General features: G+C 37.3%; 7 protein-coding genes across 15 annotated transcripts in view; 3 read left to right on the top strand and 4 right to left on the bottom strand.

Moving 5' to 3' along the window:
- The first annotated feature begins 337 nt into the window (after nucleotides 1-337).
- On the top strand, nucleotides 338-2,774 carry zgc:65997 (uncharacterized protein LOC794398 homolog). Its single transcript, XM_067454597.1, has 3 exons — nucleotides 338-719; nucleotides 838-1,015; nucleotides 2,358-2,774. The coding sequence occupies exons 1-3, from the start codon at nucleotides 396-398 to the stop codon at nucleotides 2,642-2,644; spliced, it is 789 nt and encodes a 262-aa protein (XP_067310698.1). The 5' UTR covers nucleotides 338-395; the 3' UTR covers nucleotides 2,645-2,774.
- Nucleotides 2,775-4,635: 1,861 nt separating this feature from the next.
- pank1a (pantothenate kinase 1a) lies at nucleotides 4,636-25,930 on the top strand. Of its 2 annotated transcripts, none has more exons than XM_067455568.1 (7): nucleotides 4,636-5,335; nucleotides 9,660-10,012; nucleotides 17,757-18,010; nucleotides 20,280-20,456; nucleotides 21,232-21,355; nucleotides 21,903-22,028; nucleotides 23,409-25,930. In XM_067455568.1, the coding sequence occupies exons 1-7, from the start codon at nucleotides 5,110-5,112 to the stop codon at nucleotides 23,466-23,468; spliced, it is 1,320 nt and encodes a 439-aa protein (XP_067311669.1). In that variant the 5' UTR covers nucleotides 4,636-5,109; the 3' UTR covers nucleotides 23,469-25,930. The 2 variants fall into 2 exon arrangements, with proteins under 2 accessions (XP_067311669.1, XP_067311670.1); XM_067455569.1 differs by lacking the exon at nucleotides 4,636-5,335 and adding an exon at nucleotides 6,313-6,640.
- Nucleotides 25,931-26,885: 955 nt separating this feature from the next.
- On the top strand, nucleotides 26,886-37,804 carry slc16a12a (solute carrier family 16 member 12a). 7 transcript variants are annotated; one of them, XM_067455565.1, is made up of 11 exons: nucleotides 26,896-27,024; nucleotides 28,156-28,212; nucleotides 30,026-30,106; nucleotides 30,267-30,417; nucleotides 30,566-30,858; nucleotides 32,387-32,490; nucleotides 33,428-33,571; nucleotides 34,498-35,437; nucleotides 36,182-36,441; nucleotides 36,743-36,890; nucleotides 37,492-37,804. In XM_067455565.1, exons 5-10 carry the CDS (start codon nucleotides 30,641-30,643, stop codon nucleotides 36,877-36,879), a joined length of 1,803 nt encoding a protein of 600 aa, XP_067311666.1. In that variant the 5' UTR covers nucleotides 26,896-27,024; nucleotides 28,156-28,212; nucleotides 30,026-30,106; nucleotides 30,267-30,417; nucleotides 30,566-30,640; the 3' UTR covers nucleotides 36,880-36,890; nucleotides 37,492-37,804. The 7 variants fall into 7 exon arrangements, with proteins under 7 accessions (XP_067311664.1, XP_067311663.1, XP_067311665.1 ...); XM_067455561.1 differs by having other exon boundaries at nucleotides 30,318-30,417; nucleotides 36,743-37,804; XM_067455559.1 differs by having other exon boundaries at nucleotides 36,743-37,804.
- Nucleotides 37,805-38,277: 473 nt separating this feature from the next.
- Nucleotides 38,278-43,121, bottom strand: ifit16 (interferon-induced protein with tetratricopeptide repeats 16). Its single transcript, XM_067455566.1, is given in 2 exon segments — nucleotides 38,278-40,118; nucleotides 40,121-43,121. Coding segments are annotated over 2 exon segments (1,185 nt in total). The 5' UTR covers nucleotides 40,338-43,121; the 3' UTR covers nucleotides 38,278-39,150.
- Nucleotides 43,122-46,203: 3,082 nt separating this feature from the next.
- Nucleotides 46,204-65,578, bottom strand: fas (Fas cell surface death receptor). The gene is made up of 8 exons (XM_067455558.1): nucleotides 65,425-65,578; nucleotides 64,859-64,958; nucleotides 59,690-59,818; nucleotides 59,304-59,418; nucleotides 58,178-58,245; nucleotides 50,743-50,861; nucleotides 50,594-50,615; nucleotides 46,204-50,015 (listed from the first exon to the last, which is right to left on the bottom strand). Exons 1-8 carry the CDS (start codon nucleotides 65,479-65,481, stop codon nucleotides 49,720-49,722), a joined length of 906 nt encoding a protein of 301 aa, XP_067311659.1. The 5' UTR covers nucleotides 65,482-65,578; the 3' UTR covers nucleotides 46,204-49,719.
- Nucleotides 65,579-79,769: 14,191 nt separating this feature from the next.
- ptena (phosphatase and tensin homolog A) lies at nucleotides 79,770-98,875 on the bottom strand. Of its 2 annotated transcripts, XM_067455555.1 has the most exons (10): nucleotides 98,114-98,874; nucleotides 93,054-93,138; nucleotides 92,477-92,521; nucleotides 92,334-92,377; nucleotides 90,115-90,353; nucleotides 89,835-89,976; nucleotides 89,092-89,160; nucleotides 86,807-86,973; nucleotides 86,087-86,410; nucleotides 79,770-80,887 (listed from the first exon to the last, which is right to left on the bottom strand). In XM_067455555.1, the coding sequence occupies exons 1-10, from the start codon at nucleotides 98,196-98,198 to the stop codon at nucleotides 80,702-80,704; spliced, it is 1,386 nt and encodes a 461-aa protein (XP_067311656.1). In that variant the 5' UTR covers nucleotides 98,199-98,874; the 3' UTR covers nucleotides 79,770-80,701. The 2 variants fall into 2 exon arrangements, with proteins under 2 accessions (XP_067311656.1, XP_067311657.1); XM_067455556.1 differs by lacking the exon at nucleotides 89,092-89,160 and having other exon boundaries at nucleotides 98,114-98,875.
- Nucleotides 98,876-102,782: 3,907 nt separating this feature from the next.
- papss2a (3'-phosphoadenosine 5'-phosphosulfate synthase 2a) overlaps nucleotides 102,783-121,896 on the bottom strand; it is a 25,007-nt gene continuing 5,893 nt past the window's right edge. Inside the window, exons 3-12 of the mRNA XM_067455554.1 lie at nucleotides 121,328-121,563; nucleotides 121,034-121,172; nucleotides 118,393-118,511; nucleotides 116,811-116,924; nucleotides 110,371-110,482; nucleotides 109,137-109,342; nucleotides 108,707-108,842; nucleotides 106,800-107,068; nucleotides 105,977-106,206; nucleotides 102,783-103,942 (exon numbers count right to left, since the gene is read on the bottom strand). Of these exons, the coding sequence (XP_067311655.1) occupies nucleotides 103,801-103,942; nucleotides 105,977-106,206; nucleotides 106,800-107,068; nucleotides 108,707-108,842; nucleotides 109,137-109,342; nucleotides 110,371-110,482; nucleotides 116,811-116,924; nucleotides 118,393-118,511; nucleotides 121,034-121,172; nucleotides 121,328-121,563 (1,703 nt within the window). The 3' untranslated portion in view covers nucleotides 102,783-103,800. The remainder of the gene's footprint in view (nucleotides 103,943-105,976; nucleotides 106,207-106,799; nucleotides 107,069-108,706; nucleotides 108,843-109,136; nucleotides 109,343-110,370; nucleotides 110,483-116,810; nucleotides 116,925-118,392; nucleotides 118,512-121,033; nucleotides 121,173-121,327; nucleotides 121,564-121,896) is intronic.

Raw genomic sequence — 121,896 nt, 5'->3', positions numbered from 1 at the left:
TATGCATTTTAAGTGTCCCTTAATTGTCTACTTTTTAGGGCCGTTCTATAATTTAGGCTTAGCCTACTATTATTATCAGTAGAAGCGGCTTCTGATAATAATAGTAGGCTAGCCTAAATTTGCTTTTTAGATAGGCCACTTTAGTATTAGTCGTAAATTTTAAATGTGTACATAATTATGATATTATTTTTAATTGTATAGGCTCTTCCATTTGTTGCTATTTAACAACAACAAAAAACAATTGTAATGCCACCTTAATTAAACTTACAACATCTAGGAAGCGCGCATGATACAAGTTACAAAACTAATTTGTTGTGTAAGCGTCCTTTTGCCGCCCATAGAGGGCAGTCACTACAAATTCACGTGCGTCCCGTCTTAATTTTTCGTGAGTAGTAATGGCTGCTGTGGCGCTTGTGCAGGGAGCAAGCAGAGGTCTTGGCTTAGAGTTCTGCAGACATCTTCTCTTAAACAAATCTCCAGCAGCCGTTATAGCAACATGCAGAAATCCGGACGCCGCACAACACCTGACAGAACTGAGCGCGCAGCACGCGGGTAGGATGACTATACTGAAACTGGATGTCAACAGGGAAGATGACATCAAGAGAGCAGCTGAAAGTGTCAAATGTGCCTTTGGGAAAGTGGATTTGATCATTAATTCTTCAGCTATGCTTCACCCGTCCGGTAAAGGAGAAACAAGTTTACGGGACGTGTCAGCTCAGGTGACCAATTTACCTTTTTTTTAAATCAATATTGAAATAGTAGGTTTTGTGTGATATATTCAAATGTTATGGAAATGTAACAATATATGTTTTTTTTGTTGTTGTTGTTTTTTAACAGGGAACAATTTCCACTTTGGCCATTAATACGGTGGGTCCTCTGGTGATGGCCAAATATTTTGTCCCCTTGCTTCAGAAGGGAACAGGGGCGTTTGGCCAGCAGCCCCCAGAGAAAGAGAAACAGCACAGTGGCATCATTGTGAACATGACTGCTAGAGTGGGATCTATAGGAGACAATGGTTTGTATTCCTATGCAAGACTGTTTAAGAGCAAATCTTTCTCCATTAGGTTTACAGGCGTGTTTTTTTCTTTTAGGAGGTCGGGGAGGCAATACAATTTGATGATGACATACTGCACAGTTTGAGAATAAAACAATGCAAATATTGGAACAAACTGTAAATTAATTAAATAAATAAATTCTAAAATGACAACAACGACATTCTAGCAGAGTGTGAGTAGCTTGCCTCCCCTGAGCCCATTGAGTTTTAACAGCTCGCATGATAGTTCACGCAAAAAAAAAAAAAAATGTATCCTATAGTTTAGTCACTCTCAAGACATCCTAGGTGTATATGACATTCTTTTTTCAAACTAATACAATAGGAGTTCTATAAAAGAAAAAATGCCCTGGTTCTTCCTACGTCTGACGAGGGTAACGGGTGTGCAATGTCGTCAGTTGTAGCGTAAGCAGTTTGAACTGCGAGAGGCACTACACTTTTTCCGGAAGTTGAATCCGTAAGGTGATCAGCTGGAAGCTAGATAATTTACTTTGTAAAGTTTTAAAAATTGATATTTTTCTTACACAAACACTTCACTTCAGAAGGTCTGTATTAAACCCCACCAGGAGCCATGTGGAACACTTTTATGATGGTGTATTGAATGAGACGTACATAATTCACCCTTGTTATTAAATATGGTTCTATATACTGCCGAGGATTAACACAGTACTGTTCAGGGTTTGTGGTCCCTTTAAGTTTGTCTGATGCTCGTTGACTTTTGACGTTGGTCAACACCCACTTGGGGGGTGGGTTGTGTGTTGTGTTTTTGGTTGTTATTAAACGAGACTCATGTGCTCAACGTGAGTTGTCGCTTGTTATTCACAGCAATTTCCACAATGGACAGATGCACTTTTATGGACTTCAAAAACAAATAAACATTCAGTGCCAATATAAAGCTTGGAAGAGCCAGGACATGCTTTAATGTAACTCTGATTGTATTAGTCTGAAAGAAGAATGTCATATACATATAGGATGACTTGAGGGAGAGTAAATCATGGGCTAAGTTTCATTTTTGGGTGAATTATCCCTTTAAGAGCTTAAGTTTCTGCTACCAATTAGCTGATTAGGGCCCTGCAAATATGACAATAACTAAACAAATGTAACACGTCTTATTATTTTGTGCATACTGATGCAAAGAAAAAGATTTTCCACAATGTCTTCTGTCCCCATTTAAGTCAAAACTTGAATATGATGCTGCATTTCAGAACAGGGCCCAAATGAATAACACCTACTAAAGCCACATCTGGACTATTTCTGTCTGAACCTAAAACTCATCTCTTTTTTTGATTTATATTTCTGTCTTCAGCTCTTGGAGGCTGGTACAGTTATAGGATGTCTAAAGCTGCCTTAAACATGGCCACCAGAAACCTGTCCATTGAGTTGGGTCGAGGACGATCTAAAATTGTGTGTGTATCCCTACATCCTGGAACTGTGAATACAGATTTGTCACGGCCCTACCATCGAAACGTATCCAAGGATAAGCTGTTCAGCACAGAATACTCTGTCCAATGCCTTATGAACATAATCAACACTCTAAACATAGACAAAACAGGGAAAGCCTATGCATGGGACAGCAATGAAATACCTTGGTAAACATTCACGTCAAAAACAACTGCATTCTGTGTGTACCTCAATTTAAAATAAGGTTGATAGGAAGGTGACAAAAATATAATGGCAAAACAGGCAATGTAAATCAATAAAAAAAACTTTTTCGGTGTTTTAATTTCTGAATTCTGTTTTTGGTTTTACCTTATAGAATAATTCAGTTGTCATTTGTCTTCACCACATTTTGAACAGAAAACTAGAAAAACTTTCCGAGTAGTTGTTGAGGTCACTGATGTCATATTAACTGCGGTTTCCGAAATTATTTGGCCCTTCTCAGTCCTGTGGCTATTTTAGCATGTGTTCCACCCACAGTACTTTCCAGAAATGTTCACAATGAGGGAAATGGCATTTCATTATGCAATTATTCTGCTGTTCTAAACCTAACTGAACTGACCAAAGTCAGTTAACTATGGCGTTTGGATACTTAAAACTGACTTATTTTCTTTTTTTGTCACTGGTTAATGTGGTATTTACTGGTCTCTGCTGGTCAACTGTATTTTACTCCTCTCTCCATTAGGTGGCCAAGCCAAATAAGCAATCACTAGGAAAAAATAAAATACATTTTCATCTTAATTTGGCATTTAATTATATATGTGTAAACATGAAAGAACTAAAAATGTATTTGTTTTGAGAATTAAATCCTTTTTAACAATTCCTGTAAAAAAAAGAAACATTTGAAAATAATGCATATGTAAAATTTAGTTTTGCTTGATCTTGATTTTTTTAATTTATTGCAGAATTGCAACTTTTATTATTATAAGTAAATAAAGGTGTGACGTATTTTTTCCCATCAGTCAAAAACGGTGTTGACTGATGTGAAAACTTTGTTTCTATGGTTACTAAAATAAAATACTGCATAGTCTAGTCCAGGGGTATTCAAAGTTTTCTGGGGTCCCCTCAGAACCTTCTGGAGGACCCCAGGCCCCAGAAAATGTCAGACTTCAGAGAACAAAAAACAAGGCAAAAACGGATAAAGTCTTGTGGCCATATACATACCGGTACTTTCCAGAATTGTATACCTGTATGTTTAAGACATTAAATATAGTACAATTTAAGTATGGAAACGATATATGTTTACAATAATGTCACACTTACTATTTATCTAACAGTTTAAATGTTTTTTTCATACATACAAATATAAAGATGGGTTTTATTGTCCCTCATAAAAGGTTCATCACTTTTGGGTGAAGTTTGAAAACCCCTGGTCTAGTCAACCAAATCTGTATTTCGTTAAATTCAGCAAGAAGAGACATAAAAGAGAGATTTGAAAATAGCCTATTTTTATTTTTAATGACTTTTAAATTTTGCCTGCATTTCTTCCATAAGTGTTCATTTGGTTACAAATATCTCCTTTAAACTCTTCTCTGTCTTCAAAATACCATTTCTCACCTCCATGAAAGACTTGCTTGCAGTGTTGGGTGTAATTAGTTTCTGTAATTTAATTACAGTTACTTCTGATGTAATTGAACTAAATACTAAATATAATTATACATAATTCAATAGTGGACTTAACATCAACATTTAAAGTCTAACTTTAAAATGCATGTTTTTATGTATCCTCACATTTGTTATACTTTGGTCAGTTAATAAGAGTAATTTATGTAGTTTTATTATACTATGTGTTTAAATGAATTAGCTGTTTCATGTCTAACCTTGAATTGCTTAACTCAAGGTTGATATACGATTTAGAAAGTAATTAAAAAGTAATTAGTAATAAGTAATTAAATACTTTTTGGAGAGAGTAATTTGTACAGTAATTAATTACACTATTGAAGATGTAATTAGTAACTAGTAATTAATAACTTTTTTAGAGTAACTTACCCAACACTGCTTGCTTGACACCTGAGAACCACTAAACAGAAACTCCCCTTTGACCTCATTCACCCCACACGCATTCGTGCTGAGAGAAACCGCTTTCAACGGATAGATGGATAGATGATAGATAGATAGAATCAACACAACAAAGTGACAGGTACTATTTATTTAAAGACTTTGCCAATTGTTAGGAACATGTAGGCCTAGTACTTTGATCTTTTGTTAACGATAATATTTGAGTATTGTTGTGTGTATGCGCGCGCATGGCGCAATGCTTGAGCTGAGCTGTGTAAAACTGGCTCGTGGAGCCATTCCTGTGGTGACGTCATGAGCCGGTTGTTTGACGGGTTGGCTGCCGCAGCGCTACAGGACTACCGAGTATATGACCGACAATGACCTCAACCGCAGCGTATGTTAGTCTTACCGTTTTGGATTCAACACTTGTAAACACGCGATTTTATTATTGCCACTGCTGTTATAGTCGTTTTATAGATTAAATCCGTGCATTTGGTTAGGTCATTAGCCACGCGTCTTATCTTATCTCGAGTGGGCGACACATTCAGCGCGCGTCTGTGTTTTGAGGCTCGCCTCCAACCCTACCGGAGTCGTGCGCTGTAGACCTTGCTGTGTATTGAAATATGGATAAGGCCAAATCAGTGATTGATCAGAAAGGTTCAGGTCCTTGCTACACAAACGGCATGCACAAGCCAATCCGGCGACAGCTGAGCAACGGGAGCTGTAGCCCGTACAGTCCGACTGACGATAATTACCACCATCTTCACCACGACCCTCAAGCCAACGGTTCCCCGGCGAAAAGGTGTCGGCTGCGGAGGCGATTGGAATCGGCGAAGAAAAACAGACCGCGTAAGTTTAGAGACACCTTCATTGTTCAGAGAGTATCTGTACATTTGATTTTCACAATGTCTGGTAACAACAATGCTAAGATACACACATACCTCTCTAGGTTAGGAGGTGTTCGAGTCAATATTTAACACATTATTGCGAGCGCATGATCGTCGCGATTAAATTGATGGCACATTAATACCTTGCCCTATTTTTGAGACCCTATTAACTGGTATTTAGATTGCATTTGTGATATACTTCAGTTAACCCTCACGATTTTACCTCAGGTAGCTCGATCTTTGAACGGGTGCAAAGTGGAAATGGAAATCTTAAGAAATGTATCGATTCCTTTATTTACTAAGCTACTTTTGAGAGACTCACTGTTTTTGGGGAGAAGATTAGTGCAATTCTTATCGCATTTAACGTACGTTACTTCCTTTGCCAAATTGGGAGATGGTTGACCACAAAATATTTTTAGTACAGAGGGTATGTTGACAGACTTTTTAAGTACAGTAAAGACAGTAACTATTTGGGTGGATGTAATATGAATGTAATGATTTTCTGTTTATTAGTCAGATAAATCAGTAACCGCTGACTGATTCATCGTGTTTCGTTAAAAAAGCGGGATCCGAATGAACCGAGTCACTAGTCTCGCTGTAGCAGTAGCTGTGAAAAGTAGGGCCAATTGTCGAAAGGCTTGATTGGATTTATTTTCATTTAATATTACTTGCAAAATAGTAATAAAACAAGTAGTACAAGAATCAGATGATTTTAACTGTCAGTGTTCTCTTCGTATCTATCAGCCAAAGGATGACTTGAGTTCTTTAACATGCATGAAAATACTTTATTTAAATTAAAACTGATTCTCAGTTCCCAACCCTACAACAAACTGTCGTTTATTTCTTAGCTGTGTCTGACCTGTACACCGAGAGTGTCTTTTGTTTTGATGAAACCTTTGAGTCTTCTTCTCCTTTCCTGATTGGTCGATGTGAAGTCAGGAGGTGTGTTGAAATCGCTCCTGATGTAAAGGCTCGACGCGTTTTGACCAATCAGCGCTTCGCTTTTGTCTTCGCGTGGCCGTGTTAAAGGGCCAGGCAGAAACGCCCCCACCATTCACTATTTAGAATTTCTCCGAATTTATTCACTTTTGCTTAACGACGCCAAGAATTTAACTTTGAGAGCGTAGTTATGATGACATTACAAGCAAAACTGACCTACTGATTTCTGTCTGTTTGCGGGCATTCCTACTGGTTAGGCTTATTGTGTTTGCACTTGAATATATTAGGGCTACCAGCAGGATGAAGTTGAAGTGTTCAAAGAAGCCAGGTAAGACATTACTTCACCCTTGTGTGATGTTACAGAAATAGCTTGCTTCCTTGGAATTGCTCTGACAGTTTTAGAAAAAGTTATACTTGCTGCACATTCTGAGGATTGCAACACTATAAATGGATTTGATTTTTGTTCTTTGCTATTTTCTCAAGTGCAAAAATGTTGTTGAACAAGGGAATTTATGTCCGATTTAGTTTTTGTTGCCAAAGCAACAACAACAGAGAAACAAATGCCTGTTACAATGCTCATGCAGTTTAGCGAGTCTTAGTTGTGTCAGCCTGCAAACCAGGCCAGCTTGTCTACATTCCTCAGCTCCAGCCATGTTTTTTGTGTGTAGAAATACCTTTGCGGTATTATTCTTTTATTTACACCCATGTAAATGGTGTTACAAATATTCTTACCAGATAAACAGTACTCTGAAGTACTGTATCAACCTGTTAAAAATTAAATTTCTGCTGGGAAATGGCTCCTGTGGGCTATCTGGCAATATAGGGCTATCTCTGTTCTCTTTGGTTTTTCAGTGGTTTTGTTCAGAGACGTATGCGCACAAAGTGGACATGCATTAGATATTTACTGTTTAAAAAGTCCCCTTTAATATATTGGACCATAAAGCATACTCTATTAAAATATATTTTATTCATCATTATAATTAGATTTATATTAATTATTTAAATGGCAGTTTTGGCATTAGAATGTATGTTTTGTCTGCTTTTGCAGTACGTGAGATTATAGTGCGAAACAATAGTTCTGCTGTGAGTGTTAAATTTGGCTACATAATCGGTTGACATGTTTGATGGTTTTAGGATCTCAGTGGTCTTCATTCTCGCTCTTATTTTTGCACAGCCCCTTTCTCTTTCACATGAACACTCACTTGGCTCGCCTCCCATGTCAGTGCCTCTCCTTCACCCAGTCACATTCTCTCTCGCCACTTTTTCCGCCTTTGACCAGCTCCTCACATGGACACTCTTGCCTGCCAATTTTATCTCTCTCTCTTAGTCTCTTTCCCTTTCCATGCCTCTGCTGACTGGGGGATGTAAACAGACCTGTCACCCACATGAGTTGTTTGATGTCATAATGTCACACGACTGTCGCACCATGTTCTCCTGCTGCTTCTGGCTCAGGTCATTCAAATCAATGAAGAAGCAATATTGTTAATTCCTGGCTAGGATATTTCTGTTTCTTCTGAATTTTTCCCCTTTAAATTAGCATGTATTTTCCTTTGTGGTGCAGTTGTTGTTTTTTAAGAATGAAAGCAAAGCACGTGGATATTTATTTAATTGGGCTCTCGTCCACTTAATTTGCATGCTCTAAAATAAGATTGATGCCCAAAATAAGCATCCACATCTATTTTAGGGAGGAAAGGAAGTGTGTGGGTCATTTGTGATGATGTTGTAGCAGAGATCATTCTGGTCAAAAAACAGGTCACCTGTGCAGTAGCAGGTCAGTCATAAATCTGATTGGAGAATCAGATCTGAGGTCAGCTTGGTCTGCGTGTGCCAGGTTGTTCAAGTTCATAATCTGTGTCCCTGACCTGGCTGGATTTTTCCTGATATCTCTGGGTTCAGCCCAGTGAACGTCTTATGTAAGAGTCATATCAGTAATAATGTACCAATATGACTCTTACATCAGACGATAAGATAAAACTTTGCTCTATCTGCTGGTTAAACACTGATTGGTAATTCAGGTCGGGTTCAAGATTTCTGTCTGCTGATCTTTTCAATTTATTTCAAAATGATGGAAACAGACCTGTGCATCTGTGAACGTCTGTACATTCTGCTGCCTTAGTGTGTGTCTGTCTGTCTGTCTGTTGCGCACCTGCTAAGCATCCTAGAACAGCCATTTTGCAGCCTTGTGGCTGTTGCCATGGTTACTGCCTTGACTCCTCATTAGCTGCTGCAGTGTTGTTCATCACTGCCTCTCTTCGGTTGGCTGCTTGCAATGTTTGAATTAGCTTCCTTGCGTTCAAAAATTTGCATGTTTTTTCTTTCTTGGGCTCTCACCAAGGCTGCATCTAGTTGATCACAAAATACATTTAAAGCAATAATATTATGGACTATTGTGATGGCAAAGCTAAATTTTCAGCAGCCATTACTCCAGTCTTTAGTGTCAAAGGATCCTTCTAAAATCATTAGGTGTTTTAGACTTCAGCTGACGCTGGATGTCTGGTCGATGACAGATGCCGCTTACAGTAAGATTTGAAAACGCAGACGTGAAGTCGGACACTTTCTGCTTCCTGTAGTTTCCATGTATTTGTCATACAGAAAGAGGTCTTCATTCAGCACTTTATATCCTGCTTAATACAGCATCTGTTTGTATAAGAATAGAGTTTAGAATAAGCCTATACTATTTAAATGCCATTGAGTTGGGGTGACACAAACATGACACAATATAACATTACCATTACATGAATAGAGCTACTGTTATAAAAACACAGATTTGTGAGCATTACTGGAACTGAAGGATATAAGAGTAGACTTGATCATTATTATGCGGTGAATCCGACCAATCGTGGAACAGCAGTGCCGTCTCCCAGTCACTCTTGCTGTACTTTTAGGCTATATGTCACAGTGATGTGGCATCGGCGCTGCCTCAAGTCGGAAAAATATTTCTAGCAGTCATGCAATACTTCAAGTAAGAAGCCAATCAGTTTGCGCAGCGCTGCATGAAGTCAAACACACTTATTAAAATGCTGATTTGTTGTGTTTGGACAGTTGTGCTGCTTAATGTTTTTGTGGAAACCATAATTTTATATAGAAAGTTCAAAACAAAACTGCATTTTTTAAAAATAAATCTTTTGTAACATAAATGTATTAGTGGTCACTTTTTCAATTGAATGTTTTTTCTGAAGAAAATATTCAAATTTTTCTTAAAACATTTTAACTGACCTTTATTATGTTGTGGGATCGAGGGCTTTTTTAGTATTTTTAAGTTGTCAGTCCAGTTTGTTCACTTTCTTAATCTTAGAAACACATGAATTTACACAATCCCATTAATCAGTCTCTTTTTCTCTTTCTAGCCTTTCCATGGTTTGGGATGGATATTGGTGGTACTTTAGTAAAGCTTGTTTACTTCGAGCCAAAAGATATCACCGCAGAGGAGGAGCAGGAGGAGGTGGAGAATCTGAAGAGCATACGCAGGTACCTTACCTCCAACACAGCCTATGGTAAAACCGGCGTCCGTGATGTGCACCTGGAGGTACGCAACCTGACCATCTGCGGTCGCACAGGGAACCTGCACTTCATTCGCTTCCCCACCGCTGCCATGCATAGATTCATACAGATGGGCAGAGATAAGCACTTCTCTAGCCTGCATACCACACTGTGTGCGACCGGAGGCGGGGCATACAAGTTTGAGAATGACTTCAGAACGGTAAGAAGATGGCTGCAGTATGGCTTTCATACAGTTTTGATAATAAAATCAAACGTTTAAAATACATCTATGTGGGGTAGGATTTTGAAATGGTAAATATGTTGTAATTCTAATATATAATTAGAAAAGTAAATAATTAATCGCACATTTTTAAAAACAACTGAATTTTTTACATTTTAATTCACAGTTACTCTCCAAAATAATGTAGAAAAAACTTAAAGAATGAATAAAAATCAAATGAAACTTCTTTCTTTTTTATATTTCTTCTAAATTTTTCTTCTTTTTATGATTGAAGGCCAGTATCACTGATACTAATACTGGTACTGTCTTAATTAAGTCTTTTGTTTAAACATTAATGATAGACATTCAGCATTACAGTATAATTGAAAGCTGTCAATTTCAACATTATTAGGCTTTAAATAATAACTTTTAATCAAAGTGAACTTAAAAAAAATCTTCATTATGATAAATGTCATATTTACCTGTGGCCCTCCTACTGGTCAAGTATGAAATATACAGAAATTTAACAAAGATATCAAATAGTCTGCAATGTATACTTAATCAATTAAATATAGATTTAATCCTTATTAAAGCAACAATTTTCTGTTACCTTTGTACTTCGATTAACATTAATGAAAGACATACCAGCAACTGGTTTATTAGGCTGCTGTCACTTTACGATCTCCTGCTGGCAAACATGACATGGATCATAATTTTTACAAGCATTGTCACGCGCATCAAATTTTCTCAGAACTCTTTAAAGATGCCATAGAATACACTGATACAATATTTTAACTTGTTCTCTGATATGTACATGGCTTAGGTAAGGGCAAAAATTCTCCAGATACGTTTTTACGTGTCAATTTACAACCCTAGGATTTGTCCCTAGAATGAACTTGGCTGTTATTACCTTATGTGGAAGGGTCATCATGACTAAATAATAATCAATCAATAATAATGTTGAGCTCTGCTGTAATTGCCTGTTTCACAGCAAGGCAGCTGACTTACCGTGCTAGACAAGCTTACAATTAATAATAGTACACATTTAACTTTCCATATTACAGCACATGCACACTTAATGACAAGTGCAGTTATTCAGCAAACACAATCACAAATAGTCGAGAGATTCATGCTTGGATTTATTACAGTTCATTACTGAGAAGTGAGTCGTGACAGAACACATACCGACTGAATGACACTTTAATTTAAGATAAAAATCTTAAATGGAGCTTAGTTGTTTATTCCTGTTTTCAGATCATAAGAGAGAGAGAGAGAGAGCTTTTGTGCACATGGATGCCAGATTGCAAAGTTTAAGTAAAACACCGGATAGAATACTTGTTCTTTTAACAGAAAAGCTCTCATTGGGGGATTTAAATTACTGAAATGGCAACCAAAAGCATGAATGCTCGAACACTGTTTTTGTGTGATTTTTTTGGTCACGTTTTTATTTTTTAAACTCTCATCTGTAAAACAGAGCAGGCTGCATGCCAGGATCACTTCATTGTAAAACGAAATTGTAGTATCAGGGTTCGTACGGGTGCTTGAAATCCTTGAAAGTGCTTGAATTTTGATGTTGTGTTTTCAAGGTTTGAAAAGTGCTTGAATTTTGGATAAAGTGCTTAAAAATGCTTGAAATTGTAACTATTTCTTTTACAACAAATACCTATCTGACTAAATAGTTAGTTTATTAAATGTAGAAATAAAATGTTGGAGAGCCTAAAATTAAACCTGCCTTGCTCGCGATCTGCTCGTCTATTTCCATGTGTGACTCCGCCCCCATGTTGTCGTTTCAATGAACGTTGGCTGAAAGATGCTAAATACGAATTTTGGATCAAACTGGCACTAACCCCACGAAGTGCCTCTTGTAAAGTCTGCAAAAACACTTGCAGCTTTTCACTATGGGCGAGTCTGCTCTTTCGAGTCACATGAAAGGTAGGCTAAGTCATAGACTTTCAAGCTAACTAAAGTAGTTTACTGTAGCCTACACATTAGCGCCTATTTGTTTAACTTGCACTATTAACTGCTAGCTAGGAATTCAGAGTAGTGACAGAGTACTTATATCATGTATAATGTGATAATGTAAGATTAGCATGTCCGTTATGACATGTTCATTTGTGGAATAGGCAGTGAATGTAGCCACAAATCCGCAAATTAAAACCTACAAACGTTAGCTCAGTGAAAATAATGCATAAAAATAATGTCAGATGGTCATACAAGTAACTTAGTGCTGTCAAAAATATTGATATTTTGATATGCATCGATTAATGAAATATCTGAAATGATACCTCTCCTCTTTACACCTGTTGCTCTCCTCTCTGCCTCCTCTTCGGCCGACAGGTTAACCCTCTGAACACTAACGTGCTGACGCGTTCTGCTGGATTTTTCTTTATGACAGTGTGTTAGTGTGTGATCGGTCTGAATTTCGCATGGGATGAGACACATAATTCTACAAATTCCTGCAGATTTCCCGCTCATATCTGAAGTGCGCACATTCCGTTATAAAGCCGACCTCTGACATACAAGTAAATAAAACAAAATAAAAAGCTCCTTTTCCCAGCGTATTAATGGTCAGACACACAAAAAATGTCACAACGTTCATCTGGGTGTGTATTAACGTAAATAGTCGTAAACAGTTCAGAAGAATGAGTAACAGGAACAGTGTTTTGATTCCACACTTGCGTCTGGTCTTAAAGGGGCAGCAGTTATTCAAACTACAAAAAGACAAAAGATCACTTGCTGCTCTTTACTGATTAACTTGTGTAACTTTAACAGATTAATATGTATTTTTTAATTTTTACAATGAAAATCCAATATTATTTTAAATTTGATACCTTTGATAAGTTTCTCACCTGAATATAGTTAGACCTAGGCCTACCTAATTTATTTGTGCTATTGTTTTTGCTTATTTGTTCTTATTTTATTACAGTTTTCTCTTCTTTTTACCATTTGAAGTCAAGCTTTCTTGTGCTGTATGTAAGCTACTGCAACACAATTACCCCGTTGTAGAACATGCACTGTAAGCATATTTGTGAGATAATTGAAATGGTAATTGATCAATGTTTATGAAAAAAAAGCTTAAGCTTTATCATATAAAGTGATCTCTTCAGAAGAAATATTTGATAGCCTAGACTTTTAATAGACATACACACACAAAAAAAGAAATTAATTAGAAAGAGAAAAGGTCAATGAGCTGAATCTGATCGACTGTCTACCTCAAAGACGAATGTTTGCATTTTTAAAATTTTCAATAAATGAATTAAAAGTTAAGTTAACCCGTCGAGTGATTTTATTTAGGGTTATAGTTTTTACAATTACCCAAAGGCAGGTTAGATAGTAAGCAAAGTCTACTTAGAGAGTGATACATTTCAAAGAAATACAACTTGTGATTTGGTTAAATATCTGATCCTTCTGCTTTACGAAACACAATTTTGGCTGTTTATAGCATTATCTTTTTAATGTGACGATAACACGAAATAATAATTTTGACAATGTATTGGTATGTCATTTACAGTGGTGTTAGGTGCTGGAAAAATCTTTAAAATTGACCTTGAAAGTGCTTGAAAAGTGCTTGAATTTGACCTCTGAAAAGGTGTACGAACCCTGTAGTATTCATTAGCCGCTTAGCTATCTGTGTACAAAGCATTTAAAGCATTTGCATGAATAAGAGCGTGATTATCTAATGTTAAAGGTGCCCTAGAATGAAAAATTGAATTAACCTTGCCATAGTGAAATAATAAGAGTTCAGTACATGAACATCACATACTGTGAGTCTCAAACACCATTGCCTCCTACTTCTGATGTAAATCAAAAACACCACAGAAAAATAAGTGATTTTCAACATAACGCCAAGCGTTGGGGATCATTTATATATAGGCTACGCCCCCAACATTTGCATATGTCCGAACATGTTCATTGTCAGGCGGAACTGACGGAGCCGAATCATCGGGACTGCAGGTAAACAAGCGACACTTGAGGATAGCAAAAACGGCAGATCATGGACAATGTCATGTTCCAGGCTGCGCAGGGGACGGGAGGACTTTTCTACCCTTCCCACAGATAAAAAATGTTAACAGCCACGGTTGATGTTTATAATCGGATACCACAATTTAATTAAAGATCGTTTGTTTGTTTGGCTCATTTCAAGCAAGCTTTGCTCAGCGTCTTAAACTGAAGAAAGTGGCAATTACAAATGTATTCCTGCAAGCAATAAGCAGCGATTTTATCCACTTATTGACTGTTTTGTCTGAGGGAAGGAAGAGTGTTTGTGATTGCGGTTGCCAGTTTTCGGTAATTTAAAACCCATTAACATAGCTTTTCTGTGAAAAGAACACGTATACTATCCAGTGTTTCACCTAAACATGTACAATCAGGCAACCATATGCACACGAGCTCTCTCTCTCGCGCGCGGATGAAGTAGCAGGGCTCAACACAAAGGATTTTTTCTACTGGCCCGCTTGGGCCAGTGGTTCACATTTTTACTTGCCCTGCCAAAATTTGTACTGGCCCCATCACAAAAAAGTAATAAATAAAATAAAATAAGCCTAGTTATTGCTTTTGTTGTTTTTGATCCATAAGGTTGACTCCAGAAAGCCTAACTCGGTCTGTAATGAAATAAGAACAAATAATAGAATTACGAGCAACAGCACAAATGCAACAGAAAAAAACATACAAATAAAAAAGTTATTGTCAGGTTTTTTGTGTAGGTCTGAACTAGATATTCACGTAGGCTACAGAAATAGTAATCAAATGTAAAATGTTACTACATAATCTTCACTGTATAAATATAGATTAACCCTTAATAAAGCTATTCAGTCAAAGTTCTTCAGGATTTTTTTCCCCCTGCCTTTTAAAACCATAGACTGTATAAAAGGAGAACGCTTCCCTGTCATTGACGCATATTTTCCGGATTTCACTGTTATACCGTAGGGGGCGCTATGACGCACCTCCTGTATAAATTCTCCTGATCAAAATATAGGTGAAAAAGAAACAGAAGCGCTAGCTCATATATGAGATCAAGCCAAGGGGGTAATCTAGCGTTTGGAAAGCGTTCCACCCCTAGGGGCTGCCATTGCTAACCAAGCCATCACCTGCTGTTAGCATCCCATTGACTCCCATTCATTTTTGAGTCACTTTGACAGTGAATAACTTTACATCTGAGACGTTTAAAGACTCCATTTTTTCATTGTTTATTTCTAAAGAAACACGACAATGCATAAAAGGCTCCATTACCTTGTATCTTACACTATCGCCCCGCAGAAGCTGTTTTTGTAAAAATAGGCTAACGATTGCGTCATAACCAACGCGACTCTGTCGCACAGTTAAGAAATTACCGTATAGACCTGAGGAGACGCTCGCAGGCAATCTTTTACTGTCTATGAGACAGTCGGGGGGACGTGGAGACATGAAGTCTGATAAAGTCAAGGGGGAAGAATGGGGAGAAGCCCATAGTGAGCCAAAAGCAACAGGAGAAAATATTTAAACAACGTGATTCAGCTTTCACTTTCCACATCTACTAGAAGACCTACAGCTGTCAGACAGGAGGCTCACTTTCACATCTACGTCCTCCAGCTCCGTCTGAGCCTGCGCAGTTCGCTCAGCCATCAGGAAGTGAGTGCCCCTAGGTTGACTTCATTATTTAGCCGTTGACGTCAATGAGATCGCTCGGTCCATTTCTTTTACTGTCTATGGATCAAGCCTGCAGTCTCCCTCTAATTTACTGAAGCTTTCGCGCCTCGATCGCCCCCCGGTGACCGGTCCCAGTATAGCCGCCCTCTGTGTTTTCTAATGGACGCGAGACAAACTGAAAAATAAAACTTAAACTAATTTTGGGGAAAAAATATTTGATGTCATTGAAGGCAGTTATCATCATGCTGATTTCATTTCAAGTGTTCGTTTTTAAAATAAATTTAGTTTTAGTTAGTTATCTGACTCTTTAAAAACGGGGGGTGTGACGTCATGATTGACAGCTGAGATCGACGTCTTCTCTGAGTGAAGTTGTCACTGAGGCACTAACGGACTTTTTTCGGAATTTTTGGGAGCAGATTGGAGCTTTAGCTTTAATTTCTACATTTACATAAATGTTTATTTCACACCAACATAATTTATTGTTCTTCATCTGCGAGAGTTTGGGCGGGCTTTTGATATCACAACTGTACTTCCTGCTCTACTTCCTGCGCTCTACTGCGCAACTCCGGTCCCGAAATCACTACTGCGCAGACTTGGTCCCAAGATGTCAGCGCCGTGCACCCCCGCCTGAAAGCTTCAAATATGGCAAGCGGAAGCGGATGATGTCGAGTCGTCCATATTTTTTTACGGTCTATGTATGATATGCATATGAAAATTGCGATCATCAGCAATAAACAGCAACTAAATAAAAAACTGCTTACTGAATGAGAAATCACCCCAGGACGAGCTATAGGACTGAAGCTTTGAAGTGTTGCAGTGGATCTAACAGTTACTGCATCTGTGTTCTACATCATCGTTCTGAATCCCATCTGGATGTAACGTTTATCTTTTTCAAAACCGCTTTTTCTCAGCTTTTTTTAATGAAACGTACACACATTCAAGTGTTGATTAATAAAGAATGCATGACGCTAGAATAAAGTAGAAGGTCTGTTCTTTCTTTTGATATATTTTCATGTTTTGATAATTCTGTGGGCTATGAAACTTGTGAAAATGACAAACGCTCACGGTGACTGCCATTTAGGGTTTAGTTACCCTTTAAAAGACATAACTGACTATGTTTACGATGATACTCGACAAGTTTGGCATTTCCGTGCGCTGCAAGACGCGTGTCGTGGGTGCGCTTAAGCTAGTTTTGCTGCGCCACGTGAGAACCAAAACTCAGAGACACTTTGTCGTCTATGAGTGCTTGAATATTTAAATATTTGCACAAAATATCAACTTCAGTGAAAATGCAACACTGGCCCGAGCCGGCAAGTGACAGTTCCGTCAACTGGCCTGAGTGTCTTTCACGCTGGCCCCGGGCCATCGGGCCATTGCTTATGTCAAGCCCTGCAAGTAGGCTGCATTTTATCAATCTCCATTTGAGATGTTCTGCTTAAAGTGTCATTCAGTCGGTCTGTGTTCTGTCAGTGTTCTGTTCTGTGAACTGCTGTGTGCTTTGAGCTGCTAAAATAAGCCAATCAGAGCAGAGCTCAACATTAATATTCATGACTCTTCCAAATAAGGTAAAAACAGAGCATTACATCCTAGGGACCATTTATAGGGTTATAAAGGGACCTGTAAAACTGTATCTGGACAATTTTTGCCCTTAAATAAGCCACATACACTCTATGTAGATATCAGAGAACAATTTAACATGTTATTGCCTGATATTTTGCAACTAATAAAAATGTATCATCAAGAACTTTATTTAAAGCCAGGGACACACCAAGCCGATGTTTGGCTGTTGGGCAAGGTCGAGCCGTTTTTAAATAATAAAAATAAGAGCAAAAGTGATGAAAGCGAGCAGGTTATTCAGAACTGAACAGAGAGAAGGCTGAGCAACACTGTGGAAATAATTATACATGAGCAGAGAGGAATAAAGATTGTGATCAGCGTGATTGATATTAAAAACAGTAAGCGCTGCCTTGTTTATGGTTTGTTTCGCGAGGCGACAACACAGTTGGCTTTTATCAGCGCTAGTTCTGTTGCGTTGGTTTGGTATGTCCCTACCTTAAGGGATAAATTTATTACATGCAGAGCAGTGAGTCGTCATGAATAATTGTTTCCCCTTTTGTAGATGGCAGACTTAGAGCTGCTGAAGTTGGATGAGCTGGACTGTCTGATCCAGGGGCTGCTGTATATCGACTCAGTTGGTTTTAACGGCCATCCTGAATGCTATTACTTTGAGAACCCCTCCGACACACAGAACTGCATCAAGAGACCCTGTTGTCTTGACAACCCTTTTCCCATGTTGCTGGTCAACATTGGCTCAGGCGTCAGTATTCTGGCTGTGTACTCCAAGGACAACTACAAACGTGTGACAGGCACCAGGTCAGCACAGCTGAGCAATTTACACCATGTAGCAGAAAACTACAAAACAAGTGTAACACAACCATACAAGCTAAACATTTACATTGTTTGGCAGACTAAAGTAAACATTTTATCAGTATATGTTTTTTTCTTTTTCTGATCTACTCATGGTTACTGCTGTGCATTACCAGGAACCACTTTAAATGTATTATACACTCTCAAAAACTGTGATAAAATTAGTATTTTGTGGTTTTGTCCATTCATTTCCAAAGGAAATTCACACAGGGATGTTTTACTTACAGTAAGTGTTGATAATGGTTGAAAAAGCTTGTAGTACCAAATAACAAGTTAACAATAATACAAATTAAAAAAACACTACATTACTGGTTGTAATTTACCAGATATTCTCCAAAGAAGGCTCTTCGCTTATTCTGTCTTTTCTGTGAGCAGCTTTCGCTGAGATCCATCCATACCATGGAGCTTTTTTTCTCCAGCATTAAATATGACCATTGGCCATTAGTTTACCTGTGGCCATTTTCTAACCACATGAACCCAATTGTTTCCTCCTCTCTCATGGGCACCGAATCAAAGCCTGTTAGAAGCACAACAATGCAAAATCAACTCCTGCTGTGTTATTTTTTTCTTTTGAAACATGAGACTGTGTCATCTTTAGAAGATCTGTGATTTACAACAGAGTAGGTTGTTAAGTTTATTTTAAATGTGGTTGTACCAGAATGGAACAGCCTTTCAGCATTGACTGAAACGAAGGAGATCATCTGTTGGCAGTAGTCAAAGCTCTTGTCACACTTTAAAGAGGATCAATAATTATTACACTCATTCGTCAACATTTTACAAATCCCTGTGTGTGTTTCCCTGACACTTTTACAAAAAATTCTGTTTAGTAATTCTTAACATTTAGCATATTTATTAGATTACAGGTCAAATGTTTGGAATTAATGATTTTGAAAGTTGCTTGTGCAAACCAAGGCTTGTTTATTTGATCAACAATACAGTAAAAACTGTAATTTTGAAATATTATTAAACATAACTGTTTTTTAGATTTTAAAATGTAAACTAATCCTGTGATGACAGCTGAATTTTCAGCAGCCACTACTTCAATCACATGATCTTTCAGAAATCACTTTGAAATAGATATCTTATGTGAAGTTTTTAAATGTCTCTTTAAAGGTCCCGTTCTTCGCGATTCCATCTTTCAAACTTTAGTTAGTGTGTAATGTTGCTGTTGGAACATAAATAATACCTGTTAAATTATAAAGCTCAAAGTTGCCAAAATGCCAAACAAAATATTTTATTTAACAGAAGTTCGCTTTCAAAGCCTACAGCGAATGGCCGGTTTGGACTACACCCCTGCACTTCCTTCATGAATGACGTCACTAGAACCGTTTGTTGACTAACCCTCCGCCCACAAGAACACGCAAAATAGGGGGCGTGGTCTTGTTGCTCTTACGTGGAGAAGAGCGCGCATTCAGCGCTTGCATCTCCCCGTTACGATAAGAGGCGGGAACTTTCCAGACAAAGTGCGCTAAGCTGCTGTCCAATCACAACACGGGAAGCGCTGGCCCAATCAGAACTCGTTACGTGTTTCTGAAGGAGGGACTTCATAGAACAAGGAAATCATCAGGCCGTTTTTAGGACAGAGGAAACAGCGCTGTACAGATAAGTAAATTGTGTGAAAAATACTGTTTTTTTTTTACACGCGAAACATGAACTCGTTATATTGCACACTGTAAACATAATCAAAGCTTCGAAAACACGCGAAGAACGGGACCTTTAAATCAATTGAATACGTCCTTGCTGCATATAAGCATTCATTTATTTTTCAAAAATCACACTTACCCTAAACCTATGAATGGTAGTGTATCACAGTTTCCACAAATTAAGCAGCACAACGGTTTTCAACATTGATGATAATGAGAAATTATTCTTGAGTACAAAATCAGCATATTAGAATGATTTCTGAAGGATTATGTGACACTGAAGACTGGAGTAATTATGCTGAAATTTAACTTTGCCATCACAAGAATAAATAACATGTTCAAATATATGATTAGAAAGTTTTTATATTTTGCAACATTACTAGATATAATATAAAAAATATTTTTACTGTGTTCTTAATTACATAAAAGCAGCATTGGTGAACATGAGACATTTTTTCAAAAACAAAAAATCTTAATTATTCCAAACTTTTGACTATAGTATAATATCATATAATAAATACACAAACCATGTTTTGACTCTGTTTTTCTCTTTCACTCTTTTTCTCCTGTAGTCTTGGAGGAGGAACATTTTTGGGGTTGTGTTGCCTATTGACAGGTTGTGAGACATTTGAAGAGGCTCTCGAAATGGCCAGCAAAGGGGACAGCACCAACGTGGACAAACTGGTGAAGGACATCTATGGAGGGGATTACCAGCGCTTCGGCCTACAGGGGTCTGCGGTGGCTTCAAGGTACAAAAGACACTCTGTGTTTGTGTGTCTGGTGTCAGGTGACAAAGATCCATGAGTGAAACGTGATGCTATGGGGTCTTGCATGTAGGTCTGCCTGTTTCATGTGACACAAATGTATGAGATTCCATTCCTTGGTTATTTTAATATACATTACTCTTCAAAAAAATATGCTGTCAGTAAAATTATTTAAAAAATAAATAAATTGAATGCGTTTATTTAGCAAGAATGCATTACATTGCTGAAAAGTAACAGACATTTGTAATATTACAAAATATTTAAAATAATGACCGTTCTTTTGAAGAATTCTGATGTAAAAAAATTAAGGTTTCCACAAAAATTGTTTTCAACATCGATAATAATAAGAAATGTTCCTTGAGCACCAAATCAGTATATAGAATGGTCTCAGAAATGTCATGTGACACTAAAGACTGGAGTAATGATGCTGAAAATGATGCTTCATCTTTGCCATCACAGGAATAAATTACATTTTACAATGTATTCAAATATAACATAATTTTTTTAAACATTTTAATAATATTCACATTATGACTGTTTTTTCCCCCAGTATTTTTTATATAAAAAAATGCATCAAATAACATGTTACATATACATACATACATACATACACATTAATTATGGGTTTATTATATATTTATATTTTCTTTATTTTTACTTTAGCAATAAACTCCAAAATATACACAGACATTTTTGCATTGTTTTCTGTGAGTGTCAGTTAGGTTGGGTACATAAATATGTGCTTGTGTTTATGTTCTAGTTTTGGTCACATGATGAGCAAAGAGAAGAGGGACAGTATTTCTAAAGAGGATTTGGCCCGGGCAACACTCGTCACCATAACCAACAACATTGGCTCCATCGCACGCATGTGTGCAGTCAACGAGGTGTGTTGTGTTTTTGTGCGTGAGTGCATGTGTGTTTGTGTGTGTGCATCTGCATGCAGTCAGCTGCAGCTGTGAGCATCTGTCTGGCCACTCTGGGCTTCTCTACAGTGTTGCCTTGTAGCCTGGTGATCAAGCAGCATTGTACAGGGCTTTCAGGGTGTACAGAAAAACCATCAGAGCAGTAACTCCCAACAATACCTGGAGAATACAGTTTTTTTTTTACATTAGCTAGTATCTATGACAAGGTGATGATGGCAAGAAATCAAAAACATTGATTTAAGCACCTCTTATAAAAAATCCCTGAAAGGAATTGCTTATATCAGGACTCCCTCTGCTGGTACAGAAGAAATGCTGCAGGAATCAACCTGCTGGATTCAGTCAGTGAGTTATAAACAGACCCACGCAGAAAGGATGTAGCAATCAGATTTAATCATGGTAAAAAATGAGTTACAGTGTTCCATGAAATTCTGCAGATTTTTTCCCAAAATGAATGCAAAAATGATATGGTCATAATAACATAGTGATGTGATTGTGTTTTGTCCTGTAGAAAATTGAACGGGTTGTTTTTGTGGGGAACTTTCTGCGTATAAACACTGTGTCGACAAAGCTTCTTGCTTATGCTATGGACTTCTGGTCTAAGGGCCAGCTGAGGGCCCTTTTCCTGGAGCATGAGGTAATTATATATTAATTAACTTTTATTCAATTGCTTTTATTGTCTCATATTTGTGAAATACACTTTCTACACAGTTTAAATGTTTGGGGTGGTAAGATTATTTTAATGTTTTTAAAATAAATATCTTATGCTAAATACAGTGAAATATTACAATTTAAAATAGGCTTATTTTTCTCCAGATTTTAAGTAACTTTTTTTTTCTATGCTGGCTCTACTCTAATATGCTGATTTTACCATTAATAAATGTCTTATGCTGCTTCATAATTTTGTGGAAACTGTGGTATTTTTTGATGAATAGAAAAGTCAAAATAACAGCCTATATTTAAAGGGGTGATGAATTAAGAAATCAACCTTTCCTTGAGCTTTTGATATATTAAAGGTCATGGTAATATAAGAATATCTCTGAAAGTTTCAGAGCTGAAAACTTCCTTGTTAATCAAAAGAAAAGCTTTTATAGTCACCAGGCCCAGAAAACAATCATGTGCCGCATATTGACGTCATCGAGTGGCGAAACACCGCCTCTACAGAATGAACACGTCTAATTAAGTAGCCCCGCCCACCGACTAATGGAGCTGTTCAGATCGTGCTAGCTAGCAGCAATAAACATGCTGAAGAAGATAGCAAGATCTTATGCTGTTCCTGGTTGTGGAAGAACACAGTCTCTGCATATAAGCTTCCTTTGGAATCTAATATTAGGAATGTGTGATACTTTGTAAACAATTCTCAAATCGAGCTGGATTTGCAGACATATTGAGATTAAAAACACAATGCTGTACCTTCTATATTGGATCTGACAGGAATGTTGCAACACACTTATGTGAGTAAATGTCTTTTTTATATTTAATAATAGTCCCGGGGCTATGTGTTTTCCAGACGGTACACTGTGTAACTTTTTTTGTTTTATTTTTAGCTAAAACACTTAGTTCTTTCAAAAATATATGTGCTCATTAATGTATATTTACTTCTTTCAAGTTATAAAGTATTCTCGTAAATTTATAATATGCAATTGAAAATACATACGGGTGAGAGTTCGAATGCTGGTCGCCATGTTGCCCCTCCATCTTGAAAGTACATTAGCCAAAGAGGGACATACCCGTTAATTCAAGCTTCGCCTTTCGCGTTTTAACACTCGATGGCACCGTGTCGAATGTGAAGAGGGGGCTTGCCATGTTAATCTTGGACTTAATCGACTAAAACAGTGTAAAAGTCTTTTTACTGTCCCTTTTGAATGCATCAACTGAATCCATTTTCCATCGGTAATGTTTAACAGTGACAGTCTCTTAGAATCAGTTTATATGGCAGTAGTTCAATTAAATGATTGTTTTTTCTCACATATTGTTTGTTTATATGCACACTTATATGAGTGTATGTGCGTTTCAGGGATACTTTGGAGCTGTTGGTGCATTTCTAGAACTGCTGAAGACATCTGAAGATGCATAAAGAAGGGAATCATCATGTCTGAAATGGAACTTCAACTGGAATACTGGGAACACTGGGAAATTTGAAAGAAGCCATTATAGTAATTAACCTGTAAATAACCCATAAAATAATATTTTAAAGAATATTTTTATGAGTAATTTAGTCTCCCTCAGACTGACGACTAACAGAACCTAATTGTTCATTTGTTTTCCTATCGTTGTTGCTGTTCTCCTTTTGTACTGTTTGTAAATAACATTGTGTAGTGAACAGGGAGCGTTTAATGATGGCCAAAACCTGCTGCGTTTAAAGTTTCACTGTTCTTGACCTGCCACCGGGTGAGACACACCGGGTGTGTTCAACGTTAACTGTTTTGGGCTCTGTCAAACGATGGACCCTTTTGTGTTAAACTGCTGTTCAGACCCCAAATGATTCTAATTCAGATGCAAGCCTCAGGTGCTGTGTTGAATGTCCCGGCTGTTTGGGACACAGATCCTCGGAGTAAAGAAAAGACACTGTTCTCTGTATTGCTTAGAGCTGCCTTTTCTGGATGCCTCTCCTTTCGCTTATCCTCTTTGCTAGAGTTAATGTTTTTTTTTTCCATGTCATTTTAAACGGTTCAGTTCAGAATCAGTTAGCTGTTGGAATTATATCAGAATAGTTGAAAAATATATATTTGCTCTGATTCACATGAAGCCTTTAATTGTAAAAGGATACACAGAAAGCTCAGGGTGTCTCAATTTTAGTTCTGCAAGGGAATTCTGTGGGACCAAGTGGCCAATTTTACACTTCAGATAAGAATTCCAGTAACATCCCTAATTTTTGTCCTCTTTGCCTCTATTTTTTTCCAACCTGCCTTTTCCTATCTAAACCAAAGCTATTTCATTCATCTTCGTCAGAATGCACACAGTTATATACATATACCTCCTCTTTGGTTGCCTTCCTCTTGTCTGTGGTTTGAAAAAAACGGTACTAACAGTAGCCAAGAGTAGCCTATTGTAGCGGAGAGATGACAAAACAGCAGGATTAAGTCAGTATGACAGCAATTCCCAGAAAATGACAGCCAACCCGCAACCCCCTTTTCTTCACCTTTCAAATATCAAACGTGTTCGGACAGTTCGAAGACTCGCCCATTGTGTTTCCATTGTAGTGCCAAACTGAGAAAGGGGAGGAGTCCAACCACACCGTCTGCCAATACAAGCATTCCTGCTTTGCCAGGCCATGCACCACATAACTTCTCTCAAAAGTCGCCTAGCATTATCGTATATTATGATAAAATTCTATATTTAATCCAAAATAAAAACACTACTCCCTTACTAGTTAAATTCTGTTCTTCAGCCCTACTTGCTGTCTCTCATGCCTTTGTGATCACTCTCTTCTTTTAACTTATGTGGCTTTTTTCCTTTCTTTTTTTTTTTTTTACTGAGATTTCAACCAAAAAAAATCAGAATTAGATTTTGGGGACCTCATGTCAAATGCAATATTTTATTTCACCTCTTATGTGAGTTTTCCGGGGAGTTAACAAATGTTGTATTCCTTTAATTTTTAATTATTGCTTTGGTTGGCCTTGTATATTTGGCATTACATTATTTTCATTCTAGATTTGGATGCACTGTTTTTGTTTGTTTACCAAACACTATATAATAATGTGACAGCAGTATACCATATGGATGACTACATTCATGAAGATTGTATATTCATGGTATTGTTAGCTAATTTTTTTTGCCGCACAATCCTAGTAAGATACAAGCGTGAACATGCATTATAGTGTTCAAGCCTGTGCACTTGCATATTTCTATGCTATACCTAAACAAAGCTGTCGTCTACTGTTTATCAGTTAAAAAATACAGCTTTGTGTTTTGCAAACATGGGTGAGGCTCTCAGAGACCGGCAAGATTTACAGTAACTTATCATCGCAGTAAGCAGCAAAACAAGCTGTCAGTTACAGCAATTTTGTATGTTGAAGAAACAACACAGACCGTGTTAGTCTACATCGCAGAAGGTAGATTATTTCAGTGTCTCTAAAAAGTTCACTCCCCTTGCTATGCAGTAAAGTCAGTTGCTCTGAATGTTGTTTGCTGAAAGCAGCTTGGTTGGAGTCATGCGTCTCTTAGAAACTGGCTGCTCATGTCCTGTTTGCCACTTGTCAATAATGCTGTTATGCAGAGTGAAAAGTGTATTTGAAACATTGTTCTGTTTCCTTTTGTTTCCTACTGACAATTTTAAACAAATGATCCTTTGTGTTGCTTGTTTGATGCTACTCTAATGGATACTTTGTGCTGTTGTATCAGATTGTATAAACATGTAAATATTCTTAACTTTGTTTTTCACAGACGTCAGTGAAGCCTGTGAAAATGTGTGGTGGTCTTAAGAAAATATGAGACTTGATATCTGTGTGATTCACTGGGTTTAATTGATGCTATTATGCATAGACTCAAGAAAGGACATTTTAAAGAATAAAAGTAAAGAATAAAAGTTTAAAAAAAAATGCATTCTGTGGGTTTTATTCCGTATTAATTGCTTAATAGTCTCCTAAGTTAACCCAGTGAGAATAGACACTTTTGTGTTGTTGTCATTTATTCAGTCACCCATTTTAAATGCTTAAACTTTAACAAATACACCGGTTTGTTATAGTCAACAGTGAGTTAAAATATTTTCTTCTCTAAGCACCTTTCCTTCTTTCAACACTTGATTATACACATACAGTTCACTCAAGTACACTAAACTGAACCCGAGAGAAGGAACGAGGACAAAAATTTCAAGAACAATTAAACCATTCACTACCCCCTCTCAAACTTACCAGATAAATGTTTTTCAAAAGCAAATGAGTGATCACCTTTCCCCCCCTAGGGTAATATGCATGGGCAAATCGCTGTTCTCCTGCTATCTCTTGTCTGATCCCCTCAGTTAAGCTTGGGATTGAACCCTAGGAACTCAAAACGCACGGTGAGGGCGGGGTCTTAAAAGTACAGTATTAAAAAAAAAAAAAAGTTTAATGTTTCTCTTGGGTTTTTATTCATTTCAATAACCACAAATGTTTATAATTCATTCAGGGCATTAACAATAGATTTACATTTTTAAACATCTCTCAGGGAACGTTAGTGTAGCTACTAATTTTATATTACTTTACACAGCACTAGTACACTAGTAAGAGTTTGACCAACAGAGAGTTTGATTTGCTCGGGACGAATTTCAACAGATTGTGTCCTGAAAACGTACTATTGAAAATCCATTAAAACATTAGCACCACTTGAAAGTCATTGTATAATAATAATTTGCACTCGTGATGAGAGGTAAACATGGCAAATATGAAATATCCGACCAGTTAACTGTAGTTTTAGACCAAGCTGCCCCCTCTACTTCCACCCATAGACTGTAAAAAAAAAAAAAAAACGTCCACCTCACGCTGGCTGGCTGTAGTTTCCGCCCCGCTGATCTGTCCAAGCTTGCGCGCACACCGCGCAGTGATGCAGCAGAGCCATGTGCGCCAATGTGTACCACACTTTGGAGGAGAGCGGTGGTTGTTTTTGTTCTTCGTCTGCTCCGCTCTGCTCCTGTTTCCTCGGAAATGTGCTTCAGAGTAAGTGTGTTTCTCTTTGACCACTTCAAACGTTCGGTCATGTATTTTGTTGTTTGTATGTTGTTCAGAAAAGCTCCACAATTTATTGTACACAACTGTTCTCATCTGTTAATTTATAATTTTATTTATGATTGTACCTACATTGATCCCGAATGATGATTTTCACTCTTCTGGTTACAACTTTTCAATTAATAATTATTTTGTTTAACTTACTGGATAGTGCATGTTACATTCATTTAGCTATTTTAATTACATTCATTTAGCTATTTTAAGTACAAATATTTTGTCTTTTGTGTCACTTTTGGGCAGTTTAACCCTCATCATTCACTCGCACTCTGTAACAAATTTTTCTCTCGTGGGTCAAAATGACCCAAAGCTCTGAATTTATGCTTTGTTTTTTATTGTCCAGAAAGAATTTCAATTAATTTTGATAATATATATATATATATATATATATATATATATATATATATATATATATATATATATATATATATATATATATATATATAATATACTCACCTAAAGGATTATTAGGAACACCATACTAATACTGTGTTTGACCCCCTTTCACCTTCAAAACTGCCTTAATTCTATGTGGCATTGATTCAACAAGGTGCTGAAAGCATTCTTTAGAAAAGTTGGCCCATATTGATAGGATAGCATCTTGCAGTTGATGGAGATTTGTGGGATGCACATCCAGGGCACGAAGCTCCCGTTCCACCACATCCCAAAGATGCTCTATGGGTTTGAGATCTGGTGACTGTGGGGGGCATTTTAGTACAGTCAACTCTGTAGTACAGTCATTATGTTCAAGAAACCAATTTGAAATGATTCAAGCTTTGTGACATGGTGCATTATCCTGCTGGAAGTAGCCATCAGAGGATGGGTACATGGTGGTCAAAAAGGGATGGACATGGTCAGAAACAATGCCCAGATAGGACGTGGTATTTACTATTTAAACAACGCCCAATTGGCATATAAATGGCCTAAAGTGTGCCAAGAAAACATCCCCCACACCATTACACCACCACCACCACCAGTCTGCACAGTGGTAACAAGGCATGATGGATCCATGTTCTCATTTTGTTTACGCCAAATTCTGACTCCACCATCTGAATGTCTCAACAGAAATCGAGACTCATCAGACCAGGCAACCTTTTTCCAGTCTTCAGCTGTCCAATTTTGGTGAGCTTGTCCAAATTGTATCCTCTTTTTCCTATTTGTAGTGGAGATGAGTGGTACCCGGTGGCGTCTTCTGCTGTTCTAGCCCATCCGCCTCAAGGTTGTGCGTGTTGTGGCTTCTCAAATGCTTTGCTGCATACCTCGGATGTAACGAGCGGTTATTTCAATCAAAGTTGCTCTTCTATCAGCTTGAATCAGTCGGCCCATTCTCCTCTGACCTCTAGCATCAACAAGGCATTTTTGCCCACAGGACTGCCGCATACTGTATTTTTCCCTTTTCACACCATTCTTTGTAAACCCTAGAAATGGTTGTGCGTGAAAATCCCAGTATGGAATTACCTTTGTCTCAATAAAACTGAACAAAACTTTATAAAACTGAACAAAACTTTTTCAGAAACATGGATACAACTTATCGATATTATTGGTTACTTCAATAACACAAACTTATTGCTGCCTTAAAGAACAAGCGGGTGAAGAAGATGATGAAGACGAAGTCGTCGCCGCTCCATGTCTCTCCTGAGAGCTCATCTTTACGAACTAAAGCACCACGAGATCATTCCAATATGCACAGGCCAGAGAGGACCTGTCCATCAAAAGCTCTTTATCCAATCAGAGTAGATTAAGCACTGTTAAGCCCCGCCCCCACGAGAGGTTTGTGTCAGAATAGCAAAGGAAAAACTGAGAAACGTAAGCAAATCTTTTGCAATGCATTCACAATCCACGATTTGTGAAAACAAATCTTTGAAAAACATTAACAAAGAATGAAGCATACTGAATATCCTGTGACATTTGTGCGACTAAGTTCATTTTTTTCATTTTCAATATGTTTTTCTTCTTTTGTAATGGCATATTTTTGATAGTTTCTGAAAAAGTTTTGTTCAGTTTTATAAAGTTTTGTTCAGTTTTATAAAGTCTTGTTCAGTTTTATTGAGACAAAGGTAATTCCATAGTAACTGAGCAGATTGTGAAATACTCAGACCGGCCCGTCTGGCACCAACAACCATGCCACGCTCAAAAAGCTTAAATCACCTTTCTTTCCCATTCTGACATTCAGTTTGGAGTTCAGGAGAGTGTATTGACCAGGACCACACCCCTAAATGCATTGAAGCAACTGCCATGTGATTGGTTGATTAGATAATTGCATTCATGAGAAATTGAACAGGTGTTCCTAATAATCCTTAAGGTGAGTGTATGTATGTATATATATATATATATATATATATATATATATATATATATATATATATATATATATATAAAATCACCTTAAGGATTATTAGGAACACCTGTTCAATTTCTCATTAATATATAAATTAAAGTTAAGTATAGGTATAGATAAATATTTTATTTACCTTTAAATGTCTAGATTGTATCAATAAATAAATAAATAAAGCACATTCTTTACATTTTAGACATTATATTATTTTTATTTTTTGGTAAAGTTTTAGCATTTTTATTTTTACATTTTAGAATGTTTTTCTGTTTTTCTGTGTGTGATAAAGTATTCCTCACATTAATTCCAATGGGAGTCAAATTGACCTGCCAGGGAAGGATTTGTTACTTTTTTTAATTTCAACCACAAAACTCCTCAAAACTAGTCAATTTTTTAAAAATTATTCATGGTTCAAGTCCTAGGCTCTTGGACCGCTTTCCAAAGAATACTCAATAAAAAACATTTTTTTAAAAGCCTTTTTTTTTTTTTTAGGTCAAAATGAACCGAGGGAAGAATGAGGGTTAATGCTTAGTAAATTTATTAATCAATAAATTTAAACAAAAAATCCTGCTCACTCAAAACTTTTGACTTTTTGTCATGTAGAAGATGTTTCTTCAGTGAGGCAGCCTGTTAAGTCATCGCATCAGGCCTGACTGTGGTCTGGTTTACCAGACATAGATTGAGGTGAGTCCAGGACAAAATCTAACTCAGTCTAATTATTGTCAGGAGTTTGTTGTTTGAACTGTTTCATGTCTACTAATTTTTGCAATAAGGTAGCAACTTTTGGCCCTCTTTCTTGGCATTGATAAAGGCACACTGTGTTCTTTGCCTTCTTTTGAATCAGACTAGTAAGTGTAGTAACTTCGTCACTGTCTGTATCATGGAAACTTCTCAGAGTGTATATGTAGCAGGACAGACTCAGCCTGGGACAATTTCTCGGTCACTTACCAGTCAGTCATAGATTGGTAAATCCTGAGTTGTGTGTTCACACAAAGGTGAGTAAATGATGACAAGAATGTTAATTATCTCAGAGACATTTAGTATTTAATCCAAAAAGGGCTTGTTTTTACATACAGATTGATTTAGATTGCACATACAATATGAGAAGTTGGCTTGCACTAAAAAATATTGTTTCTGTTGCAGATTTTGCTTGATGGCATTTAAAAGCATCTTATAGATGAAAACGAGAAGGAACAGAGTGAAAAACAGCAAGTAAATATGTCCAAAACAAAGCCGGAGGGAGCAAAACCAGCTGAAACTGGACAGAAAAGGAAACAAGAGGCTGAAAGGAGTGAGAGAGTGAGGGAGAGGATGAAGGGAGGTCTAGAGATGAGTGAAAAAAAAACACATTCAGCGGCCACTCCGGATGGCGGATGGGGCTGGATGATCGTGGCTGGCTGTTTCCTCACCACCGTTTGCACACGTGCGGTCACTAGGTCAGTTCATGACTCCCCGCAGACACGTTTTTAGTAGTTTCCAGACACGTTGTTTTTTTCTTAGCTTACTAGGAATCAAGGTAATACCCTAGCATCACCTTTATGTCAGTTTAAAGAGGCCATATTATGGAAAGTCTTGATCTTGTTTTCGGAGTCTAGAACAGATTTTATTCTTTATTCTTGTTAAAAAAGAATGTTAAAAAAAACATTGTTATTCACATATTAAACATTGTTGCAGCACCTCTCTTCCCAGTCCGTCAGTCAGTCATGCTCTTTTTAGTTTCTGTCTCTATGAAGCCCCACCTTCCAAAAGCGCAATGTGCTCTGATTGGTCGATTGTACCAGCATATTGTGATTGGTTCAATTACTCAACATGTTTTTAGAAATGTCCCAGCCCTTACCATGACAGCTAGCCTGACAAGCCAGAACCACATCAAGATGTTTGGTCTGGAAACTCAGCATTGACAGGGCTCAATCCGAGGGGCGGGATAAACGGTTGTCTTTCAAACTCCCTCTGCACGCAATTGGGTAGCGCTAAAACCAACCAGAGCAACGAAAGTGAAGCGGAGCTAGTTGAAGCTAGTAAACATGTGAAGATTAAACTTTTGCCGTATCTGGTCGGCAAAACTCCGAACACATCTTCCCTTCTTAAGAATGACTTCAGTGCCATTCTTTGTTCTTTTCTCAGATAAAAGCTTAACTCCAGAGTCGCGGTCAAAGCTGATTCGAAAGACCGTTGTTCGCCAGCTTCTGTGTTTACTAGTAGCACGCAAGCGCAACTCAGCCGTCATTATGATTGGCCCCGCCCACCGACTCTATACACGATGTGATTGGCCTGACCAAAGTTTGGTTTTTACAGGTCAGTAGTGTATTGAGAGTTGCTAGACGATACTCTCTGCAGATTAGATTTGCTGCCGCTAGGGTGCGTCTAGATTTCTAGGCTACATGACACCAAGTTTCAACACACTACTCATGCAATTCCACCATGCCTTGCCCTTTGGTGGGAATTATTTCAATGAGGAATACTGTGACAAACGCTTTCAGAAGAAAACTCAAGAAGACTAAAATCGAACTGTTTCGGGGAAATCAGAACCAATGCTTACTGATGTAGAGAGTAACTCCCTTTGGAGTGAACTTTGTGCTTTGTAACTTTGTAGATCTTTTTCATGCTCAAACAGCAACATTACACACTATAAAATGTTGAAAATGTAAAAAAGCATAATATATCCTCTATATGGGACTAAATTAAAATAAAGACTGCAGAAATAGCCTTTAAACTTGACCAAGATTAATTCTGATAGCCTCTTGTGCTTTTGAAAGATTAGCTACTAGCCATTACGTAATAACTTTTTTCTGCTATTTTTAAATTATTAAATAAGCAGGATAACTACCCCAGGAAAAATACCCAGTTTTGGATGTTGACAGAAAATATTATACCTAAAAGGACTAAAATAAATGTTGCAGTAAGCAGCAGAAGACCTTTAGCATATTGCTTCCTCAAATCTGTCCATTTTCATGCTGGTTGCAGGTGTGTTTCCATCTTTTTTGTGGAATTCCAGTCATACTTTTCCAGAGATTATTCTTCAACTGCATGGATACACTCTCTGCTGGACTGCACTACAATGTTGTGTGGTAAGACCCATATAAGACATAAGAAAAATATCTCCCAGTGTTCAACTTATAGCCAAACTCTGTGACTTATAGGTGGAAGCTCAACTATATTGATTTTAGCAGAACTTTGTTTTCAAAAAAGTCCATGTTGACAGTTTTACAGTGCATAGTCCACCCCAACCCAGATTTATCTGGAAAGAATATTCACAGAAACACATTTTCATATTTATGTGGGGGTCTTAGGTATATCTTTTGGTATCTATTTTTCCACTGATTCTTTAACTAGTTTAAGCAGTTAGATTATTTTATCATATCAATTGGGATGCTTACATACACAATATTCTTTAATCATGAAGATAAACACCCATATAAATGCACATAAACAGTAATGGGTTTATTAATAAAAAAGTGTAAGATACTTTTAAAAAAGGTAATGGTGATATTAAGGAGTTATTTTTTACCTAACACAATTATTTTTCTATTGTAATTTAAAATATTAGGTTGATGTAAATAATGCTAAATAGTGAGTTAAATCTTTTTTCTGCTTGACGAACAATTTATCTGTTCCATATCAATTGGTGGGCTGATATTATTTTTTATTGATTGGTATAGGTTGATAATGTATATTTATTAGTCAATATTTAATTTGGAATGCTGATTTCCCATCATTTTAGATTACTGTAATGTAATTTAAATTAATTTAAATTGTTACTGTCATTTAAATTAAAAAATAATAATTTCAAATTAAATTTAATTACATAAATTAATAACAATGTTAAATGTAAACAAAATACATTTTCTTTTTCATACTGTATATTAATTGTAGCTTTTAAAAAGAATAAATTTGAGTATTTAGTTTCTATTTATACATTTTTGGCTCAGTCATAACAAAAATAATATGAATTTCCACTATCATGCAGTCTACCTCATTCTTTCCCCCTTATTTCTCTCTTTATAGCACCACTGGGTAGTTATATAGGGAACCGCCTCTCTTCTCGTATAGCTGTCATGATTGGTGGACTTCTTTCCTCTGCTGGTCTGCTGCTCAGCTCTCTGGCCACCAGCGTAGAGTTCCTGTATCTTACACTGGGTGTTCTTACAGGTTTGATAAAGATGCACACACAGCAGTTTATAGTTCAACTGCACTTATAATCATAATTTCCCCCTGTAACTATTATATTAAGGGTAAACTATGTAACTTTTGGCCCTCTAGTGGTTGAAAAAAAAACTGCATGCATTTTGTGAAATAACATTGTTTTGTTTGTGCTTCGGCTCTGGATGAATATGAATATTCTACTGCTCATAAAATGTTCACTACAAGGCTTAAGAGATATAAAAAGTTTAGATGGAAAGGATCTCATGAATAGTTGAAGACATTAATAGACACGGTACTTCCTAGAAAATAAATTCCTGCATAATACAACAACCATAATAAAATGACCATTTACAATAGATAATGCTTTACTCAACTCTGTTTGAGAGCAATGATCATTTATCTTTTTAAGAATATCGCTTACTTTACTCACCTGTTCAGTAATGACTTTATAACATTTCAAATCATTCAGTTCTCAACATCACTGAAATGTTTAGCCAATGTTCATTTTCTTTTTATTATGGGTTCTCTTTTTGCCAACAGACAGCATTGTTGCTCGGTTCAGCATTATTTTAAAACAGGTGATTGCCCACAGGTTTGAGATTTTGCACTTCATTTAGCACTCCTACATCATATACACATTAAAGTAGCTGGAGAATTTTTACTATTTACGGATATGATGAGACACGCACGGGCGAGTGATGTATAAACACAATTTCCCACGAAAACCATCCAGTCAGGTCTAAAATAAAAACACTTATAATAGGCTTATATTCTTGTATAATAGTGGACCAGGATAAGACAAAAACATGTTTTGGAATAAGGATTAATGATGTATTATTTCCCTTTTGTTCATTTTGAACAAGGAAGTTGCTTACTGTACCTAGCTATGCATAGTAGTCTTGTACACTAACCTTCCTGATTTTTCTGCACAGGTGTGGGATTTGCTCTTAGCTACACTCCCGCAATCGCCATGGTGGGTTCTTACTTCAGCGAAAGAAAAGCGCTGGCTTACGGGATCGCCATGTCAGGCAGCGGTATTGGAACCTTCATACTAGCCCCTACTGTGCAACTCCTCATCGAGTTCTTCTCCTGGAGGGGTGCACTGGTCATTCTGGGGGGTTTGGTGTCTCACCTGTGTGTCTGTGGAGCCCTCATGAGGCCTTTGGAAGGCCAAAGAGGGAGGCAGAAGGAGATAGACTTGGAGGTTAATTTGCTGAATGTGAAACTTGCTGATATAGTCCTCAATGTTGAAACGAGTGCACAGGAACAAAGATCAGCGGGGGTAAAACATATAGATACAGATAAAATGATTAAAGACAGAGGGGAAAACAAACAAGCTGAGGATATGCCGAAGGATGGAAAAGAACAGATGGGGGCGGATAAGTCAGTAACCTCTGATGCAAAGCAAACACACTCCGACGAGGAGCTAAACCATAGACGTGATCCCTCGAAAGACACAGAGACTGTGAACAGAAGCACAGATGAATGGCACATCTCAGTCCCAGCTTTAGTACAATCAGATGACTTGCCAGCTATCCCAGAATCTAAATTCGAAGCAAACACTAACCACACCACTCTGGCACAATACAAGTTGGTAAACACAAACATACTAAAGGAGTCAAAGCAAAATGTATGGTCTATCATAAAGAAACCTGTATTGAGAGAATATTCCTTCCTGTTGATACCAGACTTCCTGTTGCTATTGGTGTCCTTCCTGTTCCTTGCATATGGTTGCAGTGTGCCATTTGTGTATCTTGTGCCATATTCCCTGAGTGCAGGTGTCAGCCCTCAACAGGCAGCCTTACTCATGTCCATACTTGGAGTGTCAGGGATTGTGGGAACTATCACTTTTGGATGGATTGCTGATAGAAAGTAAGCTATTTTTTATTATTTTTACTATTTCACATAAATTGCAATATTACAGAAATTTTAGAGCTATATCTACACAAGATGCCGGTTCACTTCATAGAACCTGTGGAGGTATATGTTGAATAAATTTGTGGTTCTGTAATCTGGCTTTAAAATCACTTTCATGTCCACTAATGTACAGTGTTGTGGTAACGCATTACAAGTCATCAGAATACTTTTAAATTTGCAACAAAATAACTGAGTTACTAAGTAATGTAAGATACTTTGTTCTCCCATTTATTGAAACAAAATTTGAACATGCATTTACTCATCTCACTTGGACAAAAACAAATTCAGGATTCCTCAAAATGAATAAAAATTGTAAAAAATCCAAACTCAGAATATTACTCAAACCTGCAATATTTAAATAGCACAACTCAACTTAAACTCACTTTATCCACCAATGTCTTTGCCGCTGACCTTTGAAGATTTAATTCAACTAAATTCAAGCAAATGTGACTTTACATTTCTTTTTCATACTGACTTTAAGGTTAAATAGACTGAAAAAGGAAAAAAAGTACGGAAATGTCATTAACAGCTGGAACAAACTCGTATTTTCTAAAAATGTATTATTGTTAAAACTTATCTTCTCAGTTTTTTTTATTAATTCCTTCAATGTACAAAATGTTGACCATATGTTAATGGAAATGTTTATTACTGTAATTCTTAACAGTTCCCATCTAACTCTGTGTGTATGTTTATGTTCAGGTGTTTGAGGCCATATAGGGTGGTGAGTTACATGCTGGCTGTGGGGTCAGAAGGGCTTAGTTGTCTCTTTCTGCCTCTGCTGAGTGATTTTTCCCTCCTCGTCCCCTTTTCTCTCATCTACGGCTACTTTGATGGAGCTTACGTGGCACTTATCCCTGTGGTGACCTCTGACACTGTCAGCTCCACCCACCTGACCTCAGCTCTGGGAGTTGTTTACTTCCTCCACGCCATCCCCTACCTCATCAGCCCACCTATTGGAGGTCAGAGATAATGTACCCACTCTATCTTTCACGCTCTATCACAGTTACTGTTTACACATGGAGTTGCTTATTCGTTTGTATGTGACTACAGTCCATTTAACTAAATCAGTGTTTTATGAATCTCTCTCTCTCTCTCTCTCTCTCTCTCTCTCTCTCTCTCTCTCTCTCTCTCTCTCTCTCTCTCTCTCTCTCTCCTCTCTCTCTCTCTCTCTCTCTCTCTCTCTCTCTCTCTCTCTCTCTCTCTCTCTCTCTCTCTCTCTCTCTCTCTCTCTCTCTCTCTCTCTCTCTCTCTCTCTCTCAGGTTGGCTACTGGATCAGACAGGCTCCTACACAGCTACATTCTTCCTCAGTGGAGTCTCTCTGATCTGCAGTGCTGTGATTCTGGCTGCTGTGAGAGTGATCATCCGCTGCACTAGAGGGAGCGCTTGCTTGAACTGACTCACAACCAGGTACAGGAGATTTCTAAATCAGCAGAGAAGTACAGCAATATTGCTGTCAAGAAACATAAAAGTGCCTCCACCGGAGTTTAAAAGGGTTATATGAGAGTTTTTTAATGTTTCTGATCCAAAGCTCTCATCAGTCAGATGGACTGCCATTAACACAAGCTCAAACACACAGCTTTACTGCAAAAATACAGGATTTTACTAAGAATTTGGTGAATTAAAGGTGAAATTCTGTGCTTGAGGGTAACTTCTATCAAATGTTCCAAATATTTGAATGAGTTTTCTATAAAAGAAACATGTTTGATAATCATTTGGGTTTCTTAAGCTGATATCTGAAAATTGATATCCAAAAAGGTGTTTAGACAAATGAACAGATGTCCTTTGCCCAGTTGTTTTTCATGTCTACTGCTCCATTCACAGCTTGATGTATTTATAATGTACACTACCATTCAAAGGTTTGGGCTCTATAAGAAAGAAGACTGTTATGCTCACCAAGGCTGCATTTATAGAATCACAAATAGTAGCAGTAATGTGAAATATTTTGAAAGTTTTGCTGCTTAATATTTAATTTTTTAAACTGTGATACTTTTTTTCTTTTTCTTTTTAGGATTCTTTACTGAATAGAACGTTTAGAAGAACATGATTTGTCTATAGAAAATCATTGGTACCATTATAAATGATTTCATTATAACTTTTGATCAATTGAATGTGTCTGTGCTGAATATGTAAAAATCTTACTGACCCCAACCTTTTGAACAGTAGTGTCTACAGCTACATGCACTACTGTTTACAGTCAAGCTCACTGGCCTTAAAACACTCAAATCAAATCTCACCCTTATCAGTGTCATAAAAGTGTTATTTTTTTTAAGTACTCTTATCATTGTGATGGCTCGTGGCCCAGATTAAATCTGCTTCTTTTATTTCCACATTTTCTATGTTGATTTTTCGAGATGTTTTGCAGAATGTTTTAAAAATGGAAAATGTGTTTAACTGAGCTTTCCTAATTTTGCATCAATCTGCAGTGCTTTCTTTGGACTTGGATATTTAGTTCAAGCCTGCTCACCATTCTAAAAATGCTTTGGTGAATAGTTTTCATGGACTCTCATGAAAAATATGGCTAAAACACGAACAATATTAGATACTATATGTAAGCAGTTTCAAGTCATGAACAATACAGTGCCATAGAATTGTGGATTTATGACAAAAAGGGAAACAATTTTAATCTGTTGTTGCATTTTTAGAAAATACATTAAATACCTCATAATTCACAACAATACACTTTGACCTTGTATTTGTTACAGCAAATAATGTGCAATTTGTCTCAATATATCTTCAGTCTTTCCAAACTTTGACAAGCAGGGTTACCTTAAGAAAATGTAAAATAGAAAATCATGTTTTAAATACACACTGTGTGAAAATGGTTTTAATTAGTATGTTACTTCATAATGAAAACAAAATTGCAAAATCAACCCTGCAGGTCAGGTAAAACAGTCCCACTTCATAGGTGGCCGATACTTGCATCAAAAAACAAGTACAATGTACTTATTGTGCTCATATAGTATTGCAAAACACTTTTGCTGATATTGAGGTGGGTTATGGGTAAAGTTAGGGACAGGTGTGGAGGTATGGGTCAGTTTAAGGGTAGGGTTAGGTATAGGCGAGGTGTCAACAGCGAACTACAGAAATTAATTACAGCTGTAATTACATGCAGGTCATTTTTAAAATGTAAGTACAACATAAAAACATGTATGTACACAATAAGTACATTGTATCAAATTATTATTTAAATGTTAGTACATAGTAGTTAAGGCTCCCTTATATAAAGTGGGTCCAGTAAATTGAATCAAAGTAAAATAAATGAGAGAACAATGTTTTATAATTACATGTTTATTATTGTAGCTATTGTACATTACACATATGTATATCCACATTTCAGAAATTGAAAGGTATTTTCTGTCTCTTATGTGAGCAATAGATATAACTAGCAATAAGCACATAATCCAGCTCAAAGAAGTTGTTTTTACATAAATGGAAACAATGAACAGGTACTAGAAGTTACAGGTCAAAAACACAACAAAATATAATATTGAAGTATATAGACTATAGATTGGGAATTAAAATATTTGTGGCATTTTTATTTTTTTCTTCATTTTCTCCACCACTATTTTTTTAATATAGTTTATGCATAGAGTGAAATTTAAAGAGAACATCAATGATTTTTGAGGATTGTTTTATAGTGTTGTTTTCTGTTGTGTTAGAGCACATTTTAATCAGAAGTGTTAATTCCGTTCAGAAAACGGTAAATGTCCTTACACCGAGGGTCTCTGCCCCTCCTTACAATACTTTCAAGGACTTTTATACTCTTTTTTTTGCTAACTGTCATTTCTGGGATTTTTGCTGCTTTCTTGTAATAGGAGATTGAATCACTGGACTGTTTATTATAATTTAGATGTTGGGCATAACTATAAAATAAGTGTTGTTGTCAATGAGGAGACATATTTTTTTTCTCTGACAGGAGAGACTTGTAAATCTTATCTGCCTCCTCAAAGTTACGTGTGTAACAATGCAGTGATGCCAGAGCTATCTTTTCTTTGTATGTGTGAGGGAAACGGCTGACATCCATGTTTAAGAGCCCAATGGCTCTTCTAGCCAAAGTCTTCCGTTCGCTGCCTTCTTTCATTTGGAAAACCTTCCATTTGTAGCAGACTGCCAAATGTTTCGCCGCTTTAACTGAAGAGGGGAACTTTTCATAAGCCCTCTCTGCTATTTGAATAGCTTCATCTAAAGAATCCTCTTCTCTATAATACCTGAGAATAATACTGAAACCCTCCAGGGTTTCAGTTTCAAGAGATCTGTCTAGTAAACCTTGCATCTCCCTTTTAATGTTTTCTGATGTCAACTTTCCCTGATTGCACAGTTTTAGTAAATAATGAGCATGAATGAATAAACCATTTGGTTCTTTCTCATGTGCAATTTTCAGTTGTTCTACAATCTCATCTAGAGTGAATTCAGACTGTACAAATTCCATGTTCATCACTAAGGCAAGACCTTTTTGCCATTCCTTTCTTCCCGGTTCTGCTTCTAAAGCCATCTTAAAGCAATCAACCGCCTGGCGCTTCTTTGACATGTCAAGCTTCATCAGCGTCCAGCCCTTTTCTCCGCTGACTTCAGGGTGTAAGGTGCATCCAGGTGGAGCAGGATGCATTCGTTGAAGGCTTTCTACCTCTTCTATTCTTTGCTCTTATCCATCTCTCCCAAATGGAAGTAGACCCAAGCCAGGTTCGCTTTGTTGACCTGCAGCCGGACTCCAGCCTCTTCTGTTCCCTGCTCCTGGATCAGACTTTCTGCTTTGTGCAGGTGCATCAGCGCATCTTCGTTAGATCCAAGAGTCTGTTGGATGTAGCCCAGCAGGTTGTAATAGTGGACCAGCCAAGAGCATAATTCCTGGTTCATATTATTCAAATTGCTCAGTAAATCCCGGAGTTCATTTGTACTGCCCAGATCCCAGGTGAAGTGGCACTCCAGCTTCTTAAGGCTTTGTTTTAGACTAGAGTTACAGACACATTCAGGAAAAAATACTGTGCTTTAGTTTACACAAAAATCATAGCATATCATAAGCAGACATGAGATAATCAACAATTTCCACAACCTTTTTACACAATCACGATTTTAGTCTGGTAAATCACTTTAAATGTCAATATTAGATTAGTTCTTTTTTCATATTTGTATTGGAAAAGTACTTACTCCATAATAATGGTTAGTGGTGGTCTGGTTTGAGATGTTTCTTCTAGCAATGCAAATTGGAGCTTCATGTGAGTTACTGAGAGATCATTCTGTATTTATAACGATCAAGCTCATAAACCCACCTTATCTACCTGAACAAAGTCATTGAACACGTCAGCTCAGGATTCTTCTCTCAGAAGTTTCTATTCTGTATAAAGTTTCTATTCTGTCTAAGGTTTCGTTTTTTTACTTAAATGGTGTGTATGACAGTGAAAGTCAAGAGCTCGCCATCCTAAGCTTAAACTCTTAACATGCAGGTTTTAAGTGTCATGGATAAATAATTATTAAATTGTATATTCTAGAAATTATATGAACTATACTTGAATCATTTGATAGTGATAATATTATGTTGGTGTGACCTACTATTCAGATGTTTGAAATGAGCAATACATCTGTTCGTTTATTAAGATTTATTAATGTTATAATACAGCTGCTTATTTTTAGTACATGTTAGCTGTTCCATTAAATTATATTAACAAATACAACTTTTAATTTAAAGAATGTATTCATAAATGTTGGCATTAACTGAGATTAATGAATGTTTTAGAAGTTTTTTTATTGTTTGTTCATGTTGGGTGGAAGGGGACTATTCGTGAGCTTGCGCGTGCCTCAAAAGAGGACTTACAAAGATACATAACAGCTACAAGTGTATGCACTACTTGCTTTATGCTAGCAGTATATAGGAAAAATCACAATACAGTGGTTAATAGCATCCCTATTACACTTTATCGACACAAATGAATAGGTCAAACAGCCACCCACAAAAAGTCTACAAAGCATCCGGCTGTAACGGTTAAAGTTCCTTGTCAGGTTACTGAAGAATACCATAATTCCTCCGTTCAATTATTGGCTTGAGACATCGATAGTCACACGGACCGATAACAACCCAGCCACAACACATAATTGGGAATAACTTAACACAGAATCAACCACAGAGGCCTGGGTTCACCTTCCTTTGCTGTTTGTTTAGAAATCCAAGAATTGGATATTCGTTTATATTTTTTCTATGAATCTTTGCGTTAACATGTACTAAACTAGCCTAGAAATCTAAATGCACCCTAGTAGCAGCCGATGTAATCATGATGAGGGTCTGGCTTGTCAGGCTAGTAAACATGAAAAAAAGAACTAAAGATGAGTGGAATATGCGCCGCAGCTCCACCACACCCTGACGCTCATGACAAGAATAGCACGTATAGTTATCTTTATTCAAATTAATTAGGTTTAAATCCCTGTCATGCATGAATGAATTATATTTTTGCCTTTTTACACATAATAATCCAAGATGATCACATTACACAGAACTGAAATTGCACATTTTTGTCACTATTTTTGAGATATTTGGGACCAAAATTTCACAAATGACGTTTTCAGCAAAGCCTATGTCTTATTTAGTGGAGCCGAGCTCCCCCGCACGGGCTGATGTAGTTAACTAATGATAACAATTGCAACATTATTATAAAGTTTTACCAAAAATGTATTCAGCTTCCCTTTCAATATGTTCTACTTTTAAACATTTTTTGTTAAAACCAGCTGATTTTGCAGCTAGATCTCTCTCTTCATCCGATTCAGTGTGTCGCTAACTCTTTCCCAGATAAACAGAAAATGAAGTCATAAGGAAATAAAAAGATTTATTGAATAACTTTATCACAAGTTCCATTTAACAACTGCTTTTATTACAGAAAATGGGATGGAAAATGCTGCAGTCCATGATAACTCCTTATCAGCTGATACATTATTCTGATAGTTAGATATAGAGTGAAAACTATTTATATAATACTTCATATAGTTCCAGTTAAATGTCTTTAAATGTCTCAAAGGGGATGAATAAAGGTGAAGTGTGACACTGTTTGTTACAGTTTTTGCCCATTGCTTACACACTAAACCCGAATGCTTAGACCAAGGCCTCAATACCGAAACTTCTTGTAGCACCTTTAACCCATGTAACCATAACTTAAACACATTCTGAACTTTGCACTTTGTTTGCATTTCTATAACACACTTATTGCGAAACACTACACACGTTTTCTTACATTAGCCACTTTGTTCAAAAGCAAAATCACCTGTTATCATTGGGAAAACGCTCTGCTCAAAATGCAAAACTCATCTGGCAAGGCACTTACATGAAAACACTTGCACAGAAAACAGAACACCAATCGTTCTGAGCCTTGACACTACAAATAGGCCTCAGGTGAGACATTTTGAGAACTTTGCAAGCATGGAGGCAAGGAGAGTCGGAGTAAGACGAGGGCAAAGACGAGGACCAGTGCGGAGATGCGTATCATCAGATGACATCAGGGCTACTCACGGCCATATATAAATCACGGCCTGTCCATGAGTGAGGATGGGTAAAGAGTCCACCCTAACCTCAGTCAATAATAAGGACATTCTTACTGTAGAACAGGTATATCTTCAAGTTTCTACTCCAGACTGTACCTAATGTGTGTCAGAATGAAGCTTCTCCTCCCCCCCCCCCCCCCCCCATAGCAATTTATCCAGTAATTGGTCTGCTTTGTTTTACTTTTTTTGTTGCTAAATTTGATGATTTGTGATTCTATTTTTCTTTTTTATGTAAGAATGTTTGTTTTTCTCTTTATCATTACTGTATTTTCTCATTACTGCAGAAAATCTACCTTTGACTTTTACAGAAGACTGAGTCTGAGAAAATTACTTTAAAAATAGAAACCCAAAGACTGCCGTGTTTTATATAAAGCCCATCAGTGTGTTGCTGGTGATATAACAGAGTAATTTAAATGGTGCTTGTGTGTATGGTCTTATTGCAAGAATTACATTTTTAGAAAGGAGTGTTAAGTTTTAAGTTAAGTTTCATTTTGGCATATATGTGATTTTTTTATTTTCTAACTGCTATGTCTGATTGGTTTGTGTGTAGTGTTTTGACATACTGAGCCAAATTCTGCAAAAAGTGTATAAGCAATAGGCAAAACCTGTAATATGTTGCCCTTTTTAAAATGACGGATTGGTTGTGACATTTGACCATTAATCTGAAGTTAAACCCATTGCAAATTCTTTTGATCACATAGATTCTTAATGAAATGACTAGATTTCACCCCCGAGATGTGACTGCACAGAATGAGTGATTTTTCTAGCTATTGATATTAATTCATGTTAGATAAACTAAGTCAGATAAAGAGAAATTTTACTAATCTTTGAGAAAAATCTCCAGAAATTTTGAAATCTCACAGAGAGGGTTTCTGTGATTCACATTTAGTTTTAAGGGTGTCATGAACTGGCTTTTTTTCTACTGTTGTCTGAGGTCAACTAATGACGTTCATGTGGTTTTTACATTCAAAAACATCCTAACTAATTAGTAATAGGCTATTTTCTACACTGGTTTTGGGCTGTCTCCAAAACGCTGTGTTCATGGGCGTGCTGCAATGGAGACTTGGAAGTAAACGCCCACGGCTAGGATTGGATAAGATTTGAATATTTAATTAGCTAACCAAGCGCTCACACTCACACATACACGCGCCCAGATCAAGAAAGAATTTCTGCTGTCGTGAGTAAGTTTTGGTCTGGTACAGACCCAGGACTAGTACTATTACATATAAAAAAAGACGTTTTACTCACATAAGTGTGTTGCACCATTCCTGTCGGATCCAATATAGAAGGCACAACATTGTGTCTGCAAATCCAGCACTTGAGACTTGTTTACAAAAGATTTAGCGGTGAAATGAAGCGAATACACAAATGTTCTTCCCTACGTGAGCTGGAACTTAAAATATAAAATAATTAAATATATTAATAATATATTATAAAATAAATGAAGTATCACACATTCCTAATATTTTGATCCAAAGGAAGCTTATGCAGGGACTGTGTTCTTCCACAATATCTTGCTATCTTCTTCCACATGTTTATTGCTGCTGACAAGTGATCCGAACAGCTTCATGAGTCGGTGGGTGGGGCTACTGAATTACATGTTCTGTAGAGGCGTTTCGTCGCACGATGAGGTAAGGATGAAGCTCACGATCGTTTTCTGGGCCTGGTGTCTATAAAAGCATGCCTTTGACTAAAAATGAAGTTTTCAGCTCTGAAACTCACAGGCTAATATTATATTATCATGACCTTTTATATATCAAAAGCTCAAGGGAAAGTTGATTTCTAAATTCATCAATCCTTATGCTCTTGTGTTTGTCTTGTGAAATGTTTTAAAATGCTGCTGCTTTTATGAGAAAGTATTCTTTTAAAGTATTCAAGAATGGAACCCAATCCATCCATCCATGTTTCCTGTACTAATGTTTCTCTTAACATTGTACCTCCTCATCAATGTTTTCAGCCTCCACCCAAATCTTTTTAGTATAAAGAGGGATTGAAGGAACTAAACATTTGGGTCTATCTCTGATGCTATTTTCACCTGAATATTACCCTTCAGCTTCAGATCATATATGCATTGCTCATTAGTTGGGTTATTAATATAACAAAATTAAATATTTATTTAAAGATATATAGTAAAATAAAATTGCTTTATATTTAAAAGCTAGGTATTTCCCCCTCATGTGCAACCTTTTGGAAGGTGCGGTTGAGTCACTATTTGTGTTATTAAAATAACAAATTTATAGTTTTTAAATAGAAAATATTTATGTAAATAGGTTTAGTAAAAATATATCCTTCGGCATTTTAACTTAAATCTTACCCAGTGCAAACTCAGATATGACTCAGTGTGACAAAGGCACACATTCTCTAATGTTGATAGGGCATGTTTTGTACACATCATTATACAACATATACATAGGCGATGTCCTTAGGAGAAAATATGTAATTTTAACGACATACCAATGACATATCAGTACTAAAAAAAATAAACAAACTAATGGTTACAGCCCTAGATAACATTTTTGCAATTATGCATCTGCATTGTTTGACATTTTGTGATTAAAAGACTTAAAAGCTATATATAATAGGCTATTCAAACACTTTCTTGTTCCCTTCTCCTAAAAACATTATCACGTATTGTCTGATGTTGTGAACTAGGGTATTCAATATGTTCATCTTTAAAGTTGTTAATAATTGTTAAAACAAAATAAACTTTGACGGTGTGTAATTTGCACATAATTTCCAGGAGAAAGTGAGTGATAAAAAAACAAAAAACACTTTTTTTTGTGCAAGCCGTAGATGACATAAATGATTTACAACTTTGTAAACAATGAACAATCAATAATATTTTCAGTGTCATCAGAACACAGGAAAGTAAAAGAAAACAAGTTAACAATAAAAAATCAAACCAAGTGGCAACCTCCCCCAGTTCCTGTTGAAGCCAATGCAGAAGTGAAGGAGAACAGGTGTACAGATGGTCTAGGAGAGAGAGGAGACCTCCGAAAACATTCACTTACGATTACTTTGGTACCCCTGCATGCTATAACATACAGCATCCAAACACAATATCATTTCACCCCACACCATATGACATGCAAAACCCTACATCATGGACTTACCCAGTGCCGCAGTATGAGCCAGTGTATATGCACTAAACAGATTTGAAATCGAGTGAAGATGTCACAGAAGAAGTCAAACGACTATGTTAATGTTCAGTATATTCCTTTATTGAAGAATAGCAAATACAGTAAATCTGCAGTGCATACATAAATTAAAAGTTTCACTCTAAAGAAAAATTAAGAAACACTAAACAGAGTAATGTCGGGACGACATTTATTTTCGAGTGTCGTGGTTACAAAAATCAATGCACACACTCTGATGGTGAAGCAGCAGCAGCTCCGTGTCCTGTGTTTTGTTCATAATTATATCTCCCCTCATCAGGTATGGAACACAAATGCAATAAGAGTATGTCCATTACATGTCAGAATTACGATGAATGTAAATTACGTTGTTTAAAGTGTTAATGAGTTACTGTAGGGTGTAAAAGTTTGCTTCGAGTTACGTCTGTATTGCAGGGGCTAGTTATGCATTTCATGCTAATGATGGAGAACATGTGGCCTCAGAAAGAGCGTGATTTTCGAGTGGAATGACAAATGTAATGTGTTTTGGATAAATAAGGCAACAGTTATGAGTTGCAGTTTACTGTGCTTTAAAAGGAAATCCAATTTTTATTCAAGTGTAAAACACAAGAAAACCTTTATGATGCTATGTATAACTTTATATATGAGTAATGTTGTTATAAATATATTATATATGTTAATTTGTGGACTTAATAGGTAAACTAAGTATAAGTGATTATTTTCTTATATTGTGACTTAATGCTCTGTAATTCATTGACATAAAAATATTTGAACTCTTTTAAAATGTTTATAAAGACAATACACAGACTCTGATGGTGAAGCAGCAACAGCTCCGTGTCCTGTGTTTTGTTCATAATTATATCTCCCCTCATCAGGCGGTGGGGGTACTACAATAACAGAACCATACAAAAAAGAAGGCATACAACACACAACATCGACAATAAATGAGACAACCAAAGAAATGATAAATAAAAAAAGGTAAGAGAAAGGAGAAAAAGAGGGAAAAAAGAAGAGGGAGAAGAGGGCCATTACATCAAATGGACTGCATTTATGGAAATGGACTGCATTTATATATATTACATCACATACAAATGTTCATATGAAGAGATCAAGGCAGTACAAATCCTAACAGTCCTTATAGCTTTCTTATTAGTAGATACTGCAATCACATTTAAAAAATTGTCCATTCCCTTTAAGAAGACAGAGAAGACAGGCTTACAGTTTGTAAATTTACATTTGTGAATGTAAAATTTGCTCAGAAAAAAGATTAAATTAATAGCCAAACATATTTTACACTTGACCAATACAGTAATATCCTTCCAGAGCTTCTGAGTATAATGACATGACCAAAATAAGTGAACCAGGGTTTCATCAGAATTCAAACAAAAAGAGCATGTTAATTCAATGTCAGATTTATATCTTTGTATACATTTCTTAACAGGATAGAACCTGTGTATGAGCTTAAAGGAAATTTCTTTCACTTTATTTGTAAGAAAGAATTTCTGCTGTAAAGACCAGATTTTTTTTTCAATTAAAGGGGGGGTGAAACACTCAGTTTCAGTCAGTGTCATGTCAATCTTGAGTACCTATAGAGTAGCATTGCATCCTGCATATCTCCGAAAAGTTTTTATTTTTTTAATAATTATATAAGAAAGATGCGCTGTTCCAAGTCTTTCCGAAAAAAGCCGAGCGGGTGGGGGCGTGTCGTGTGAGCGGAGCTAAAGAATGACGTGTGCAGCAGCGCGCTGTGTGTTGAGTCGAGCGTCATCCCTAACAGCGGAAAAAAACTTTATTCAAAATAAAAATATGGCTTTTAATCAGATACAGCCATACATCTATGATCCGGAATCAGACCCAGAGGCTGCAGTTGAACAGGAGCAGCAGCAAAAACGACTAGAGCAGGACGTCTCTATGTGGTACAAGTTATACACTAACTATATAATATGCTTAGCGGCTTGTGTTATTTACATATTTATACTTGAATTATATCGTCGTATTTTTGTCTTTGAAGGTGTACATGTGGGAAGTGCAGTTGTGCACGTGTGTTTGTGTGTTTACGCGTGGTTTGTGTAGACAGTAAGCGGACTAAAAGCAGTCTCACTCACCCTTCTAACGTTGGGACTGCTCCATCATTCAGCATTAGGCGATTGGGAAAATTCGGCGTCGAGCTGGGCCTTGTGAAACAGTCGGCACCGAAATGCAGCGAACAGATATAAACATTCGCGCAACTCAGTTGCTGATCCGGAAAAGCAAATTACATCCACTGTTGCCTTAACGCGGGGTTTTTGGCGAATCTGTGCAGGACTGTCTTGGTCTGGCAACCAAAAACCCACTTTTTTGGTGACATTGTTATGTGCTATGTGTAATTGTCACCTGTCCAGCATCCTACAAGCCCCGCTTTGATGGGCGTAGGCTTTTGCTTTCGCTCTCTCCCTCGCTCTCTCTCACGCGCTTCCGGTAGAATTGTCCGTAAGGCCCATACAAGGAAATTCCGCCCCCACTAACGTCAATGGGGACGCATGATCTCAAAAAACTTGCCGAAACTTATGACTATCCGGAAGTAGTATTTTTGACAAAGAAATACTCCCATCAAACGTCCACCTTAACTTTTGAAACTTTGTCTATGTTTAGTATGGGATTCCAAGTCTTTAACAGTGTAAAAAGATCAGTATGCATGAAACAGCATTTCACCCCCCCTTTAAAGGTGCACTATGCAGCTTTCGTCCACTGGAGGAGGCCTTTTCAAAACAAATCGTAGTTTGATGACGCAAAGTGTGAGCGCAGCATCTTGGGAGATGTGGTCTTCTCATCACAGCCGGTGGAAAATAGGACTCGGGCAGAAATCACGTTCATGCATGCGGTTATTAACGTTACTGTAGTCTAAAGCAGAGCAGGACCGAGTGTTATGGACCTGAGCACAGCTGCTGGAGCGATTGTTAAACAAATACCCGCCTCGCAAATACCGGGACTTTTATTATGACACATTCGCCGGGCGCCTGCACAGATCCGCTCTTCCGGTTATGATTTTGAGGTAATTTAGCTCTGTTTATCATACTAGATACATTTAAGTGTGTTCAAAACAATGTTATGACTTTACTCCGTGCGTTCACTTGTTCACACTGCTAAGAGTAAAGCGCTCCTGCGAAATAAAAGCCGAAACCCAGGGTAACGCAGATATGACGCAATTGACAGGCGACTCTCAAATGCATTGCTGAAACGTCCCTGTCCTTAGTTAAAATAGCAATTTTCTCACAATTTACAAATAGTTGGAAACTTCTGGGATATTGTAGGTACTCAACTGAACAAAATATATAACACCGGGCTAGTGGTTTTTGGATATTTTACTGCAAAAATACTACATAGTTCACCTTTAAGGTTAACAAACAAATTATTCCAAAAGGAAATAACCGGTGGAAGAGAAATCACATTTTTAAGAAATAGAGATCTTATTTTATAGTTTTTAGCTTTCGACTCAAGAAACAAATTTGACCAACAGGGGTATCACAAGGTTTGGAAGGGTTTGAATTTCACATTCAACAGTTCATTTTGACTGCATATTTATTGAACTCCTCTTGTTCAGTCTATGGCTGAGCATTGTCCTGTGATTTTTCAATAATGTCCTTGATCTTATCTGCTATTGTTCTTTCCTTAATGGCATAAAGATTTTTAAAGAGAGCAGGGTAGGCTTCATATAAGCCTTGTGTCTGGTACCACTCCTGCAGAAGTTCATTGGTCCGTTCTCTCGCGTCATTAGGGTGGTTACACTCATGATTTTCGATACTAACTTTATTCATTCCACTGCGCTGGGCAACACGTTTCATTATTTTCCAGCCCAGAGTATCGGCAATTTCTGGCAGGTAAGGGTTCAGGTCTACATCTACACAGAAAAAGAAGACATCACTCATTTGAGTTCCTTATGCTGCTATATTTTTAGATCAGTAATTCCCAAACTTTTTATGCCAGACCACTCTTATGCAGAGAAAAATATTATCAAGTGCAGAGCACGCTTCAGTCAGTTTCCACGGCTCCCTGTAATACTCAGTTTTGATTCTTCAAAAGCACCATCTAGCAGTCTGTTATTCCACAACAACAACCACTACAACTGATAAAATACTGCTCAGGGTACTGTCATCTTGAAGTAATAAAATATCAAATTAATATTTTGTGTTCAATGATTAACTTCAGTTAATAATTTCACAATCGGGTCATGTATCACCCTGAACATGTTTAACAATGCATAACATGTATGCATAACAATCTGCTGACTGTCTTTTAGATTTTCTCCAAACGTGTGTTTAACTTTGAGCCCTTCAGTTTGGAAACCACTGATTTTAACTGACTGAAATGTCCTTTTTTCTTTCCAGGAGTACAAATTGAGAGAGTAGCATGTATTTTTTTTAATACAATGTATTTTAATTATCTTTCATGTATCTAAAAAAGTACAAGCAAACTTACTTTTTTTCAGGGGTTCTAGTTCCTAGATGAGAAAAAGAAAGACAAACAATCTGTCACAAAAGTTTTGAAATACACACAAATAAATATGCAGTTCCACTGTAATGCCACAAGGGTGCCATAAACACTTATAAAAAGAGAAATTACCATACCTCTTTTTCGGCCTCTCTGCTCTTTTTGCTCTTATTTCGTTTCCATAAACAAAAGAGACTTATGAGAAAAATTCCAAGAATCAGAACCAAAACACTAGCTGCAATGACACCTGTGACATCTGAAACAGAATCTACCGTAAATATTTGTCCATTCCCACCTGTACTGTACTCTGTTTATACTGCATAAGCTTTAGAGTACATATTCAGTCACTCACTGCTTATGAACTTAAAGGCACAATAGGTAAGATTTTTGGTTCTAACCACTAGAAAAGTGTTATATATTTTTTGGACTTGTGTACTTGCATTATTCCAAATGTTTCCAAGACTCTTTAAATCCAGAGAAATAAGCAATTTTAACCAGGACATGGACTGTGTCCGACCGTCCCCTATGAATAACATCATACCCGTGATGCCCACAATTTCAGATTTTTTGTTTGTAGAAACCATGGAAACACCAAAGACGCTTTAAGCAACATTTAGCAACACAAGCCATGCAACATTTATTAATATGATATTCTAATATCGCCCTAGCTTACTGCAGTGTGCAAAAAGTGTCTCATAGCACAGAGTAACGTTATAACATCATTAGGCTGGTATAAATGGAAGCGGCGGCTGTGGCATAGGGCTGTCACTTTTTATTCGATATTCGAATATGCATTCGAACATGACGTGAAATATCTGTAATCATTGAACTATAAATAAACTATCCGGTTTTTAAAGTGCCATGTAGCACAATTTTTTGCAGTCGGGTGCGTTTACATGGAGCACTGTAATCGGTTTAAAAGTCCAATCTGAATGAAAATGCTCCATATAAACACCTCAATCGTAATCAAAATGCCCAAACTGAATGAATTGTAATCTTTTTAAGATGGGTGGGATTAACCTTTTCATGAATCGATCAAACGAAACATTTCACCATAAACGACCTGACCGGATTACTTTTGAGTGTGTGTCCTTATATGACGTACACAGCACGCTTTCACCACTGAAGAGCACGCGCCGCGCTCACATGCACCAAGCATGTTGACAAGAGAGGAAAGTACATTTTCCTGAGGGATAAACTTTTTATTTCGTAAGAATTTATGAAGATAATTTTGGCATAATGACACTGTCCCTAAACCTAGCAAACAATCAACTACTTAAACTTAGCCTGACATTAGAATTAATTTTTTTCTGAGATGATTATTACACTTTACTACAAATAAATAGCTTTTATAAAACCGTAATCAGTAATGCAGTAATGAACGCAATTGGCTAGCGTCTGCTGTAGGATATTTGCATACGGCGATCTGATTGGATGACGCCTGCGCTGGCGCTTGAAAAGTTGAGAATTCTTCAACTTCTGCCGCTTGCAACGCGAGTGAAGCGCCGCGACGGAACCCACAATTCAGTTCGGCAACGGATGATGTCACCCATTCAAAGTAAATGGGAAGCGTTAACGCCTACACCCCATGTGAATGCGGCGTAAGTCCTGGTGGCCGTTGAGAGTTGCTATGGCATCCGTAAACAAATTCCAGCTGCTGGAGAGGACGACGTCGACATCGGATGCGGTAGACAAACTGAAAGCTGTGATGATTGCATAGTGGCACTTCATATCTTAATTTACACTTAAGTTGATAACCTGCTGTTTCAAACATTAAATTAACAATTTATTTTTCCATACAGGCTGTGGCCTGAGTCCTGTTTATGACTGTCAGACTGTCAATGCAATTGTGATTTAATCTTCGTTATGGTGGTGTCCGTTTTTTTTTTTTAAATGTATGGGGTCGTAGATATTCGAATACATTGGTTGATATTTGATATCTGTTAGAATTAGATTTTTTTTTTAAATGACAGTCCTACTGTGGCATAATAAAAGTCTGCTGTTGTCGAGCTGTGTGTCGCGCTCATCTCTCATTAGCAATCGCTTCAGCGACCTCGTTCAGCTCCCACAGCACTGCTCTGCTTCATAATAAAATACAAGTCCCGTCCTAATTCTTTTCCACCACTTTGTGAAGTAAAGACGACAACTCCTAAGATTTTGCCCTCAATCTCCCCATCATCAAGCTACACCTTTGTTTTGAAAAGGCAACCTCTAGTGAGTGGATAGTGGCATATGTCACTTAAACTTGTGTCAGTGGATAGTGGCATATGTCACTTAAACTTGTGTCAGTGGATAGTGGCATATGTCACTTAAACTTGTGTCAGTGGATAGTGGATAGTGGCATATGTCACTTAAACTTGTGTCAGTGGATAGTGGCATATGTCACTTAAACTTGTGTCAGTGGATAGTGGCATGTGTCACTTAAACTTGTGTCAGTGGATAGTGGATAGTGGCATATGTCACTTAAACTTGTGTCAGTGGATAGTGGCATGTGTCACTTAAACTTGTGTCAGTGGATAGTGGCATATGTCACTTAAACTTGTGTCAGTGGTAGACATGTGCCGATTTTCGATAATGCGATTTATCACGATAATGAATATGCACGATATTGTTATCGTGGGCACTTTAAAATATCGTAAATAATAATTTATTAACAATTTATCATTTTTTTTATAATGCACTCAAGAATACTTTGCCCATCAACCGTATAAATGCTCAACACTGCTGTATTCTGCGTCAAAGGAACACGCGCTCAGATATAAACAAGCCCAACGTGCGTTTGCACATGACTGAACCGGTGAAGGAGACGCTCAGAGTCAGATGTAAATGAGAAGCACATGGACGAGTGAAGGAGACGCGCTGCTGAAGTGCCGCTCAGTGACAGCAGAGGGCGCTGATAAACTCCAGAATGAAGCAGTTACCCCGGAAACCAGCAAACAAACAAACAAAACGCATGTAGTTTTTCGTTTTTGTAATCTCAATGTTATTCATCACAGCACCAAATACTTAATACTTAAAGACTTAATAGGCTATTTATTTTCAAACTTAAACATTTTTATGTTTTAATCTGGACTACAACATGCCCTAATGATTAGAACTGTTGTGTTCAGTAAAACTTTGAGATACGACTTCATTAGTTAACATGTTAATTCATTATTACCAAACTGACAATGAAAAATACTTATAAAGAATTAATCATTCTATGTTAATTTCTTAGTTACTGTTTAATAACATTAAAATCAAAATCAAAATAACTTTTTTAATGGACCTAAGATAAAGCTAACAATGATCAGTATTTCTTAACTAACATTAACAAAAACATTATACTTTATGTACTAAATGTAGCTATTGCTCAATCTTAGTTAATGCATTAAATAATGAGACCTTATTGTAATTTGTAAGCCTACCTGTTGTTCTTTATAGCCTAATTCTTTTGCACTTTAATCTGTTTGAAAATTGTACTTTTACAGCTCTGAAAAATATCAAGAGACCACACAACATTGATTTCTCTTAATTTTTTTTCCTGAGCTGTATATATTTTTGGTGCATTATTGTATTTAAACATTCAGTTATTTTCGTTCTTACAAAAATAGTTCTTAAAGCTGTTATGCTATGGCAACACTTTTTTTTGCAAATTATTTCAATATCGTGATAATATCGTATACCGTGATAAAACTTCATCAATTAATCGCAACATGAAAAATTGATATCGGCACATGCCTAGTCAGTGGATAGTGGCATATGTCACTTAAACTTGTGTCAGTGGATAGTGGCATATGTCACTTAAACTTGTGTCAGTGGATAGTGGCATGTGTCACTTAAACTTGTGTCAGTGGATAGTGGCATGTGTCACTTAAAGGGGGGGTGAAATGCTGTTTCATGCATACTGATCTTTTTACACTGTTAAAGACTTGGAATCCCATACTAAACATAGACAAAGTTTCAAAAGTTAAGGTGGACGTTTTATGGGAGTATTTCTTTGTCAAAAATACTACTTCCGGTTAGGGCTGGGCGATATGGCCAAAATTTCATATCCCGATATAGCTCATTTGATATCCCGATAACGATATACATAACGATATAGCAATTTTTCTGTTAATTCAGTTTATGAATAGTCTATACAAAATTGCAATGTGGAAATGCAGTTTGAAATGATATACAAAACAAATAAAGGTAGTATGGACTACATTTTTATTTTATTTAGAACCTTTTTTTTAAAGCAAGACTGTTAGTAAAGTTAACACCTGCCTAGGGATGTTAACCGATGACCGTTGACCGATGGTTGACCGTATCAACGTTAACCGATCAAAGTTGTCAGTTAAAATAAATAAAAAAGTGATCTCTAAATTAGGCTATTATAGACAGTGGACTAAACGCTACTACAGTTGGCCGTCTCATTCCAAAATCTTTTTGTGTGATTGAACATCCCTCGCACTCAATTTTTCATAACTCGCCTGTTTGTACTTAATAAACCAATAAAAACATTCTGCACGAGGTCACAGCGTTTGGGTTTGCGCGCTCACAAGGTTTGCAAAAAGTAAACACTCGAGGTTATAGCCAGGGCAGACGACAGTATGAAGCGTGCATTTCGCTTAAGATGGGCTTACATTTGGAAATATATTACATCTTCATTTCAGCGGTAACACATAAGGTGTTGATCGTCTTTCTTTATTATTGTTAGCACTACCTCGAACTAAAGCGGCGTGTCTTCGGAGCTGTCATTTTCTTAAATGAGCCGCGGCAATGATTCAAATGAGCTTCTAACGCTGGACAAACGCCTTTATTTACAACGCGATCACCTTGTACCCAAACCATTTCGAAACTAAGGAGCCATTTGTCCTCAGATTACAAACAAGCTCCTCTGCGGCGCGTTTGCGGGACTCGTGTTTCGCGCTGTGGGGGATTTAAAAAAAGTGACGTGAGTGGAAGGGAGACAGCAGCCCTTGGACAGTGCGTGTGTGTGTGTGTGTGAGAGTGAGAGAGAGAGACAGAGGGAGCGCAGCTCGCGGCTGTTATTTCAAATAGCGCAGCATATTTTAAACTAATCGGTTAACCGGTTTCAACCGGCTAATGAGGCTCGGTGGTCGGTCAAGAAAATGTTTAGTTTTCGCCATCCCAACACCTGCCATTAAAATATTTCAATAAATGGCTATATGGTGTGCCAAGCGTAAAAGCCCGTAGCAGCGTCTGTGTCTGAAGTTTGCTTTGAGCGCTTATGCCACCACTCTGGCATAATTACTCGGAGAATTACCCTGGTCTGAACGCGTCTACTACCGTCTTCCTCCATGTTTGTTTATGTATTGCAGCGTGCATGGGCATACCGTGGCGTGAGGTGCATCTTGACGTAAAATTCTGCCGTAAACGCCTTATCGTGGCGTAAGCGATAGAGCCTTATATAAAACGATAGACATTTTCTATCGTCCAGACGATATATTTCGTCATATCGCCCAGCCCTACTTCCGGTTAGTCATAAGTTTCGGCAAGTTTTTTGAGATCATGCGTCCCCTTTGACGTTAATGGGGGCGGAATTTCCTTGTATGGGCCTTACGGACAATTCTACCGGAAGCGCGTGAGAGAGAGAGAGGGAGAGAGAGAGAGGGAGAGAGCGAAAGTAACAGGCTACGCCCATCAAAGCGATGGCTTGTAGGATGCTGGACAGGTGATGTGCACATAACAATGTCACCAAAAAAGTGCGTTTTTGGTTGCCAGACCAAGACAGTCCTGCACAGATTCGCCAAAAACCCCGCGTTAAGGCAACAGTGGATGTAATTTGCTTTTCCGGATCAGCAACTGAGTTGCGCGAATGTTTATATCTGTTCGCTGCATTTCGGTGCCGACTGTTTCATAAACAAGGCCCAGCTCGACGCCGGATTTTCCCAATCGCCTAATGCTGAATGATGGAGCAGTCCCAACGTTAGAAGGGTGAGTGAGACTGCTTCAAATGTCTGTGTTTTTTTTAGTCCGCTTACTGTCTACACAAACCACGCGTAAACACACAAACACACGTGCACAACTGCACTTCCCACATGTACACCTTCAAAGACAAAAATACGACGATATAATTCAAGTATAAATATGTAAATAACACAAGCCGCTAAGCATATTATATAGTTAGTGTATAACTTGTACCACATACAGACGTCCTGCTCTAGTCGTTTTTGCTGCTGCTCCTGTTCAACTGCAGCCTCTGGGTCTGATTCCGGATCATAGATGTATGGCTGTATCTGATTAAAAGCCATATTTTTATTTTGAATAAAGTTTTTTTCCCGCTGTTGACACAGCTTTACGACGCACTCGACTCAACATAGCAGCAGCGAGCACACGTCATTATTTAGCTCCGCTCACACGACACGCCCCCACCCGCTCGGCTTTTTTCGGAAAGACTCGGAACAGCGCATCTTTCTTATATAATTATTAAAAAAATAAAGACTTTTCGGAGATATGCAGGATGCAATGCTACTCTATAGGTACTCAAGATTGACATGACACTGACTGAAACTGAGTGTTTCACCCCCCCTTTAAACTTGTGTCAGTGGATAGTGGCATATGTCACTTAAACTTGTGTCAGTGGATAGTGGCATGTGTCACTTAAACTTGTGTCAGTGGATAGTGGATAGTGGCATATGTCACTTAAACTTGTGTCAGTGGATAGTGGCATATGTCACTTAAACTTGTGTCAGTGGATAGTGGCATATGTCACTTAAACTTGTGTCAGTGGATAGTGGCATGTGTCACTTAAACTTGTGTCAGTGGATAGTGGATAGTGGCATATGTCACTTAAACTTGTGTCAGTGGATAGTGGCATATGTCACTTAAACTTGTGTCAGTGGATAGTGGCATGTATCAGTGACACTGTCACGGAACATGTCGCTGTGTATTGTGTCCATAGGGTTGTGTCACGTCCAGTTGCCTACACATGCCGCTGTCTGCCATGGTGAAACGTTTAGGCAACTCCAGAAGGAATGCGTTCACATTTGTAAAAATGTGTTTATTTCTTATTACATAATTCCATAAAATTAGTTGTGAAATATTAAATCCATAACTGAGTAGGCCTAAGTATGCAAAAAACTAAAACAAATTATTGGAGACTTATTTATATTAATATCAGCAAATCATTTATAAAATATACATTTTATATATACATATATATTTTTTAATAATTTTATATTTTTTATATTTTTTAACCATCTGCCAGTGAGTGTGACAAAAGCGACATGTTCCGCGACTCGGTGTCACTGCCAGTGTCAGTGTTTCGCGAGTGTCAGTGACACATGTCACTATCCACTGACACATGCCAATAAGAACCGGAAGTGCCACTGCGTGTGTCACTAAGCGAAGTGGCATATGTCACTATCCACTGACATATGCCAATAAGAACCGGAAGTGTCACCGCGTGTGTCACTAAGCATAGCGACATATGCCATTGGCTCCTGTGCGTCAGATGCCATGTCACTTAATGTTAATACTGCTACTGCTCTAGTGGCAAAAAACTACATATTGTGCCTTTAAAAAGAGCATTTTAACACATTATCCCTTGGCCTGTGGATGCTTGTAGCTTGTGGATATACGTACCTTTTTTTATTGGCTCTTTGCACACTGTGTTGTTAGTTTCTGTGCATTCTGTTTTCACTTCTTCACACCTGTTGGATAAACACAAAGACAACAGAGATAAGACTGAATACTGAGCTGAAAGCTCATTTTCAAAGTATAGCTAACGTTTGCTCTTGTTTAGCAAACCCTTTATAAATTAAATAACTACTTGCAAAATAAATGTATATTGGGCATATCCTTCAGGCCCCTGAGCAGAAATATAAATAAAACATGTTTTTTTTAAATGCTCGCTAAATACTCTTTCTGACTCCCTCTTTAAGCATTTTTTATTTTACGTAGAAACTAAAAATAAACAAATAAATATTTATTATTCAAATATTTGTGACAATTTTGCCGGGATTTGTAGGATTATATTTCGGTCTTGTCTATTTAAGATTTTTAAAAAATGTATGCTGAGATCATGAGGAAAAAAAGTTAAATGAATAAAATGCTTTTTTCAGAACAAGCAATGCAAAAAGTCCAAGCCAAGTCTGCACATAATGTTAAAACTCGGTAACAGGTCATTTGAAGAATTACATTATTATTGTAATAAAATTTTCTCAAAACGTAATAAAATATTGAGCTCATTATGTAATAAAAACATTTACATGAGTAATGTATTACATTATAAACTCACCAAAAACATGTCATATTTTCATTATTGTAATAGCTTTTAAAACAAAAACATTAGTATTCTTTTACAGTCAATTTTTAAAAAAATTGACTGTAAAAGTTCTTAAAAAAATTATTTTACAGTCAATAATTTTAAAATTATGAATTAAGTCTTAAACTACCTGTGAAATGCAACAGATTTAAATATTCATGCAATTACTTTATATATATATATATATATATATATATATATATATATATATATATATATATATATATATATATATATATATATATATATATAAAAATTCCTTTATAAAACATTTTAAAAGTCTTAGTCTTAACATGCCTACAAATTCCACCAGATTACTGAGACTGTTACTACTGTTGTTGTAGTAGTAGTAGTTTAAAGGAGTAAAAGTTATTTTTCTTTCTCACACACACAAACCTGTCATTCTGTCGAGAAAGAAAAAGGTCTTTTTGGATGACTACATACTTGTCACAAGATGTGCAGGTATAGCACTGTTCACCCTTCTCACAGTAATGATTCTTCAGGCACTTGCAGATAGTATTGGAGTACCGCGAACATTTCTCTTTCACCTCCATGTTTGCTAAAGCAGAGAGTCAAAGCACAAATTAAAAAAAATTGAGCTTCAAGAAGCACCATACTACCCTTTGAAAACAGTCCGACCTGGCATTAGAGACTCTGAGTAAGTAGTGTTTGACTGGCTACTGCACATTTGTTAAATTTGCTTGTTTATAATATAGCATAATCGAAAAATTCCTCAGTGCATCATCAAATAAGCAATCACAAACATTTGCACACAAAAAAAAACTATTAAACTGAATAAACTAACAAGGATAATATGTTAAGATCGCTACCGTTGGGATTGCAGATTTTACAAGGCTGGCAACTGTGATCGTTGTTCGGGTGGTCTGTATAGCTGCCATCTTCACACAGCTCACATTCTGTGTCCTTTTTGTCATCGCAGTCATGTTTGACGCGGGAACCTGTAACACACACAAATACATATGTGAATATGCCCTTAAGAACATCCTATTGTCTTTATTCCTTTTGAATAAAGATAATTACTTGTTTGTTTGTTTGTTTGTTTGTTTGTTTATTAAATACACGATTCTGATTGGTCATTGAGTAGCCTAGTCAAATATCTACTGGCTGTTAAACTTTGTATCTCTGTTAACCATGACAATACTTTCATGGCTCTCAAATCACTCCTGTGGAAACAAATTTTTTTTTGAGAAACAAAAATCACTGAAGAAAAAGCCCTGCTGAATGTACATTAACCTTTACAAAACCCTATCCAGACCCTAAAGCTACACTTTTGATGTGGAATAAAACATACAGGTTGCGTCCGAAATCGCGTACTTCCATACTATATAGTATGCGAAAAACAGTACGCGAGCAGAGTAGTATGTCCGAATTCATAGAATTCGAAAAACAGTATGCGAAAAGTACCCGGATGGCATACTACTTCCGGCGAGATTATGAAGTGCGCATACGATGGACACTTTACTATCCCATGATGCCACGGGAGAGAGGAGCTGGCGTTATATTTGAAAATGGCGGAAAACGGAGATGCAGCTGTTTTCAAGTGTAAGTACTTTATAAACAACTTTTTGTTTATTTGTGGTTAAATTGTATTTGTTTAACATATAAGTAAACGACTGTCTTGTTAGAAGTTTATATGATGTAAAGTAAGGGTGTCCTTTTCCAGCCAATTCAGAAAAATTATAGTTTTATCATTAGTAGACTAATGTAAATCAGCTACCGATAGCACTGTTTTCACAAAACAAAGACGTTCGTTGTTTAGCAGTTTAATGAGATAATTACACAACTTCAGTAAATTAAAACGATGTATTTCTCCTTTACCAGTGTTGATATTATCAAAATGTTGTTGGTTACACAGCAAACTGCTGTTAACAAGTTTAAATTACCTCAGCTTGTCCATGTACGTTACCGTTAGCATTAATAAACTGACCATGGTTCATCACATGTTAATCTCTGTGTTGATTTTGCAGGGGCTGATGAACACCCACCCGTGTTTTTACCGAGAAGTGAGAGAAAGAAAAGATTCCTTCGGCTACTAGAAATAATTGCTAAACAATGATGTTAATAAAGAAATCAAATGATACAGTGTCTCCTTTCATTTGTTTGTAAATTCACCGTCATGCTGTTTAGCAAGTTATATTACAAAACAATTAATTCCTAGGGCTTTATAGTAGCTAGATTGTCAGTGGTAAATTGCTAATATATGGCCTTGAGTATTTTTTTTAAAGCGTTCTGTATGTGTTGCTGGTTTTTGAAACAAGCTAATTGCACGTGTATCTGAAAAATATGCTGTCTAACTCTGAATACGAGTGCTGCACTATAGAGAAAAACACACTCCAGACACCATTAAAATGTATTTGCTTTATTTTTGTGTATTTAACTTTCAAATGGATACGTAGGATACAAAGCTTAAAATAAAATCACATAATTTTGCCGTACATAGCGTAAAACACCACCAAAAGGAAAGGTATTAAAATGTTTTTTATTATAGTGTCATCACGAGGAAAGAAGTTTAACTTCAGCAGCTTCGGTAAGTAACTTTCACAGGTTTCAAAAAGATCTAAAAGGACTTTGATAACTAGTGATCTCATTTACAGGGCATCACTTTCAAATAGTTAAATAACGGTAAAGTTATATGTTTCTTTTAAAGCGTGTACAAGATGAAGACTTTACGATCTCGGTAATTTTTGGATTTACTCTTGAAGTAAATAATTTGTAAAACATGAAGCTCAAATATGTAACTATAATTTCAAATGTTTGGCACACAAATTCACACTCAGCTTAAGCCATTGTGCCAGTGGTTGGTGGGTGTCGCCTCTAGGGACCACTGTAGCTCCATTAATAGAGACACGCACACACATTTGTTTCTGAGGTAATATTTAAAAGCTAAATACATTATAATACTTGCATTATTTGAGAAATTCCGCACAAGCTCTCGACGTAGGCGTGACCTGCGAGGAGCTGACCGACGCCTCCTCTGGATTGTGAGCTCGAACGATGTAAAAACGCAGATAAAAGCGAAGCAGATCTAAAAACATCGCTGGCGAATGTGTGCAGTCGGTGGAATGGGCTCTTTAAATCTCCGCGCTGTCATGACGGCGTCTATCACGTGACAATTCCATCATGGCGCATGTAGTACGTCCGACTCCATTCATACTACCCGTATTCATACTATATAGAACGTACTTTTTTAACGGTCGCGAAGTACGTTCTAATTCAAATGTAGTACCTACTCACATAGTACGCGATTTCGGACGCACCCACAGTCTTTCACACAAAGTTGCATTTTATTTTTATTTTACAATTGACAAAGGCATCAGTAAACTATTATATATATATTCGATAATGCGATTTATCACGATACGATATTGTTATCGTGGGCACTTTAAAATATCGTAAATAATAATTTATTAACAATTAATATTTTTTTTTATAATGCACTCAAGAATACTTTGCCCATCAACCGTATAAATGCTCAACACCGCTGTTCTGCGTCAAAGGAACACGCGCTCAGATGTAAACAAGCCCAACTGAATGGGGGCTGCTGAAGTGCCGCTCAGTGACAGCAGAGGGCGCTGATGAACGGCAGAATGCAGTGTTACCCTGGAAACCCCGCAAACAAAAGCAACTGCGCTAGTGAGGGAGTTTTTAAAACAGCCATTCGTTTTTTGTAATCTCAATGTACATCACAGCACCAAATACTTAATACTTAAAAACTTAATAGCCTCTTTTTTTTCAAGCTTAAAATTTTTTATGTTTTAATCTGGACTACAACATGCCCTAATGATTAGAACTGTTCTAATTATTTGTTATTGTTCAGTAAAACTTTGAGACATACGACTTCATTAATTAACATATTCATTATTACCAAACTGACAATGAAAAATACTTATAAAGAATTAATTATTCTAAGTAATATTAATTTCTCAGTTACTGTTTAATAACATTAAAATCAAAATAACATTTTTTAATGGACCTAAGATAAAACTAACAATATGCAGTATTTCTTAACTAACATTACCAAAAACATTATACTTTCTGTACCAAATGTAGCTATTGCTCAGTCTTAGTTCATGCATAAATAATGAGACGTTATTGTAATTTGTTACCTGTTGTTCTTTATTTCCTAATTCTTTTGCACTTTAATCTGTTTGAAAATTGTACTTTTACAGCTCTGAAAAAAATCAAGAGACCACTTAACATTGATTTCTCTTAATTTTTTTTCCAGAGCTGTATATATTTTTGGTGCATTATTGTATTTAAACATTCAGTTATACTAAAATAGTTCTTAAAGCTCTTATGCTATGGCAACACTTTTTTTGCAACTTATTTTAATATCGTGATAATATTGTATATCGTGATAAAACGTCAGCAATTAATCGCAACATGAAAAATTGATATCGGCACATGCCTAATATATATATATATATATATATATATATATATATATATATATAATTGCATATAATATATTAATTATTATACATAATTAATTATTAATTTTATTATTTTTTATTTTAATGTTTTTAGACATTATATTAATAATTATATATTATTACTATGCATTTGTTAATATTCATTTTAATTATTATGCATCACTGTTACTTTTTGATTTTAATGTTTGCATATTCTATACATTAATTATATACATTTATTAATTTTGATTTTAATATATATATATATATATATGTTAGCCTACATTATTTATTACTATTAATTAATATTATTAATACTATTAATTAATGTTATTAATGTCATTATCATACATGTTACTTTTTATTTTTATTTTAATGTTTGTATATGCTACACATTAATTATTATTCATAATTTATTCATTTTAATTGTATTAATTTTTTAAAATGTTTTTATATGTATTATATATTAATTATTATACATTCATAAAAATCTTTCCTTTATAGTTTTGCTCATAGAGTGAACCTGACTATTACTGTATTTATTTACAAGTCATTTTACAGTATAGTTTTTGAGTACAGTCAAACTCGCTCCAAATATCAAAGGTCATTTGTGCACTTACACTGTGTCCAATTTTCAAAAATTCATAAAAATCTTTCCTTTATAGGTTTGCTCATTCTGTCATTTGACATTTGTTCAAATTGACCCTAACAATTACTGTATTTATTTACAAGCCATTTTACTGTATAGTTTTGGAGAAAAGTAGGCCTACAGTCAAACTCGCCCCAAAATTCATTCAAGCACTTACAGTTCAATTTTCACAAATTCATTAAAATCTTTCTTTTATAGGTTTGCTCATTCTGTCGTTTGATATTTGTTCAGAGTGAACCTGACTATTACTGCATTCATTTACAAGTCATTTTAAAAGTACAGGCAAACTCGCCCCAAAAATCAGTGCATTCAAATATTTACACTGTGTCCAATTTTCAAAAAATTATAAAAATCTTTCCTTCATAGGTTTACTCATTCTGTCATTTGATATTTGTTCAAAGTGACCCTGACAATTACTGTATTCATATACAAGTCATTTTACTGTATCGTTTACAGTCAAAGTCGCCCCAGTGGGGCGATTCAAACACTTACACTATGTCCAATTTTCGAAAATTCGTAAAAATCTTTCCTTTATAGGTTTGCTCATCCTGTCATTTGATATTTGTATTAAAATCTTTCCTTTATAGGTTTGGTCATTCTGCTGGTTTGGTCATAGCCGGAGCTACAGCTCTCTGTTTATGTTTGACTAGTCAAGCAGGTACGCTACTCTGCTGTGTTCTGACCAGAGTGTGGTTAGAATGTTGGTATCAGTGGGTGTAGAATTGGTCAGGTTCAGTAGTCTTTCGATGTGCACCTGCCCAGTAGCCTATAGGACAAAGTGACGGTTCGGATAAAATGCCAGGACACCGGTTAGAGTTGTTCTACCACTTAAATAATTTTAGGAACATTATTTAAGGTCGAAAAACAGTAGCCTTGTAGAATATATTCTATTTTTTTTCTACAAGAAAATATTTTACCTTCTGGACAGAGGCAGCAGGTATTCCCCTCATGCGTATATGTTCCGTACTCACAAGCGGCTCTTCTCGTTCTTATGCCTTCAGTCAAACCAACGAACATCTGACACACGGAGGGAAATGAATGTTACAGATAAAATAAGAATTAAAATTACATTTTCTTTGTGAAATATTATTTTAAAACATGTTTTGTAACCATTAAACCATAACGTGCTCAGCTTGAATTAATTTTATTTTTGTGATTAAAATTCGAAAAGTGACAATTAATTCGACAAATCGAAAGTGAAACCAAATCGTTTAGCATTAAATGTATTTACTATTACTATTTATAATCACATTAAATTGGCTATTTTGATTGATTTAAAATAGACAACGACAGTAACGTTAGGCCTACAAACCAAGTCCATACATTTCTGTATTCCTCTAGTGATTTATCGTTAGTCGCTGTTGTGTAACGTTAGGGAGTAACTTAGGCTAACAGTTAGCCTACCCTACAGGATATTTTTTTCAGATAACTTAGCTATACAGTATAACATTTAATGTTAAGGTTTAAAGGCATGATGACTTACCACATAACACAGTAATGTGAAGAGATTCATTTTTGACCAACAGGAAAACAATAACATGGTTTTAGTAGATGTTAAGTTTTTCAACGGCTCTGGTAGGGACTTTCCATCACAACTGTTGGTTGGTTCTTGGCAAATATGAACCGCCAGTTACCAACTCTCGCGAGACAAAATAAGCAAAGCTTCACAGCTTCCAAAACAAGCCCAATATTATATTATTTCAATTTAATTTATGATTAATAATTTATCAATAAATGAGCCTGCAACCTATTAAATTGAAACTTCTCGGAGTTCGAAAAGCAAAAACAGATGTGATATTACAAAATTCTTCAAATTGCAATTAAGGCTGTGAACAGGTTTGGAGATGAAAAAAGAGAAAAAGTGACTCGAAGGCTATGGTAACCCAGTCGGATCAGTGCACATATTAGGAGCAGTGAACTTGCACACTGCAAACCGTATAAGCCCTGTATCTCAATGTGCAATGCCCTAACTTGAAAATGATTAATGTTACATAGGCTAGGTCCTAAAATCCTCTTATTAAAACCGCACACTTTTAGCGTGGCCGTCCAAATTAGTCCAATTTAGCGATGACTTTAGTGGCTGTCATGTTTCTGTATCTATTGCCAATAATTTTACATAGGAAAAGTCATGAAAAAAAGATGTGATTGTCGAGTGATGGCGCTAAACGCACACGATTGTCTTAAAAGGTGATACATTAAAAAAATGCACACAATGCGTTTCTTCTTGATGTCAGAATTTTTATGATTTATGGTTTTGACGCCATGGGAAACCAAATATATTTATTGCAGAAATATATACAATCAATTAAACTAAAGCTAGAATGGAGGAAGCACTAACTAAAGTCGCTGTGATTGTTTTCTATTTCTAAAGTAAGCACTCAAATAAATGTGTGTGACAAAGTTTCTGCGGCAGCTCTCTGAGTGTATACGGGCCGCGGCTCGCTTAATTCATTTCACTCACTTCTAGTGCACGCAACTGCCATGTAGTAGCCTACTTTTGATGAGAGATTCAGTAAACAATCAGTAAACGAGCGATTTCGGACACAGCAACAGAGTCGACACCGAGAGTCGATTCCTGTACTGGAGTCGACCCCGACTCTGGGGCAATTCAGAGTCGAGGAATCGACTCTTTCGGAGTCGACTCCCCATCACTACGAATTACTACAGCACTTGTATTGTTGCATTGAATGGCCATTAGCTGTGAGAAGACCGTGTCAGGCAATGTATTGGACAAAACACTAGCGACCATAAATATGTTGCGTGTCATATTTTCCTAACAACCACATTTTTTAAAATAAGACTAAAAAACCGCAACCCGCGATTTTTTAACGCTGCAGCTTGCCAAAAAGAGAAGCCCCAAGTCGCGTGTTATGACCACACTTGACCTTATGTACGACCCTATGCAGAAACCGCATGCGAGCGAGCGCTCTCTTGTTTGGGTGTTAGTTAGCCTGGTGTTGCATCATTTTTTTTACACAGAGGAGGCACTTATGGCGGCAGGTGGGGGAAGACGGCTTGATGGCCATTTCAAAGTTCCTTTTTATAGCCTACCTGACATTGACAACAAAGGGACGTTTCTCAGCAGCTACAGTAGGAAACCCTTTTATACGGACCCAGTATGCAATAAGCGACCCAGTTTCTGTCATATTATTTTCGGTTGAGCCCCTGCTGTGAATTATGGAATGTTTTACTTCTGCTTTTTCACTTTCGTTTTACTACTGGCAGATGGCACCAGAGGACAATGTCTACTCTACACATAGGCTAGCCTACTCTGACAAAGAGCTATGCAGCTCGCACAGCATACATTTAAATTATGAATTTCCATCTAATGGTTTTTTTGGTATCACAGCAACAAAAAAAAACACCTTTAGGAAACTATTTTTTAAGAGTCCAGGTGAGAATTATTTTGCTTTTGATATGATCAAACGCTGCAGTCTGTAAATTGTCTCTGTCGCCATCTCAGTTTGAAACCTGCAGCTGCAGCGATATCAAGGTCCCGCGCACACTCCTGCCTAATTAATCACGCCCTGAACATTTTGTAAAATTAATGGAAATGTAGAAATTAAGGTTGTTCCAAACGCCTCCCGAAGTTCACGGAAAGTCAGTTTTGGTGCCGTAGCTTCACATATAGTCCAGGCAAAATAGCGTTTTAATTACGACAGACTAGCCTAATTGTAAAATATATATTTTTTCTGCTTAGATCTTTTCTATGAGGTGTCCAGAACAACATACTAAAAGTCCTAAGAAATCCTAGTTGAGGAAATATGTTAAATTCTCATCAATCCGAGATGTTTGCCAGTAAGGCCAACAATAGACCCCAATGGGGCTATTTTTTTCTTTTACTCCTATCAAAATTAAACTTTACACAATGAAAGTAGCCTACACATGACAATTATTTTTTGTTTTGTTTTACAAGTTTCTTTGAAAATGAATTAGGCTATACTATGCAAATGAGCTATACACTAATCAAATATGCCCAAAATACACCCAAATAGTCTTTTTTTCCTTTACTCCAACCACAATACAACTTTACACAGTAAAAGTATACATGAAAAGTAACTTTTTTTGTGTAACAAGTTTCTTTTTAAATGACTTTGAATATGCACACCAGCACCACACTTATTGAATACTGTATGTCCTAACAACCGATGTGTTTTCATCACTGAATGACTCATTACATATTTTACACTTCTCCATTTCTCCCTGAAAAAGCAGTCAGTGTTGTCTAGCAATGAAATTAGGCTCAATATAATTTGAAGTCTGATGTGTAGCCTGCCTGGTCTAAAATACTTGCTAACTACAAAATGGTAAAATTATTGAATGTCTGGAAATTGTGCCTATCTGGTTATTCATCTGTCTGAGAATCATTTAGTTGGTAAGAATGACTTCTGCCTGTAATCTCATAATCTTACCTACAATAATTTGTAAATCTTCCAGCCCAAAATTCAGAGCCGATCCTGAACTCCCCGGGGCCCTAAGCAAAATTCTGCAAAGGGGCCCTCCTGACCCGTAAGCTATTTAAACCATTTGCCATTGCCATGCAGTTACACCTAAACCTTAGTGCTCCCAATACAATTCTCCCTCATTGTTGATATCAATAATTCACTTTTGTACAAGTGAACATGTAATCCCTGATATCAAAAAGACATTGTTACTAGTAAAAATTCCATACCTTATATCAAGAATTCACAATGTAAACAGTGAACATTTATTTATTGACATTAAAAATGCATAAATTGTGAATAAATAAAAGCGAAAATGGCTTGCCATAGGATGTTTTATATTATGCATGTTAAAGCAATATTTGATTTATTGTTATTATTTATTGAGGGATGTGCATCCATATTGACCAGTATGTCCAGCTAATTAATATCAACATTTTACATTCAATATAGCCTATAAATCAATAGTCAATCAATGTTAAATTGTCAATGCATTGCTTTCCATCTTGCATAATTTGTGCAGTAGTTTAGAGTTGTAACTAAACATTGACTAAGACTGGATAATCATTGTCTTGTTATGTAGCCATGTGCACTTATGATGAGGAGGAGGACCATCATGCACGTTTCGTTTCATGCACGCGCATACGACCGCATGTTCATGCGCGACGCGGATCTTTTCCGAGCTGCAGTAAACAAACACCGTTGCCGTTTATCAAAAAACAAAAACAAAACAAAAAACACTGAAATAATTTTTATTTTCAAGCACAAAGACACAGAAAACAGCCCTGAAAGCGGCTGGCATAGCTATAGCTAGACAGACCAAGAGATGCATAGCCTGCCTGTCCAGCTTAGCAAGACAACAGAAGAGAGATGCACATCAACTTAACTTTAGGGGTAGACCGAGTACAGTTGAATCACTTTAAAGGAAGGAGATGGTTTTGAATACTGGCAGGTTATGTAGCTACTTGCTCAAATTGATAAAAAAAAAAAATGTACGGACTTCAGCTTTAAGCAACAACTATCATGTCAACAACTTGCCTCTTTCACAGTACCTTTGTAGTCTATGAATCTGACTCATTCATTGATTTCCCTACCTTACTCATAAGTGGCAATATGGTGACAAAACCCCCACAAAAGTTACCTTGCCACAACTCAGCCGACTCGTCTTTCTTCTGTCATTCTCAGCTGTTTGGAACTGTCAGATGAAGCTTTTTCCTACCTAACATGCATTACAAAAAGACATTCTGGGGTCTAGATTTTACATTAGAAATCTAATTATGTGCTTGGTGCTTATGAAGACAACCTACTCTTTTATCAAAGTTAAATAATATGCAGCCATAACAACTCAACAAATTCCTGTTCTTATGCTTGTCTATTTTTTAAGCTTTTTTTGTGGTTTTAAGAACATGTAATAAAGCTGCATGGGAACGACTCTGTGTGCATGTATTCACGTCTAAGTGCAGCGTTGGGGTTATCTTTATCCTTGCTTGTGCCGTTGGTTATTGTGTGTGTGTGTGTGTGTGTGTGTGTGTGTGTGTGTGTGTGTGTGTGTGTGTGTGTGTGTGTGTGTGTGTGTGTGTGTGTGTGTGTGTGTGTGTGTGTGTGTGTGTATCATGACGTGTTAAGATGTCACTCACATCAACAAAGACCGAGAAGGTTTCTGAGGTTTTCATAATCTAGGGTCGACTCAAAGCTATTTCAAACCTCTTTATGATCGCCTTTGTGTGCGTATGAGATGTGTGACAGTAAGCCGGGTTCATGGAGAGGACACACTCCTCTGCGCTGATACGAGAAGTGTTGGTGCCTGTTATCTGAGCCCCATATTAATTTGGCGGTGACGGATGTTAGCTCAGTCTAGCGTGGCCGATCGTCTCCAGGGAAAACACGTAATAATCCTCTAATCCTTTCCCTTTCGGATTCTGTCTAATCAAGCACTCTTTAAAATGAAAGAACGCACACACTCTGAATACAAACATCCATACATTGCAAATTCTTGTCCATCAGAATCTGCCACAGCTCTTCTGCAAGTACAGTGCTGAGATTTTCCTTGTCTAAATTTACACCGATTAGGCATAACTTGCTAATAGTGTTGGTCCCCCTTTGGCTGCCAAAACAGCCCTGACCCGTCGAGGAATGGACTCTACTAGACCCCTGAAGGTGTGCTGTGGTATCTGGCACCAAGATGTTAGCAGCAGATCTTTTATGTACTGTAAGTTGCAAGATGGGCTCTCCATGGATCTGACTTTTGTTCAGCACATCCCACAGATGCTCGATTAGATTGAGATCTGGGGAATTTGGAAGCCAAGTCAACACCTCAATCTCGTTGTTGTGCTCCTCAAACCATTCCTGAACCATTTTTGTTTTGTGGCAGGGCGCGTTTTCCTGCTGAAAGAGACCACAGCCAACAGGGAATACAGTATCCATGAAAGGCTGTACATGGTCTGCAACAATGCCCAGGCAGGTGATACCTTTCAAATAACATCCACATGGATAGCAGGACCCAAGGTTTCCCAGCAGAACATTGCCCAAAGCATCACACTGCCTCTGCTGGCTTACCTTCTTTCTATAGTGCATCCTGGTGCCATGTGTTCCCCAGATAAGTGAAGCACACGCAGCCAGCCATCCACATGATGTATAAGAAAACGTGAATCACCAGGCCACCTTCTTCCATTGCTCCGTGGTCCAGTTCTGATGCTTACGTGCCCACTGTTGTCGTATTCGACGGAGGACAGGGGTCAGCATGGGCACCCTGACTGGTCTGTGCCTATGCAGCCCCTATACACAGCAAACTGCAAGGGACTGTGTATTCTGACACCTTATCAGTACCAGCATTAACATCTTGAGCAATCTGAGCTACAGTAGCTCATCTGTTTGATCGAACCACGCGGGCCAGCCTTCGCTCCCCACGTGCATCAATGAGCTTTGGCCTCCCATGACGTGTCACAGGTTCATAACTGTTCCTTCCTTGGTCTAATTGGAGATGCTGACACAGTCATCTAGCCATCACAAATTGGCCCTCGTCAAACTCGCTCAAATCCTTACACTTTCCCATTTTTCCTGCTTCTAACACATCAACTTTGAGGACAAAATGTTCACTTGCTGCCTAATATATCCCACCCACTAACAGGTGTTCTCATTTTCAGGTATCCTAATTGATTTGACCATAGAAACATTAAGAGATGGTGTTTTATTTATTGATACTGGAGCTAGTGTGCTGTCTACAAAAACAACCATGTTTGATCTTGACAAACCTTAAAAGTTACTTCCAGGTTTAATTTAAATTAAGCTTAGTCGACAGCACTTGTTGCGTAATGTTGAATTTAAGTCCCTAATTTCCACTTTTTCCTACTTGTATAAAAAGCTAATATTTGGGGTACAAATTAAAGTGAATGAGGCCAATCTGTAAATGTTTCAACATTATAGCCGCAATATTTAAACAATGAGTATTAAGGGGGGGGTGAAATGCTGTTTCATGCATACTGAGCTTTATACACTGTTAAAGACTTGGAGTCCCATCCTAAATAAAGTTTCAAAAACTAATGTTGGACGTTTGATGGAGTATTTCTGTGTCAAAAATACTCCTTCCGGTTTCTCACAAGTTTCGGAGAGTTTTTTTCGAGTATGGGTCCGCTTTACGTCAACAGAGCGGAAGGTCCTTGTATGGGCCGTACGGGCTTTTCTCCCGGAAAGGTACACGCGCGACTAGAGCGAGAGAGGAAATGCACGCCCATAAACACTCTCTCAGCTGCAGATCCAGTCGTCCGTGAACACATGTCGTTATAGTCCGCGCTGCGCTCCACTTAATTCCTATGGGTGACATCAAGCGACTTCAACGCTTCAGCACAGCATTCCGGGAAGGCAGCGCTGCATTTGAACCGATTTGAACGCAGAAATGACGGGAAGCTTCACAACATCGCAGATCTCCACGGTCACTGCTGTCACAGGACTTCACCAAATCAAGAAGTGTGTTTTTGACGGAGCGGTCCCAGCGATAAAGGTTCGGTCCTGCTTTGGAAGCAGGCGGTGAGTTAAATTGCTTCACATGTCTATGTTGTTGGCTATCTTCACGTGAGTAAACATCAGTAAACAACACGATCGTGTATAGTTCTCACAAAGCGTGTTTCGTCATTCAAATGCGCTAATGGACTCCATTGTTGTTCTATGTATAACGTTACACTAGTCTGACATGCAAACCCGTTTTGCTTGCTACTGCTAAGGTTAAGTCGCATACAATAGTCCATAAACCGAATCATGTCCTCATAAACTGCGAGTAAACACACACAAATGTTGACAGGCCACTAAATACAGTACATACCCCAGAGACGGATGTCCTGATGTTGTTGCTTCTCCTGTTCAATTTATTTCAGCCTCCGGATCTGATTCTTGATCATATATGTATTAGTTTAATCTGATTGATACCTATGCTTTATTTAGGGTAGTGTTTTCTTTTCCACGCTTGAGGACGTCACCGCTTTGTTCGCACTCGTCATTCTTTAGCTCCGCCCACACGATGCGCCTCCAGCCGCTCGTTTTTTTTCCGGAAAGACTTGGTACAGCCTATATTTCTTTTATGAATATAATAAAACTAAAGACTTTTCGGAGATATGAAGGATGCAATACTACTCTATAGGTACTCAAGATTGACATGAGATTGACTGCAACTGAGTGTTTCACCCCCCCCTTTTAAGTAATGATGAAACAGACGTAGCAGAATCATTTCTTCTGTATTATACGCACATGCAAATGTGTAATGGACTATGGAAAAAGAAAAATAAGTAGGGCATCGACTTTCTTTCTGTCTAAACTCACCTAAAGGATTCTTAGGAACACCATACTAATACTGTGTTTGACCCCTTTCGCCTTCAGAACTGCCTTAATTCTATGTGGCATTGATTCAACAAGGTGCTGAAAGCATTCTTTAGAAATGTTGGCCCATATTGATAGGATATCATCTTGCAGTTGATGGAGATTTGTGGGATGCACATCCAGGGCACGAAGCTCCCGTTCCACCACATCCCAAAGATGCTCTATTGGGTTGAGATCTGGTGACTGTGGGGACCATTTTAGTTCAGTGAACTCATTGTCATGTTCAAGAACCCAATTTGAAATGATTCGAGCTTTGTGACATGGTGCATTATCCTGTTGGAAGTAGCCATCAGAGGATGGGTACATGGTGGTCATAAAGGGATTGACATGCTCAGAACAACATGGCATCATGACTTTGCGTAAACATACACGCCACTTTCTTAATGCAGGTGGCGTGTTATCTATACGCATTTTGAGCTATCTGCGTGTCTACGCCGTGTGATTCAGCGTGTATGTCTACGCCGTGTGATTCTGCGTGTATGTCTACGCCTAAACAAACCATCATCTCCGCATGTATGTCTACGCCGTGTGATTCTGCCAACCTGATCTGACAGAATTAATATTTATAGCCTAATTTTATATTTTGGAGCAACTAACTCCACTCCTACCCTAAACCTATCCACTCTCAACAATATAAAACATGTAATAGGCAAATAAATGTACGGACCAAAAATAGTATAAAAGTATTAACTCATGTTGCATTCTGAAGTCATACGATATATCCATGTGAAGAACCGAGTTGATATTAATGTTTTAGTCGTTGAAATGATGATCGCGCCCATTTGTGAACAGAACACACACGCACTCGCTAATATTTCTGATTCAAATGATACACGAGACGACAATGATGAGAATGACACGATCGGTCACGAGACACAAGAGAGCCAATGGCATTTTACAATCAAAGCTGATGTAATGATGCAATTGGTCACGAGACACACGACAGCCAATGCTGTCAAAGCTGACCTGACATTTCTTCCGGCGGTTATATTTGAAATGTATTAATCTTTGGCGGATGGACTCGACGTTACTGATCGCTTTTGGGGATTTTCTTCACACAAATCAATCGTTTGGCCTCGGAACACTTGGAGTATTTGTACTTTCTGAATAAATTGTGCCTGCAGTCGTATCTGCCTGTTATCCTGTTTTTTTATAATACACAAATGGGTAGGTTTAGGGAAGAGTTTGAGTTACGCGTTCAGAATGTGTCTGAATATGTGTGTCCACAAGGTAAATGGATTTATAAACATAATAAATTGTTTTTTTGAAAATGTAAAAATGCAGAATGTTTCTTGTGATGGCTAGGTTTAGGGGCTGTGTGTGTGTGATGGGTAGGTTTAGGGGTAGGGGCAGTGTAGGGGGGTAGAAAGAAACGGCGTTGATAAACACGCTAAAAAGCGATTATGCGTCTTTATAGCACCATCTGAATGTCTCAAAAGAAATCGAGACTCATCAGACCAGGCAACATTTTTCCAGTCTTCAACTGTCCAATTTTGGTGAGCTCATGCAAATTGTAGCCTCTTTTTCCTATTTGTAGTGGAGATGAGTGGTACCCGGTGGGGTCTTCTGCTGTTGTAGTCCACCCGCCTCAAGGTTGTGCGTGTTGTGGCTTCACAAATGCTTTGCTGCATACCTCCGTTGTAACGAGTGGTTATTTCAGTCAAAGTTGCTCTTCTATCAGCTTGAATCAGTCAGCCCATTCTCCTCAGACCTCTACCATCAACAAGGCATTTTCACCCACAGGACTGCCGCATACTGGATGTTTTTCCTTTTTCACACCATTCTTTGTAAACCCTAGAAATGGTTGTGCATGAAAATCCTAGTAACTGAGCAGATTGTGAAATACTCAGACTGGCCCGTCTGGCACCAACAACCATGCCACGCTCAAAGTTGCTTAAATCACCTTTCTTTCCCATTCTGACATTCAGTTTGGAGTTCAGGAGATTGTCTTGACCAGGACCACACCCCTAAATGCATTGAAGCAACTGCCATGTGATTGGTTGATTAGATAATTGCATTCATGAGAAATTGAACAGGTGTTCCTAATAATCCTTTAGGTGAGTGTTTCTGGTTCTATATCCCAATTTTTTTTATGGATTTTGAGATGTGGCCATTGCATTTAAAAAATGAATGTCAGCTCACAGTCATTTGTGGAGGTGTTGAGATTAAGTGGACTAATTGATTGTAGAAGTCTGGTGCACATCACCAAAGAGAATTCTGATGTTTTCACCGGAAGATCGAATTATGCAATTAAAAATTTGGTTGGGGGAAAAAAGGCTTACTAACCTTTTCTGGGTAGTTATATCCAATTGTACAACTTTGTTGTTCTGACAATGTGACACCTAAAATAAGAATAAAAAGCAATTTTAGGTGTCACATTGTCAGCTAAAAAAATACACAAGTTTTACAATCACATTTTTGCCACTAGAGGTCACTTATTTAAAACAAAATAAGCCTTTTCGCAGATTCATGGATGTTGTTGTCTTCACCTCTATAGCCGGTGAAAAAGAATCTGATGGGACTCGGGTAGAAATCATATTCATGGATGAGCTAATGTATTAAAGATTTATTGGTAACACTTTACCATAACTTTACATTTAACCATGAGCAATACATTTCTTACTGTATATGTTAATCTTTATTAAAGTTAGTTCATAAAAATCCAGCTGTTCATGTTAGTTCACAGTGCATTAACTAATGTTAACAATTTTTTTTTATAAATTATTAGTAAATGTTGAAATTAACATTAACAATGGTAAATAAGTGCAGTTCATTATTCGTTTATAACTAATGTAGTTAACTAATTAACCTTATTGTAAAGTGCAACCAATAAATCTTTAATACATTAGATCATCCATTAAAGGATTAAAATGTAAAAGATTATTATTGTGTACAAAAATATAAAAATGCCTACATGTCATAATGGATAGTCATTGTATGTATCAGAATAAGCCTACCTTTTTGCAGTTATGACGAGCAAGCAGGTGTCAACGGACGATCAGATCCGTTTCCTGTTATTCCGCAATGTAAATAGCGAATTCGCCATGATGTGAGCGCAACTGGCTTTTAAAGGGTATGGGAAAAAAGGTTTATTGCACATTACGTGCCAAAAGTGGATCTGGGCATGCCTTAAAGGGTAAGTTCACCCAAAAATGTAAATTATTTCATTAATTACTCACCCTCATGTCGTTGGACACCCGTAACACCTTTGTTCATCTTCGGAACACAAATGAAGATATTTTTGTTGAAAGCTGATGGCTGAGAAAGGCTTCAGAAAGGCCTCCAATAGCATTCAATACATTCCCACTGACCCACTCACAAGACCCATAAAGGCACTAAACACATCGATACAAAGTCCATCTCACTACAGTGGCCGTACAATAATATTACAATGCGATGAAAATAGTTATTGTGCACACAAAAATTAAAATAAAGACTTTATCCACCAAATTATTGACGTGAACTGATGCATGCGCTAGAATATGACGCAGATCCGCCATTCAGATACATGACCCGGAAGAGAGGAGCGACGCTATCGCGTGAGTTCACGTCCGAGACCTACACAGAAGACAATATCTTGGCGGATAAAGTCATTAAACTATTCTGTCACTTCGTAAAATGATTGTACAGTCACTGTAGTGAGATGGACTTTGTAACGTTTAGTGCCTTTTATGGGTCTTGTGAGTGGGTCAGTGTGAATGTACAGAATGCCAATGGAGGCCTCTCTGAAGCCTTTCTCAGCCATCAGCTTTCAACAAAAATATCTTCATTTGTGTTCCGAAGATGAACGAAGGTCTTACGGGTGTCCAACGACATGAGGGTGAGTAATTAATTAAATAATTTACATTTTTGCTACTTGCTGCTTCCGCATTCTACCATGTGCTTAGATCGTTAAAATAGGGCCCAATATATTAAAGTCTTTAGTGTTTTGGAGGTATCGTCATTGATAGGCGACGCACGGACATGGTCCTGGTTAAAATTGCTTAATTTCTCTGGATTTTAACATTCTTGGAATAATGGGATAATTTAGGATAATGTAAGTCAACAAAATATACAACAACGGTCTGGTGGTTTTTGGATATTTTAATCCAAAAATTGTATAACATTGTGCCTATAAGTGCTTTTATATAATAAACATCACATTTCTGCTTTTGAATCATCTAAACACTGGCCCCATTCACTTCTCACATTTAAAGTGCCTCAATGTAACCTTGATTTTGGCTTTCCTTTTTTTTTGTTGAAAGAAAATGTGCAATAACATTTCACTAGAAATGCTGTTAATTGAACTACATTTATTAAAACCAGAATATTCCTTTAAGATCAACTGAGGTCATTAGGTTAATTCTGAAACAAGCCTATACTTTCTTGTTTTATCTCTGATCACAGCTAGGCCTATATTTTGTAAAAAATAAAATAAAAATAGTACAGCACAACTACTTCTCTGAGAGCCTTTAGCTCTTTTAAAGAAATGCAGAACCTGCCACCCAGACCAGTTAATCCCCACTTCCTGTTTCATTCTGGGCCTAATCCAAACATAGCACAGCTGTGCTCTAACAGCAAGTTTTTGCTAGATTAGTTTCATACTGTCCCACAGTATAGATGAGCAGTTGCGAGACTGAACAAATACTGTCCAGAACAAATATCTGACAGAGAGAGACATGAACAGCTAAGGCAGCAATTAGATGAATTACTGTAGTTCAAGTCAAAGTTAAGATAATTTTACAAGCTCTAATCAATTGACATTGATGAATAAAGCTGAATAAAGCCCTAAAAATATGCATAGCAGAGTACAGCGGTTTCCATATTGTCATGGCATTGCATCAGCTGCAAGCTCTAAGATGTAAACTGGAGGCGTAGCCGTTCTTGGTGACTGAACCTCTTCCTGATGAAAGAAAGAGTGCTTGCCGACAGAGGGCACGCACCTCATTGGTCATTCATGGCTTGTTTCTATGACTCCCCGATGGGCAACCAATTACAATATAGTGGAACAGTTCCCGTCTCCATCATTAGCGGGTGTGAGTCTAGTTTGATGTTTTTATCAACATCAGAAAAAGAAATATGACAGCATGGAGCGAATGGACAAAGGGGCATAAAACCAATCAAGAGGAGAATTAAAAGGAACAGGAAAGACAGAGCGATGAGGAGGGGGATGGATTAAATATCTATGTCCTCTTCTCTTTGTTATGAGATTTATATTTCCCTCCATGTCGACGCGCTTGAATCTAAAGACTGCTGAAAGCGACAGATATGCAGAGACGGCATTACGGCTAGACAATTATATACAGGATAGACTAGTCAGATTAGTGATTCCCACAGTAACGATCAAGATTTTTTTTTTAATAATCGTAATTATAAGAGTCAATTTTCACTACTTATATCCAGCACTAAGCCCTAAATAGCTGCCTGAACCAACATCTGCTTCAGAGCACAAAAGTGCTGTGCCTAAACCCATCACAGGGATTTGCATCATTTATGTCAACCTAAAAATATCCTCATCAACCTGGAAACCGATAGAATACCCCAATTTCAAACAAGTATAATACACTGCATTATAGTAGTAATAATTTTGCAAAATGCATTCTCTATTCACAAGATGAGGACAGAGGCAATGAGCACCTTTCAAAAAGGTGAACCTGGAAAACTCTTTATAAAATTATAAAAATATGCATTCAAAGAAAGAGAAAAAATAAGGATATGCTGATATTTATATTCATTTTAACTAATAAATAGTCAGTATTAAAATTACATTCTATATTTTACACAGTTCAAGTTTGGGGTCAGTAAGATTTTTTTTAAAAAGTAATACTTTTATTGAGCAAGGATGCATTAAATTGACAGTAGACATTTATATTCTTAAAAAAAAGTATATTTCAAATGAATGCTGTTCTTTTAAACTTTGAATTAATCAAAGAATCCTGATAAAAATGTATCAGTTCCCACAAAACTATTAAACAACACAAATGTTTTCAACATTAAAAACAATAAGAAATGTTTCTTGAGCACTAAAGATTTCTGAAGGATCATGTGACACTAAAGCCTGGAGTAATGATGTTAAAAATTCAGCTTTACCATCACAGGAATAAATTACATTTAAAAAATAGTTTTAAATTTTGATCAAATAAATGCAGCACTGGCAGACATTTTTCAAAAACATTAAAGTCTTACAGACTCCAAACTTTTGAACTGTAGGGTTACCTTTTGTAATAATTGAAAATAAAAATAAAAAACTATAATTTTAAAGAAAAATAGATATTAATTTTGTGATTTGCTGAAAATTACACGTTAAATTATTAGTGTTTTTAAAAAATGCTTTAAGTGACCGTTATATGATGGATAATGTAGATGTAAAACACAGGGGAAATTTTAAATATCTAAATATCTAACTGGAAAAAAAAAACACTTGTAGATATATATAATTTTTTTTTATATTGTGCTCCACTAAAAGTGCTATAAAAAATAAACAATTACAGCTTAAGGTCTTGAAACCGATTTACCTTTGTGAATTGATCTCAGACGACCGTTTAAGAGAGTTCTGACACTTCTGTTTTAATAAAAACACATCATATAGCATTTATTAAACATGGACACTGACTCCAATGACATGCACACCAATTTATCCTTTAAATGTTGAGTGTTAACATTATTGCAAACACTGGTTCCCTGCGCTTTCATGTATTATATTTTTTATTATCTTAGGATAAAAAAGAAAAAATAAAGAAAAAAAACATCGACAATTACATGGGATGTCGTGTTTTTCTGCATAATTTATCGTTATACACAGTGGGGGTGGGGGTGGGGTGGGGATTGGGTCGTGAGACTAGGAAAAAGGAATGCTGGCACGCCGTAGCCTTTGTACAACAGCCTGAAGGACTACGTTCACCAGCACACACTGCGCAGGAAGGGGTCAAAGGTCTTAGCGCCTGCGGACAGCACGAGAAGCATTCACAGTAAGGAGGGGAAGAGCGAGGGAGAGGGGGAGAGGGTGATTGCAGCACTGGCCTGGGTGAAGACAGGGAGAAGGAGAGATGTGTGGTCTGCTCTACCTCTCCTCCCCTCCCCTCCCCTCGCCTGATTGCCTAGATTTTTATCGTCTTTGACACAAAAAAGGGATTTTATATACACAGAATAGCTACAGGACCCTCCCTCCCACCTCAGGCAACGGTGTCTTTATCCACACACGAAACGCATCAATCAAAATGAAGTAAATCAATATATTGGTCAGGATATTTTCTTCGTTATGATCAATGGCGTTCGACGTGACTGTCCTCGAGTTGTTGGAAGGATGGGGAGGAAGGGTCCTTTTTCTCTTCAGTTTATTTTCAAGTTTTCTCCTTTTTTTATTTCACTGGTGTTGGTTGGTTTTTCTTGTTTTTGTCCGGCATGTATTTGTTTGAGTGAGTGTGCGTGCGTGTATATGTGTGTGTGTGTGTGTGTGCAGATGCCAAAAAATGTTCAGACTTTTGTAATCTGTGCGTGCTGTTCCTCATCAAAAGGTTCGTTTTCCGGGTCGGAATCAGTGGTGTCTGAATACCGGTAGTGATCTGGTTCATTATCACTCACATCCGGAGTGACAGAAGTTGAAGTGCTCGCTTCTGAGTTTGAGGGCTCCTCCACTGTCTTGGTAAAGTACAACTTCACCTGAGAGAGAGAGCGCGAGAGAGAGAGAGAGAGAGAGAGAGAGAGAGAGAGAGAGAGAGAGAGAGAGAGAGAGAGAGAGGGGTGGGGTAAAAAATAAATAAGAGGTCTTAGGAGCACACAAGAAAAAATAAAATGTATAACTGAACTTATTTTCTTTTTATGTACACTATTATTTAAAAGTTTGGGTCAGTAAGAATGTTTAATGCTCTTAAAAGAAGGCTGCATTTATTGAATCAAAAACAGTAAAATCAGTAATATTGTATAAAAAAAAAATTACATTTTAAAATAACTTTTCTATTTTAATATATTTTATTCCTGTGATATAATTTTCAGTAGACATTTCTCCAGTCTTCAGTTTCACATGATACTTCAGAAATCATTGTCAATATCATTACTTATTATATTATTATCAAGGTTGAAAACAGCTTCACTGCTTATTTTTGTGAAAGCCGTGATCAGGGCTCCAGACTAACATTTGAAAGCAGTAGCACTGGCGCCATTAAGTTTTACAGATGGTGTTTTACACCAGCACTGAGGGGGGAGAGGGGACTCTTATTCATAAAAGTAAATTAATCATAAAGTTATCATTTGTTTTGCATAAATAAGTGCAGTTACTACTAATATTACATGTTTTTCTTGGAAATGCACAGTTGATGGTAAAGCAGCGAGCTTGAGTTGAGATGCAGATAAAATTAACTTTTCTTTCTTTTCTTTTTTTCTACTCTTATTAAATGTGTACCAATTTTTATAGTGTCATACAAAACTGACCGACACCTTCAGTGATTACAAAAACGAGTGCTCTTTACTTGCTGTGTAATTCTTCGCAATTTGAAAATTTGCGATTTGTTTTTTTTTTTTTTTTTTTTACTTTTCCTACTGTACAAAACAAAAAATGTTAAACTTCGCCCTTTTTTGTAAAAATGTGTGAAAAATAAACCTATTAGGGAGTGCAAATGGCTAAAAAGCTGATAAAAAAGTGTTTTTTGCCACGTGTTAGTTTTCCTTGAAACATTTAGTTTTACAAATGGGGACCATTTTTGATAGATGTTGAACAAATGTTTTTGGTCATCACATTAAAAATTATATTTAAACTGGAAAATATTTAGCTTTGAAGTGCTGGAAAAAGCATGAAGCAATTTGAAAGTCCTTGAAAAGGCTTGAATTTGACTCAAAAGATTGTACAAACACTGAAATAAATAATGTAAAAACATTAAACTATTTCTGCCACAATACCATGGTTACAATAAGCGATACTACATTAAATCCATGGTGAATGTTGGTAATTTGTGAACTGAAAAGTCTTCAATAACTTGTTTGTTCATGGTACAATGTTTCTCCTGGTTTCCACATCAGCGCTGTTTGATCCGATATCTATTATATCATATATATCTGTATAACAGAGTTAAATACTTCCCACTCGACCTTGCTGCAATGTTAATTCTGTGCAAATTCAAATGGTTTTTGTGCTGTGTAGTAACTAGGGATGTCATGAGAACTGATACTTCTGTTTACCAAGTCGGTATCAACATTTAAAAATACTGACGGCACTTGTTTTTCTACAGTACCATAAGTACCAATGGTACCGAACACGTCTGCGCTAGGCTTATAGCATGCAAGTTGAACCCAAACAGATCAATGCAAATCAGTAACGTTAAAACTTAATGTGAGACATAATTTCACCAACAGTGTTAGCGATTCAGCGGTACCTAGTCTCTCTCTCCCTCTCAAAATAAGCAAATGGCTTCATAGTCCATATTGGACCACATCCATATTGCTTTTGCTCTGTAAGCGGTGCCAATACACGGTGCAATACAAGATTTTAGCACACATCGTTTTATATCATGCCAATTTAGGAATTCAAGCGATTTTAAAGTCCTCATGAAATCAAAATTGACCCTATTTACTTGGTTAGCACATATTACAGGTCTTAGGGTGAACATTTACTCCGTACAAGTCTATACACATAAAAAAACAAGTTTGCCGTGGTAATCTCTAATAAAAATCTGGAAAGTAATTTCTGGTCTGAAAACGGCGTTCCTTCTCAGACGATGTCAGTTTGACGGCTTAGGTTTGAAAATGCGTAACCCCTCCCCTCGAACCGTTCGTCTGCTATGGGGGATAGATGGAGAGGAGGAGCGCTAAAGTCAAACCCTGCCCTCTGTTTTATATTCAGTTCACCTGGAAAAACGGCACAGCACTGAAGAAAACTCACTTCCTACTTCCGGTTCACTCGGACTTTAAACTATAATGTACCCGCTCACTCTCTGAGAGAAGTTCTTAAGGCAGTGAACACTCAACCAAAGCAAACATATAGCCACCTCTTGTGCGTTTTTGTGGCTTATTAGCCTACACGTAAACGTCCGTATACATATAAAGTTATGTCAAAATGCCCGTCTTGGTGAATATCCGTGCTGGTTATATGAATGTTAATAGCATGTGTAACAGCATATTGTCTCCGTCTATCACCCTTTAAAACCTGCAACTGTATACTATTGGTTGTCTGTATTACTGATGATAATCAAATGACAAAAAAAGCTTCAATAAGAAATTGGTCTTTACTTAACTTATACATTTGACTATATGTGATTATTTTATTTCTGTGGTATTTTTACTTCAATACTATTTTTAGACCAACCTGAAAAAATATGCAGCATTGTTTAATTTATATCTTTATTCTATTTATAAATGCTACTGCTTCTAATGGGTTTAATTATTCTTGTTTTATTACTGACTATTGCAACAAGTACAATATGAGCAAACATTTTGGTGAGATAATGGTAATTAATTTTAAAAAATCTATTAATAAAAGTTAATGTTTAAGTATTTTTTGTGTTTTTTACCGTGTTATTGACTTTAATATCGAGTATTGTGTACTTTTTGTGGTATTGGTACGCCTACTAGATTTAGATAGTAACAGTGTCGCGTGATTAAAGATCGGTCCTTGAGTTAACCTATTCTGAGCTTGTGCTGCGCTGTCTAATGTTGCTTATTTTTACTGAAAATAAAAGTTCAACATTAATTTAAAATAGAAATAGAATTAAATATGTATTTACTGCATCCTTAAATTAATAAAAATTCTCCTAACCCCAAACTTTTGAATGGTTGGGTGTGTATGTATATGAATATAGTTTGCAGTCATCCATGATTCACTCAACAGAACATAAGATACTGATATAAAGAGTAATAAATGTTTGGACATTCATGATATCTACACTCTAAACCCAAGAAAATGAATAAAACATGACTTGAAGTGTACATAATTTGAAAAAAAAAATGTTTTTTTTAAAGCTACACTGTGATATTTTCCCCCATCTATTGGTGAAAAGGTATATGACCATCCAGTGAATAATAGTTTCTGTTCCTCTCAATTTCGATTTCGTTTTAACTCCTACGGTGGCCGATTTAGTCATGGCTTCCAGTTCGACCTCTTTGGTGAGTGTTGCTTCAAGTGATGAGGTTACTTTTGAAAACTATTATAATTTGCAGTTATTTAATTTGCCAAATGATCTGTGATCAAATTAATCTATGTAAAATAAATAATAGTTTTACGTTTTCGTAATTTTTTTTTACAATTGCATTGCTAACATCAGCTATCAGGTTCCCAGATGAATGCAAGCTAATCTTAGTAACTTTTATGAGTGCTATCGTTATTCTGTATATTGTACGACATCACTAGCGTAAGGCAAAGTTTACATTGTAGGCTATATCATTTTCTCTAATGACCTACCAGTGCTCCATTCATAGGTGTAGGCTAGTCATAATAAGGTGTCATAGTGTGAAAAAATATATTTACATCGTACAATAATACGTCTTAAATGAATACGATTACAGGACAGATGTAAAAGTAAAGGTGAAAGTCTCGCTTAGAAACAGCTAACTTACACTAGCATTATCAGATTATACTACATTAATTGTGTATACAGTAAAATAAAGGAAAAATAACTAAAATTTAAAGTGCCTACATATATAGCCTACAAATTATAATGCAATTAAAATATTAATCTCATGTTATCCGTCATAGAACATGGATTTATGTTACAAGGTAAACAATACTTTTTCATCATTGACACGAGGAAAACTATCCTAGACGTCGTTCTAGTGTTATGCACAGCACACCATGATATAATTAGAAAAGCAACAATAAAACTTCTAATATACACAAATAGGCTGAATTAATATTACCTATCGAGAAGAAAGCAGGCAACGTCGGCGTGCTTTTTAAAATCGTTGCTCCTCATGAGCTCTTTCCATCTTGGAAAGGTCACTCCAATATTTACTTTTGTCTTGTTGATTTGCCCGTTGCATTGCCGTCTTAATTCTCTTTTCCGCTTCCTTGGCGACTCTGGCAAATATCCTCGAGAATATAAGTGATCCTCCATCATCATATAGCAGCCTCAAGCAATCCCCCTCTTCACATTCGACACAGTGCCATCGAGTGTTAAAACGCGAAAAGCGAAGCTTGAATTTACGGGTATGTCCCTCTTTGGCTAATGTACTTTTCGAAATGTAGGAGCAACATGGCGACCGCCACCCGAACCCTCACCCGTACGTATTTTCAATGGTATATTATAAACTTACGAGAATACTTTATTACTTGAAAGAAGTAAATATACATTAATGAGCACATATATTTTTGAAAGAACTAAGTGATTTTAGCTAAGAATAAATTAAAAAAGTTACACAGTGTAGCTTTAAAGTTGAATGATTTAGTCAAAAACATTAAATCATATTTTGAATTGTGATTTTAAACCCCACACTGCTGCGATCTCATATTGCTGTAATATTCAAGCAATCTTGTCTCCAGTATTCAAATTAAGTCATGTTTTGCTGCCAGTAGAAAGAGTTATTGACTTTATTCATACAAAGAATATTAGAAGAGCATAATACAACAGTAATACATTTGTGTCGCAATGTTTTCACTTCCACACAATTTGGTTAAAAGAAATTTGGACAGAAAAGATCTTTGAGTTTCAGTGTTCAATTGACAATAGTTTAATATAGTCTTCATTCAAAATCAATCTTTGAAATGCTGTCATCTCTTTTTTTTAAGACTAAGATTATTTTTAGTTTTATAACCGCCAAGTTATAAATTATGCAAATGTCATAAAGTGAACCTGGAGTGCTTTGCCTTCATATTATATAGGGCCAGAAAGATAAACTTAGTGATCTACTGTTAAGCGTTGAATAGTGTTTTCTCACCTTGAAGTTGGGTGAGAAGTATCGGTTAGCTTTGTCCTTATTGGCCTTATCCAAGTCGTTCTTCGTTAAGGTCAGAATCAAGTAGTCTTTATCTCCATCCGCTATCCCTGCTCGCTCTCCTCCCCTTTCTGCGCCCTTTTCTCTTTCAAGTCCACCCGCTGCGATTACTCTCTCCTTCTCTCTCTCCCTCTCTGCCGGAGAGCTCTGGCTCTGAGAGGAGAGGCTGTCCACGTCGTTGACCACCGACCCATTCTCCACTTTCTCCCCAGCTTCTTCGGGACCCGGGATGAAGAAAGTGTTTATCCAGAAATGGAACATTTTATCCTGCGCACACACACAAGCATACAAGCAAAGGTTTACATTTGGGCATTGGATGGCCATAAATAGCAAGTGTTTACAAACACAAATACACATTCCAACAACTGCACTTATAAACACATTTATATAGAGAAGAGAAATGCAAACAGGCACAGGACAGTAATGCTCTGTTGGGAGGGGAAAAAAAAGAAATTGAGGAAGAAAACATTTAGAACACACGCAAAAGGACGTAGTAGCTGCTAAAGCAGAGACTAAAGGCGTAAAACAATAAGAAAACCACAAACCACCAGAAGGCAACGTCTCTCTGCAGCCATGGCAACGAGGTCAAGATCCAGCAAAATATGTACCAACAAGATTATGGTTGAGAGGTCGTCACAGGTCAAAGCTTACATAAGAACATACCTTCTTCATCATCTTGCTCTGTTTGTGGAAGAATTCCACTTTGATGTCGCCACAAACCGGAAGAGGCTGAGGAAACTCAAAGATCATGTGCTTCTCTTCCCTCCTTGTGTGGGCTGGGTTTGACGTGTGGATCTTTACCTTCAACTGATACACGACGAACTGAGGGTCTGTTTGATAGAACAGAGAGATGGGGAGAGTGACAAAGGGAGAAAGAGATCAAATGGTGGGAATAAGTGAAAAAAAATAAAAGAATAGGAGAAAAAAGTATGCAAATACACTGTCCACAAGAGGAAAAACAAAAGGTGTTAATTATCAAGGATCCCACAGCCTAGTGAAATAACTCCACCCCCAGCTCTGACATCATCAGTCAAGATATGTCAGTGATTAGGAACAGGGTTGATGCAAAGGGAGAGAATATGCATCCAAGAATAACCAGCCGCCCAACCCCTGCATGCACCCAGCACAGTCAGCATGTAACAAAGGGAGGTTCTTCTTTTAATCAAGTACACTAGGTGTGCGGTATGACAGTATGTTGTCCTATATATACACACTCTACCATTCAAAAGGTTACATATTTTTATCAAGCAATGAGGCAACACTTTTACACTGTTACAAAAAAATCTGTTTCAAATGAATGTTTTTTTTAACTTTCTATTAATCAAAGTTTCAGAAAAAGAATATCAAGGGCTGGGTGGTATATTGATATACTTTTTTATAGGCTATATAGAACGAGGCAATATTGTTTACATTGATATACAGTAGTTTGATATTACAATTGATATTGCTTTATATTACAGGCTTTAAAATAACTTTCAAGTAACTTATAATTAATGCATATACTTAAACACTGCTTGCCCAGTCAGATGTTCTGACAGATCTGAAAACGCATTAAACAGCACAAGTAAAAACAGCATGCGTTTTCCTCAATGCATAACTTACATTTAACAGGTATATTCTCCTGTCAGGAGTGGACAAGTCTCATGCAAGCGAGTCTCCACTAAACAAATTCCAGCGGACGAGCACCAGATAATAATAATTCTGACAAAAATATACATTTTGCTAATACATTTGTTGTTGGATATTAAATGTGCTATATGTAGAATATTAGATATTTTTAGTTTAGAATTTAGAATCTAGAATTTTAAAAGTGTAGTTTTATGATAGCAGCAACTGTGACTATTGTAATAGTGTAGTTAAATCTAGGCTTATATAACTAATAAGTGAATGTGTGTTCCTCATGCACTTTTTAACAATATTAATTTTTAGTATAGTGAATTCAACCTCTTCTTCAGAAAGCATTATTTTTGTTTTTTTGATTGTAATGTTGTTGTTAAAATGTTAGAATGTAATTTGATTTTTGCAAATAATATATAGTTTTTAGGACAACACTGGGCCGGATGTGAAATATATCCATAAGAATATTAAGCACGTAGCACAATGTTTTCCTAATCAGAATATTTCTGAAGAATCATGACTGGAGTAATGGCTGTTGAAAATTCAACAGGAAAAGGAATAAATTACATTACAAAATACATTAAAATAGTAAACATGTTTACATTTAAAAAAAAAAAAAATTGTGCATGTGATCAGCTAAAGACATAAATATGGAAAATAGGGCAAGCTTGCTCAGCGCTGTCAGGAGCAATCCGTGCAAGAAATACATTTATTGGAAAATGTAACTTTTTCAGGTTTTTTTAATAGATTTCTTTAAGACCATTTCACAATTTCAATCAAGATATATATATCTGTTAACAAAACGACAGATTAAGTGCTCATAATTCCAGAAATTATGGAACATAACTAACTAGAAGTACATGTAGAAACACTGTAAAACATAATAATAATATTAAACATATAAATTAGTATATTTAAACATTTTAAATACTATATTACATTTGATTATTTTAAAGTATTTAATTTACCGGTAGTACTTAATTCTTCACTGCAATATAAAATTACTCATACCATGATAATAAATGTAGGTCATACCACCCACCTAATGCACAACAAATGTATTCAGAGTAACCTGATTCATTTATAATAACTCTATCATTATAGTTAAATTGCTATCGCTTTTGTTCTTGATGAAAAGAGTAAATCTCTAAGGGTTTTTAGAGAAGATCAAATATTTAGGACTTCTCTCTACTTTATGTTTCTAGACTCCTGGCTGAAAGAGACTAGAGAAACAAAAGCTGTACTGAACTGTACTGAATGCTGCACAGGGCCTGTCTGACATTTAAAGATGCTTTTCCTCTTAACAGTAGTAGTAAGTAATGCCGTTTTACCCCAGTGCCAGCTGCCTTTCTTGAAGCCCTGGGGATTCACCTCACTCCTGTTTTTAACAGTATTGTCCCCTTAGAGAGAGAGAAGGAAGTTAAACAACACCACCATCAGCCTGACCAAGAGCTCGGTTGTACCGCACTGGCCTTGGCATGACAGTCATCTCCACAAACACACACACACACACACACATACTGGAACTCTGGAATCTACCTCTGAATCATGGGAGTATTTGACTCTGCACTTTTAGTTCCAATTTCAAAACATGAAGAACTTCCCAAAAATGTCAGTGATGTAGGGTGCAGTTCGGATTGGCGTTTGGCCTGGCTGTGGCGCACAAGTTCTCAAACGTGAGCAAAACATGGACTAGTACACTATGTACGAATTGGGGGAGGGGAGGACAGAGGGCACGATCTGTGATGTCATTATGTGAGACTGTGGTGGGTGGCAGGAGCTGATATGTCGAAACAGAGTTCTCAGTGGAAATTTTTAAAGAAAAGAAAACAGGAACAGAGAAAGACAACGTACCCATGAGTGTTAGAGTGTTAAAGACAGAGCCAGAAGATGTGGTACAGGGTTAAAATGACAGACACAACTGAAGCTTCTTGTGAGCATGACCACAACCCCACATGACAGCAAAACCATGTCAGATATATCCAAACACTTTCAAAACATCTCAGCATTCAAAAAAGCTTAATTGCATCACTTTTATAGTGTTTCAGAAAGGTTAAAGGAGAGTAAGACTTACTGCAGGAGCTACCACTGAACATGGGTAGAGTCTGGAAAACCATTTTATGGAAGAGGAGAGCAACGGGTTTATATTCCAGCTTGTTCTTCAGCAGGTAGCTGTAGTAATACACATACCTGCGCTGGCTGGGAATGGTCACCCCCTGAAAAGTAAAAGATAAAAAGGCTCAGTAACATCCGCAGAAAAAAACGAAGAAATTCATTCTAGCTGTGGTAACTCATCAGCGATGCAACAGCAGTTCCAGATTGAAAATAGAATGCAGAAGCAAAGAGTGTCGTACCTTTTTATCCCTGGTTCTGACTTCCCCATAAAAATCCAGTGCCTCTTGTGCCTCTAAAAACTTCTTGCGATGCAACAGGTAGGCGCATATCATGACCCCCGTCCGACCTTTGCCTGCTTTGCAGTGGATGGCCGCCACGTGGCTCTCGTCCTCAGACAGCCACTGGTCGAGATCCTCGCAAAAGGGCTTAATTAACTCCAACTGTGGCGGGTTGTGGTCCTCGAAGGGATATTGTGCCACTGAAGAAACCAAAAGATTTAAGATTCTACAATCACACTTTACAGTCCTTCAGAAGAGGACAGAGAAGGAGAATGTTGAGTTATGATCACGATCTTCACACAAGAGGTGCAAAACTGTCTAAAACGTGTCAGTAATAGGGGTGTAAATATACCAGTTTTGTTATCATGAAATATTAATATCATGTTAATACTAAACCGGAGATATTGTGGTAAATAAATCAGGGGTTGTAAGTATCTGGTTAACACTCAAACATAGCATTAGACCAGCATGTAGCTACTCCTGCCACACATAATCAACCCAGGGGAAATGGGTGCTGGAGGAGTATCTTGCTTGTCACAGGTCACTGCGTGTGATCAGCACAGCCCGCAAAATCTATCATAACTAGCAGCTAGGGTTGCACGACTGATCGAAATTAAACCGTATGCGATTTAGCAAAGACTGCGATTTTTTTTATGCACAGCTTGTCAGTGAAGCACGGCGCTGTGATCAGTGGTAAATGCTGCTCCTTCTTAAAAGCAGAGGGTGCAGAAGTACGATAAGCACGGCATTCCAGGAAATCCCTATGGGCATCATGTAGCTAAATAAACAGAAGATTCAAACACTTAAACATGACTTATAAACACAACTACGACAATGTTTATCTGAGTTCTTAAAGCCTTCTGGATATTTTAAAATGCTAATAATGACATATCCTTTATCACTGTATAAAATATTCTATGCTCATATTACGAAGAGAGTTTGGAGAAAAAACATGTTATTAAATGTTGTCTTTATGTTGGACAAAAGGTTCATAAATGCTTTATGTTTGGAAAGATGTCTGACATGTGTTGCTTTTTCAAATGCACATTATATAAGACTCAAACTTACAGTGCTTTCAGATGGATCGGCCTTTACTACTGATCACAGAGCCGTGCTTCACTGACAAGCGGCGCATAAAAAATTATATAAATCCAGCCTTTTGCGATTTCATATTCGCACTAAGCCAAATCGGTTTAAGCATGATTTCATGTTAATTGCGATTAATCGTGCAGCCCTACTAGCTGCCTAATGATTTCCCATTAATAACAAGCCATTCCAACCGTAGCGGACACTCAGTTCATATAATGTGTGATGACTGATATTCAACTGTGGACTTAAAGGATTAGTTCACTTTAAAATGAAAATGTCCTGATAATTTACTCATCCCTCATCTCATCCAAGATGTTTATGTCTTTCTTTCTCCAGTCGAAAATAAATTTAAGGAAAACATTTCAGGATTTGTCATATAATCAACTTCAACACAAACCAAATGTTGAATGTCCAAATCAATGCAGTTTCAAAGGGCTTCAGACTAAGACATTGCCCGAACATGCTGATGAATAGGGTTTTATCTAGCGAAACAATTGGTCATTTGCAAGAAAAAATATACATTTATATACTTAACCAAAAATGCTCATCTTGTACTGCTCTGCCAATGGATTGCGCAATCACACTAGATATAGGCAGAAGTACAAACGCCCTTTACAAAAAAAACTCCACCTCCAACTTCAAAATCATCCGACAATGATCGACATCATTGTTTAACCTTTTTTTGGGGGGGAATTCTGGGATCTCACAGAGCCTCTGAAGCCCTTCAAAATGCTTGGAAACTGCATTGATTTAGACCTTTTCAGGATAGAAGGTAAATTATCAAGATAAATGGAATAGATAAATGATAAATTATCATTCTGAAGTGAACTAATTCTTTAAGAACAAAGCAATTGTTTAGACCTTGGCATGTGCCGCCTCTCATCTCTTTCTGAAATTCTATATCATAATCTGAAGCAATAAAATGTCCATTATAAAACTATGATTTCTGCAACTATGTCTCCTCTAGAATGCCAATCTGAGCAAAAGTTGTGCACTTTGTTCTAAATTTCACACACAAAAACCCTAGTAACTCCAGCTAAAAATAAACACTTTAAATGATAATATTGTACAACGGAAGTAAATGTACTTACCCCTACAGTTGAATTTGGATGCATCGTAGTGTCGTTCAGCACAGCTGGTAAGAAAAGCAAAAGAGTTTAGCCCAGCTCTGAGAATCCAATTTTCTTACATAAACGCTTATCTGTAACTTCTTAAAATATGACTAAATACTTACAGGTTATAAATTTTATAATGGTTCTTATGTTTCGAATCTAGAAACCTGGAAGGAAAAACAAACCATATGAGAAAGACTGAAATGTCACTTTTTTTTCAAAAAGCAAAAACGGTAACACTTTAGAATAAGGTTCATTAGTTAACATTAGTTAACTACATTAGTCAACATGAACTAATGATGAACTGCACTTATAAAGCATTTATTTATCTTTGTTAATGTTAATTTCAACATTTACTAATGCATTGTAAAAATCTTGTTAACATTAATTAATGCACTGTGAACGAATATGATCAAACCATGAACAGCTGGATTATTAACGAATATGATCAAACGATGAACAGCTGGATTATTAACTAATGTTAACAAAGATGAACTAATGCTGTGTTGTTCATGGTAAGTTCATGTTAACTAATGTATTAACTAATACAACCTCATTGTAAAGTGTTACCGATAAAACAATTTAGAGGCTGTGATTTAGACAATGTTTAACTTAAAAAACACTCATTTTGTCAAATATAAGACGAGAGACGAAAAGAAAAAAAGATCAAGCTTTTCAGGTGTCTCCAACTGGACTTACCTTACAACGTCATCTATGTTATTTCTATATACCCCTTCCAACCTTTCGGCGGGAAAGCCCATTGCGATTATGTTTGGATATATGTCTGATATGCTTGTCAAGAAAAAGAATGACAAGCCTGAAGTTAAACTTGCGCTCACAAAGAATACTTCATCCACAAATGACCACAAGCAAAACCACATGAACATTAACAATTGCCAATACATAAATGCAGCAACATAAACAAGCAACAATATTAGTTATTTGGACAGAGATTCCCCAGAGTGTGTATATATCTGGCAAAATTGCTGTAATCATGCAGTCAGTAAATTGTTCACATTGCCTGTACCTTACTAAAGTCTTCAATATCAACTAGGGGGAAAACAAAAGGCAAAAGCAGTGATGCAAAAGCTCAGCTGTCTGAAACATGTAAATGTCACGCTCTCACCATCATCATTAGCAGTTGACCTTTTAGCAACGCGACAGACCGTAGGCACAGGAGTGTCTGCGCTTTCCACCTACGCAAAGCAGGTCAAACAGCTTCACAATCCTGACCTACACCAACCAGTTCAAAGGTCACCAAGCAGCCACTGCACTCAGATGTACCTGGGATACTTTATTGATAAAGTTTTTTTGACACTGCAAGACAATGCAGTCTCCTTGAGGAATGTTCTTGTCCATTCTTTCATTTCTCACTTCCCTTGCTCACTGTGCATCTGCAGGCATTTCTACTGTATGCTCTCACTCCAATGATGTGTGCTGGGGGAGGTTCACACCTCAAACACAACACGGTGAAGAAAGAGGGAGAAAGGCAGGGTTTCTCTGTTCTGCTCATTTCCCGTCGTACACTGTCAGAATAGAAAGCCAGAAGCTTTATAATTGGATGAGTCATGCTTATTTTTAGCCCAATTCCTTTAAAACGGTTGGCGACTCATTTATCATCATAACTAATGTTAAATACATCAAAAGCACTAAAATAGTTGCTGTTCAAAACCTATACAGACTGGACAAACCACTAGAACCAACTGGATAAAAGAGAAAGGTGAGTGTATTTGCACTGTATTGTACGTGGCACTTACGGATAAGACGGATGGTGACCAAAGCAGATCCAAGGTCTCTCAAAGCACATTTGTGAGACAATTTAAGCTCATCTGAATACAAAATCAATAATCAAACTTCTTGCAAACAACCTGTTCCTGTCTAAACAGTAACTACGGCAGAAAGCAATTTTTCACAAGCCTTGACAACACTTGTGAAAAATGCAGAATCCACAGCTTCATGTCACTGAGCAAAGTGACTGGGGTTCACAGGCAGGATGATGCAGGGCTTGACGCACAGATTAGCCAATAATTATTTTAATGTTATAGTCAATAACCAATCAATAGCTGATATTAATATTGTATATCATGTATACAAAAAACAACAACAGCAACAACACTGCATGTATTTTGCCAATGGCATTCTAATGACAAATACATATTTTATGCAAAGTAGAGATGGAACATCGATGTGAAGGAAACATCTATCAATCCTCATCATGTGTAAGTAATGCGTAGCAGACCACAGACAGAAGAACAAGGCATCTGCATTGCATCCCTCTCCCTCATCAGCTGCTAAGCAATATCTCAATGTCAGCCAAGTACACAGTCACATTGAAAGAGCTAGTGGTTTTGACATGTAAACCATTTCCACACCGAATGCTTCTGAACATAGAAGTGTGCACAAATTCTAACATGACACTTCAACCACACGCATAGTCTAAAAAAAATCTCAGAAATCAAGCGAAGTGAAAAGTGAGGCTGTGACTTAACAAATCACAAATGTTTAAATCAGCAACAGAGAAAAACTTTATGTAAAATCTCTAACGTGCAGACTAAGGCGTTAAACTCTGCAGCTCAGACAGCTTGTATGACATTTGACCTTTCCCAGCATGCTCAGTACTCCAGTGGTGTAGCTTTTCAGAATCAGAGGTGAGATTTACTGAAGCAATGAATGGCAATGCTCGGGGGTATTCCAGAAAGCAAGGTTATCGTACCGTCAAACATACACTAAACCCTTGGTTGAATAACACAAACCTTGCTTACTCGAGGTATGCTGGTTCCAAAAACACGGCCGTGAGTAAGTTCATCCAACTCAGACTGTGTTCAGAGTATGTTAAAACACAAGACATTATCAACAGAGCGATGAATCAACAAGTAACTATGGAAACGGATGATAAGCAAAAGCACACTTCTAAATTGTTTTCTTGCCCCTATTATGATTTTTGTGACTATTCCTTTTCATGCAGTGTGTATTATAGCCATTTGTGAATGTGAACGGTCTGCAAAATTAAGTCATGTCGAAAGTGCATGATTGTAAACAACTCGACCCGCCCTACAATGTGAGATTCACAAAACAATTGCTCCTGAAAGATGGGTCAGTATATTTTCATTTTATTATATTTCAGTTTGTTTGGACCAGCTTGCCCTTTAGAATCACAACCTGTAGGTATGATTAATTATTGATGTATATATTTTTCTACCGGCTGTTCAAAATATGTAGTTTTGGGTTTTATATTGTATAAGTGTCTGGCTAACTTTTGTTATTACTGTCTAACTGAAACAGTTAATGCTAATCTGCTGTGGCCAACTATTACCTAAAACTGTCTATTAATGCAGATTGTCTGTTCCTCTTACTACTCAGCGTAATGATGAAGGACTGAGCACAATTTGTTTTACAAATGTTACATCAGTCATTCGTTAGTGCTCAGCTAATATGCACTATGTTATTGATACAGTTCCTGCATGTGCACTGCAATAAATTTGAAATATACACATCTGTTGATGATGATGAGGAATTAATTGCAACATCTCAAGTCATCCTTGCGATTGAGGTTCGGGTTGAATAATTGGTTCTTCTCATTTTTCTTCATCTCACAGATATGGTATGGATTGATGTGGTAAAATGTATGTCATCTTTACAGTCTTTACAGTGCGTGTAAAATCACTGAACTTTAGGAAGCCTCTGGATGAAGCTGAAGTTCAGTTATGGTAATGAGCGCTTAGCTACCACTGTAAGCGGTAGACCAATCGTAAACAGACTGGGCCATCTGGCCAATCAGAGCAGAGTAGACTCTCTGACAGGAGGGACTGAATCATTCGAAAAGTTGTTTGAGAAACACTGAAAAATGTGGTGATGTGCAGTGTATATTATGAGAAAATTAAGTGTTTTTTGACCTTTGATGCATGTAAACCTGTTATAAACAAAATTAGGAGCTTTTAAAATAGCATAATAGGGGCACACTTTAATAATGCTTTATATAATGATAACTATAAATAATATATAGATAGAGGGCATTCCGTCTCGCCCACTAGACCCATGAAAGTTATTTATCAATAGGTTGCAAATGCACAGAACACCTCTGAAGTTAACTAGCCAGCGAAGCAAACCTGTTCTGGAGCAGGTTATGTTCAGAATAAGTTGCTATGGCTACTCATATCCTAAAAATTACCTCCATTTTTGGAACTGAAAGTTGAATTTATCTGCCTGCTTACCCTTTAACACACCTGGGTATTTCACATAACCTGCTTTCTGGAATACCCTGGACAACCAAGATCATCAGTTTAATAATGACAAGCTGAAGTTATTAATACCAAAAAGCATTAATCTCATTAATGGATCAGATAGATACGTTACTGGTATACTTGACATCTTGTTCCAGTCTAACAACAGTAGGCCATTTACTGTCAAACACCTGACCAGCCACACTTCCTCAAATCTACACGGCAGTAAACTCCAACCGCTTGCTGGTGCAAAAACTGAACAAGAACAATCACATCTGCTTCTCTCTGCAGAAAGTTAGGAAGACCACACACTTTTACCTTAATTCTCCAGCACCAAAGGTACTTGCACACAGGGGCCAAATTGTTCAAACAAAAGGGCCAACTGATATAAGCCAGATGAAAATGAGGAAGAGGTCTAAATGTTGAAAGCAAATGGAAATATATCATAATTTCTTTAACAGTTCCTATGAGTTCACAACCAAAAGGGAATTACCACCTTCTGTTTTATTGCCTATGAAAATGCATTGAAAAATTAAATATTGCTTCTGTTATGATGTGGATTAATAAAAGATCAACATATAGGCAAAGCTGATTAATCAGCAGATATCTGGACATTTTGAGTTAGTTAAGTTGTATCAGTTGAACTGACAGATTTGTCAATTGAACAAAGTTGTCAATGAATTTTGAGTAAAATAAGCAGTTTGATGAAACATCTCATTGAGATTTGATTTTATACATCAAAACCAACACTGTCCTTTATCATTATCAACAGCATTTGGACTTGATGACCAAGTGTCACAGGCCATCCTGAACATATTATTGAGTAATGACATAATTGATAGGCTAAAGATCTTTGACATTTTCTTGTAAAGTGGACCAAGTCAGAGCTTCCATGGAGTCACCGGGCAACCCAGAAAACCAAACTTCTTTCCACAAGTGTGTTTGGAAATCAATTGATTCAAAAATCGCTAAGAATAGCAAGGTTAGGACACACTCCACACTGCATTACGTTCACTGAATAGACCTCTTATGTCTTCACATGATCAATAGTACTGTCATTAGCCAGTAGAAGAAATCGCAGATTTGTCAATACACACTGATTTGTGCAATCTCTTCAGTAAACTGTTGTCGTTTTTGTATAGGAGCTGTCAAACAGCAATACTGCACACACACTGCTATTAAACAAAATACTAGAGCACCCTATACTAAATGTAATATTGGCGGCTGTAAAGAGACTGTCATTGCAGCAATGTAGCTGTCAAACGAGAGATCTGACCATGGGTGTCCTACAAGAGAGGGTAAAACAATATTTCAAAATTAAAACAGCAAGAGCGTCATGACCAAGCATTTTTTTAAAAGGGTTTCCTTAACATTAAGATACATTTAAAAAAGAAAAAAGAAAGCCATCTTAGGAAACCATACACATAATTCTCACTAAAACCTTATGTTTACAAAATATAACACACACACACACATACACGCACACACACAGAAAATAATACAAAAAGTAGTTTAGACAGTAAATAAGAGTAAGGATACATGTCAAATCCAAATCGAAGCCATCCTCCTGGTACCTCCTCTTATTCCGACTGACTATTTCTTTAATTTTGGCAGTCATTGCCATGACAGCAGTTCAAAACACTTAAGTTTTATTCCGGTTTATTGTTAGTAAGGAGGGTATGTTTGTTCAGGATGGTTCTGTGGCTCTCAACCTTGAGTATGTATGTGTGCGCGCGGGCTGGCTCGGTGGGTCTCACGCAGCGGGCCGGATTAGAGCTTCTCGCAGATGGGCCTCTATCCGCTCCGGCGCAGCAGGCCCGACTCTCCCGGTCCCGATCGCTCAGTCCTCCGATCTGCTGAAAAGGTCCTCCGATCCCGCGGCCCGGTCAAGCCGGAACGCATCCGATATAATAGCAACAACAATAAAGCAGAAGTCTGTGTGTCCGGCGCGCGCGCCGTGATCAGGTCCAGAGAGAGGAGCGAATCCTCTCCATCTCCGCGCGAAGAAGAAAACACACAGGCGAGCCTTTCCCGACTAGCATCGCCCGCTAGCCACCACAGCTAAACCCCCCCTCCCCAAAACCCTCCTAACGAATGATCATCGTCGTCGCTGGATGGCCAAGTTAGTTCCGTGAAAAATGACAACTGACAGTCTCCACCTGAACTGCGTGTTAGATATGCGACTGTAGCCGTTGGAGAAGCGTGAATATGTGCGGTTTATCGGCAGGACTCATCTCTCCTCAGGGCGCTCTGCAGCTCCGCTCTCAAACTGCCATCATGGCTTCCCACGAAGGAAAAAAGAACGTAGATCCGGCACGTTTACCCAGAGAAAAAAAACATATCTTACCGCCACGAGCCGAGGTAGTGCGTGGACGCGTGCCGTTTAATGTTTTAAAAAAGCAATCCGAACAGTCTTTTTAAAAAATATCAGCTAAGAAAAAAATGAAATATGTACATCACGTTGTGTGGAACGGAAATGAGTTGATTTCCAAAACGAAATGGTGATGATAAAGCGACATTCGCGTTGAAGGGCGGAAAGATATGAATGTAAGGATGTTCGCAGTGCTTCTCCCTGTCAGAGCGGTCACGTGCGCGCACGGTGTCGGTACATTGTTTCGTTCCTTGCAGAGCGCTTTTCACCCACACATACATCCAGAGTAACCTATATTTTCGTGGATGATTTTTACAGCGGAGTCTGTGGGGGTCGATGGTCCCTGAAAGTCTTCCAGGGGCCCCATGTAGGCTATATTTATTTTGAAAAAAAATGTTACTCAGTCTTAGATGTCTAACTATGATTTCATTTTAACTTGACAGGCCTAACCCCACCATTAATTTGTATTCACAATTTCTACCCGATGAAATATTTTTGCGTTTGGTATGCTAACGTATAAAATGTGAGGCATATTTATTGTGTCGATGGTGTTTTATGATTTTATTAATTTAGTGACATTTCAAGGTCTAACTTATGAAAATGTTGCTTCTAGGCTAATTAACTAATGATCTTTAATTTTTAGAATTATTGTTTATATTTTATTTAAGCAACATATAATGTAGTGCTATTAATGGTCCTAATTATTAAAAATTGTTATTGAGAATTTAGCTTTTGATATTGGGGATCCCTGGGTTGACAGAGCCTGGGTGGGGTTTCCTGCATCTATAAGACCCCTGGTTTAGTGCATTAGTTAGTAGGCTACTTACAACAACAACAACAAAATCTACCTCACAGTCTTCAGCAGAAGTTTTAGAAATCCAAGTGTAACTTGTCAACTTTTTGATTTCTGTATGCTGGTTCATGTATACTTTGCTAATCATATTTAAGATTAAACCATTGTTGTTTCAGGTGTGTTTTGATGATATAACATTCAACTAGCCTAATATAGTGAATGCATATTTATAAATAACCTGAGGGACTAAGTTCCCCAACTATTTCAGATTTTTTTAGGCACACAGGGTCAGGCCATAAGAGCTGGTTTAACAGTAATAATTGGCATTGCGCCACCTATTGTAGACCATAAACACAAGAACTCTATAACTGTGCTTATTCACTCACCTCTCTACTTTCACATTTATTATGAAAAAAGTTAAGCAACATCTAAGAAACTTGAAGAATAAGGGAATAAAATAGTTAATTTGATTTATAAGTTTAAATTATGTTTTATTAAACAAGGTTCGGGAGGAGCATGATCCGATAATTGACACAGATGGAGAGTACTTAGCTAATCAACAAAAGAAGTGTACGCAGCTGTCTTACCTCCATTTTGTTGACAGTTTATCAGCATCCCTCCACCACCCCTTCTCCACATTTTGCTCTTTTTATTTCTAAACCACTTTACATACGGGGGGGGGGGGGGGTACTCTGGGTTCGGGCCCAAGTCTGAGCTCGAAGCCCTTCCCCCGGACAGCACACCAAATACGCATTTAAATTTACTCTCTATAAATTATATGTAAGTTTGAACTCGTGAATATGAAATAAAATATCTGTTATGTGGGGTTTTGAGGACATGTATTATGCACATCTAAATACAAATGAGCAGATGTTAACATTAGCTGAATTTGGAATAGCAAAATAGTTTATAAAGCTGTTATTCAATTGAATTTAATCAAATTCACATTTATTTGAATAGCGCATTTCACAATACATATTGTTTTAAAGCAGCTTTACAGAAAAAGCATGTTACAATTTAGAGTGATCTGTAATCAGAGGTTAGAGGTGTATACAAGTTATGTATTTCAGAAATGTCACACACAGCTAATGTATTGATTTATAGCAGAAACAATGAGTTCATTAAAGTAATTGTTATAAGTTGTGAACAATGATTACAATATATGAAAATTAATTGTTATAAAGCTTAAATAAAACAAAAAATAATATTAGATGAAAAATGTAAACTAACCTATATATAGCCATAACATTATGACCACTTACCTGACAGAAGTGAATAACACTGATTATCTCTTCATCGCGGCACCTTTTAGGGTGGGATATATTAGGCAGCAAGTGACCAGTCTGGGTGCCCACTGCTGAAAGCGCATACCGATATGAGCATCAGAACTGGACCAAGGAGCAATGGAAGAAGATGGCCTGATCTGATGAATCATCTTGTGCCTGGTGTGTGTGCATCGCTTACCTAGGGAACACATGGCACCAGGATGCACTAAGAAGGCAAGCCAGTGGAGGCAGTGTGTCCAGTGTTGCTTTGGGCAATGTTCTGATGGGAAACCTTGGGTCCTACCATCCATTTGGATGTTTACTTTGACACCTACCACCTACCTTTGTTGCAGACCATGTACACCCTTTCATGGATACGGTATTCCCTGGTAGCTATGGTCTCTCTCAGCAGGAAAATGCACCCTGCCACAAAGCAAAAATGGTTCAAGAATGGTTTGAGGAGCACAACAACGAGATTGAGGTGTTACTAGCCTCCAAATTCCCCAGATCTCAATCCAATCATGCATCTGTGTGATGTGCTGAACAAACAAGCTCAATCCATGGAGGCCCCATCTCGCAACTTACATGACTTAAAGGATCTGCTGCTAACATCTTGGTGCCAGATACCACAGCACACCTTCAGGGAGTTAGTGGAGTCTATGTCTTGATGGGTCAGAGCTGTTTTGGCAGCAAAAGGGGGACTGACAGAATATCATAATATCATAATGTTATGCCTGATCATATATGTATCACCCTCTGGCTTGTTTAGCTGTGGATTGCCTTGCTTATGACATGGTAATTTGCAAACTTAAAGTTATATTGATTGATGTTAGCAGTGCAAAAAGGTTTTATAAATCGAGCTAAAATATCTTTGATATAAAGATGATCCCGAAATAGTCAAATTAGTACCCACTCAGTCAGATGCTAAAAACCCTTTATTAACAGCGTTTTACAACCCTGTTCCTAGAATACCTTCAACAATACACAGTCTCCCTAATCAGACATACTTGATTCAACTCTACTACTTGTCAGTACTCCAAAAATGGGTAAGGAGGACAGCCAAAAATGTGTTTGGGGGCTTCAGAAACTAAGGTTTGAGAAACACTATTAACACAAGGCACTAGATTTAGGGAAATGGGTGAGTGTGTCCTGTCCTTAACCCAAAGTAGGTCTCCCTGCCTCCAGTGGCTTATTTTATAGTTGCTTGTTCCCTAGGAAAATCCATGCCACATATCCTGTACATACTCACCATAACCTTTAGGATTAGCACTGCAGCTACAGTTAGCAGATTTAACTAGAACATATTTGATCTAATGCTCTCATTCAAGTCTAATTGGGAATCCCCTAAATCAATTTGGGAATGCCTAGGGTCTTGGGGAACACACTCAAAGCCCTATTCCCTAAGTCGACCCAGGAGTTATTCACCCGTAAAGAGATTTTGGGACCTATATTCCAGGACGCATTATGCATGTTCGGGCCATGACCTCATATAAAAAGATTATGAATTGCTCTTTGCAACACACAGGAATAAAAAGTCCACAAAAACAGATTGGTTATGAGCTATGAACTATTAGCTAAAGTTATATTTGCATAATGAGCTATTTTTTTCCCATGGAGCCCTGTGGTTTCTGTATACCAATGACCACCAGATGGCACAGGAGCATCAATATTTCTGTGGATGCACTGCATAACTTTTGCCCTTGTTTCAGAGAACAGGAAGCAAGCTGTACATACAGGCACACACTGTGAGCATCTAAAAAAGCAGCCACATAGTCACAATTATGTAATCACAGTACAAAGGTTTAATTAAAACTGATAAGATATACAGATATCTATGTGACATATTTCATTTTCTGTTAAATAATAAAACAGTGTTATTCATTATTGTTTTTTGAACGAACAAAATAAATATTTTCCTTAGTATGTTTTCCCCAGCATTGTCTTAAGATAACAACCCCTTTCTTGTAACATGTAAACAAAATTATTCAGGTTACAAAGTAAAATCTGACTGCAGTTTGGTCCACATGAAGACTGCTTTGATATACAATAAGTTTAGGGTCAGTAAGATAAAGATTTAAAAAATATATATATATTCAACAAGAATGTTTTAAATCGATCAAAACGTAACATTGTTACAGAATATTTCAAATACATGCTTGTTTATTTTCTGTTCATCAAAGAACCCTGATAATAATAGTATCATTGATGAAAATAATAATAATAAAAAAAACTTAAACACCGAATCAGCATATTAGAATGATTTCTGAAGGAACGTGACACTGAAGAAAATTCAGCTTTTCCATCACAGGTATAAATTACATTTGATATTTTTTACTGTATTATTTAATCAAATAAATGTATCCTCGGTGAGCAGTAGACATTAAAAAAATGTTTAAAGAAATCTTACAGTCCCCGAACCTTTGAACGGTAGAATACTTGCTTAAATTTAAATTACAATTGATATACTTTTTCATTTAAATGCCTTCTAAAGCATAAAAGTTATATTTCTAAATACAATTTAAGAACAAGATCTCATAATCTCTTTGGGATTGACAATCTAGTAATCAAGGCACATCAGTTTAAATTTCACAGTTAAAAAAGAATGTTCATATTTCCATTTAAAAACAATCCTGTAGTAAAATAATTATTCACAGGAAATCTTGACCACCTTTGCCACCAGCTCTTCTAAGTGCACACCTTCATTATTCAATGCCTTGAAGTAGTCCTAGAGGCAGTGTGAACCACATGCACTGTGATCTTCTGAGGTTTTCTGTGTTGGAACTTCTTGTATGTGTCGTCACTGGTCTTTTTGTAGGGAATTGTAATACTCGGTGAGAACCTTCCAGGCCTTAGGGGCCATGAAGCCCTCGGGAGGGTTCTCTCCACTGCGAGCCAGCTTGCGCATCTTGGTCCCAGAGATGAACTCAAACTCAGCATGTCTGAATTGAAAAATAGAGGTAAAAACAGGCTGACTTTCATGCTCCAGAATCACTAAGCAACCAATTTACATGGAAACAGTTTTTTTTAAAGGGTTAGTTCACCTAAAAATTAAATTGATGTCATTAATGACCCTAATGTCGTTCCACACCCGTAAGACCTGAGAAAAGAGTTTAAGATATTTTATATTTAGTCCGAGAGCGTATCCAAATGTATGCACACTATACTGTCCATGTCCAGAAAGGGAATAAAAACATTATCAAAGTAGTCCATATGTGACATCAGTTAGTTAATTAGGATCTCTTGAAGCATCGAAAATACATTTTGAACCAAAAATAAATCGTGTTGATTAATGATTTGGATCGTGTGTCAAACTGCTGAAAACTAGCGACAATCCGGCAATCTGGCAATCCGAATCATGAATTAATATGCTGATTCATAACCGTTTGAATCTTTATTTGACAATGCTGAAAAAAGTCGTAGTTTTTGTTATTTTTGGACCGAAATGTATTTTCGATGCTTCAAGAGATCCTAATTTACCAACTGATGTCACATATGGACTACTTTGATGATGTTTTTATTCCCTTTCTGGACATGGACAGTATAGTGTGCATACACTTCCATACGCTCTCCGACTAAATATAAAATATCTTAAACTGTGTTCCAAAGATGAACGGAGGTCTTACAGGTGTGGAACGACATTAGGGTGAGTCATATACCGAGGGCGAAACAAGGCTTTCCTCCAATGTACGTCTTTTTTTTTTTCTTTACCATGTTTGTACTAATTAATAATTTAGTAAGACAGTGATATTAAAAAAAACTAATTCAGTTTACAACTTATTAATGATGCATATTATAAACAGGTGAGCAGATTGTAAAGTGTTTTCCATAGAAACCCAATATTAAAATATTTTTAAAAAAATGAACAGATCATCTGCTCGTCTGTTTATAGTAAGCATCATCAATACGTTTTAGTGCATTACAGTGTTTTTCATGTTAAGCATTTTAGAATATCCTGATGTTTTATTGATTGAAATATCTTAGAAAGTAGTGTATATGGATTACAAGTGCCCAAAACTTGCATTTTGTTCACAGAGAGAAAATTGACAGGTCTGTGCTGCAGTTCTACGGATGATTTCATCCACATGTTTTTTTCTCCAGGTTTCTGTGTCAGTCACGTGACTGAAAAATATGAATTGTTTTTTTCCTGAATGCATGCAATCAGCATATTTGTAATGGTTTAAGAAATGCACATTCATCTGTTCCAGGTAATGCACCCCCATACCATGACAAATGTTTGCTTTTGCACCTGTTGCACCCTTTTGCAGTCTTGAACTCGATGTCAGTTTTTCCCACAAGCTGAAACATGGACTCAGATTTCCACTGTGTTTTGGATGCGTCTGAGATGAGCTTGGGCCTAATAAACTCGGTGGCATCTTTGGTTTTTCCTTACGTAACAAATTCAAGTGGCATTCCTTGATGCAGCAGCAGACTGTGTTAAGTGACAATGGTTTTCCAAAGTACTCCCGAGCCCATGTGGCTGTATTTAACACAGTACCATGACGGTTCCTTATGCAATGTCCTCTGAAGGTCACACACATTCACATTTCCTGCCTTACCCTACATGTACTGAGATTTCTCTAGGTTCCCTGAATCTTTTCACAATATTATATATGGAAGATGGTTAAAGACCTCAATTCTTTGTGATTTTTGAATTGTTTGAGAGTTCTCTCATGATATTTACGATATCACGATGCCCTCACCAATTACCAATTCCCCTACTTATTGTGGACTGTTTAAAACTTGGATAATCTATAAGCTTTTCACTTTTATTTTGAAACAAATATTTTCTTTGTACATGTACAAAGAAAATATTGTACATGAAAAGATGTACATGTAAATGTGGTCAGTGTGTGTCAACCATTGCCACAGTCACTTAATGGAAACCAATTACAGAGATTTATAACCAGGATTTAAAAAAAATATTTTAAATATTGTACCATTAAACTGTTGTCCTTTATGCACTTCAATCTCACCTATCTTTGTCATAGAAGTCCATAGCTTTCTTGGTCTTATTGTATGCAGCCACTCTGAAGGGTATAATCTCCACAGAGGTGAGTCCCGGTGCCATGGACAGAACTTTAGCTCCATGAGTTGGATTATACAGGTCCTGCCCTGACTCTGGGTGGGGCATCCCAGCAGGATCGCGACCCACAATGTAGAAATTAGAACCTGCTACCATCCTTGCACGACAGTGCCACTGGACCTGACACACACGGACAAGGTTAGTATTTGTAAAGGTGGCACTTACATGTTATGAGTGAAATAAAATGAGTTCATAAGACTATGAGCCAGTTATAATTTTAGCTTTATAAAAATATAGCTTTATTTAAACTACAATTCAAAATATTTTTGTTACATTTTTAAAAGTAAAATACAGAAAACAGTAATTTTGTGAAATATTATAAGTATTTAGTTTTCTATTTGACATATATTAAAATGCCATTTATTCTGGCAATTTTTCATTTATTTTGATAAAATAATTTTAATATGCTTATTTTGTGCTCAATACACATTTTCTTATGATTATGCCAATGTTGAAAACACATGTTTGTGGAAATATGAAACAGGATTCTTTAATATGAGTTTCAAAAAAACATTTTAACATTCACATGTCACTTTTGATCAAGACTCTTTTTGATCCTTGCTTAAAATTATTAATTTCTTTCAAAAAATTAAATATTCACCCCAAAATATTGGATGGTAATGTAAACAAAAAAAAATGCTTAAAACAATTAGTAGCTAGAACTTCCTAAATAGGCTCTATATGTCATTTTATAGGCATAGGTTTTTACGTACTTCTGTAGGCCCAGCGTACATCATAGGGGAGGGAAAGATGGCCACAATGGTGGATTGTGGGTCTAGAATTCCATCCTCTAGCACGGCAGCATGCTGTTTCATTCTCCAGTCCAAAGGCACGTCATCATCTTTGGTCCAGCCACCCAAAGGATGCAAAAGTAGCACTGGTCTGCAATACCCACGTTCCTCCAATCGTCGACGTGTGTCGGTCATTAACAGGGCGTGGCCATTGTGCACCGGGTTCCTCAGCTGAAAAGCGAACACTGCGTCTGGAAAAACAATGAAACTGTCAATTCCAGTTACTTTAATTAGTTGTTGCTTAAAAATGGTGGACCAAGTCCAGAATATTTCATTAGTTACTCAAGAGGGCGCTCAAGAGTGCATACTAAGCCAGAAATCCAAGACTCAAATTAACAACCCTGATGTCTTATTTGACTTTTTGAAATTGACACCAGCCAATGAATGCTTGACATGTGGTAAACATGTGACTTATTTTGGCCTCACCCTATCAAATACATGTCTGGTGAAATATCCTTATACTGCAATTCACATGCTTTTTCAATGTATTAATGTTATACAGTTTTTAATATTATGTTGTTTGATTCCCTGCTTCATATACAGCCAACACCCCCTAAAGCAATATTTTACTGCCTGAATTTCATGGTGCTCAGAGTCTGTTTGGCCTCATTGTTTTATAAAATTTACACCCTAGATGTAAGATTATTTTAGAGATGCATAGGCACTTTAAATGTGCAGTATGTATAGGATTGACAGTTAGTGGTCAAAATAAGTACTGCAGTCCAAATTCAAAATATTTGAGCATTGTTTCATCGCCACCTACTCCTCAGACTTGATGGTCACACGGATGGCTAGCTTGAGGACACACAACAGAAGCGAGCGTAATTGACAATGAAAGCCACACTGTAAGTTGATGAGTTGATTTTTAGATGGATGCTGAGGCATTTTAGGTCAGGTAGTAGCCGTGATCTCTGACCTAGTTTGTTTGGTGACTTTCATGGCCGCAATACCGCCAACTGGCAACCTGGGGTGTTGAAATACTATTGGGTAAACAGACAATGTGCGGTTTCACACAGACCAAAACAAAAACAGACATTCTGACATGGAACTGTACATTTCAAAGTAGAATAACTGGCTTTAGCATTGGTTTTCTGAGAAACTAGTTGGTGAATTTAGCATGTTTCTTAAATATCTGTGAACATATGGTATTTTTTATGTTTTAGTATAGTAAAAAACTTACATACAGCACCTTTAAAATGTAATTAGTTTAAAGTGTCTCCAGAAAGATCACTCTGTTTACACAGTTTCCTATCTCTTAAAGGGATAGTTCTGTCATCATTTATTCACTCTCAATTTGTTCTAAACCTGTGTGAATAGTGGATAGGCCCCATTGACTTAGTAGTATTTTTCCCCATACTATGTAGTCAGTAAGTAAATCAATGGGGTCCATCAACTATCTGGTTGCTATTTTGAGGCAATTGAAATAGACTGAGGCATTGACTAACTTACACCTGTTCTAAAGCAATATTTTCTTTGTAATTTAAAGAACGTTTTAGTAATATGCACCTAAAGGGGGGTCCACAACGCACATACACTCTACTTTTTACACACCCAGGGACATGCAGCACTAAACAAACATTTTTAAATATTACAAATGAAAGGATTTATCTCTGTAGAAGTGTTCAGTCTTTACGCTCGCAAAGTCCTCCATGTAAATAGGTAAATCCGCCATGGTGAGAGCTCAACTGGCTTTTAAAGGGAATGGGAGATGAGACTCTGATTGGTTTATTACATGCTACAGGACAACCCTTTTGGACAATGCGCCAACCATTTTCCGAGCCGTTCAACTAACAAAGGTGGATACGGACACATCGTAAGTGCACTTGTACCTGCTTTCATCTCATTAAATCTCTGCTTCAGCTCCTTTGGAGTGAGACGGTACTGATCCAGCCCATCGTTCCATCTGATTCGCTCCAATACCTCTAGCTCACCCCCTACCAGCCAGTCGCCGCTTTCCAAAACCATCTGTTCACAGGTAAAAGGTTAAAGAATGTAGTTAATGTGCATTTGTGAGTTATAACAGTCATTCATTGCAGCAGTTGTTTTCTTATCTTCTTTAAAAAATAAAAAAAAGAACTATTTTTATGAATTTCAGTAAGAAATACATATTTCATACACTACGTGAGAAATATTTTGTGCCATTTCAGACCCCTTTTTCTGGTACAAATAAGTTTAATTGTATTCAATGGAGACTTCTTACAGGTTTAGTATTTTTTTACACATTTATTATCATGGCATTTGATGCAAAGTATGCAATACCTTTATGTAAGGGTGTTTGGGACAGGTTGTCCCCCACTGGTGAGCACATCGCTCTTCCTTTCGATGTTCAAAGAACTCTGGGCTGCGTAAGATGGCGACTCGTTTTCCCTGGTACTCCAAAGCCACAGCTGCACTACCTTGAAGACGTTCTTTAATCTCAGTGGCAACAGGAAGGACAATGGGTACTGAGAGGTTGATGGTACCACCTTTATTTACAGATATAAAAGTTAATAAACACATATTAGAAATTATTTTGAAGAGATCACTGTAAATAAAATTACATCTAAATTTACACTGAATTATCATGCAGACGGGTTTATCCAAAGCAACTTACAAATGAGGAGAACAATTGAAGCAATTAAACCAACAAAAGGGCAACAATATGTAAAGGCTGTGACAATATAGCACATTTAAAACAAAAAAAAGAAATAGAAAAAAAGTAGATAGAATAGCATAGAAAGTGTTATGATGAATGGATTTCAAGTGTTGTCGAAAAAGATGAAAGTGTTTAAAGACTCATCAGTTTAGGTTGAGTTAAGCAGGTCATTCCAACATCATGGAACAATAAGGGTAAAGGTCCATGAATGTGATTTTGTGCCTTTCATGTGTCCAGAAATGTTCAATATATAGCTTACAAAATGTTTATCATAAACTAACAAGCCCTCCCCAAATTTACGGTCTGAATACGCTACTGGGTTTAGGGGAACAGATCCAGTGGCTATTCTCTTGGCAAACGTCGCTGGCTCGTATTTGATGCGAGAGGCTATTGGTAACAAGTGAAAACTGATGAAGAGAGGTGTGATGTGTTAAGCATCATTATGCACCATTACCTCCCTGCTTAACTAAATGCTGCTAACAATGTGTGTCAGTCCACTGAATGTCATTCACTTGCGTGCAATTGCAAATACTGCCTCCTCCCCTGACCGATGTTTGCTGACCAACCCAATTAAACCAAGTAAAGCATGTGAGTTTCACAGGAAGCCAGATCATTGCATCATTCTGTCTCTTGAAAGCAGCTCTGGCACCTGTTATTTTATGCATGAACATCTTTTCAGCCTTCTGCTGCTGATACCATCGGCAACATAAAGAAGACTATCCTAAGTGTTATTACTTGTGTGAAGAATAAAAACGAGTACTACTAAAATTGGAAGCAGATGTCTAGTACTGCAACAAGAGACTGCCGATGACTAAAACATTTGAAACCCCTTTTTAAATGTGTGTGCTTGTATGTTACCATCCAAGAGGGTGTTGAAGTGAATGACTTGTAGGTATTCTCTCTCCCGCATGAAGCCCTTTAGAGGGCTGGCCCATCCTTCAGCCAACACCTGCACCCACTCTAAGTCCAACTGCACACACAAATACAGAAAAGCTGTGTTTACATATGGAACAGTTAGCTAATCTCATATTCTCTGATATGTCTGTTCTGATTGATTGTCAGTAGGAAAGATTATGTAACTTGTAAACTTTGTGGAATAATAAGTAAGAATGCATTTAAAGGGGTGGTTGCATACGATTTCACTTTTTAACTTGAGTTAGTGTGTAATGTTGCTGCTTGAGCATAAACAGTATCTGCAAAGTTACAGTGCTGAAATGCAAATGGAGATATTTTCTTTTAAAGTTACGGCAGTTTATTGCCTACAAAAATTGCCTACGGGTTGAAAACTTCTTTCCGGGTTGTTGACATCATAAACCCTTGCTAGTCACCGCAGATGTGACTTCTGCCCGTAATGGTAAGGGGGGTGGCGTTTTCAAACAACCTGTGCTTGGCACTTCAGCCAATAAAAATACATGAAACTACATTTGGCCATCTAACCAATCTAAGACCATTGCGTTTTTCGGAGGGATGAGCTTCATAGAAGCAGGAAGCAAACGAGCCGTTTTAAAGGACAGTGGAGACAGCGGTGTGGTATAAAGGTAAAATATATGAAAAATACAGCGTTTAAAAAAAAGAAAGAAGTATTAAGACATGTTATACTGTGCCCCATAAACACAACCAAGCCTAGAAAAAAAACATCCAACCACCCCTTTAAAGAACAGAATTTCACAAACATGCAAGGTGCAATTTTATCACACATAGTTTAAAAAAAAAATTATTATTATAATTATTATTTTTGTTTAAAGTTAAAAATAAGGTGTTTAGTCTTTTTAAATATGCCAATAATATGGCTAATGTGGGTCTTCTGAAAGATGTTGGCAGGACTTCTACAAATAAAATCACTTAAAAGCATTTTTGAGTACACTTGTGATGAATACAAAAGAGTTGGTAATTATTGGAGACAAGTGAAACACCTTGGAGTTTGAACTTGTAGTATTTGATGGGAATCCAATGGAACCTGTCTCTAATTTTAAATATTTGGGGACATGATTGATGCACAACTTATTTTTTTTAGAAAATACTGAAAGCATTTGTAAGAAAACTGAACAAAGGTTGTATTTAATTCTTCTTATTTTTTATTATTTTTTTACAGCTGTTCCCTTCAGGGGTCGCCACAGCGAATCATCTGCCTCCATCTAGTCCTATCCTCTCTATCCACTTCTCTCAGACCGACTACCTTCATGTCCTCCTTCAATATATCCATAAACCTCCTCTTTGGTCTTCCTCTTGACCTCCTGCCTGGCAGCTCTAACCTCAGCAATAAATTCACTCTCCCTCCTCTGAACATGTCCAAACCATCTCAACCTGGCCTCTGTAACTTTGTCTCCAAAACATCTCAAGCGCTGTCCCTCTGATGTACTCATTCCTGATCCTATCCATCCTCGTCACTCCCAAAGAGAACCTCAACATCTTCAGCTCTGCTACCTCTAGCTCTTCCTCCTGTCTTTTCCTCAGTGCTGTCTCCAAACCATACAACATCGCTGGTCTCACTACTCTCCTGTACACCTTTCCTTTCATTCTTTCTGGCACAACAGACCTGACACTTTTCTTCAACCTGCCTGCACACGCTTCTTCACCTCTTTTCCACACTCCCCATTGCTCTGGACTGTTGACTCTAAGTACTTTAAATCCTGCACCTTCTTTACCTCTTCTCCCTGTAACCTCACTATTCCACTTGGTTCCCTCTCATTCAAACACATGTATTCTGTCTTGCTGCGACTAACCTTCATTCCTCTTCTCTCCAGAGCAAGCCTCCACCTCTCTAGACATTCCTCCACCTGCTCTCTGCTCTCACTACAGATCAAAATGTCATCCGCAAACATCATAGTCCATGGAGATTCCTGTCTGACCTCACCTGTCAGCCTGTTCATCACCACCGTAAACGGAAGGGGCTCAGAGACGATCCTTGATGCAGTCCCACCTTCACCGTTAAGTCCTCTGTCTCACCTACGGCACACCTTACCACTGTCCTACTGCTCTCATACATATCCTGGACCACTCTAACATACTTCTCTGTCACTCCAGACCTCCTCATACAATACCACAGCTCCTCTCTTAGCACTCTGTCATATGCTTTCTCTAAATCTACAAAGACACAATGCAGCTCTTTCTGACCCTCTCTGACCTTCTCCATTAACATTCTCAAAGCAAATAATGTAGTGCTCTTTCTTGGCATGAAATCATACTGCTGCTCACAAATGTCCACTTCTCCCCTTAGCCTTGCTTCCACTACTTTTTCCCAAAACTTCATTGTATGGCTCATCAGCTTAATACCTCTGTAGTTTCCACAACTCTGCACATCTTCCTTGTTTTTAAAAATTGGCACCAAAACACTTCTCCTCCATTCCTCAGGCATCCTCTCACTCTCTAAAACCTTGTTAAACAATCTAGTTAAAAACTCTACTGCCATTTCTCCTAGACACTTCCATACCTCCATTGGTATGTCATCTGGACCAACTGCCTTTCCTCTCTTCATCCTCTTCAAAGCTCTCCTAACTTCACCCTTGCTAATACTTTCTAGTTCCTGGTCAACAATATTTGCCTCTACAACTCTTCTCTCCCTGTCATTTTCCTCATTCATTATTTTCTCAAAGTACTCCTTCCATCTTTCCATCACCTAGGGTGACCATACGTCCTGAAAAATTTAGGACAGTCCCGAAATCTACACTGTTAAAAACTAAAATGAAAAACTGCGCAGAGGTTGAAGCGTCCTGCAACCACCCCCCTGCCGGCTCCTCATTGGCTGCAGCATCTTTTTTCTAAGTTCTTAAAAAAGTACTGTAGCCCTGAAATTCAGCCAATGTCATCTGGTCACCCTACCCTCACTCACCCTCTTGTCACCAGTTAAAACATTTCCATCTCTATCTTTAATCACTCTAACCTGCTGCACATCCTTTCCATCTCTATTCCTCTGCCTCGCCAAACGATACACATCCCTCTCACCTTCCTTACTATCTTTTTTTTAAATACTTTATTTTAAGGATTTTTCAGCCTTCCTCACTATCTAACATTGCATACATGTCCTCATACGCTTTCTGTTTGGCCTTTGACACCTCGATCTTAACCTCACACTGCATCACCCTATATTCCTCTCTACTTTCCCCCGTCCTCTCACTGTCCCACTTCTTCCTAGCTAACCTCTTCCTCTGGATACTCTCTTGGACTTCCTCATTCCACCACCAAGTTTCCTTGTCTCTTTCAGATGACACACCTAGCACCTTTCTACCTGTCTCCCTGATTAATTTGGCTGTAGTAGTCCAGTCATCTGGAAGCCCTTCTTGACCACCAAAGCTTGTCTAAACTCCTCCCTGAAAACCACACAGCACTCTTCCTTTTCCAACTTCCACCACTTTGTCTTCTGCTCTGCCTTTACTCTCTCCATCATCCTCACCACCAGTCATCTTACACATCACCATCCTATGCTGTCTAGCTTCACTCTCACCTACCACTACTCCACAATCGCTAATTTCCATCAGATTAAAGCGTCTACATAAGATGTAGTCCACTTGTGTGCCCCTGCCACCACTCTTGTAAGTCACCCTGTGTTCCTGCCTCTTCTGAAAGTACATGTTCACCACAGCCATCTCCATACTTTTAGCAAAGTCTACCAACCTCTGTTCTTCTGGGTTCCTTTCCTAAAGACCAAACCAGCCCATCACTTCCACGTCCCCACTATTCCCTTCCTCAACATGTCCATTCAAATCTGCCTCATCACTACCCTCTCACCTCTGGGAACAGTCTGCATCACTTCCTCCAACTCACTCCAGAATCTGTCTCTCATCTTGCTTACAAACTTCTTGAGGAGCATAGGCACTAACAACATTCAACATCACACCTTCAATATCCAGCTTCAGAGTCATCAACCTATCTGACACTCTCTTTACCTTCATAACATTATTCTCCTCCTTCAGGACCACTCCAACTCCATTTTTCTTCCTGTGACCATTATAAAACAGTTTAAACCCTGCTCCAATGCTTCTAGCCTTGCTCCCTTTACACCTGGTCTCCTGGACACACAGAATGTCAACTTTCCTCCTCTGCATCGTATCTACTAGTTCTCTGCCTTTACCTGTCCTTGTACCAACATTCAAAGTCCCTACTTTCAGTCCTAAACTCCTGCCTTACCTCTTCTCTCTCTGCCTATGGACACACCTTCCACCTCTAACACACTTCCCTCCTCTCCTTCTTTGACAACAAAATACAAAGGTTGTATTTAATAAGGAGGCTAAATTAGCCTGGGAAACCCTTACGAAAGGAAAATATATATAATTTTTTAATACATTGATGGTATTATACAATATATTATATATTGCTGTAATATACTGCAAAATATATAAATGATTGCCGCTTTCATATATTGCAATATATTGGAGAATATAAATATTAAATCCCATATATCTGAATATATTGCCTAATGTATTACATGATATTTTCCAATATATGCAATATATTTTTGTTTCGTAAGGGAAACCCAGACAACTTCTGGCAAATTTAGATTTGCTCTGCAAGTAGTCTGGCAAAGTGCCCATTGAAGCCCTATAATCTGTTGAAATCACGGCACCAATCAGAAACGTTGGGGTGAGCTTTACACGATGACGACAACGCAACGACGGTGAAGCAGATTTTGTACATTACAAAGATTGATGGCGCCGTGTAGCATCACTCGATTTAATCAGCTATCGCGTCGGTTTTAAGCGATTTAAACTTTTCCTTTTCGTTAAAACCCGAGCAAAAAACGACACTCTGCTACCAGATGTTGGTTACACCGGCTACTTTGATGAGGAGGATTCTACTTTGAGCAGCTCTGGATCTGGCCTTTCTGTGCTTATTTCCTCACACTAGATCTGGTAGTCATGTAAAAATTGTAAATAATTGTAAATAAATAACTTGCGTAACTATGCTCAGGTCTAAAAATGTTCTAACATATCTGAAATGACTGAATTTGAATAAAGTTTGTGAGACACAATTTTCCAAAGACTCATCAATATTCTTTTATTTTCAAAACATTGCAAATCGCGTTCTAATCACATTACAAATGCCTTACAATGGGGGAAAATGCGATCCAAGCTTGATTTTTTCTGTTTGACTGTCAATCCGAGATGTAATTTGGCAAAAATGTTGATGGAGTGGCGGTGGACACCAGCTATATCATATAAGTCGACAGAAGCCAATGCAACATCTTCCCCGAAATCACAAACAGAGAATTGCTCAGATGTTTCTATATCGCTCTGCATATGCCATCTTCTTCATCGCTCTTATTGGTTTTAGGTCTATCCAATTGTGCCCAGAGGCATTTGAGCGATGTCCATTGGTGACACCTCTTTGGAAATTATTTGTCTATGAAGCTTTGCCAGACCATAACTAAGTTACTACTGAGAACAGTCTAAGGCTAAATCACATTGGTGTAACAACATACTTGAAATGGTCTATATTTTGAATTTTAATATGACTTTGTGGTGTGGTAACCTAAGTGTAGTAAATAGAGTTGAGTTGTCCAAGATTGTGAATGAGGCCAGCAAGATAATTGGTAAGATGCAGAGACCTTTGAATGATCTCTATCGATGTAAAGTAAAGCAAAAGGCTTTAAAGATAGTTAAGGAGGTGTCTCATCCTCTTCATGGCGAGTTTCAACTGTTGCCATCAGGGAGACACTATAGGCAGCCACTAGCGACAAGGAAAATTGACCAATTATCCTTTGTCCCCAGTGCTGTCAAAATGTAAAATATAAGTGACTAAGGCAGTTTTCCTCTCTATAGATTGTTGTGTATTCTATGTTTTATCGTGAAAACACGATAAAACATGCCAAATTGTGCAGACATTATTTTTGGCCAGGCTGTTGTCAGAGAGAACACCATAAGAACCAACAAAATATTAATAACTGATTATGTTATAGTCAATGTATGCTTTTTCCTGTGAGCTTTTTATTTTTCTATACATTTTTTTGCATAGTAAAATGAAACCTGTAGCTGTACAATGCCTTTTTTGACAAATACTTTTTAATGCTGTTTTTTCCTTCATATATATATATATATATATATATATACACACACACACACACACACATATGGTGATGTACTGTGATACTGTGAAGCCAGAGACAATTTTCCAGAACGTGGATCATAAAGTCAAATATTTAATTTATGGTTGTGGGATTCTGAAATAAACTTGCATTGTAATAAGGGAGCACTGTTGATTGGCTGATAAAACTGCTATGTGTCATCCTGTCAATAATTCACTCATATTTATGAACACATGAACATTAGTTGTCCCTGGCCTTGAGGTCTAATGCTACTGGTTACCTTGGTGATGCTGATACAGGGCAGGGTGTTGGCGTCCGCCTTTGCCAGATTGAGTCTGTTCTCAGGCACAAACAGTTCATTTATCTCCCCTATAACTCCACTGGGAACGATGCTCTGAGAAAGAAAGAGAAAAAGAGATCAAAGGGTTGAATGAAAATCTAAAAATCTAAAATCTTCCATCTAAATGGCATGTGCCATTGTAACCTTGAACTACTTCTATCTGATCTGACCTTTAAAAAAGATTGCTGTAATTGCAATATAGTCAAGCTTGTTTAGTAGTAGATAACGTCCTTGACGTGAATAAAAGCAGTAAATTTGTACAGTTATTAATGTGGAGGTGAACATTGTATAATAATTTGTACTATAATACTATCATTTTTTCAATCACATAAAATTTTTAATATGGCTTCAGGCTTCACTTGGAATATAACTACAGTAGTGGCCAAACTTCATGTCCGCTCTTTGCAAATTGATTAAAATATTTATTTAAAATATTTAATTCTTCATTAAAATATTATTAAAGATTTGTTAAAGATTTTGTAAGCACATTGTATTATGTGCAATTGTTTTATTTGTGAAACCACGATAAAACATGCAAAATTGTACAGACATTATTTTTGGCCAGGCTGTCGTCAGAGAGAACACCATAAGAACCAACAAAATATTAATAACTGATTATGGTATAGTCAATGTATGCATTTTCCTGTGAGCTTTTTATTTTTCTATACATTTTTTTGCATAGTAAAATAAAACCTGTAGCTGTACAATGCCTTTTTTGACAAATAATTTTTAGTGCTGTTTTTTCCTTCATATATATATATATATATATATATATATATATATATATATATATATATATATATATATGAAGGACAAAAAAGCACTAAAAATAATTTGTCAAAAAAGTTTGATTGTCTACATAAAATAGTCTACATCTTATAATATACAGTATTGGCCAAAGTTGTTTTTTAATATATATATATAAAAAATTCATATTATGGTTTAATACTAGGGCAATTAAAAAACAATTTTGGCCAATACTGTATATTATAAGATGTAGACTATTTTATGTAGACAATCAAACACTTTCGTAGTGTTTTTTAAGGTTGCCAGTTCATAGTTATGAACTTATTGTATGAAAAATATCAATGTTAAGGTTCTATAAAAATTACACGTATTCAAAAGGTTTGGGTCAGTGCAGTTTTTTTTATGTTTTTGAAAAATGTTATGAAAAATTCAGTAAAAACAGCAATATTGTGAAATAACAACAATTTTAAAAACTGTATTATCAATGTTGAAAACATTTACTGTATATTATCTGCTTAATATGTTTTTCAGTATTCTTTAATTTATTAGAACATAATTTATTATCTCTTTACACTCACTTGTGTTCCACTCAAAGGCATCCTTACTAAATAGGAATATTAATTGCTTAAAAAAAAAAAAAAACTTTGACCCAAAACTATCACACACACACAATGGACTTCTGAACATGAGATACTCTAAAGATAAAGGTATGTGCACCAATTGGGAAATGGTAAATAATATGTATACTCCAGCCTTTGTTCAGCTCCTGACTAACCTGTTCCTTTAACAGGTCCACCACCTCCTGAATGCATTTGTTCACTGTGAGCTCTCCCGTCTTCAGTATCAGCTCCGGAGCCAGTGGACACTCATACAGAGAATCTATACCGGTGAAGCCTGTGTGAGAAATTAAGTATGGAAAACAGTGTGAGATGGGAAGGTTGATTAAATTTATGTTCTCTATTTGCAGGCTGTTTTTGTGTGTCTAGGAATTTCTGTTAAAGGTTGGGTAGGCAATTTTCAGAGAGGCTAGCAATAGTGAGCTTGAGAGCATCTCCAAAGCCAAGTCTTCTTCAAAACACAAGAATGCTTACAGCAGGGAGCAAAGATGTTATGGTCCGGTGCCTTCCACAGATGATATACAGTAATCAGGCATAACATTATGGGCCTAATATAGTGTTGGTCCCCCTTTTTCTACCAAAAGAGTCTTGCAAGTACTGTAAGATGTGAGGTGGGGCCTCCATGGATCAGACTTGTTTGTTCAGCACATCCCACAGATGCTCGATTAGATTGAGATCAAGGGTAATTGGAAGCCAAGTCAACACTTTAAACTCGTTGTTGTGCTTCTCAAACCATTTGAACCATTTTTGTTTTGTGGCAGGGCACATTATAGTGCTGAAAGAGACATTCTTCCCATAGTGCATCCTGGTGCCATGTGTTCCCCTGATAAGCCCATGACCCTGCTGTCGCCGGTTCACCACTGTTCCTTCCTTGGACCACTTCTGATTGATACTGACCGCTGCAGACTGGAAACACCCCAAAAGAGCTGCAGTTTTGGAGATGCTCTGACCCAGTCGTCCAGATATGAAATGGTATGAAATGTGCTATACAAATAAACTTGCCTTGCCTTGCCTAAATAATCTGTCAACCTGTCAGTGGTCATAATGCTATGCCTGACTGGTATATACATACAGTGCCTTGTGAAAGTATTCAGCCCCTTTGAACTTTGCGAACTTTTGCCACATTTCAGGCTTCAAACATAATGATATGAAACTGTATTTTTTTGTGAAGAATCAACACCAAGTGGGACACAATCATAAAGTGGAACAAAATTTATTGGATATTTCAAACTTTTTTAATAAATCAAAAACTGAAAAATTGGGCGTGCAAAAGTATCCCCTTAAGTTAAAACTTTGTAGCGCCATCTTTTGCTGCGATTACAGCTGTAAGTCGCTTGGGGTATGTCTCTATCAGTTTTGCACATCGAGAGACTGACATTTTTGCCCATTCATCCTTGCAGAACAGCTTGAGCTCAGTGAGGTTGGATGGAGAGCGTTTGTGAACAGCAGTTTTCAGTTCTTTCCACAGATTCTTGATTGGATTCGGGTCTGGACTTTGACTTGGCCATTCTAACACCTGGATATGTTTATTTTTGAACCATTCCATTGTAGATTTTGCTTTATGTTTTGGATCATTGCCTTGTTGGAAGACAAATCTCCGTCCCAGTCTCAGGTCTTTTGCAGACTCCATCAGATTTTCTTCCAGAATGGTCCTGTATTTGGCTCCATCCATCTTCCCATCAATTTTAACCATCTTCACTGTCCCTGCTGAAGAAAAGCAGGTCCAAACCATGATGCTGCCAACACCATGTTTGACAGTGGGGATGGTGTGTTCAGGGTGATGAGCTGTGTTTGCATTGTTGCCAAAAAGTTCAATTTTGGTTTCATCTGACCAAAGCACCTTCTTCCACATGTTTGGTGTGTGGCTTGTGGCAAACTTTAAACAACACTTTTATGGATATCTTTAAGAAATGGCTTTCTTCTTGCCACTCTTCCATAAAGGCCAGATTTGTGCAGTATACGACTAATTGTTGTCCTTTGGACAGAGTCTCCCACCTCAGCTGTAGATCTCTGCAGTTCATCCAGAGTGATCATGGGCCTCTTGGCTGCATCTCTGATCAGTCTTATCCTTGTTTGAGCTGAAAGTTTAGAGGGACGGCCAGGTCTTGGTAGATTTGCAGTGGTCTGATACTCCTTCCACTTCAATATTATCGTTTGCACAGTGCTGCTTGGAAAATCTTTTTGTATCCAAATCCAGCTTTAAACTTCTCCACAACAGTATCTCGGACCTGCCTGGTGTGTTCCTTGATCTTCATGATGCTCTCTGTGCTTTAAACGGACCTCTGAGACTATCACAGTGCAGGTGCATTTATACGGAGACTTGATTACACACAGGTGGATTCTATTTATCATCATTAGTCATTTAGGTCAACAGTGGATCATTCAGAGATCCTCACTGAACTTCTGGAGAGAGTTTGCTGCACTGAAAGTAAAGGGGCCGAATAATTTTGCACGCCCAATTTTTCAGTTTTTGATTTGTTAAAAAAGTTTGAAATATCCAATAAATTTCGTTACACTTCATGATTGTGTCCCACTTGTTGTTGATTCTTCACAAAAAATTATAGTTTCATATCATTATGTTTGAAGCCTGAAATGTGGCAAAAGATTGCAAAGTTTAAGGGGGCCGAATACTTTCGCGAGGCACTGTATGTAAATGTAAATGTAAATGTAATTATTTCAACCAGCATAACAAAAAATGCTTTTGGAACAAATCGCATACCCTGCCTTCAAGTTGTTTTGTAAATTTTTACTTAATTTTTGGAACAGCACAGTTTTAAAGTTTCTGTTTTTTTATATTACCTTTAATCTCCCCAGCTCTGGCTTTTTTGTAGAGTCCTTTAACATCTCTGCTCTCACAAACCTCCAGAGGAGCGTTCACAAACACCTCAAAAAATGGCAAACCCGCTTTCTCGTGGATGCTCCGGGCCTCCGCACGGTCCTGCAGAGTAAAGATGTTGAGCATTATGCATTTTATGGAACATTTTATTAAAAACAAAGCGGTTGTTGCTCCTTGTGTTTAGATGTTCACTTGTCTGCTCGGGTTATTCTCTTCAGTGTCATTAGTGATAAAATAATCTGATGGTGGTTGCTCACTTTGGTAAATGGCGAGATGAAGCTTGTAATGCAAACAAGTCCAGCATCTGCAAACAGTTTGGCCACCTCAGCAATACGCCGAATATTCTCCTCTCGATCCTCAGAAGTAAAGCCCAGGTTCTTATTCAGGCCGTGACGGATGTTATCACCATCCAAAGAGTAGCAGGGAATGCCGTGAGAGACCAGATACTCTTCTAAAGCGAATCCCACTGTTGTCTTACCAGCCCCTGATAGACCTACAAACACACACACACACACACACACACACACACACGAACACGAACACACACACACACACGCACACACACACGCACACACAATAAAATAACAGATTTCTTACACTTCGATACAATTTGAAAAGTTTTTGTTTTTTTAGAAAGACATTTAAACATTAAATTGATCAAAAGTGACAGTAAATGCATTTATAATGTCAATATAATGATTTCTGTATCACAGTTTCTTCAAAGATATTTAACAGCACAACTGCTTTTAACATTGATAATAATAGAAAATGTTTCATGAACACCAAATCAGTATATTACAATGATTATATATCTGAAGGATCATGT

The sequence above is a fragment of the Pseudorasbora parva genome, chromosome 10, assembly GCF_024679245.1.
Source record: "Pseudorasbora parva isolate DD20220531a chromosome 10, ASM2467924v1, whole genome shotgun sequence".
In the NCBI taxonomy this organism is placed as follows: Eukaryota; Metazoa; Chordata; class Actinopteri; order Cypriniformes; family Gobionidae; genus Pseudorasbora; species Pseudorasbora parva.
This window is presented reverse-complemented; position numbering and strand designations above follow the sequence as displayed.

Excerpts from the sequence above, each read along its gene's own strand:
- zgc:65997 (XM_067454597.1), top strand. The coding sequence starts at position 396 with ATGGCTGCTGTGGCGCTTGTGCAGGGAGCAAGCAGAGGTCTTGGCTTA. Across the intron at positions 720-837 it reads TACGGGACGTGTCAGCTCAG|GGAACAATTTCCACTTTGGC; the intron begins GTGACCAATTTA and ends GTTTTTTAACAG. Across the intron at positions 1,016-2,357 it reads GGGATCTATAGGAGACAATG|CTCTTGGAGGCTGGTACAGT; the intron begins GTTTGTATTCCT and ends TTCTGTCTTCAG.
- pank1a (XM_067455568.1), top strand. The coding sequence starts at position 5,110 with ATGGATAAGGCCAAATCAGTGATTGATCAGAAAGGTTCAGGTCCTTGC. Across the intron at positions 18,011-20,279 it reads AAACGTGTGACAGGCACCAG|TCTTGGAGGAGGAACATTTT; the intron begins GTCAGCACAGCT and ends TTTCTCCTGTAG. Across the intron at positions 22,029-23,408 it reads CCCTTTTCCTGGAGCATGAG|GGATACTTTGGAGCTGTTGG; the intron begins GTAATTATATAT and ends TGTGCGTTTCAG.
- slc16a12a (XM_067455564.1), top strand. The coding sequence starts at position 30,641 with ATGTCCAAAACAAAGCCGGAGGGAGCAAAACCAGCTGAAACTGGACAG. Across the intron at positions 33,572-34,497 it reads TACACTGGGTGTTCTTACAG|GTGTGGGATTTGCTCTTAGC; the intron begins GTTTGATAAAGA and ends TTTTCTGCACAG. Across the intron at positions 35,438-36,181 it reads GGATGGATTGCTGATAGAAA|GTGTTTGAGGCCATATAGGG; the intron begins GTAAGCTATTTT and ends GTTTATGTTCAG.
- fas (XM_067455558.1), bottom strand. The coding sequence starts at position 65,481 with ATGTTATTGTTTTCCTGTTGGTCAAAAATGAATCTCTTCACATTACTG. Across the intron at positions 50,616-50,742 it reads GCAGAGAGGCCGAAAAAGAG|GAACTAGAACCCCTGAAAAA; the intron begins GTATGGTAATTT and ends TTTCTCATCTAG. Across the intron at positions 50,016-50,593 it reads ACTAGAACCCCTGAAAAAAA|ATGTAGACCTGAACCCTTAC; the intron begins GTAAGTTTGCTT and ends TTTTCTGTGTAG.
- ptena (XM_067455555.1), bottom strand. The coding sequence starts at position 98,198 with ATGGCAATGACTGCCAAAATTAAAGAAATAGTCAGTCGGAATAAGAGG. Across the intron at positions 92,522-93,053 it reads AACATAGATGACGTTGTAAG|GTTTCTAGATTCGAAACATA; the intron begins GTAAGTCCAGTT and ends TTTTCCTTCCAG. Across the intron at positions 90,354-92,333 it reads ATCCAAATTCAACTGTAGGG|TGGCACAATATCCCTTCGAG; the intron begins GTAAGTACATTT and ends TGGTTTCTTCAG.